This window comes from Calliphora vicina, chromosome 1 (assembly GCF_958450345.1).
Source record: "Calliphora vicina chromosome 1, idCalVici1.1, whole genome shotgun sequence".
Lineage (NCBI taxonomy): Eukaryota > Metazoa > Arthropoda > Insecta > Diptera > Calliphoridae > Calliphora > Calliphora vicina.
The window spans coordinates 58,963,863-59,086,191 of record NC_088780.1 but is presented as its reverse complement, the minus strand read 5'-3'; the positions used below and the strand labels follow the sequence as shown (position 1 = coordinate 59,086,191).

The window sequence follows — 122,329 nt, the reverse complement described above, 5'->3', positions numbered from 1 at the left end:
TATGCAACAAACAAATTCAGTGATGCCACAAGTAGCTATTGGTAGCAATTGGCTACATCAGAGTCCAATATATATCGAGAAACGAGGAACCATCTCTGTTAAACATTTAATAGGAAAAAAATAAAGTTTTGCAATTTTATTGACACTTTGACCTTAAAAAATATATATTTTTAATGCAAAACCTTCTTTTTAAACAATTAATATTTAATTTAATTATTTTGTATAATTTCAACTTGCTAAATATGTTTCCTCACTAACTTGAGCATGCTGATCATGAATCTGATCAAATATTTTCGATCATAATTTAGTTTAAACATTTCTAAAAATGTATGCCGAACTAACTAGCTATAAGTTTCTATAGACATTGAAATTAGCTTTTACTAAATGTATATGGGCATTTCATGTCAAGTGAACTAACTTTTGAAATCGATGTCTTGAAATCGATATATGTATGTATATTTACTAGTTCTCACCCTTGTCCTGTTTTAGTCCTTTAAAGTTGGATCTCAAAATAAGATTTAAAAAAATTTATTAATAATACCTTGCCCAAAAAAATAAAGCCGAAACCCGTAGTATAATTATGATTATATCTTAAGGCAACTTATTGGGATTGTGTTTCTTATAAAAACCTCATCACTCCTCGTTCATATTTTTACTTTATTCTCAATTTTATCCGTAGAGAATTTTTGGAAATTTACCACATTTCCACTTACATAAATGCATTTCAAAGTAAGTATGTATAAAACAAAAATTTTTAAAGTGTGTTGTTTTGATAAATCTTTATTTTTAATCTTGTGTTTTTGAGATATTTAATTTAGAAGTTGTTTATATCTTGAAAAATACTCAATACATACAAAGAATGTAATTAATTTAAAATTTTTGTGTTAGTAGACATCTAGAAAAAAAGTAATATTTCAATTGATCTTTTGACCCACTTTGTGGAAGTAGAATTTCACCAAATTTTGACCACATATAGAATCAGTGTATATTCTTATTACGCAAAAAAATAATTTAAATATTTTAAATAAAATATTTTTAAAGCTATTTTGAATTGAATAAAACTTGAATGATTCAACAACACAATCATATACATAATTACAGTAACCATAATATTGTTATAGAACTTGCACAACTTCATATATTTTTTCTTTGGATACAGTATTAGATGATTTTAATTGAGTTTTGTAAGACAACTAACGAAAATAATTATGAAAAACTGATTTTCCAGGGTCCCACTCAATGAAAACCAAAAATGCCACTTTTCTTTATTGACTATGTTGTAGCCGGCGTTGAGCTTAACAACTTTATTGAACATAACTTTGCAATATTCGGACATTTATATGGTCAAAATGCATAAAAAGGCAAAATAATTACAATTTTTTCTATACGATATATACTAATTTTAAATCGATATATGTCGATTCCTAGACCTGACCCAGCGAAACGACGAAACACGTATAACTTTTGATTACCGATCTAACATTTCCCATTGGGCAGAACCCCCGCCTATCACTGACCCTACTATTTGTCTCATAGTGTAATGAATTAATTTTATTAAGAATGAATTAAAAGGAATTAATTGAATACATTTGAATTACAAGGGAATTAAGCCTATGAATTCATTAAAGGAATGGTAAGGGGATAAAATATATTTTGATTTCGTAAATGGAATTAATTATTAATTCTTTCAAACCATTAAAATGATTAAATTTGGTATAATTATAATACATTTTTTTCATATTTAAAGTTTTTGTATCATATAATTCATGAAGAATATCACAAATAAGTTATTCCAAAATATGCATTTGAATTTGAAACTTTGAGTCAATGTTAATCCATAACTAGAGTGTCCAAAAAACCGGTATCCGGTTAAACGAAAAAGTGGGTTTGATTGATATTAAATTTATATTCAATATGAAAAAGGGCTACTTTAAATTATTTTTATAGATAATTTTGTTAAAGAAAAAGCATTTACATTTATAAAATCATGTTTCATAAGTAAAAAAATTGAATTTAACACACAATTTTACCTTTGTTTTCCTCTAACCGGCCAATTTTATTTGGAGGTAAAAAAATATACCAGGTTATTGTTTGAATAAAAAAAAATACGTTGGAATAAAAAAAACAAAAGACAAGTGCACGTTCATATTTATTACAATAAGTAAATTGTTTGTCTTTTTACACATATTTACCGTTATAACGGCAGAAATAAGCAAATTAAGCAGCATTAAATACATTTAACATACCCCGCCTAAAGGTAGCCTTGCCGGTTTGATTTAGAAATAAATCAATATTTTAAAAAAATAGTATCGAAGTTTTTCAAAAATTTGTATTAGCTTTAGAAAATATATTTCTTTAAAACCGGTTTGTCAAAAAACCGAAAAGTTAAAGAAAACCGAAACAGGTCGATTTTGCAAACCGGTTTTCAGTTTTGGATACTCTATCCATAACCCATCCCACTGTGATTTGAAATTAAAATCTACACCATTTCCAATTGTATTTCAGAAATTTCTAATTGTATTTCAGAAATTTCTAATTATATTTCAGAAAATTCCAATTGAAGTTCAGAAATTTCCAATTATATTTCAGAAATTTCCAATTATATTTCAGAATTTTCCATTTATATTTCAGAATTTTCCAATTATATTTCAGAAATTTCCATTTATATTTCAGAAATTTCTAATTGTATTTCAGAAATTTCCAATTGTATTTCAGAATTTTCCAATTGTATTTCAGAAATTTCCATTTGTATTTCAGAATTTTTAATTTATACTTAAAAAGTTTCTAATTGTATTTCAGAATTTTCCAATTGTATTTCAGAAATTTCCATTTGTATTTCAGAAAATTCTAATAGCAATACAAAAGAAAATTTCTGAAATACAAATAGAAATTTCTGAAATACAATTGGAAAATTCTGAAATACAATTAGAAACTTTTTAAGTATAAATTAAAAATTCTGAAATACAAATGGAAATTTCTGAAATACAATTGGAAAATTCTGAAATACAATTGGAAATTTCTGAAATACAATTAGAAATTTCTGAAATATAAATGGAAATTTCTGAAATATAATTGGAAAATTCTGAAATATAATTGGAATATTCTGAAATATAATTGGAAAATTCTGAAATTCAATTGGAATTTTCTGAAATATAATTAGAAATTTCAGAAATACAATTGGAAATGGTGTAGTTGGAAATTATTTAATGTTTATTACAAGGATTTAGGGTTTTTGAATCCTAAAATTATTTTTATATAAAAGCCTTTAAATTAAGCTAAAGAATCAGATGTTGGGAATGGATTTATGGAAGGCATGGCTGACATTTTTGTTCCGAATTAAGATTTCTGTCAATTAAGCTCAAATTGAATTAATTAATTCGAAGCTATGCGTATGTAAAATAAAATATTTTAAAAATTTTAATTTAAAACATTTTGGTTTAGTTTTTTTTTTAAATTTGCATGATCATTAATAGATACACATGTACATTAGGGTGGCCCTTAAAAAACGAATGTTGGATTTTTGCCATTCTCACCCCCCCAGTTTGGTGAACATTAGTAAAAAAATCATCCTGAAAAATTTTTAGGTAAATCGGTTTTGAGATGCATTTACAAGGGGAAAAATGCATATTTTTCAGTTTTTGTACAAATGTTGCCATTAAAAAATTACCTTTGCAATTTAATATAAAAGAGTTGAAATGTGTACCTAATTGTCATTCTAATGAGATATAAAAATCAGAAATTGGTCAAAAAATGTTAAAGTTATTAAAAATTCGCCAGGCCATTACCGTGTATCAGACAACTAGAACAAGACATGTAGGAACAAGATTAACAAATTTTGATAAATATTAAAATAAAAGCTCATTTTTAATTTATTTAAAATATATCCATATTTACTTGTATATGAGTTTTTGTCTTCATAGGATACCGTTAATGTATTTGTTAAACAAATTTCAGATTTCTTTTATCTCATTGGAATTTATGAAAACATCTCTTATAGTTTTTCCGTACCTGCGATTTAAATTTTTAAATTTTCGAGAAAAACCAATTAATTCCTTACTTTTATGAATTTTAAATAAAACCTATTCAGAATATTATAGTCTAGATAATTCTAAATATTTGGGGTTAAAATTACACCAAGTGATATATAGGGTTAATTTTAACTTTTCTGCTGTTTTTGTAAATACTAGGATACGTGTTATATTTTTGGTAAATTTCATCAAAATCGGCACAAAAATATACAACATTTCGCTATCTTTGGAAGAGAAATTCCAAATATTGAAAAATTTGACCTTTGACTTTCACGATTATAGGTTTAACAATTTCTGTTTTTTACATCTCATTAGAACGACAATTACGTACACATTTCTATTCTTTTAAACTAAATTGCAAAATTAATTTTTTAATGGAAAACTTTTTACACAAACTGAAAAAAATGCATTTTCCCCTTGTAAATGCACGGCACGTCTTAACCCCAACCGATTTACCTAAAATTTTTTCAGGATGATTTTTTTACTAATGTTCAACAAACTATGGACAAAATCCAACTTTCATTTATTAAGAGCCACCCCTATGTACATCATTTGGATTTATTTTACTTCCAACAATATTTAGTTTTCAAAAGTGGTGTAAAAATGCAGTAAAGTAAAGCGAAGGAAGCATTAGGATAGAGTATCTATACGAGGAATCAAGAACCAAATTCATTTAATATTTCTTTAGTATTGAAAGTACTTAACCCGAGAAGTACTCACAATTGTACAAAAATATTATATGATTTTTTTTCGTGATTACACGCCTAAAGGCACAGCTGTATTTGAAACTATATGGGTGCAAAAACAATGCTGCAGTAACGTTTTTACTGGGTTATAGTATCTAGTAAATATACATATATGTATATGCAAATTAGTATTATTAAATATCATAACAATCGAACAGAAATCTAACACTATTTCCTTTCTTTAGTTTAGCTATTGTTCTTGGCTTTTTTAATAAAATATTCATGATGGCAATATTTTCAATCTGTATTTGAACATTTATGGTTTATCAAAACCATATCATAAAAAATCATATGACAATATTAGTAAATTGTTATGAGCAGCTGAGAAACATACATATGTAAATTAGGGTGGCTCCAATAAAAAGTTGTGGATGCTCCCAACTAAAATCAAAGTTTAATTCATTCTAAGAGACCGTTTCTCATAAGTCGTAAAAAAAATCATTTTAATTTGTTTTATAAATATTAATGTTGGTTTTATAAACTAATGTATTATTTTGATATATAATTGTGATTGTCTTGAACATATAGTTAACATCAAATTGGAAAAAAGCTCATTTCAAATATCTTTCACATACGAGAATATGAAAAATATCATAAAAACCTTAAAATATGACCTTTTCGTCCTTTGAACAAGTTCACCAAATACTGATGAGGACAAACATTTTGAGAAATAGTCTCCTCCAACAAACTATACTTTCATTTATAGTTGGGAACATCGACACCTTGTGTTTCATCCATACAAACGAAACCACCCTAATGTATATACAAATGTACGAATATGCATCTGTCCTCATGCTTTGTTGTTCTCAATTCCTTTTTTTTATAAATTGGCTATTTGTACAACAACACCAATAACAAACAAACTACGGAATTATTTGTGTGTTTCTATCTTATGAATTTCATAGAAACTCGAACATTTATCCGAGTGTATGTAAGTTCCGATATACTTAATACATTTGGAATGATGACACGTATGCCATTTGTATTTATACACATTTTTTGATATTTTATTAAAAAAACATGTAAGAAAAATCATTTTCCGCCGGAAATGAAAACTATCAAAATCTGTTGTCTGTCAATATGCTGTTGTTGTTGTATGTTCATATGTTTGCATTTAGTTAAGAAGAGTTAAATAGATATTTCTGTTGCTGATAAATAAAATACACTTTCTGACTAGACGATTATTTTGAAATGTAATTTTTTCTTTATAAATTTATTCATTATCAATTTAGTTTATACTTTAAATAGATATTTCCAATTGATTGCATACATTAAATTAGGGGGGCCTACAATAGAAGAAAATTGATATGGAAATATTCAATTAAAATTCGAATTAGAACGATTTCTTAGAAATAGAAAAACCATTTTGGTAGCATACAAGCGAGTGGTGTGCATACAGGTACATAACTAAAAGTAAAACAGTATGGGTTTCCGGGAAATTTCGGGAATTTCTTTATAAGTTTGCTTCTTAAGTCACATTATTATTTCTGCATAGATAAAACAGATTCTTTTTTGAATTGTTGCCAGTCGAATGATTTGATTATATCCATACGCAAGAGAAAAACAATTGACACAGAAGAATTACGAATTAACTAACCAAATGTTTGTCTTCCCAACAAAAATTTATCAACCACACCAAAATTCGATCATTAATTTTCTTTTTGTGAAAGGAATTTCACATTTCTTCCAAATTCCATTTAGTTAAACCTCTGAAATATTTTGATAAAAGTAAATTTTTACCAATTAATTTTAAAATGTTATTTAAAAAACTCCCGGGATTGAACCGATTTTTTTCTGAGAAGGAATTTGGGAATTTTACCAAAATTTGAGGATTTTAAATCTAGAAATTTTTAATTGAATAAATTAATTTTATATATTAAAAATTTGTATCTCCATTAAAAATTATAATCAAATCTTTTCCGAAAAAAACACAAATATTTAGGACATGTTGTTCAAATACCTTTTCTTCTTTTTGACTTCCAACTTTTATTATAATCGATCGATACTTTGCTTATATATAAGGGGGATCGGCCCGGTTTTTAATAACTGGTTTTTTTTGTTCAATCGGTTTCGGTTTTTTTTGAAAAGCTCAAGGTACCGTGAAATAACTCCCCACGATAAAATGAAATAACACCCAACAAATTTTTCATACAATTTGGTACTTATTTTATTATGAAACAACTCCTAATGCTTAGGGAATTATTTCATAATTTTTTGTTGGGAGTTATTTCATAATACAATAACTCCCAATGAAATTTTTGTTGGGTTTTATTTCATTTAATTTGGAGTTATTTCACTGTATTGGGAGTTATTTCATTTTTGTTGGGTTCTACTTTGCAAAAGAAGAAGAAACATCAAAAACTGGCTTCGCTTAGAAAATTTGTTTTGCATTGCCGGCCTTCGGCAGGGTGCAAAGATTTTCTCCTCTGGGGTGTATCCAAAACCGGCTTCGCTCAGAAAAGATTATTTTTACATTGTCAGCATTTGTCAGGTCACAACGATTTCTTAATCTGGTGCGAAATGAAAATCGGTTTTCTGAAATATTCTCTGCAATGAAAGAAATCTTTTGTGAGCGAAGCCAGATTTTGATAAACCCCAGAGGAGAAAACCTTTGCGTTCGTCCTAAGGCCTGTAATGCAAAAAACTTTTCTGAGAGAAGCCAGTTTTTGATACACCCCAGAGAAGAAACCTTAGAGGCGGCCGAAGGCCGGCAATCCAAAAACCTTTTCTGAGCGAAGCAAGTTTTTGATACACCCCAGAGGAGGGAAACATAAATAAATTGCTTCGGATTGGAATTTATTTAATTTCTATTGGGATTTATTTCAGTGGGAGTTATTTCGCCTTTTTTGGGACTAATATTTTTAAAATTATGAAACCGCAAATTATAGGGAGTAATTTAATTTTTCCCTTCATAACTATATTAACTATCTAACAGCATAACTATCATTTTCATTTTTGAATTTTTACTTATATTATGATTCATCACAGCCCCATTTTAAAAGTGCTCGAATTTCGGCCATTTTTTTTTTTTTGAGCTTCTTAACAATTTGTTGGCATGGTATAAAATTTAATATGGATTTTTAGTGAGTTCTGCATTTAAAAACAATGCTAAAGCTCTCTCCGGGTTGACCTCAGGAATTATTAACGATCGCTTACAAATTCTTACTTTTGAGATCGCGTTATATCCATTATTAATTTAGCCGCATCATTACTTCCTGTTGTTTATTGCTGACAAATTATTTCCATTTTTTCCGTTTTCTTCATTCACTTGCTTAATTAAATTCTTTTTGTGGTATATACTTAACAGTTTTTGAACATTTGCTACTTCCACCTTTAAAAACCTTTTTGAACGAATTGTTCCAGCATAAATATTTAAGATATTTTTTGTTCTTGAAAATAGCTGTTGATCATGTCTTTCAGATAAAAAAATCAATGTAAAACCTCCATTCGTTTACCAACAAAAACATATTATATAAACCTCTGAAAACCGGAAAAATTAACAAAAGTTATATGGTTAATGAAAAGTGTCAGATGAACAAAAATAGAAAAAACTTGGAATTTTCAAAAAAATTCTAAACAAAAAAAATAAAAATGGCGAAAACATTCGCAAACTTTTTTCTTGCTGCTAAATATAGAGATTTATTGTGGTATATAAATTTTTTTTAAGGTGAAAGTAGTTTTTTTAATAAATCATATAAACCTCTTAAAATTAAAAAAAAAAAAAAACAATAAATACGCATTTAATTTTTTTAACTTTCCTGTCTTTGACAGCGTCTTAAAACTACAAAGCTCAACTTAAAGTCCTAAATTCACAATATGATGCAGAATTTTGTCGTCTATCGAGCTGCATACTTAGTTTTTTAATCCAGTAATGCCTGACCCCCGAAACCGTAGTCCGATTTTGATGAAATTTTATACAGAAAGTGTTTAAAATTGCTCTATTTTTGGATATTTTTCTACACATTCAGCGTTAATGGATTAAATATCTTTAAATTTAACGGCACCATGCTAATGTCTGTATATACTGATTTTAAATTGAAAATAAAAAAGAAAATAATAACAATCATACAAAACAAGGTGGAGATACATTTGATTTTACAACTCTAAAATATGCATATACAACACATACAGTTTTATTTATTAGTTTTTATACCCTTCACCTTCGTGAGAAGGGTATATATAAGTTTGTCATTCCGTTTGTCATTTCCACAATATAATTTTCAGACCCTATAAAGTATATATATTCTAGATCCTTATAGATAGCGGAGTCGATTAAGAGTCGTCTGTCTATCTGTCTGTCCGTCTGTCTGTTCAAATCAGTTTTCTGAAGGGTATGTAAGATTCGGCACAGGCGAATATAGCCCTGTTACTTGTTATTAATAAATTGGTTAAAGAAACAAAATAAAATGATGGACATATATGAGGAAATTGTAAGCAAGGTTGGCTGCCGTTATTCGTAAAAAACCTTTTCAGCTCGATATTTTCGTAAAATAAAAATAGCTTGAAAAATATGTTGAAAAATTGTGTTTTGCTTATATCTTAGCTATTTGTAGACCAATTTTCTCGACTATAGCGGATATATTAATGTATCAATAATGCATATTAGTTATTAGGGGGCTTCGGAAAGTTGATGTCAACAGACATACATGGCTATATCGATTCCGCTATCTATAACGATCCCGAATATATATACTTTGTGTGGTAGCAAATGCAAAATTTAGAAATTACAAACGCTCATGGTGGAGGGTGTAATAATTCTTATCAAAAACAGGTTAAAAATTTGTATCATTCTTTTGATATACATACATATTGTCTATGCACAGAATTTAAAATTCAAGATATGTATATACAAAATATTTCATGTCTGTTTTCAACAGACTGACTTTAATTGTTTATTATTTCTTAAATGTTTATGATATTGACAAATCAATCAAAGTAAAAACAGAAAAAGGATTAAAGAAAGCTTTGATAATAAGTCATTTATTCTATATCTGTAAAACTGGTGAGTTAAACAGATGATGTTTGCAAGTGACACTTACATCGATAAAAAAAGAGTGCGAGGAGGTGTGGTGGCTAACCCCGCAAATGCATTCCATTCTGCCATGTGTTAAAATATAACCTTTTCTGTATTCTTTAAAATTTAATAATGAAAATTTAATAAATAAAATTGTATTTCTTAGGATGTCAATTTAATGAACTGAATAATTACTAATATAATAATCATCAGCATAAAACGTTCGACAAAATAACCACTAATATTAATCAAAATTGGAAATAATTTTGTGTCAATGCAACTAGCAACAAAAATTCAGGTTATTATCTTTATTAGTTGACCACGAAATTTTACTTTTAGATATAAATTTGGTTAAATTTGGTGATTTGCATTTTTTTTATTTTTTTTACCAGTGTATGTGGGCCCCTAGAAAGTTTAACTCAAAGCTAACTATTCAAAACAGATATAATCATGCTTCGTTTCCACTGTTGAGCCCACATTAACAACAGTATATGATTGATTTAAAAACTGAAATAATTAGCGTTAATTTATAAATAAATACAGTTTTTTTACATCCACATGACTTTATAGAATAGAAGTAAAGTATGAAGTGAATTCATTTCTTTTGTCTATCAAATGATATTGACAGAGGGACCTGTGAAAATTTTGAAATCCAAAAATGTTAAGATCACATGCATATTTCACCAAATTGTCAAATTTTGTTGGTTTTTAAATTTTCGCAAATATTGACTCTAGCCGTTTTTAATAACTATTAAAAGAAATTATTGTGAACAAATTATATACATAATTACATTACGAAAGAATTACATAAAGAAATTATCCAAATAAAATAAATATAGAAATAACTGTAAAACAATACATAATATGATTTTCGTTTCTATACTTTTGTGTTGTAGTTTTCTTTCTTGCAGAAGATTAAAAGTTTCCATTGTTTAACCGATGCTTTGATATACAACCACATTCCATAACTACAGGTTTTTTTAACATTAATAAATACAAATACAGTAATTTTGACTTACCTGCACAATCAACTTTGCACGATATTTTGTGCAGGCAAGTTAAAAATGCAGTTAACCTCAATGCACTTACCTGCTCATTTATGCTTGTAAGTGCATTTACAGTTTACTACCCAAAAAAGCAGCTAACGGCAAATAATTTACACGAAGCTTTGTGATTTTCCGTCTAAAAATAACGTCAAATTGATATTTTAGCTACTTTTAAAATTATTAAGAAGTGTACAACATAGTTTTTTATTCAAATTCGTATTTTTCTTATTTGTTTTGATTTAATTTTGTATTAGGCAGCTAAATTAAATTTTTTTCATGAAATCCATTTATAGCTTCCAATAGTATTATGCACTTATCTTAAATGTGCAGGTATGAACAATGCACTTAAATTAACGAATTTATATGGAGTTTGGTAAATAAATATACAAAACACAAGTTTTGTGCACTTATATGCAAAATGCTCTTAATTGAAAGGCAGGTAAGTCAAAATATATCTGTGTTTCAAACTTTCATAAACCATACCGTTTACATCAGCATTTTGGTCAGTTAAGTGGTTTATTTTTGATAAGTCATAAAACAGCTGACTTCAATTTAAACAAATTTAATAAAAATATGGACGTTGTTACGAAAAAACGTTGCTGCACGTACCTATGTATTTACCAAAGTATACCAAGTAGTCCAACTCTCAATTTTTTAAAATTAATCTCTCACATATACGGGTACCGTGTGAGTTCAGAGAAATGTTAACCAATGAAATGTCTTGAAATTTTAACTTTTAAATTTTGATAAAAATAACGTTTTTTACACATTATTACACTAACACATATTATACTTTATTTTTTTAAAACACTTTTTGCACACTTTCATTGCTAAAACGTTTCTATTTTGCACAAATCAAGAAAAAATATTTTTGGAATTTCTGACATGTAATTTTTTGTTATTGTAGAATTTAAATTATAGGACAGAGTTCCAATTTTTGGTATTGAAAAATCATACAAATTAAAATTTAAAACATTTTTATAGAACTCTGTTGCCTGGAGAAAATTTAAAAGTTACCAACACATGTGTAATTTTGTTACTAACACATGTATAGAGTTAGGTACTTTTTAACTAATACATGCTTATAGTTAGGTACTGCTGTCAAAGAGTTGGACTACTTGTTATACTTTGGTATGTACATTAGAGTGCTCCAAAAAAATAAAATTGCGAATTTTGACCGTCCCCCCCTCTAGAATTGTTCTATGTATTGTAGAAACACATTGTGTAAAATATTAGGATGATAGGATAACGTTAACTGGTGGCGCAACGACGCTGAAGTTTTGAGGTCCATTTACAAGGGGAAAATATGCAATTTTTTCAGTTTTTGTAAAAAATTTGCCATTAAATAATGACTTTTACAATTTAATTTAAAAGAATCGAAATGTGTACGTAATTGTCATTATAATAAGACATAAAAGACAAAAATTGGTGAAAAAATTTTAAAGTTATTAAAAAATCGCCAGGCCATTAACGTGTCTCAGGCCACTAGAACAAGAAATTTATGAACAAAATTAACATATTTTGAGAAATATTAAAATAAAAGCTTATTTTTACTTAAAATATATCCATATTTACTTGTATATGAGTTTTTGTCCTCGTAGGATACCGTTAACCTATTCGCAGGTATGACCAAAAATATTAAATTTTTTTAACGGCAGTTTCAAAATTCCAATTTCAAATTTTTAAAAATTTTGTTAAACAAATTTCAGAATTTTTTGATCATCACATGGGGATTTATTGACAACATAATAGGGAATAAAAATGTGAAAAAAGTATATAAATTTGCGATATAAATTTTGTGATTTTCAAGAAAAACTAATTTTTTGGCCATATTTTGGGGAATGACCAGAATTTCCTTATTGTAATGATTTTTAAGTAAAAGCTATTCAGAATAATATAGTCTAGGTAATATTAAATATAGTCTGAAAGTTTTACTAAAATCGGAAAACTTTAACCCTTAAATCGTGAAGGTCAAAGGTCAATTTTTTCAATATTTGGAATTTCTCATGGAAAGATAGCGAAATATTATATATTTTTGGGCCGATTTTGATGAAACTTAAGAAAAATATAAAATGAAGTCTAGTATTCACAATAACAGTACAAAAATGGAAATTAACCCTTAATAGCACTTGGAGTCCAAATGATCCTCATCTTTTAAAATCACGAAAAACACATTCATTTTGACCCCAAGTACTCTTAAGGGTTAATTTCCAGTTTTGTACTGTTATTGTGAATACTAGACTTCATTTTATATTTTTCTTAAGTTTCATCAAAATCGGCCCAAAAATATATAATATTTCGCTATCTTTCCATGAGAAATTCCAAATTCCAAAAAAAATTGCATATTTTCCCCTTGTAAATGCACCTCAAAACTTCAGCGTCGTTGCGCCACCAGTTAACGTTATCCTATCATCCTAATATTTTACACAACGTGTTTCTACAATACAGAGAACAATTCTAGAGGGGGGGACGGCCTGTACCTAGAAAATTTTTTTCGTCCATACAATCTTGGAGCACTCTAATGTACATATAAACATACCTTTTATTTTCGTTGTCCATATTATATAGAAAACACTTTTAGATAAATTTTTTAAACTTTTTCTTACAGTTTGGCTTTTTTTAAAAGAAAACTGTTTTTTTTATTTTTGAGCAAATGTCAAATGTTACCAGCGTTGCCAGAAAAATGTTGAGAAACAGAGTTGCATTAGCAAAAACTCGTTGTTTGTAACTAGTTTATCTCAAAAGCTAGTTACAAACCTGTTTTGGTTTTGTATGGATAAACAAGTTTCTTAAACTAGTTTATCACCATAAACAACTTATAACATGTTTATGGCGTAGGTGTAAATGCACTATTACAGTTTGCTATTACAGCACTGATATTTGAAAGCATTATGCTACTTTTAAATCAGCCGTTAAAATCGTCATATTTGAATTCAAGTAAAATTTCGTAACAATATTTTTGTTTTGGAAATGATATGATAATATAGAAAAAATATAATAGAAAATATAACAATCAAAAGAAAAAAGCTAAAAAGTGCATTACAAATCCCATTAACATATTAATCGACATCGAATTATAAAGGTATGCTCACAATTTATAAAATTTTGTGACACTTAATTGCTCTTTTACTCTATTACTTTATGAATAATGCTAATATTTAATCAAAGAATACACATATATCATATGATTTATATTCTTTGACGAAACGCACTCAACAACACAACACTTTTAAATATTTTATGCACATAAAGCGGTGACAAATACTCACTTTTTAAATATAAAATAATCTTATAACAAATTTAAAAATGTTTGTAAACAAGCTTTTGACATTTCACAAGGCAAAACACGAGTAGACCAAAAAATAGTCAGCTGGCGTTACACTGCCACCTGGTTAAATATGCCTTGCGTATGATAGAGTTGCTCATATGAGAACTCATGCATGGAACACATTGAAGACAGCAGGCTACCAACTGCAATCTGTCAAAATTAGAATACACACGTTTATATGAAGACGATTCTTTTGACGACAGCACAGGTACACGACCACACGATTGCTTTTGCTTTTACAAAACAGAAATAGTGTTGCCAATATAATAAAAAAATGTAAATCAAATTAGTGCTTAAAAAATATATTTTGTTTACTTAATTAACTTGGGGGTTACACGATCAAGTTTTGCCTTTCAAGTTTTAATACACTCACACTTTTTTACTAATACACTCACACTTTTAAGAATTGAAACGAACTTGCATTCAATTTCACATTCAAGTTGGTGTTCAATTTTTCATTCAAGAAAACAGCTGATTACATTTTTATTTCCAATTTGTACTAAAATTGTTTTCAAGTTGCGTGCTGCCTACGTCACCGCTTTCAATTTTTATAAATTTTGACAAACAGTATATGTAAAAGACTATCAAGAAAATCTTGATCGTGTGGCTGCAGTGTAAGAGAAGTTTCTGATAAACATATTGAAATAAATTAATAACAGGTACATAATTAATTATAACCATGTATATATATTTTTACTAAAAATAATTGTTTCAATCTTAATTACTTTGGAATTTTGTACGGTTATTTTTTATTAAAGTGGCACCACTGAATTATAAATCAGCTGTTTACTTTGTAGCTGTCGTCTTTAAAATAATTCAGTAGCTGCAACACGACTACAACTGTAACCAGCAGAATTTGTGTTCGTGTAGTCGTGTAGCCTGTTGTCTTCAATGTGTTCAATGCATTAGTCTTTGCGTTCTGTAACGTTTCTGTTCTGTGCCGTTCTGAATGCTATTATATTGTATGGTTATAATTAATTATGTACCTGTTTTGTAGTTGACAGAAATAGAAATTAGTTTAATTCGGCTACAGCGGCAAAAGCAATCGTGTGGTCGTGTAGCTGTGCTGTCGTCAAAAGAATCGTCTTCATATAAACGTGTGTATTCTAATTTTGACAGATTGTAGTTGGTAGCCTGCTGTCTTCAATGTGTTCCATGCATAATGGAACCTTAATTCAGCTACATCGGCATGAGTAGTCGTGTTACCGTGTAGCTGTGCTTCGTCAAAATAATCGTCGTCATATAAACATGTGCATTTTATGACAGATTGAAGTTGTCTTGAATGTGTTTAATGCATAAGATTTACAAAGAAACAAAATAGAATTGGTTGTGTGTTTATATGTCATGTAAACACACAACTAAACCCGTGTTTTCTTTTTATGTTATTATATACATATGTACATGATTTCATGAAATACTAACAAAATACATGGTCTATTTTGTTATTCAGCCATTTGTGGACCGATTTTCTCGACTTCAAATAGCAACGGAGCCGGAAAAATTCTGGAGTTATGGACGTATCAATCATGTTTGTAAGTTATTTAGGGGATTTGGAAAGTTGATTTCAACATACAGACGGACACGGCTATATCGACTCCGATATCTATAACGATCCAGGATATATACTTTATGGGGTCGCAAATGAAAAATATAGAAACTACAAACGGAATGACAAACTTATATATGTATACCCTTGCCACTCATCGTGAAGGGTATAATAATTGACTTTTTTTAAAACTGATAAAATTATATGAAAGACTAAAGAACGTCGCAGATATTGTATTACTCAGTTCAAAACACCCGGATTTTGAGTTATGATGTTGACGCAGCAAATGAGCGATATGTACATATTTGGTAAAATATCATGTTCTTGTATTGTATTGACTTTTATAAAAAACTGGTTAACCGTCACAATAACATCGGCGGTAGGACGAAAATACAAAATTATGCATTATTGTTATCATTATCAATTTGAATATAAATTAACTTTTGATCTCATAAAAAACAGTTAGATTTAAATTGCTGCAAATATATCTGTCTATGATAATAAACTGGAAATTTGTTTCTTTTCTTTTTTTGAAGCAATGGTACTGGGTAATGGTATTTTTTTTTAACGTTTATTTATTTATCTATCGAATCTGTCTTACTTAGGCCTGACAATAAGTAATAAAATCTTATAACTAAAATTAAAACTAAATGCTCTCTGACAGGAGCGTTGATGTACATATGGGCCACATCTTAGCGGGGTGGTAGATCGGCCTTGATCTTGTTTGGGTCTGTGTGAGATGTCTTGCAAGCGGGTTCGGGTGGTTCCGTAATTTCATGATGTATTTCTCACGGACATTCTTGAATTCATCTTTAACTAACGGTACTTGTAGGTCTCTATGGATGTTCTCATTTCTTATATACCAAGGTGCACCTGTCATTGTCCTAAGAATTTTCAATTGGGCCCTCTGTATAAGTTCAATACTGGAATTACTGGCGGTTTCCCACAATTGGATTCCATATGTCCAGATGGGTTTTAAAACACATTTATACAGAATGACTTTATAGTCAAGGCTTAATTTAGATTGGTGATTGAGTAACCAATGAAGGCTAGAGGCTCTTAACTTCATGTGAAGTCTCTTGGCTTCTATATGACGACGCCAAGTAAGTCGTCTATCCAAGTGAATACCAAGGTATGTAACAGTATCTGTCTGTGGAGTGTTTATGTTATTTAGTGTGATAGGTGGACAGTCACCCCTTCTGATAGTAAATGTGATGTGTTTACTTTTGAGTTCATTTACTCGTATTCTCCAGTTATTCAACCATATCTCCACAAGTCTCAGATAAATGGCCAATTTCGTAGAAGCATGTGAGCTAAGTATTATCTGCGAATGTTGATATGGTAAGTCTATCACACACAGGCAAGTCAGAAGTATATATCAAATAAAGTGGTCCGAGAACACTTCCCTGTGGAACACCAGCTTTAATTTCATAATTTCCTGTTGCATAATCGCAATATTTCACTCTAAAAACTCGGCCTGATATGTATGACTCCAGCAATCGATGTGTACATGGTGGCAGTAGACATTTAATTTTGTGAATTAACCCCTTATGCCACACCTTGTCGAAGGCCTGGGCGATGTCCAAAAAGATAGCACAGCAGTATTTTTTATTTTAATAAGATTTTCTGATCTCTCCAGTCAATCGATTAACTGTTGTTCACGAAAACCAAATTGATGAACTGGGATAATATTTTGGTTATTTAAGTATGGCATAATTTTACATTGCAATATTTTCTCAAATAACTTTGATATGCATGGCAGTATACTTATAGGTCTGTATGAAGACGGCATTGTTAAATCTTTTCCTGGTTTAGGTATCATTATGATCTGAGCAATTTTCCAATTTGTTGGGAAAACGCCTAGTCTAATGATCGCAGAAAACAATACAGATAGCACGATTATAGCTATATTCGGTAGGTTTTTAATCATGGATGGCGTAACTTTGTCATATCCTGGAGATTTTTTTGTATTTATGTTATTTTTGATAACTTTCGAACGTCCTCGGGACTTACTCTGATATGATCATCCACTATCTCATGAACAGAAGGATTTTCCAGTACAAAGTCATTATTGGGTGGATTTGTCTTAAATACATTACGTAGGTGCTCGGCAAAAATTAATGCTTAGCATTTCTTGCCCAATTACCGTCAGCTTTTCTCAACGGAGTTTTTCCCTCTACCGGTGGTTTGATGTTACGTGTGGCTTTCCAAACTCTCAATGTAAACAAAGGGCTCTATTCAGTCTTCTAGAAACGATGGACAGCCTCTGCTTTGCAGCAGGAGATCTATTTTCTTTCTTTTCGAGAAGCAATCGTTCAATATCTGAATTGGAAATATGCATTTTTGACTTTCTAGAGATCTCGATCCTTGAATGATCCAGAGCCGAAGAAATTAATGACGTGAAGTCATTGACGCATTCGTTTATCTCTCCCTCATGCATTAAACACATTCAAGACAGCAGGCTACCAACTTCAATCTGTCAAAAATAAAATGCACACGTTTATATGGAGACGATTATTTTAACGACAGCACAGCTACACGGCCACACGACTACTCATGCCGATGTAGCCGAATTAGGCTAATTTCTATTTTTGTCAACTACAAAACAGAAATAGTGTTGCTAATATAATAAAAAAATGTAAATCAAATTAGTGCTTAAAAAAATATATTTTTTTACTTAATTAAGAGAAGTTTCTGATAACCATATTGAAATAAATTAATAACAAGTACATAATTGATTATAACCATATATATATTTTTACTCAAAATAATTGTTTCAATCTTAATTACTTTGGAATTTTGTACGGTTATTTATATATCAGCTGTTATAAATCAGCTGTTTAATTGTAGCTGTCGTCTTTAAAATAATTCAGTAGCTGACACACGACTACAACTGTAACCAGCAGAATTTGTGTTCGTGTAGTCGTGTAGCCTGTTGTCTTGAATGTGTTTAATGCATCACACTGTATATTTGGATTTGTGTGGATATGGCTTCTGATGAACTTCCTGTATTTAAGCCAATTTGTTTTGTAAAACGGAATATTTTCAGGAGATTTTCAGTATGTATGTTTCGCTTTGTAATCACCACATGCCAGGAAACGATCTCCTAGAGTTTCAAAGAATTCTTCAAATTTGTCATTAGTCATCGAAAATCGTGGGGGCAATATATTGAACTCACTGTAAGATTTCCAAATAAACATTCCAGTCTTATGGAAGTTGCTTGCATATATTCTTTTGAAAATTCATCTAGGGCATAATGTTTTAAACGGCTTTTAATCAAGATACCAGTACCACCATGAGCTTTTCCGTCGGGATGATTTGTGTTATGTAATGAAAATCCTGGAATATTAAAGTTGTATCTATTTGTAAGGTGTGTCTCAGAAATTAACATCACATCGACGTCTTTATTTATCATAAAATTATAAACCTCAGATTTATGTTGGTTCAAACCATTTGCATTCCAAAAACAAACTTTCAAGAAACTAATTTTTTTGATAGGAGGATTTGAAGCATTTGCTTCTGCGCTCTCAAAAGCTCTTGTATTGTGTTTTACATGGTTGATATTATGTTAGTCATGTTTTGATTAAGAGAGGTAATATTTTGGATGAGCGCTTGTAACAGGTTTTCTAACCCTCCTGTATTTTGGGGTATATTAGGCTGCTTATTTTCTGACTTCAAAACACCAGCGTAAGAGTTGGTCCCAGATTTAGCCGTGTTTAATTGTGTGAAATTTGCATTCATTGTCGTAGAGTTCTTATTTTCATTATTACGGGCTACTGAATTTACTGGTGTAGGAAAATCTATGTTACCCGCAGATGGAACAAAAAAGTCATCTCTCTTTGGTTGACGCCTCTCTCTCAATCTTTTTAATAATTCTTTGTAAACTGGGCATCCCCCATAATTCGCCGTATGGTCGCCACCACAGTTTCCACATTTCTTTTTGAGACCCTTTTGGATAATATCACATTGTGATAAAGAATGCAAGTCTCCGCATGCAACACATACAGTGCGTAGGGTACAATAATTTCTCGTATGTCCAAACTCTTGACAGTTACCACACTGGACAGGTCGGTTTCACTTGAGAGGTTTATTACTACTTTCGTTTTATAGCCCAATTCTTCCAAGGCCTCCTTGATTTCATTAGGTTCTACACTGGACTCTATACCCTTTATGACCACAATAAGGCCCTTACTACTTTTCAGCTGATATATGTAGAAATTCTTCTTGCCGTCGTTTAAGTATTGAGAGATTTTTCTATAATCCTCCTCACCTTTTCTGGGACGATGTGGAAATAATTTTTTCCAACAATATCAATTAATATATTTACCAAATTATTGGAACTAGGTTCCCAAAGGAAAATTGGTGGTGGTTTTCATGGTTTCTGATTAGAATTACCATTTTTAACAGACTTAATATTGTCATCTTCACTCAAAACCGCGTAACGATTTTTATTCAAGGGACTTGTAGTTAGTTTCTGCTTTTTAACAGGTGTCTCCTTTTTTTGTGGACTTAAAATTCTTTTATTAATACTTGCTTTAAATAATGCAAAAGTCAATTCAAAATATTTAAAATTTAAATTTATTTAAATAAGTCTTGAAGTACAAGAAAATATCATTTATTTTAACAATACTATGCATTTTATAACATTTTGAAAGTGTACTTTATGTTTTTTTTAATTTTTTATCTTTCATATACAAACATGTTTTAACGGATGATTCAAAAATGGTTTATAAAAGGGTGATTGTTTTTGATTATTATATGACTCAGTGTTGTATTTTATTATCTAATTCAACAACCGTAAATAACATAGTTTGAGGGTTGTTGCTATAAGATGCAATCCACTGCTATAATAAAATACACAATGAATTTGGAACATTTGTTTTTACTTAGGTACCAAGAATTCATCATTTAATTCTTTCGAAAATAAAATAACACACCGACAGGTGATTGTCTTAAATAACTAAGCCAACAAACACTTTGGTGTATGGCGGAGCTAGTAAACGGATATTGAAATGCAATGTATATTTTTGTGCGTTCATCCATACATATGTATATGTATATAGGAGGGATGGCAAAGTTGGCACATTTAGATACTGATATATACTATGATACAAGTTGTGTTCGCGGGTACCGTGAAATAACTCCTATCAAAAATTAACTAATTCCCAAACATGAAAAATTAAATAACTACCAATGGGTAAAATGAAATTACAGGCAAATCCCGGTATAACGAACGATATGTTGTCAGGCCCATTCGTTAAATTGAAAAATTCGTTATATCGAGATTTTTTTTTTTTAATTTTAGACAACTTTTTCTTTATTGGAATTAGGTTGGATGAGCGGCGTGACATTAGGATTCATGAATATCGTCCAAATTTGTATATCTATAGTTGTTTTTCCTAATTGTTCTTCTGGAGGATGGCTTGGTGCATTATCCTTGATTAATAAAGCCTTCATTGTAAGGGATTTCGATTCGGAAAATGAAAATTAAACTCAAGGACAAATATTTTAAAAAAACAGATTTTGAAGATTCTAGATTCCACTTAATTTGTGTAAAGAAAATTTACATGTTGAGAATTTTATTATTCCATATTTCATTCATTCATCAAAATTTTTAGTTTTTCTTTCAATGAAATTCTTCTACGGTTTTCTATATTTAATTCACGTGAATTATAGCCTGATTCACAATATCGAATGAAAGATTTCGTTCGCATTCTAAACGAAAGAAAGCTGATTTTGGATTCCCTAACTTCATATTTATGTGAACGAATCAGTTTTCTATAGCGTAGAATGCGAACGAAATCTTTCATTTGATTCTGTGAAAACAAGCAATTAAAACCACTATAGAAAAATGACAGCACCTATTATTAACCATTGAAAACGGTACTGTAACGACTTATTTGCATATTTTTACGTTCTTTACTACTTTTGTTTTTGATATTTTCTGTTCGTTATATTGAGCGCACAATTTTCGAAATATTCGCTATATAAGGTTGTCAATGCTAAAAATTTGGTCGTTTGTTTGATTTTGTTTGTTTTTTCTCATCATTCGTTATATCGAGCATACAATTTTTGAAACGTTTGTTATATAAGGTGGTCAATGTTACGAATTCGACCGTGCGTTAAATCGGATTTTCGTTAAAGTGAGATTCGTTATACCGGGATTTGCCTGTACTACCAATAATCGGTTTCATAATTCTAAAATTATTAGTCCCAAAAAATGTGAAATAACTCCCAAGGAAATGAAATAATTCCCAGTCCGAAGCAATTTATTTATGTAATCTAACTCACAATAAAATAAAGAACTACAAAAGTGGAATTATTCTTTGCTTACCAAACATTTTGTGCCTTTGGCCGGGCGCAAAGATTTCCTCTTCTAAGGTGTATTAAAAACAGAAAAGTGGTTTTGCATTGTGCTAAGGTTTTCTCCTCTAGGGTGCATCAAACACTGACTTCGCTCAGAAAGGTTTTTTTGCATTGCCGGATCTCAGCCGGTCACTAAGGTTTTCTCCTCTGGAGTGTATCAAAAACTGGCTTCGCTCACAAACGTTTTTTTGTATTCGAATGACGAATATTCTGTGATTATAAACATCACTGTTTTATAATTTGTTTTATTAATTTATTTTTATTGACATTTTGTTAAATTTTAACAAAATTTAATGAATTTCTATGTGGAAACACATACTTTTAATTCCGGAGCGGGTATATTAGATTGTGTGGACCTTCTTCCACACTTTTCATTATTATATGGCGTTGCAGGTTAAAAGTAAATGCCAAAATGCCAATCAAAATCACTTGTGAACCTCATGCATTTCACTTCCGCACAGTGGTATGAGAAAAAAAAATCTGGAACTTCTAAACGGTTAGTCCGATTTGAATGAAATTTCATATGTATAAGAGGAAGTGTTGTGTTGTTGTGCGCAAAGAGGAAGTTAAAGTTTTGAATTTGCACCTCATGGGCCCACCAACTGCAGGGCCAGGGGTCCCCGAAATAGGACACCTCAGGTATGTTCAATTTTAAAAATTAGCTTAGGAGAAATTTCATTCAAATCGGTCCAACTGTTTAGAAGTTACAGATTTATTTCCATCTTTTCTTTTCTCATACCACTGTGTGCCGGAGGAAATTGTGATTAGCAATAGCAATAGTATCATCTATTATTCCATATTTATCTTTAAAATCCTCTTTTTTAAGATAAAAAGTAAAAAGAATTCTTAAAGTAGGTTTAAAGTGGGTTCGAACCTACTTTAAAATTTGTACACTTAACGATTGTTTATCAATTTTTATTTTTAGCTATTAATCGTTTATGAATACAACTTTATGAAAATTTTCCTATAATTATAGGATTATAATCTATCTAAATATATAAATGGCTTTGTAAGTTTGTTGGTTTGTTTGATCACGCCTAAATGGCTGAACCGATTTTATTGAACATAGATAGTTCATTACTTGGAAGAATCAATAGGCTATACCATTTTTCACAACTTGGACCACAAAGGGATAAAAAGGGGAAAAACGGGAAAATAGGTACCTTTAGTTTTTAAACATTGAATAATTGTTTAAAAGGAAAACATTTTTAATTTAGCTCACTATAGTCACAAAAATATGTACTTAGAAAATACCTTTTCAAAAGTCTACCTGCAGGGGGGTAAAAACGGGTAAAATTATGAATTTTGTGGCTATCCATATTTATGTCTGTTTATTTGTTTGTATTATTTCGAAAATTGAGGAGGAAATTTATATTTTTAAAACGACTGCGAACATTATAAACATATTAATAAATGGTTAGCACCACTGAATTCAGCGTACCCGAATTGGTATAACCCACCGGGTGCCCCCTTGACAGTTTTTTCAACTAGCACAGTTTGTTTTACTTTTTAGAATCTTAAGTAACCTTCAAGAGCTTGCGTTGTTTAAAGAAAGAGGACCTAAAGGAAGCAGTGCCACCATTAGGACTATGAGTGGAGTTCCGAGAAAAAATCTTTGCTTAGAAGAAGAAGAAGGTAATGTTCTTCTGTAAATTAAAAAACTCTTCATATATTTATGTTTATTTACGTTTACATAGTTTGGGGTGGATGATGAAACGATGTCAGTGCCGTCTAAAGTGGAAGAGTGGCTGAAAAACAGCGAAATTATTACCACCACTCCGGTGTCGAATTCGCCGAATATCGGACGATTTTTATCACAGGTAAAATATATTCTATATGTAATATTATATTTTAATTTATATACACTTTAATGCAAGATTTGAAGACATTATTAAATCAGACCTCCAAAGACAGTGCTTGATTATGCTGGTCGAAGTCGAATGTTTATTTAATACATATTTCTGATTTTATAAGGCAAATGGGATATTATATTTATAAATTCATCTTAAGGACAGGGGATATACGTTTCTTTTTTTATTTACTCGGGAGCAAACCACATACAAAACATGAATTTTCCAAATGTAAGCCAGCAATAGTCAACGATTGGCCTTATGCTTTGTCGTTGGAAATCTTTGGTATGCGTGAAATCATTACGTCTTCGCATTTTAATCTGCCCCGATGATTGTTGCCTCAATTAAATTTGGTGAACGTTTTTTGATGGTCAATCGTGTTCCGTTGCATAATTTTGGCGCGTTTATGTTGCGGAGAAACATTATCTGTGATCCAACCTTCAATGTTTCAGTAGCATACTGTGTCAATCGATTTATATTTCATTGTTTCGCCAGTCAGTGTCATTAGCGGTAAAAAATAGATTTTACCACGCCCTCCGCCTACAGACCGAAAATTAAAAATCTGAAGATTCACTGAGTTCGTGCAAACTTCACATAAACCATCTACAGACCATCCCCAACGTACCCTGAAATTTTGGTTGAAATCGGTCGACCCGTTTTGCAGTTAGTGGTGACATCAAAATGTACACTTCTTTTTATATAAGATAAGTTTGAAAAACTTTAAATTTTCCATCTTAATTGAAACATTTCTTTTCATGAATTTGTAGAAATAATTACATTATTTTCAATCAAAAATATTGATTTAGATCAACTTTTTGACGAGTTTACATATATCATTAAAAACATTTGCTGAAAACATTGAAAAAGGAAAAATCTGCAGAAGAAAAATGGAAAGAATAGTGGATCATTTCCTAATTTTGAAAAGATTTGTTGCTTCGTCTTTTCAATTCCTCATTCCAATGCAGCCAGTGAACGAATTTTTAGTTTAATGTATAATTTTTGGAGGAAGGATCGAAATAAACTTTTAATAGAGTCAATAATAAAAACAACCTTTGAATACAGTTGTACTGAGTTTTTCAATTTTTTAAAAACCGAAAAAGGTAAAAATGAAATTGTACAACAAATACAAAAAAGTGAAAAATATTTATAATTTATTTAAATGTATCAGTAAATTTTAAAGTCAATAATTTTCAAAAATTAAAAATGTATATATGTATGTACTTATATCAAAGTATACCATTAAAATTATATTTTTAAATTAATTTTGAAGTATTAAACAATGAAAATTTGTTTTTGAGTTTTTATTCAGTTAAATTAAGAAACCAATAATACAATCATAATATACATTGTTTTTAGTCTAGTCTAAAATATATATAAATTCAATAGATTTAAAATCACAAAAACTGATTTAAATTAAATTTTAAGTTCATTTTTTTATATTAAATGATCTCTTTTTTTATGTTCTTCATTGTTACTGTTGTGAACTATTTTTTGTTAGTTTTTTTTTATTGAATAAAATAAATTTTGAAAATAAACAATTGTACTTCTTTTTACTCAATTGTACTGCTTTTTTAACTTCGATGTACGTTTTTTGACAATTTCAAATCTGGCAAGCCTAACTCCACCTTTCATGTATAACGCTAAAATTTATTTTAGAATTAAGGCCCTAATTTTGTAAATTACGTCACAAAGTGATATTTATATTGAAAGCAAAAACAAAATATTAAACATTTTTAAAATTTGTTTTTGTTTTATATACAAATTCTTAACAGAACAAACGCACCAAAATTCAAGCGTTGACTTGCCTTTCATAATTTGAAAATTTTGTAAATAAAACAAAAACAAATTTTTAAAATTTTTGAAATTTTGTTTTTGCTTTCCATATAAATATCACTTTGGTGACGTGATTTACAAAATTAGGGCCTAAGTATATTTAAGTATTTCTTACTGTATGAACAAAATTTTATAAAATAAATGTAAAAAAATTAAAAAATTATTATTTCTTTTAATTTCCATAAAATAAAAAATATTGACAACGGTCTGCTATCAAATTGTCAACGTATGGTGTCAAATTGTCAACTGTCTGGTGTCAAATCGTACACGAACGGTGACAAATTGTCAACGGTCTGTACACGGAAATCGGTATCAAATCGACAACGGATGGTGTCAATTCGACAACGTGGTGTATCATTTTTCCATTGTCAAATTGACACCGTTCGCAACGGGGTTGATACACTATTGACACCGAATGGTGTCAAATTTTATACGGATGTGTTAATTTTTTCGCTGGGTGTATATTTCCAAAAAAGACATCTTCTATTTTCCAAAGATTTTATATAAATATGAGCCATTGCACCATAAACAAGTAAGAGAGCTATATTCGGCTGTGCCGAGTCGTATATACCCTTCACCAAATTATACTTAAAAATCTTTTTTTTTAATATTTTTATTTAAACAAAATCAAAATTTTTTTTTTAATGTTTAAAATTTTTTTTTTTCAAATTGTATTTTAATTTTTTTTAAAAAAAGTTTTTTCAAAATTTTTTTTTTTTAATTTCTTTAATTAATTTTTCTGGCAAAAGAATTTATGAAAAAAAAAAATTTTAGATGAAAAAAAAATTCGGGTTAAAAAATATTTTTTTCCGATTATGACTCATTGTATGTCCAACTTACTATGGTCTTATATACGTCGTTGCAAAGGTCTTTGAAATATCTATCATTAGATATCCATATTGTCTATATTAATGACTTAGTAATCCAGATATAGGTCAAAATAGGTCAAAAATCGAGGTTGTCCTAGTTTTTTCCTTATATCTCAGCCATTTGTGGACTGATTTTCTCTATCGAGCCGGAAGAATTTCGGAGATATTGATGTATGAATCGTGTATGTAAGTTATTTGGGGGCTTCGGAAAGTTGATTTCAACACACAGACGGACAGACGGACATGGCTATATCGATTCCGCTATCTATAACGATCCAGAATATATATGCTTTATGGGGTCGCAAATGAAAAATGTGGAAATTACAAACGGAATGACAAACCCTTGCCACTCATAGTGAAGCGTATAAAAACAGCACAATTTTACATTATTCTTATATTCCGTTACAAAAATTGCTTTTGTAAAGGTGCGGAAACAATATTTTTATACCCTACACCACCATAGTGGGGAGCGTATAATCCGTTTGTGCAGATGTTTGTAACGCCCAAAAATATTAGTCTAACACCCACCTTAAAGTATACCGATCGACTTAGAATCACTTTCTGAGTCGATTAAACGATGTCCGTCCGTCCGTCTGGTTGGCTGTCCATGTAAACCTTGTGCGCAGAGTACAGGTCGCAAGTTTGAATATATTTCGATCAAATTTGGTACATATTACTTTTTCGACCCAAGTACTGGCTGAAATCGGTACATTATTTCACCTAGCCCCCATACAAATGTCCTTCCGAAATTTGACTTTATCGGTCATAAATGTTTAATTTATATATGTATCTCCACAAATTCCTTCCCAAATATGTTTTATATATACAAAATTCATGTCACCAAATTTAGTTACGATCGGTCCATAATTAGTCATAGCTCCCATATAGACCCGCTTCCGAAATTCACTTTAACGTGCATAAATCGCTTAAAAATGTTGGTATACACACAAAATTCAACATAGTTAACTTTAATATAGACATAAACCACACGACCTAATTTCATGGTGATCGGTCCATAATTGGCCATAGCCCCCATATAAGTCCCACTTCAGAAAATCACTCAAAAATATATATTATTGAAATTTTAAAAGAAAAATGTTTTTGCTCTTTTACTTAGTGTAGGGTATTATATGGTCGGGCTTGACCGACCATACTTTCTTACTTGTTCAATATGGAAACGCACCTTACCACTTCAAATTTTTTTCTTTTGCGTAAACATTTTTGTTCAACAGAGCATATTTTATCCCTCTAGGCCTTATCTTGCCTTCAACAGACATAATGAGAAACGGACTGACATTTCATATTCCTCTTAGAATCTTATAAGGATACTGACGGAATGACAAACTCAATACAGACCATATATTTTTTGGTGGTAGTATTAAAAATAAATTACACGATAATTAACAAAAATATATCGTACAATAACTGCTGTTGAAGTAAAGCGAAAACAAATGCGAACAACACACAGAGAAAACAGATTCGTGATAGCAACCGAATTTATTGCCAATCGAATGATTCTACCTTAGTGACCGAATTTTACAGTTATGGCTACAAAATTTCAAAAGCGGTAACACAAGTTTGGTAGTTTTAACCGAATTCCTTCTTTGTCAACTGACTTTCTGTTTATAGAACCGAAAAATTCTATGTCTGCAACCGAATTATTCGATTGGCAACAAATTCGGTTGCTATCACGAATCTGTTTTCTCTGTGCAGAACATAATAGAACTTAGATAGAACTGTGCTGCTCAATTGGAATGCTGAATATTTGGTTGCCCGTTTTATATTGTACGAGCACAAGTGTGTTCAATTGTATGAACATTTTGTATGTGCATTAGGGTGGGTCACCCGTGTATGAAGAAAAATTGTGTTTAAGTTTTTTTATGGGCACGGTGTAGGGTTCCTACTCGGGAAAAATTTCCCGGGAATATATTTTTGTTAATTTTCGGGAAATGTTTGTCGGGAATTTTCGGGAATTTCTTCATAAGTTTTCTTCTAAAAGTTACAATATTCAGATACGTTTCGATGACCAAATTTGTTGCTAATTGAATCATTCTATTATATCCATCGATTTTTTCGGTTCTAGCACAAGATAGTCAGTTGGCAAAGAAATATTACTGTTGAAATAACCGAATTTTTTCACTCAATTATGAATGAATCATATTTAAAGCTTATACTTTTACGAATTATTAAGATGCCTAACATTTAGTGTTTATAAACCGGTTAACCGAAAAACCGATTTTTCATCGAAATCTCGGTTTTTTGCGGACTGGTTAATTTGAAATGTTGATTTTCGGTTAACCGGTTTATCCGGTTTTTATCACTCGGTTAACCGGTTTTTAAAATTTGGGAATAAAATTAATAAATTTCATGTTTTGTGCATTTTTAGTATTCATTCGATACACTTTATTGGTCTGATTTGAAACCTAAACTGCTGATTTACAATACAAACCTCATTAGATTAATATTAAGAATTACAATGATTCTATATGTAGAGGACGATAAGTTTACTTAGATACTTTTTCAGAATCAATTACACATAATGAAAATATTAAAAATTAAAATTAAATTCCGCATAATTCTATAAGTTTAAGTTTAGGCTAAATCTTACTGATGATTCATTAAAAACTTATTGATGATTTTACCAAACGTTAAATTGAATTTGATGTACCTACCTTCGTTCAAAAAATTTGTCTTCATTCGTGTGTTTTGTTCTTAAAATTTTAATTTATTAATCATTTTGTTAGCTTTTCAGAAATATTGCAGGAGAGACAAAAAACGTTCTAAAATCCATGATTTGAAACATTTTTGAAATCTGGTAATGGAGTTTTATTAATTATTTGGTATGATATATAATGACAAATAATCACAGCTAAGAATAAGTGCCTCTTCATCTTATAGGTCCTTTTTAAGGACTTGTAAGTTGGAATTTAATGAATAAACCAATAATTAAAACAAGTACGTATTATATATTTAGTAGCATATTTATACACAATTCCATTTGACTGAGATAATAATTATGCAATTTTTACAAAATAAAATGAACTCAGCACTTTTGTATATTTATAGTTATTTAATATTAACCATTCCTGACTACTAAAAACTACAAATTTTAAAGCTCTATAGACTTTATTGGACATTTTATGTTTTCTACATATATATGACGGTTAACCGGTTTTTTCGATTTCGGTTAACCGAAAAACCGGTTTTATAGAAAAGGCCAATTTTCGGTTAACCGACAAACCGGTTTTTTAAAAAGTCGGTTTTTTATAAACACTACTAACATTACATTTAGGGATATTCAATAATTATTATTTATATTTAGAGAATATAATAACAATAATAGTGGTTCAAATTTGTTTATCTACAATCAGATTTGAAAAATTTCTCTAACTACGCATATTTTATAGATTTAACATGGTCGAAATTCTTAAGTTTTTTAATTAAACACGCTCTCACCTTACTTATTACATCATGTACATAAACGATACATATGAAAACAAAAAGTTTTTGAATTGTTTTAAACAAATTCGTATTATTGGAAAATCTAATACAAATTTAGTTTAGACGTTGAAATTGTGTTATGATACTTGAGTTTTTGACAAATATTAATACTCAGTATTGCCATCTATAAATACCTTAACATATTAAATATTTAGAGAAAAAAAGTATTACAAAAATGTTTACAGAAGTGAAAGAAAGGATAATCAAAATAATAATGAAGTGTCCATTTAGCTACAAAATTTTTATTTCTATCAAATTTTGGTATTGATTTTCTCGATTCTATCTGAGCTTTGATGAATCTTTCTCTTCTTGTTTTGTTGCACAAAGTTGATGTTGCTTTACTCACAGCTTTGACTGCTCTATTTACCGCTTCAGTATGACAGGGGGTGAAATAGCTCAATTCCTCCGTTTTTTCCTTCTTCAATAAACAGAAGAAGATTTTTTTCATCTCCAGATTTTAATATAGGTGATTCAGTAATATTTGCATCCCATTTCAAATGGTCAAGTATGACGAAACAGCCGTAATTTATTTGACGTTATGTATCTATTTTTCAAAATTCGATGGACAACTAATTCACGAATATGTTGTTGGGGATCTGTTAACATTACAATTAATAAGTTTTCAGGATGTGCTGTTTCTTTGAATCACTAGGCCGACAAACCTTCAAAGTTGTTGTTAATACATAAGGAGTGAGATCGAAAAATTCTTAACACACGTTTTTCATTACATTTTTTAACCCAAGTATTATTTGAATTTTTTTTTGATCAAGTTACCTTTGAAAAACATGTCAGTTATTATGTGTAATGTCAATTATATTAATTTTTTTGTTAATCTGATTAAAATGAGTGACCAGAAAAAAGTGCGTACTGAAATTATTAAATATTTTCAACAAAACCCAACTTGGTCTTACAAAAAGTTGGCCAAGCATACAAAGGTCTGCCGTCAAACTGTTTCCAATGTTATTAAACAGTACCGGGAGAACTTGTCAGTTGATAGAAAACCTGGTTCAGGTAGAAGGAATGGTCCACATGATGTTTCTAAAGCCAAAAAAATAGAACGCATTTTCAAAAGAGCTCCCAACACATCCGGTAGGAAAGCAGCCCGGTTAGCTCAGTGCTCGGACTATTTGGTACGAAAAGTTAAAGCTAATGCAGGTTTAAAAACATACAAGGCTCAAAAAGTTCCTGACAGGAACGCTACTAAAAATTTAGAGGCCAAAAACAGAGCACGGAAATTGAAGTCAAGTTTTATAAAAAAATATTCTTGCTGCATAATGGATGACGAAACGTATGTTCTGGCAGATTTTTCGCAACTTCCAGGTCAAAAATTTTATGTTGCTGATGCTCGAGGGAATGTTGAAGAAAAGTTTAGGACCCAAAAGCAGACAAAATTTCCCAGAAAGTTCTTGGTATGGCAAGCAATATGCAGTTGCGGCAAAAGAAGCCACTCATTTGTTACAACGGGCTCTATAAATACCGAAATTTACATCAAGGAATGTTTACAAAAAAGGCTGCTTCCATTCATAAGACTTCATAATGTGTCCACTTATTTTTGGCCTGACTTGGCATCCTGTCACTATGGCAAACAAGCCCTTGAGTGGTACAAGAACAATAATGTGGTATTTGTACCAAGAGAGGCAAATCCTCCAAACTGCCCGGAGCTAAGGCCAGTGGAGAGATATTGGGCTCTTGTTAAAAGAGAATTGAAGAGTACAAAAAAGGTGTCCAAAAGTGTGGTAGATTTTAAACGGAGATGGACTACATGTTCGAGCAAAGTGACAGAAAGCACTATAAAAACGTTAATGGAAGGGTTTCCGAAAAAGGTTCAAAATTTCATCACTAGTGATTAAAACTATAAAAATAATTTTTTTTGTAAATTGTAATAATAATTTCAATCAAATAAAAAAAAAATTAAAGCTGTAAGTTTAGTGGTTTCTTTTTTATAAACATATATGTATGTTAAGAATTTTTCGATCTCACTCCTTATCTGCTAAGTTTGATTAGTTTCTTCTGTTTCTTCACAATCCGAATGATCATATTCAAAAAAATTTTAGGGTATTTGTATGAAAAAAGTAATATGTAAATATGTGATCTGCTGAAATGTAACAGTAAGAATACGGATTTGAATGCTAATATTTTATATTGGTATCTGTAGTTAATATTATTTCGCTTAAAAAAGTATAATTAATCTAAAATCTAATCTAAAAATTCAATCGCGATCCGGAGGCAGTAAAACTTAAAATAATGCAATAAAATTTTAGATACATATTAGATACATATTAGCTACACCATTTGGCACATTTTTATCGCTGAGCCTTTAAAAAATTTTATAAAAAAATGTTAACCAACCCTAATGTGCATTCTACAATGAATAGCATGAATGTAATACAAACTTTGTAAGTGGTTGGCTAAATATTATTGTTAATTCATGTGTATTTTAAATTTATTGGGTACAACTATGTACGATTTTGTATAGAGTGTCCCTTAGAATCAAATTTTTTGAAATGTTGAAACGGTACCCGCTGAAAACTTTCGTAATGATCTAAAATACCACCAAAAAAAATTTTAGCTTGTTCTAAGAAGGGCAACCCGTGCCGACTTCGATTTAGTTTTAAGGTGCATTTATAAGGGGAAAAATGAATTTTTTTCAGTTTTTTTAAAAATTTTACTATATTACCTTAATAGCACTTTTTAATTTTAATATTTCTCAAAATATGTTAATTTTGTTGCTACATTTCTTGTTCTAGTGGCCTGAGACACGTTAATGGCCTGGCGATTTTTTAATAGCTTTAAAATTTTTTAACCAATTTTTGTCTTTTATATCTTATTACACATTTCGATTCTTTTAAATTAAATTCCAAAGTAATTATTTAATGGCAAAAACTTTAAAAAAAAAATCTGAAAAAAATAAATTTTTTACCCCTGTAAATGTACTAAGAAGGGCACGGGTTGCCCTTCTTAGTACAAGCTAAACATTTTTTTGGTGGTATTTTTGGCCATTACGAAAGTTTTCAGCGGGTACCGTTTCAAATTTCAAAAAAATTAATTCTAAGGGACACTCTAATGTATGTACATTAGGTTGGAACTTAATTTAAACTTTTGCTATTTTCGATGCTTCCAAGGTGTAAAGTTATTCTATCTAAAAATAAAAAAATAATAAATTCAAAAAAATTAGTTTTTGTATTTCATTTATCGATAGATATTTAAATAGCTGGATTCAAAATAAAATCATACAATTTCACAGCTATTTCAAATCGATAATTTCACATTTTCAAAATAGTTTTGTACAAAATATGTTCCAAAATTGATAAATTGTTTACGATTCTACTAAAAACTAAATAGGGAATACAAATGCAAAACTTAACGATTGTACCTTTTATGGGTTAGCGTTAAAATTGGCTTATTTCGACATACACATTTGTTAAAATTATTTCGTAAAAATACACTTCTAGAATTTATTAAAGGCGACGCGCAGTGTGCCAAATTTAAAAATAGCGGCCAAAACTCTATAAATTTTGACACAGGCGGTTGTTGGATATGTCACTTCTTTATCCTATTTTGGTATATTAATTTGTATATTAGGTTTTGGCGCAATGTAGTTATGATGTCTAGAAAATTAATAGTTACTTTCTTAAGAATTATTAGCCATAATTTAAGTAAGAATTTTTTGTCAATTTGCATATGACATTTATAACAAAAAATTTAATATTTATTGTATTGTATAACATAAAAGCCTTTCTGAGTCCATCTTTTTGTCAAATAATTAAAAAAATGTTAAATAAAATGTTGAATTTTTTAGAAGTGTTCACAGCAGGTAAAGTAGCAACCAATCATGATTTTCATCTCGTAACAAACCCTCCTATAGCATTTTTGATACTTATTTAAAAACTCTAAATTTTTTTTGAATGTATTGACTGAATTTAGTCATCAATATTTGAATATTAACTAATAAGCATTTTTTTGATGCTATTTCGTTAACAAATTCGCAAGAAAAACTTTTGATTGGTTTAATATATTCTACTTGGCGACTAAATTTATTATTTTTATTAAAAATTAGGATAATATGCATATAAATAAGCATTTTGAAGAGCATTATAAATAAAATATGCAAAAATATGCCCTAACAAATCGATTTATACAGCAAAATGTGTGATTCGGATAGATAATTAATCTACATTGTATTTGGACGTTCGAGAAAAAACATGCATTTGTATATAAATCCGCCCACTAGCCATTTATTTAGTCTTTATACTCCACAACTTCGTGAGAAGGGTATACATAATTTTGTCATTCCGTTTGTAATTTCCACAATATAATTTTCCGACCCTATAAAGTATATATATTTTAGATCCTTATAAGTAGATAGCGGATTAAGCCATGTCCGTCTGTCTGTCCGTCTGTCTGTTGAAATCAATTTTCTGAAGACCCCAGATATCTTCGGGATTCAAATCTTCAATAATTCTGTCAGACTTGCTTTCGAGAAGTATCACATTTAAAATCAGCAAAATCGGTCCACAAATGGCTGAGATATGAGGAAAAAACCAGGACAATCTCGATTTTTGACCTATTTTTCATCTATATCTGGATTACTAAGTCATTATTACAATATGCATATCTACTGATATATATTTCAAAGACCTTTGTAACGACGTATATAAGACCATTGTAAGTTGGAACTACAATGGGTCAAAATCGGAAAAATATTTTTTAACCCGAATTTTTTTTTCACCAAAAAAAATTAAAAAACTAAAAATTTTTTTTTATATTTTTGTATTTATATTTTTGGAAAGCGCTCGCCAAAATTTCAATATTACTCGGAAATTGTAAGAGATAAATAGCACACGCAAGCATTTTCAAGGCATAGCCGAGCGCTTTCCAAAAATATAGAAATCTTTGAAATCGGATGGGAAACAAAAATATTGCACGTGTTTAAAAATTGTATCCCGATTGGATGAGTCGTTTAGAAATGCCAGATTTATTTCCAAAAAAATTTGATTCTGCCGTACTGTGCATAGTCAATTTAAACGAATATGAAGTCGAGTCGTCTGCAAACTGCATCGAAACTGCCATGGTTTGATTCAAAAGTTTCAGATGGTATGAAAATATATGTATACTTTTTCAGCTAATTGTGGTAGGTATTTTCGCCAGAAACTATTTTGATACCAACAAACGAGATGTTAACAATATTGAAACTTGATGTAAGGTTAGTTGTACCATCAACCTTTCAAGAAGATAAGAAGATGATGACGAAAATTGTTCCCAATGATTGGGCGATATACATCAGCCATTACGAAGTTCCATTTAAAAATTCTGCGCAGACCAAAGTGTGTACTTGAGTTGATCTTGATCTCTAATGCAAGAAATAATGTTGTCCAATTAACTTCAAAAATTATTCTAATTTCAGATATTTCTGAAACAAACATTGACGTTGAACTTGAAAAGGCTTCGACAATTTGAAGTGCTAATTTATCAATGTCGCTGGTTTCACACATGGCCAAAATACTCTTTACTTTATCTGGTAATCGTTCCAGAAAGAGTGTTTTCCAAATATAACTGCTAACATTACCATTGGATAAAGATTTCATGCCACTTAGCAAACGTTTTAATTGATGTTCGCAGACGCAGTATATGAATTAATGATACGATTTTCCAGTGCTTCGTTTTTACCAGATGTAGGTAGGATAATGATTATGTCTTCTACTAAAAATAAGAAGGATTGGTACAAATTCATAATAAATATTCAAACTTTGTGATGTCTTGAGTAATTCCACATATACGGCAACTTGCCTCAACTTGGAAGAACCAATCTTCTGGTTCATACCTCCAAAAACCTGTAAGCTTTGGTGTTTTTGCAGAAGAAATTTCCGAACGATTCTAAACACTCTAAAGCCTATCTTGGTTTAATGTGAGGGGAGTAACAAAATCACTTTTTTCCTCTCCATAAAAAGTGAGTCCCTCTAATGTACATATGTTTGAAAGCTTGCTAGACTTGAACTGTGTATCTATGTTTGTATGTGATGATGAAGTATAAATACCATAAAAACACAATAAAAAAAACATATTAAAACTTGAAATATTGTTTCTATGAGTGTACAAGTCTAAAGAATGCGTCAATGTTTTGTTGTACTCGTATCGTTAAGAAACAGCAAAATGCGGTAGAATCAATCGACAGACACAAGCTCGCTCATATGATAGGTGAAAACGTTTGTATAAATTGAATAAAAACCAAACGGAAATGTTAACCAAAGAAACAAATATTCAAGTAAATAGTGGGCTCATTGTTCCTATAAACAAATTAACTGAAGACCGTTTTCAAGCATCACTTGCCAATCAATCCGAATGTTTTGTAATAAACTGAGACGTATTCACTTGTGACCACAATATGATGCCAATTTCAGATTTATTTTGTTATTTATTTACGTTTTTGCTTAATATTTTGGTTGTTTACTTATTGTTTTTTTTGTTCAAATAAATTAGTAAAGATAATTGTTGTTTAAAGCTCCGCGCTGTTTTTGTAATCGTAGTGAGGAATTTGTTTTAACCCTTTGTTGAAAAGTGATATTTTTTATACTTATATTTTTTTTATGATTGTTGTGTTACATGCCAACTTATCCATTCACCAAATTTTATGCTCGATATCGCCAAAAGTCGCCAATTTAAAGTTAGCTCATATTTCAAAAGTGGCCAATATAAGTTTTGACTACGGTAACTACATAAATATAAACAATTTAGACATTTGTGCTTAAAATTCATCTTTGAGTTACTTGTTTTTATTATTGGTTTATTCATTAAATTCCAAGCAAACTTTTTAATTAAATCTTTGATAATTTTGAAATTTATTATCATCTCGACTTTCTGATATGAAACAGAAAATGTTCCAAGTCCCAAAAAAGGACCTATAAGATGCAAACTGTGATTATTTGTCATTATAAATTATACCAAATAAGTAATAAAACTTCATTAACAGATTTCTAAAATATTTAGAATCAAGGATTTTAGAATGTTTTTTTTCTCTCATATAATATATCTGAACTTAGCACGTTTGTACACTAAGCTAACGAAATAATTAATTATTCTAAGTTTAATTAAATTAAGTTTAAGAACAAAACATGAAGTCAAGTTTATTTAAGGATACGTACATCAAATTCAATTAAACATATGGTAAAATCATCACTAAGTTTTTAATGAATCATTAGTAGGATTTATCCTAAACTTCTAGAACTATGCGGAATTTAATTTTTAATAGTTTCATTATGTGTAAATAATTCTGAAAAAGTTTTTAACTGAGCTCATCGTCCTCTACTATTTTGAATTATTGCAATTCTTAAAAAATTGTATCGAAAGAGCTTTATATTGTATATCAGAAGTTTAGGTTTCAATAAAAATTCATAAAAACATGAGATTTATTGATTTTAGCCCCATATTTTAAAACACGGTTAACCGAAAATTAACATTTGAAAAAAACGAAAATTAAAAGAATATTTTTGGAATGAAGAGGGTATGGAGTCAAAAAGTGTCTACCATTTGATAAACACTTGCAATACATAATAACTGATCATCCTCTGATTTATTTGAATATATCGGATTTTTTTTAGACATATTAAAAATTTTTCAAAGTAAATTGTAATTGTAAAATACCTATTAAATTTATTGTTATGTGCAGTTGTTAAACATCTTAAGTTAACATTTTGTACATCAGCCGTATCCATTAAATAATCAAGAAGAAGATTAATTGGGAGTTGATGATCGAAGGCGACTTTTCCTTGCATGAGAACTTACATTGCAAAGTAATGAGTTAGAACGATAACACAGGGCAACAAAATCAAAAAAAATTTTGGAGGCTTTTTAAACCGCTACACAATTTTGATGTATTGTGATTCCAATAGTACAAAAATGGTAAAATTTTTAAATTCTATGGATAGATTTTAAAATTGTGAATTTTTTTAAACTTTTCTCCACATAATTTATGATAACTCAAAAACGGTTATGCATTAAACACATTCAAGACAGCAGGCTTCCGACTTCAATCTGTCAAAAATAGAATACACACGTTTATATGAAGACGATTATTTTGACGACAATACAACTTCGCGACGACACGACTTCGTTTGCTGCTGCTGTCCAATTAGGCTAATTTCTATTTTTGTCAACTTCGAAACTGAAATAGTGTTGCTAATATAATAAAAAATGTAAATCAAATTAGTGCTTACAAAAAATATATTTTTTTTACTTAATTAAGAAGTTTCTGATAACCACATTGAAATAAATTAATAACATGTACATAAATTATTACCACATATATATATTTACTCAAAATAATTGTTTAAATCTTAATTACTTTGGAATTTTGTACGGTTATTTTTTATTAAAGTAAAAAATTAAAGTGACACCACTGAATTATAAATCAGCTGTTTACTTTGAAGCTGTCGTCCAAGGCGAATTTATACAAGGTGGAGTCAGTCAAACAGCTGATAATTTTTTTTTCGCTTTTTGGTTCTAACAACTGTCAAAGCTTCTTTTTATATTTAAATATCTACATATTCTAAGCTTATTAACAAAATATTTATTGTTTACATAAATAAGTAAAGCCCTCACTATTCAATTATCTACACTATATTAAGTTTAAATACTTATTTCTTAAATTTTTCATTTTGGTTTTTTGACATTTGTTAAGACCAATCGTTGTTTTTGTAGAACTGACACCACCTTGTATGAATTCGCCTTGCTGTCGTCTTTAAAAGAATTCAGCGGCTGCCGCACGACTGCAACTTCAGCCAGCAGCATTTGTGTTCGTGAAGTCGTGAAGCCTGCTGTCTTCATTGTGTTTAATGCATTAGTCAGATATTATTAAGGTAAACTTAAGAAAGTTCGAATTTACATAACCTTTATATATTGCGTATTAATCGGCTCAGTAGCTTCGGAGTTATAATAACAAATTGAAGCAAAAAATACATTTTTTACGTGAAAATAGCAAATTTTTGTGTTTTAAAAAACTCAGGAAAAATCGAAAACGGCAGAACTTGTTCAGGTTTATTACTTTGTCGCAAAGCCGAATATAATACCAACAAAATGATAAATCGAAGATAAAAATCGATTGATTCATTTTCACAAAATTTTACGTTTTTGTTTGATATACATAAAATTGAGTAGTTAATGTTCATCTTTCGATTGATTGAATGTTGAAAATATTTTTCCCATGCTATGTAAAATTTTTACATATATATTGCGTTTTAATCGGCTCTGTAGTTTCGGAGTTATAATAACAAATTGAAGCAAAAAATATATTTTTTATGTAAAAATAACCAATTTTTTTATTTTAACCCATTTGGCGCCGCTGTACTCAATTGAGTACAGCTAAATATTAGGCGATATTTTTGAAATTTTAAAAGTTTTTGTGATTTTTTCGCGTTTTTAGCTTAAAAGGAACCTGCTTCCGCTAAAATAATACAAAAAATATGAATTTATACGTATCAGCTGTCAAAAAATAGACTCTTAAACTTATAGAAAATTGGTGTGGCGAGATAAGCACAGATTTTCCGTTTTTTAGCTTTTACTGTGTTGCTAATTTTTATTTTATTTTCTAAAAGAAAGCATTTCTATTTATAAAATATGTAAAAATAAATTGTCTGCCATTTACTTTTACAAAGTTATCGTATTTTAAATATAACTGTACTCAATTGAGTACATTGGCGGAATCCATATACAAATTTTGCCAACACTGTTATGTTTACAGAAATATAAAAGCAATATTGGAAGATAGTGACAGTGATTCTTTTTATGATTTCGCAATCAATTAACAGATGGTGGTGATGAGAACATGACAGCTGACAACTTACCGAGAGATGTGACAGACAACATTTAGATGTTTAGACTAGACCTAAAAAAATATATGGGTGCACTGATATTGATTTGATATAACAAATAACCCGGATAGGATTTATAGTGGTCTTATGATAAAGATATTGGCATGGAAATTGCGTTAAAGTCAATGTCAAAAAACGGATATTGCTACACTTACGATTTATATTGTAGAAAATCGGAGGCAAATTTTATTGATCCCTTAGGGTCAAAAGTAGTAAAAAAAATTACTTGAGAAAAAGGAGAGGTATTTTTTGATAACGTTTTTACTAGTTGTATTATCTTGGTCGATCTCAAGCTATTGGCACAATTTGAGAAAACGGAACAAAAAAGTTTCCATTAAGATTTGCGAATGAAATGAATAAAGAAGAGTTGGCTTCATATGACTATAGATTTGACAAACAAAATGAAATTCTTTTGGTAAAATGGAAAGACAATAGCGTCTGTACAATGGCAACAAACTATGACACAATTGAGCTATTAGGAGCTGCAAAACGGTGGCCTTCTACACCAAGACAAAAAATTTATGTCAACTTACGAAAGGTGTTTCAGTATTATAACTAACGTATGGGGGGAATAGATGAACTGTACCAGTCCATTTCACTCTACAGAATTCGTGGTATGAAAGGTGGGGGCATTGTTTACCTATGTAAAAGATATGGCCATTACATACGCTTGGCGGATATATGTTGACTCTATGCAGCGATAGAATGGATCAAATTTTATTCCGACGATTCATTACAAGGTACTATTTACCCCAAAACACGAAAATAAAGATCGACTTTCATCTTCATTGTATAGGTTACTAACCCAAAAAGTTGTAAAAGCTATTAAGATGTGTTTTATGTCATGCAAGAGTTCGCTGGCAATGCAAGAAATGTTTAAAATTATTATGCATTAAACAAAAATATTTTGAAATTTCCCACCTGTATCCCGCCACTATATATCCCGCCACTATACTCAGTACACCCATCCCACTCCTCCCATTTATTTTTTTTTAATTTTTTCAAACTTTTATATTAATTATGTATACAATGAATAAAAAAAATTACTTTTTTGTTAATTATCGCTGCTGGATTTATTTTGGCGGTTAATGGGTTAAAAAAGTCATGAAAAATCGAAAACGGCAGAAATTTTAGAGTTATTGCTTTATCGCAATGCCACATGTAATAAGAACAAAATGAGATATCGATCATAAAAATCGATCGATTATTTTCGAATTTATTCACATTAAGTGAATTCGCTTATCTTCAGAAAATTGTATGTGCTTACAAGCGTGTTCTTTGAGTGTAAATTTTACATGTGTTTTGTTATTGTAACAAAAATTTAAAAAAAAAATTATAAAACAAAAAAATTAGCTATTTTCACGTAAAAAATATATTTTTTGCTTCAATTTGTTATTATAACTCCGAAACTACTGAGCCGATTATAACGCAATATAAGAACAGAAAAGGTTACGTAAATTGAAAATTTTTTAAGTTTACTTCAAACGCTTTTTGAGTTATCATAAATTATGTGGAGAAACATAGAATTCAAAAATTTTACCATTTTTGTACTAAGGTAACCATGAAATCTATATAGTGGTTAGTGAAGCCTTTTTTTGCTGTTGATATATATTTACTGTGCACTACTTATACATTGGCATTTTAATATATTATTTTAACACGGTGATGTCATTCGCTCACAAATAGGAACTTCATAAGTATTCTATTGTAAATTGTCATTAAAAAATGATTCTTCATTTATTTTGTAAGAGATTAAAAAACAGAAATTGAATGAAGAAAAAATATTTTAAATCAATTTGGATTAACAAAAATGTAATCCTTCAAAGGTTGAATGCATTAATTATGAATTTGGTTAAAAAAGTATTGTATAACTGATTATATGTCAGCCATTACAAAATGCTTCTAAGTTATGCAGATGTAGTATGTAGTAAGTAGTTCTATAATTGCAAGGCATGTTACCAGGTTTTTGCTTGGTATTTAAGTTCAACATAAGAAAACCAGAACTCGAGCTCATCATGGATCAGTGCAAATTATCAAATTAAAATTTGAAAGTAAATTAGAATACAGTGTTAAAGTTTAATGTTTTCTTGAGGCTAATTAGACCTTGGGAGCATAAAAAACCTAAATATGGTCCACCCTATGTATATGTACAAAATTTACACTAATGTATTCTCATTTGAAGTTTGTTTGGTCAAAAACAAACTAAGAATGAAAACAATTGAGATTCTTTATCGGCATCAATTGTGTTGCTATTTGTTTTTATACCCTTCAGCTTCGTGAGAAGGGTATATATAAGTTTGTCATTCCGTTTGTAATTTCTACATTTTTCATTTCCGACCCTATAAAGTATATATATTCTGGATCCTTATAGATAGCGGAGTCGATTAAGCCATGTCCGTCTGTCTGTCTGTCTGTCCGTCTGTCTGTCTGTCTGTCTGTTGAAATCAATTTTCTGAAGGCCCCAGATATCTCCGGGATCCAAATCTTCAACAATTCTGTCAGACATACTTTCGAGAATTTTGCTATTTAAAATCAGCAAAATCCGTCCATAAATAACGGAGATATGAGCAAAAATCCGAGACAACCTCTGAAAATTTCATCAAAAAACACAATGTATTGCATGCTTTGACAAAAAAACAACAAAACGTATGCATGGATGTGCAAGCTTTGTGTATTTGGTTTTTTTTTGTGTTTTGTTTCTTTTGGCGTTGTTGTTGTTTTTTATACAACTAAAGTTTAGTTTGGTTGTGTGTTGGTTTTTTTGACAAAAAAACAACAAATAGTATGTTTGGGTGTGCATGCTTTGCGTTTTTTTGTTTTTTTTTTGTGTTTTGTTTCTTTTGGCGTTGTGGTTGTTTTTTATACAATTAAACGTATGTTTGGATGTGTGTTGGTTTCATTGCCTTGCGTATTTTGTTTTTGTTTTTTCTTTTGATGTTTTGTTTCGTTTGGCGTTGTTGTTGTTTTTTGTGTTCTTGATAAATTTAGGATGCTGTACGCTGAAAGTGGGCAATGTACATACATATATACTAATTATAAAAAATAATAATGCATCCACAACAAAGGTGAAGGGTATATAAGATTCGGCATAGCCGAATATAGCACTCTTACTTGTTTCTACATTGTTTTGTAGAATTTATGTGAACACATGTGATTGAAAAAGAAACCGGTACTCGTATGTGTTAATTTTGCAATCAGATTTTGAACCAAGTTAATTGGGTGGTTTTTTTTTTCAAATTTGTTGTTGTTGGTTTATTTGTTTGCAGTTTGCAAAAAATATCAATAATTTACTCTTTATGCATGTGATATGTTAAGTATTTATTAGAGTATTTGACGTGGGCAATCCACATTCCTTGAAAGCCATTCCAAGATACACATGAATCTAGATAATAATTATTATATACACACACACATAATCATACAAATAAATACAAGGAGTGAACTCCATGTTAGCATTTTACGATTGAAATTTATTGTTTCTCGTAATCAATTAAGCAAATATTTGTTGAATACTTACTTGCACACATATTTTCGTTATATTGTATGTACATTTGTGACACAATATAAAACCCAGCAAAATCTTACTAATGACTTGCAATTACTGAACAAATAACTTTTCAATGACTACTTCATACCATCAACATTACTTAGAAGTTGTTTGGTATTGGCTGATTTATGAGGAGCCGCAGAACAATTTTTTGCACATTTAAAATTTTTGGGAAATTGACTTTTATTTATTTCGCCCCCCTTAAAAACTGCATAAACCTGGAAATGGCAACAAGTTTCTTACTTATCAATAGATACGTCTAACTGCCATAAGTCACCACATTAAATGTTAAGGATGTTTGATATAAAACCATATTAATATCGGAAAAAGAACATTTTGCTAAATAATAAAGAAAATCCTGATCTTAATACTGATCTAATATATAAACAAATTACACATTGAAATTAAATGAATTTTTATTCCCTCCACCACCATAAGTGGTGAATGAGGGTATAGTTTGTCATTCCGTGTGTAACATTGAGAAATAATCATCTAAGACCCAACAAAATATATATATTATTGATCTTTATGAAATTCTAAGTCGATTGAGCCATGTCCATCCGTCCGTCTGTCCGTCTCTGTAAAATACGCTCACGTCAAAAATAGACTAACAAAATAGCTAGGCTTGCAAAAAAAATGTTTATTGTTGTCCTAAGCAGTTTGGTATTGAAAATCAGCAAAATCGGTTCAGTAGAACCAGAGTTATGAACCAAAATGTGAGACAACCTAAAAAAAATGATAATTTTCATATATTTTATGTTATTTGTGAAAATATATTGCAGATAATTCCAAAAAAATTTTACACGCGTTATTTTTAAGTTAAAAGGACTAACTCCGGTAAAAATTATAGGAATCGGTCCATGATTTCTCCTAGCGCCCATACAAATTTCTTCCCAAAATATGGTTCTATGGTCTGTAAATGCCTACAAAATTGCAGTATCCACACGAAATTCATTAAGAAATCACAACACCAAATTTTTTGTGGATCGGCCGATATTTGACCATAGCCCCCATATAAAGTTCACTTCTGAAAATCACTTAAATATGCATAAATGTATTATAAATATCGCTATTAAATTAAATTTAAATAGTCCCCATATATACCAAAATTGCTATACCTAATTCTATGAAGATCGGCCCATAATTGGTTATAGCTCCCATATAAGGACCACTTCTGAAAAACACATTAATCTACATAAATATCTAAACAATATTAATATCAAAACAAAAGTTTACACAGATCCGTAATTTATATTTAGAAATCATACTACAAGATTTTGTGAATATCGGTCCATATTTGACCATAGCTCCCATATAAGGTCCACTCCCGCAAATCACTAAAATCCTCATCAATTTCTTGGAAATATAGTTATCAGGTTGAAATTCGAAACTAATTCAATATATGTATATATGTATATAAAATAGATGTACCAAATGTTACGTTGATAGGCCCATAATTGGTCATAGCCTCCATTTAAGAACCACTTCCGGAAAACACATTAACCTGCACAAATATCCAAAATAATCTTTACTGAACTAAAAGAATCGTACCACAAGATTTTTTAAATATTGGTCCATAATTCGGCATAGCTCCCATATAAGGTCCACTCTTGTTAATAGCGTTGTTTATATGAAATTCCACAAAAATAGCCAATATAGGCCTATAATAGGTCATAGCTTCCATATATTGAACCAAAATAGTACACAGATCAGCAATTTGTATTCAGAAATCATACTACTGAATTTTGTGAATATCGGTACAGCTCCCATATCTATATATATAAAAGTGAATGTGTGTCTGTATGTATGTATGTTTATTATTTTTAGTTTGGGATCTATAGACGGCTAAACGGCTGAACCGATTTGCTTGAAATTATATGTATGTTTGCAGTATATTTATGTATGTCTGGAAGGAGCTATAGGCTACTTTTTGTTTTGAAATTTTAAGTGGGCGTGGTACCTCCCATACAAAGTTAATTTTTAAAATCAAATATTTAGGAAACTATAATAGCTATAGTCCTCAAATTTTGCATGAGCAATTCCACTGTTTGTTTAAATATTTGCGGCAAAAATGGGAGTAGTAGCCACAGAGGGCGTGGCACCTCCCATATGATGATTATTTAAAAAATCTAATATATGGGATACAATAAGAGATAGAATCCATACATTTTGTACGGATATTCTACCATCAATTTTATGTATACATTTGAAACCCTTATCTATATATATAAAAGTCAATGTGTGTTTGTTTGTTTGTATGATTGTTTGCGTATTTGTAATGGCACTCGACTTACAGTAAGGCAATTAATGAACAATCTAATCGGAGCGACCTTTATAACTGGGAATTATAACTTCGGAAATGCCATTTGATTTTATTCGATTACAGTTTCCTATTTGCTTAGTATTTGCAATGACAATTGATAAAGCCCAACGTCAGTGTTTGCAAGTTTGCGGACTAAATCTAGAAAATCCATGTTTTTCACATGAACAGAAACTAATTTTAGATAGACTAAATATATTGTAAATCTTTACGGTACGGGTAGCGAAGCACACCGGGTTTTAGCTAGTAAATACATAAAAATCACGTTAAAATATTTTATGACAACCGAATCATAATAGGTCATAGCTCCCATATAAGTCCCACAACCCATTATTTTTAAATTTGTCTAAATATATTTGAATACACTTTTTTAAACTCTGTTTCTTCACTTGAGGTTTAAAAAGAAAAATGTTCTAATAGGAATTTCAATTATAAATTGCTGAATTAGATACAATTTGTTTGTACATTTGAAATAAAATATCTTCTGCGTAAACTAGTCTTATTAACAATTGTTATATTATTTCAGTTGTTATACCTTCATATTTAGGTGGAGCATATTTAAGATTCTTTTTCGTTTTATACTAGTGTTGTACGTTTTGTTAAGGACAAATTTTTTTAGAACCCATTTACTTAGTAAAAAAATTAAAAATAGTTTGATTACTTGATTGAAATTAAATGAATTTTTATTCCCTCCACCACCATAAGTGCTGAATGAGGGTATATATAAGTTTGTCATTCCGTGTGTAACATTGAGAAATAATCATCTGAGACCCAACATATATATTATTGATCCTTATGAAATTCTAAGTCCATTGAGCCATGTCCGTCTGTCTGTCCGTCTGTGTAAAACACGCTCACATCCAAAATAGACAAACCAAATGCTAGACTTCCAAAAAAAATGTTTATTGTTGTCCTAAGCAGTTTGGTATTGAAAATCAGCAAATCGGTTCAGTAGAACAAGAGTTATGAACCAAAATGTGAGACAACCTAAAAAAAATGATAATTTTCAAAAATCTTCTAGAATCCACCCAAATATTATAAAAATACAAAAAAGCCCCTCCTCCGAAACGGCTCAACCGATTTTTATGAAATTTTTTATGTATGTATGGTAGGTATGAGAATAGGTCGTAAAGTATATTTCATACCGCTGGGTCTTTAGGGTGACTCTATCCAGAATTTATTTTTACAATTTTTTGACCAAAAGCTTTTTTTCGCATTTTATTTATTTGACATTAAAAAATACCTATAACCTCAAATTTTCATCAGCCGACCCTCACCCACCCGTTTCTTAGCCGATATTTAAGTATTTTGTATGAGCAATATCCAAATATCAATATTTACCTATTTTTATAAAATTTTGTATATATTTTTGGTAGGTACGAGAATATTATATTTCATACCCATTTTTTAAATATTTTTCGCAAAAAAATTTTGTTTTTATTTCTCTTCATTTGGCATCAAAAATACCTATAATCCCAAATTCACTTAGAATACATTCGTTATTTTTTATTTAACAACCAAAATATTCACTAGAAATAATTTGTATGGCAGAACAACGTTTGCCGGATCAGCTAGTATACATATATGAACATGTTTATGAAATTCCAAAAAAAATCATCATCAAAATTTGTTGCTATCTAAATATAAAAGCAAAGTAAAATGTTAATGTTTTATTGGGGGAAAAAAAACTCGGGTTGCAAAATATGTTTCCCGATGTTGACCCGTTATTGCAGGTTTGAATTACTATATATACGTCGTTTGAAAGGTCTTTTAAATGTTTATCATTAAATATACATATTACCTAAATTAATGTATTAGTAATCCAGATATAGATCAAAAACAGGTAATGAATCGAGTATGTAAGTTATTTGGAGGCTTCGGAAAGTTGATTTCAACATACAGACGGACAACTAAAAAACTGAATTTATAAAATGGCGTCGATTGGTAAAATTGAATGGGTTAATTTAAAATGTTCATAGCCGATTACATATTATAATAGTAGAGAAAGATGAGTATACTTAACAATTTTTTCAGAATCAATTGTACATAACGAAACTATTAAACATTAAAATTAAATTCCGCATAATTCCAGAGGTTTAGGCTAAATCTTACTAATGATTCATTAAAAACTTAGTAATGATTTTACCAAACATTAAATTGAATTCTTTCAATAAATTTGACTTCATTAGTGTGTTGTGTTTTTAAAATATTATTTTGTTAATCATTTCGTTAGCTTAGTGTACAAACGTGCTAAGTTCCATTTCAGAATTATTACAGGAGATACGAAAATCGTTCTAAAATCCTTGATTTTCAATATTTTTGAAATCTGTTAGTTTGTAGTTTTATTACTTATTTGGTGTGATTTATACACAGAGAAAACAGATTCGTGATAGCAACCGAATTTGTTGCCAATCGAATGATTCTGTTTTAGTGACCGAATTTTACAGTTGTGGCTACAATATTTTGGAAGGGGCAACTAAAGTTTGGTTGCCTCAACTGAAATTCTTCTTTATCAACTGAGTTTCTGTTGTTAGAACTGAAAAATTCTATGTGTTCAACCGAATCATTCGATTGGCAACAAATTCGGTTGCTATCACGAATCTGTTTTCTCTGTGTACTGACAAATAATCACAGTTAAGAATAAGTGCGTTTGAATCTTATAGGTCTTTTTTGTGACTTGGAACATTTTCTGTTTCATATCAGAAATTGGAGGTGATAATAAATTTCAAAATTATCAAAAATTTAATTAAAAAGTTTAAGATTTACATTTTTTGGTTGAAATTTAATGAATAAACCAAGTATTATATATTCAGTTATACTCAATTTCATTTGACTGAGATAACAATTTTGAAATTTTTACAAAATAAAATGGACTTTGCACTGGCTACTCACATTTTAATGCTATGTTACTTTATTGGACATTTTATGTTTTCTACAAAAAAATGTATTAACTTATAATTAACCGGTTTTTTCGAAGTCGGTTAACCGAAAACCCGGGTTTCTAAAAAAGGCAAATTTAAGATTTAGCGACAAACCGGTTTTTTAAAAATTCGATTTTTCATAAACACTAATTACTACTTATTATTGAATAAAGGAAAAATATTTAAAAAAAAAAATATCATGCATTTTGTAATCAAGTGCTTATATGTCAATCATTACTAAACTACTTTTAAGTAATGCAGATAGTATGACGTAGTCATTGAAAATTGCAGCAATTTTATTTCCATTTTCTTTATTTTTTGAACTCTATTACAACAAAGTAGTTCCTTCTACGTTAGTTTTAAGCATTTAAAATCTTGAGACTTTTCTTAAGACGTTCGGACAGCAATAATTTCGTATGTTTTTTGTTTGGGCAAGTTGTAAGGTCCCACACACACTGTTCCTATCCCGGCCATTTTTATCTAAACTCCATACAGTGATAATAAATTAATTCATACAAAGTTTAAATCTTTTACAGTTTTCCAGATATACAAAATTAATTATTTATGTAAAAATGTTTAGAAATAACTTTTTACTTTTAACTTTTCCGATCCCTCAAATTTTTGCCTAACCCGTATTCAGTGATAACAACTAATACAATCCCGCCATTTCCGGCCAAACTCCGTATAGTGATATGAAATTAATGTGTTCAAAGTTTAAATAATTTTGTAAGTATAGTTCTTCAGATATTACAAATAAACAATTTACATTGTATGGGTGGTTTCACAACCCTGTTCCGATACGTCCCGTTTTCAGCTAATACAATTGATTTTTTTTGAATCCTTAAAAATAGCCCCAAAAACACACAATCATAAAAAATAAAAAAAATTAGTTTTTTTTAGTTTTTTCAAAACGGCACCAATATTTTCTTTCTATCACTAACCATTAAAAAGTTATGAGGCTTGAAAGTTATTTATTTAACAAGAAAATAATCAGGTATGTGATGAAAAATGATTTAGATGCAAAAATGATATCAAAACTACAAAATGTGTGATGTATTTGTTTGAATCGTTTTTCATATTATTTTCAATTTCCAATTTGCTTCAAAAGGAATTTATCGAAATTAAATTTTCACATTAATTAAGGTAAACAAATGGAGAGTTGCATATTTTGTTGTTTTTTGCTATAAAAATTATACGGAATGAACAAAAATTTAATATGAAATCAATCGAAATTCATCACACCTAAATCGTTTTTGAAATCGATTTCAGTTTTGAAAACGATAGTTTTTCATCACATGACTGAATAATTGGTAAAAAAAAGTTGAGAAATTTTTTATTAGTTTGCCTTAACAACTATATGAAGAAAACTATTTATGAAACGCTCACCATTTCTCAATGTAAGTATAAAACTCGGGAACTTTTGTTTATTAATTCTCGGGAAAACTTTCCGGAATAGCAGTTCTTGTTATAGAGCTAGAATTGCGCCAATATTTAATCTAATCCGTTTAGTGAAAAATTGTACAGTAGTTTTGACTTACATGCCTTTCACTTAAGAGCATTTTGCATATAAGTGCACAAAACTTGTGTTTTGTATATTTATTTACCAAACTCCATATAAATTCGTTAATTTAAGTGCATTGTTCATACCTGCACATTTAAGATAAGTGCATAATACTTTTGGAAGCTATAACTGGTTTTCATGAAAAAAAATTAATTTAGCTGCCTAATACAAAATTAAATCAAAACAAATAAGAAAAATATGATTTTGAATGAAAAAATATGTTGCACACTTCTTAATAATTTTAAAAGTAGCTAAAATATCAATTTGACGTTATTTTTAGACGGAAAAATCACAAAGCTTCGTGTAAATTATTTGCCGTTAGCTGCTTTTTTGGGCAGTAAACTGTAAATGCACTTACCAACATCAATGAGCAGGTAAGTGCATTGAGGTTAACTGCATTTTTAACTTACCTGCACAAAATATCGTGCAGGTAAGTCAATATTACTGTATTTGTTTGTGTTGTAACTATTTTCGTCGGTGCAGTTGATAACAAAACATACAAACAATTAACTAATAGCTTTGAAATTGATTAAAATAAAGCACTCGTTACGAGAATATTCATTTCTTTAGAGATCAATGTTTACAAAATACTTAGTTTAAAAAAGTATCTACATTTTTAGATACAGATAAATGTCTATAACCGGTAACCTTATTGAGAATGTATCTAAAATCTAACTATGGTAATTGAGAGTAAAACAAAACACGATTTAAAACTATCAATAGAATTGTTATACACACATACATACAACAATAGAAACTGTGAAATTCCTTACTAGAGGCATGTATAACAAACGTGACTATTTTGCAAGAACGTAAGTCGGCGTTATTATTTACTTTATTTACTTCATAGCTACATATATTTTGCTTTTTTGTGAATATTTTTCGGTATTTACGGTAATTAACGGTTTTTCAACAGGTCGTAAAAATGTTGTTTTGTTTTTTATTATTAATTCTTAGTAAAACATTAAACAAGTGCAAGTACGAGTATGGCTGACTGTATGTAAAGCGACTACATACATATCTTTATTGAAACACATGCAAATACATTATTTAATCCAGAGCAGAGGTAAATTCACACAAGTAAATGTGTAGTCAATCCTACCCTTAGTTAGAGTAAAATTAAATACAATATTTATCTTTTAGTTTATGCTAAACTACCTGTAACTTGGAAACAAGGTAGTCCAAATAATCCAGAGAGTGATCGAGTGAGAGAGAGGGACTCTAATAGATTAAAAAACTCTGAGAAATGTAAGATTGCGTTTATTCGCTATACTCTCTTTGTATGAGTATATCTGTGTGGCAAGAAAGAGAGTAAGTGGTTTGAATGTGTGTGTTTACAGTGTATCTGTAAATTGCCAAAGTCGTATGAAAAAAGTGGTAAAACAACTCAGCAAGTCAGGCCTAAAGTCTAGACAATAACGAGTTGCTTTAAGATACAATATACACTGGAGTATTCTTGAGTGAACCTGCGCCGCGTTAACAACGATCATACGGATGGATTAAGCGGGCATTTCCGAAATACACACGCACACATACATTTAAAGCAAGAAAATTAAACAACAGCAAAAAAAACATTAACAATTTTTTTCCATTTCATATTTTATTTATTCTATCCATTGATACTCGGTTGTGAACTTTTCAAATAAAAAAAATATTTTTTTTTTATAAACTACCAACACCAGCGCATAACGAACACATACATAGGCAACATGTATTGATTTGTGCACACATACATACGTGGAATACAGTGATTTAGTGAGAGTGTATGGGTAAAACGTCTTTTGGTATGTGAATTGGTGACGAGACGATGTGATGTGATTAACAAAGTGAAAAGTGCAAATTTAAATATATTTTTTTTGTTTTTCTGTCTTCTTTCTTTTACCGAATAAATAAAAAGTTTTGAAGAGAAATCGTTAAACTTCCACAAAAAAAAGATTTTAATTTTATTAAGAAAAAAAAGCACGAAATAAAAAGAAATTCCATACATTTTTTAAAAAAACGAAATTTCAAAAAAACCATCAAACAAAAACAAAATCATCTACGACTTACACAATACATAAGCATAAGAAAATGATAAAATTCCTTTACGCCATTTGGATTTTGCAATTTGTCTAAGTTTTTAATAATGAAAAAAAAAATTCAATACCTGTGAAATATTTGTTTAATAAATTCTAAAGAAATGAAATAAAATAAAACTTAAACAGAAAGTTCTAAGAAGGCAATAAATATTAAATATAAATAAAATTAAAATCGGCGCAGTTATAAAAGAATAAAATAATTCCAAAGAATAAAGAGTTTCTAAATTCTGCTCTCCAAGAAACCTAGAAATTCTACTACGTTCAAAACCTGAAATTCAACCTTTTTGCCAACAACAAAAAATAAAATAAATACAAAAATAAACAACAAATCAACAAAAGAACTAGCAAAAGCCAAAGACTTACGTATCTACGTTCGTTCGTTTATTATTGTTGAATTCGTCGTTTTGTCGCTTTGTCATCGTCGTGTCGGTTTGACGTGATTGTTTAGTTTCTAAGTTTTACGGTCTTGTCACATTTTAAGCCAACTCTTCATTCTACGCCATCGGCCATCGTCTCCATCTCATCGTGCTGTTCTGTTTTCCACATTTTCTTGTTACGTCTTCTCCTTTCATTCTTACGTTGCTTCAACATTCTTTTACTTCGTTTCATTTGTTGTTTCTTGCTTGGCTACTACTTCTTCATTGTTGTGCACAATACCAACTACAACAAGAACTGAAATAACACCAACAATTCTTTGAAAACGTGTTCTCAAGGAAGTAAATTATCGCAAAAAAAAAGAAGTACTTTGCTTTTACAGAATTTTACAGAATTACCAAGAGTTTTTTACATTCCCCCCACCCCGAAACAACTGCAGCTACATTCTAGAACTTCCTCTTTGTAAAATTTGTAAACATAATCATTAAAATGGGTGATTCCACACCAATCTGTCGTTGCCGTGTTTTGTATCTGGGCAGTGCTGTGCCACGACAAAGTAAAGATGGCCTTCAGGGCATACAGGAGCCCTTGCGCAGTTTATATCCCTCGGAAGGAGCTGTTGGTGCCAAAGGTATAGACTCCTGGCTGAGTGTCTGGTCAAATGGTATTCTACTGGAAAATGTTGATGAAAATCTCAAGGAAATCACCAGATTCTTTCCCATCGAATCGCTGCACTACTGTGCAGCCGTACGACAAGTTCTGATACCAGAACGTGGAAACTCGAATCCAGAGCCCAAATTTCTGCCTCTCGACTCACCATTTGCCCGCATGCCGCGCGCCCAACATCCACCCATATTTGCAGCCATTCTACGTCGCACCACTGGCATAAAAGTTCTCGAATGTCACGTGTTCATTTGCAAACGTGAGGCAGCCGCAAATGCTCTAGTCAGATGCTGTTTTCACGCCTATGCCGACAATTCATATGCTCGCCAGTTGGAGACGGGCAGTACGGGAGGCGGAGCTGGCAGCAGTGTATATGGCACATTGAAAAGTAACATGGCCAGCAAATCAAATGGTGATCTGACCAGCGTTGGCCTTTCCAATGGCAACAATCATCATCATCACTTTCAACAGCAGCATCTTTCACCATCTTCGGCTAGCCATGCCGGTTGGCGTTCACGTGCTGGCAGCATCACTACCCTCAACAGCGTAGGACGTCAGTCCAACGGTCATCTTATGAATGGCGGTGGCGGAGACAACACCAGCAGTGCTGCCGAAGGATATACATCGGTTAAAAATTGTGAGTATTAAAGAGAAAATTTACATATCTGAGCCAAACACGTATTCGCGTTTGTGTTTTTGGTCTTTTGTTTTTCATTTACATTTAACTTTGTTCATACGTTCGTACGTTCGTGGCAGCAGTACGTTGCCAATTTATGATGCAATATTTATTATTAAAATAACTACTCAATAATTGTTGTTGGCATTTTTGTGTAGTTACTATTGTTGTTGTTTTTGTTGTTATTAGAAAACCAGTAACTGTTTCTGACACGATTATGAGTCATTTCATTGTTGTTTAGAGTTGAAGTTTTGTTTTGAGGTTTTTTCTTTTCTTGTTTTGAAAAATATTGATACATTTTATATTTTCTTTCCGACTGCTATCGGTCTCACTTAAGTATAGCCATTTATTAATAAACTGGAACTTGAATTTTCCAAAAATATGTATTGTGTTTTGAGTGTTAATTTTATACAGTTATTTAAGCTTCCTGTTGGTTAATATCAGCCAAATATTTGAAATTTTCTACTTCGTATTTTGTTAATTGTTATTATTTTGGGTTGCTTTACTTCCTATATATTGAAGGTGGAAGAAGTTTGAGGTAAACTGATGCAAAATTGGATTGCATAGGAAGCTTCTGTTTGATTTATTGTGGAATGAAAATCTCAGCCAATATTTTTGGTATCTATCGATTTTTTATTAAATTAATTGTAATTTTGTCAGTCCTTTTTTTATTGAAAAATTAAGTTTCTTTTATTGACATCGATATATTTAAAACATATCGAGCCCAAACAATATCTCATGTGTATAACAATAAACTTTACAAGCATTTTGTCACAAGTACGATAATAGGCAATAAAGAGCAATTCCGTTTTACTTATTCCGTCCCTTTTAAAATCGGTGCCTATAGTGATGAACCATTCATGTCGGTTAAACATTAATTGAACTGTTCAACATTCAATGAACTGTGACGTTTAAACTATGCGACACATACTTTTTATCTCAATATTTTATATACAAGATTCTACAAATGATAACAAAGTTAAGTTAAGCAGATTTTTATTCATATAATTCCATAAGTCAAGACCATGTAATGCTTTTGTGATATTTATAATATTTCGATACCGACATTTAAGTAAACCTTAGAATCATTTACTGAGTTGATTTAGCATAGTTCGTGTAGTTCTTCTACTATATATTTATTTTAATAAGCCATTGAATGGACCATTGGTCCTATAAATATTTAAAGAAATTTAGTCTTCCAATGAAGTTCAAAAACAAATTTAATTCAATTCCAGTTTTTTTTTTTAAATCGACTTAATAAATTCCTGAATTTGAGCATATGTAGAGCCGTGTTTATTTCTGATTTACCTACATATAAATATCAGTTTTTTTAAAAGTGTTTTTAGACCTTCTTAAAAAAATCGGACTAAAAATTTATATATTTTTTTTTAATAACTTTTATTTTATATATATTGTCTATGTATAGAACTTTGTTACTGCACAAATATTTAAAAATTTAAAGCCATCTCACTCAACAATATTCGTTTTTGATTTTGAATATATTGATTTTTTCGATCCGTTTTCAACATATCGAAGTATTGGTCATATTGGTTCTAAGATCCGGTTTCGCTATTATATTGTTGTTTCTTATATAAGATCCGACACAGTCGAATATTACATGAAAAATGTCATTAGTAGAGAAATAAATTAGTTTTAAAATAACCGGTTATCTTCGGCCATTAATGGGCTGATTTTAATTATTTGAATATTATTATTTCAGAAAGTTTTTCCCACTAAGCGACCAAAAAGGAGTAAAGTAAACGAATAGACTCAAGCTTTCTTTTGAAAAAAAATGGTCGATTTTGAAAAGAAAGTTTTAGATTTTGCAAAAAAAAAATATGTAGATATCCCACTCGCATCCGAATCAGTGAAAAAAAAATTCTTAACCCTTTCGGGACTACTGGGGTAGTCCCAGCAATTTTCAAATGCAATTTCTTATCTAAATGACACCTGTTTAGGTATTCATGAAAATTAATTTCACAACATTATTGAAATTTGAGCAGTTTGTAAGTCGACCGCACAGTAATATAGAAAAAATATAGAGGAAAATAAACCTTTAACTTCTAGTTTCGAGTTTGGACCTCATGGATCCACCAGGGGCGCGGCCAGGGGATCCCAAAGTAGGTCAATTTGGAATCCCCTCGTTTGGATTTCGATTTCAAAAAAATTACAAATAAATAATGTACTCGTCAAGCACTATAAACAACCTTATCGTATTTGAAAATTAAATTTTCAAAATTTTTATATATGTATATATATTTCCCGAGTTTCTCCATTTTTATTTTATTAGACCAGTATGACAGTAGACCACATTGGTCTTCAATTGGTATGGATAAGTGTACAAAGATGATATCCTTAGGCTGCAACAACGCTTTGTGTTACAAGTGTTTTGGACCATTCCACAAATTAAATCCCAAATTACATTTATAAAATGCTATAAATAAGCAAATAAATGTGTACTTTCATCTAAATTTAATAATATTGTGATGGTTTTTTAATTTTGAATCACCCATCAAGAACATAGATTGGTATTATATGTCCCACGAAAAATGCTTATTGGGATTAAATGTCCCAGGATAAAAGGGCGATTTCAGGATATCTGAGCATGATAATATTCTGCATCATAATATTTTTTCCTCTTCTTTTAGAATATGCAAACATTTCTACCATATATATTTTGGTTCTCAAAATAAAACTCAGTCTCGAAAGGGTTAAAAGAAAAGACCGAAGCTTCTTATCAGAAATAAATTAAAAAAGTTTTTAATTTAGCAAAAAAAAGTTAAATTTTTTTTATTTTTTTTCTAAAGATTGAATAAATAGCTATCTAAACTATTTGGGACAAATTTTGCTAAGAACAATAGGTAATAAGTTACATAGAAAATAATTTGACCCCCTCTAACTCAGAGAGTTCTTGACCGATCGGAAGACATCGATTTCAAAAGAGATGAAATCTCCCATATCTATAATCGCTTATTGATCGTTATCGAAATGCCAAGTTAGTTACAAAGGATCTGGAACGGTTCAATAATTAAAAAGTCTTAGGAAATAAATATTAATAATATTTTAATTACTACACTACTTCTATGTAATGCAGATGTTATGTAAAAGTCATTAGAAATTAAGCTATTCATTAACGGCATGTTATTATCAAGTTATTGGTGGGAAGTAACTTTTAGCAAATTATAATGCATATTTTGAAACGAATCAAATGCATATTTATTTTTTTTTCATTTTGTTATACAAAAAAAGTAATTGCCTCACTTCATGAAGTGAATCCTCACTGTTAATTCTTTACACAATAAATCTCATCTCGAAATAAGCGAAAGAAATATGAATACATTTAATTTTTCTATATCGAAAGTGTGTAGAATGAACAATATTTTTCATGATAATATTAGCTCTCTATGTCATTATTACAAATCACAATTTTGTTTAATACAATGTTAACATTTTCTACAACAATTGCATTAACATTTATTATTGACCTAAATTGTTTCTTACTTTTATTTCCATTCTTGTATATTTTGAAAATTCTTTCTTTGTAAGTTGTAGATTGTAATTAAACTGCAGACATGCAAGTATTACAAAACTAGGTCTGTTCATAATTATAATTTGAGTTTGTTACAATATTTATTTGACACTGTAGTAAGAAAATAATGCAATCACTGCATTTTGTTGCTTATACTGCTTATTTCAACATAAATACATACAAAAATGTATTTTCTTTCAACTTCCCCAAACAACGACTAAAAAAATGCGGTATTTAACAAAATTTGTTTCATTGGTTTTTTTGATATTTTTTTCTTTGCTTTTTCGCAGCAAACCTTTTAATGACTTTAAAAGCGGCCAGTACGAACGAGTACAGTTTGTTGTTGTGGCTTAAGGCAATCATGGTTTTTGTTTAGACAACTTTCATTGTTGGTCAGTGTGACTAAAAAAATTTTAACCAAGAAATTATTTTGATTTGCCTTTTTTGTAGAAAATTATGCTTCCGTTCGAAATGTTTAACACGTTTTCCTCATTTTTTTTTTCTTCTTTCTTCATTCTGTGCGATTATTTATGCGTTTTTTTGGAATGTATTTTTTTAATCGTTTCTTTTTTTATTTCTAAATATACCTAAATAATTTATTCGTACTCGTATGTCAATAAAAAATAAAATTATGTTTTTTTATTTAGTTGACATGTTGTAGTATAACTTTGTATGTACCAGTTATTTGGCACATGGACTATAAATGTATAGTCCAACGTAGGAGTATTGATAAATTAGCAAACATAAATGTTTTTAAAATTTTTAAACTTAGGAAATCTAGTTAATGAAATCAAAAAATTTAGTAGGTTTTTTATCATAGTAAATATGTATGTAGCTTGAGTTTAACTGAAAAGAATGTGGATATATTGACTTTATCATTTCGGAATTTCCTTTACATATTCTTCTATTCCCACAAAAGTTCTGGGTACCTTAAAAATTCTAGCTATGTCCGTCCCTCTCTCTGTCTGTTAAGGCTTTGAAGGAAGCACCAAGGGGGAAGAAATTATCCTGAAATAATATTTGTTGATCAGAAATGTTTGGTATTAAAAATGGGTTAACTATAAATCGGTCTAACTAAAAATTTAACTTAAAATTTAAACAAACCATCTGCCGGTCAGAATTTGAAAAGCAATGAAAAAAGATAGAGCATAAAGGAGGAGACTTCAAATTATAAATTTTGCACAAATGACTCATATAGACCTATTTTAAATCCATGAATCTAGCAAGAAATTTACCACAGATATTTTTTAGAGATAGAATATATAAAATTAACTAAATCATGTGAACCAGAAACCAAATCTTATTATACTTCTATTCTAATTATATATCATCGCTTTCAAATACAATAATTTTAAAAGCGATTGAGAATAGCCAACATTGATACGAAAACTTCCAAAGGAATCTATGAACTATTTTCTAAAAATTGGGTTATTTTTGAATTCCTTAGCCATTTATTTCAATATGAGTATGAAAAGACCAAGATAACAAATATCTAAAAACATCTTAACTTAATAAAAACTAAAAGACTAATTCTCAAAAATCATATTTCAGAATTTATGATAATAAACTGTCAGCAATCCATTCCAAAAATAAAAAAAAAATAACTTTTATTTGAAAATAAATCAATCATTGTTCAGTTAGTTCATAAGGGAACTAATTCATTAAAACATTCATTGAACCTTTTTGAATGGTTAATTTTTTGTCATTTCAAATCTAATCCAAATGTTAATAAAAATGAAACCACTAAACTTACAGTTATTAATTTTTTTGAAATTATTGTTACAATTTGAAAAAAAATATTATTTTTATAGTTCTAATCACTAATGACGAATTTTTGAACCTTTTTCGAAAATCCTCCCAATATGGTTTTTATATCGCTTTATGTCACGTTGTTCAAACAAGTTCAAACAAAATGAGGGTGCTGTGGCTTAATTGGTTAGTGCGTTTGATTATTAAGCATGATATGGTATTTGTGGCCTGGGTTCAATTCCCAGTCGTTGCCAATCAACAACATCAGTTTATAATAATTATTAGTTTACTAATAACTAATATTTATCACAGCGCCCTCCTTCGGTGGTATAACACTAAAACGTCACCAAAGTAAAATAATTAAATAAAGGTTGTTGGCTTGAGTAGTGCGCCATCTCACCACCAGAGGCGCTGGAACCTGCACTAATAACAAATATAACGCGCAATTGCAGAGTTGTCAATTAAAAGTTTTTCTCCACCTTTTCATCTACACTCCCCTTTCCAAAGAAATTAACACAAATATAGTATAGGCATATTAATTGCCTAAGTGTTACTTCTCTTTTTTTTTAAAAAAAGTTGTCCATCTCCGTTTAAAGTCTACCACAGTTTTGGACACCGTTTTTTTGCTCTTCAATTCTCTTTTAACAAGAGCCCAATATCTCTCCACTGGCCTCAGCTCCAGGCAGTTTGGAGGAATTCCCTCTCTTGGTACAAATACGAAATTATTGTTCTTGTACCACTCAAGACCTTTCATACCATAGTGACAGATGCCAAATCAGGCCAAAAATAAGTGGATACATTAAGAAGTCTTATGAATGGAAACATCCTTTTTTGAAAAGATTCCTTGATGTAAATTTCGGTATTTATAGAGCCCTTTGTAACAAATGTTTGGCTTTTTTGCCGCAACTGCATATTGCTTGCCATACCAAGAACTTTTTGGGAAATTTTGTCTGCCTTTCTTCAACATTCCCTTGAGCAATTGCAACATAAAAAAATTGACCCAGAAGCTGCGAAAAAATTTCCATACGTACATTTCGTCATCCATTATGCAGCAGGTATATTTTTTGTATAAAATTTGACTTCAATTTCCTTGCTCTATCTTTGGCCTCTAAATTTTTAGCAGAGTTCCTGTCAGGAACTTTTTGAGCCTTGTATGCTTTTCAACCTGCATTGGCTTTAACTTTTCGTACCAAATAGTCCGAGTACTGACCTAACCGGACTGCTTTCCTACCGAATGTGTTGAGAGCTCTTTTGAAATTGCTTTTTATTTTTTTATTGTCTTTAGAAACATCATGTGGACCATTCCAGGTTTTATATCAACGGACAAGTTCTCCCGGTACTGTTTAATAACATTGGAAACTGTTTGATAGCAGACCTTTGATTGTTTGACCAACTTTTTGTAGGACCAAGTTGGGTTTTGTTGAAAATATTTAATAATTTTACTACGCACTTTTTTCTGGTCACTAATTTTAATCAAATTAACAACAAATGAACATAATTGACTGACATTAAACATAATAACTGACATGCTTTACAAAGGTAACTTGATCAAACAAAAAATCAAATAATACTTGAGTTAAAGTTTTAATGAAAAACGTGTGTTAAGAATTTTACGATCTCAGTCCTTAATTGGTATCTTGTAACAAGTTTTCCAAGGATATTGGGGATATGTTGGAGTTTAACGCTCTCCAGTGGGGAAGTGGGAAAATAGTTTGGAATTAAATCTGCCATTTATAACTGGCTGATCGGATTTACATATAGAGACATATAAAAGAAGTATTTGAACTTAAGTATTGAGCGTTGCATGAAGTTTTTAGGCATGCACAATTTTTAAACGCTTGCGAATTGTTCAAAGCTGGGATTCCAAAATGGGTAAAAGCTTTAGTTATTATGATGTATTCAAAATCATTGAAATATTTTATTACCAGTATTGCACCAAACGAAATATATTTGTTTCCATATTTACATTAACTATCAAAATATGTACCGACGTTGAAGATATCATTACGGTATGTTAACGAAAAAACCTTTTATTGGATAAAATACATTTATTTATGAATTTGTCAATTTCAAAATGTTTACAGTAGCGGTATTCACAATGTAGAGTACTTGGCCTAGTAAAAAAGCAGAAGAGCTATTCATTGACAAACATTTCTATTTTAAATGTATTTTGTTTTTATTTTTTTTGCTATTGTGCTCTTTTACTACATTACCAGGCCAAGTACTCCACATTATGAATACCGCTAGTATATTTGAAAAATCAAAGATAATATAACTCCGAATACCTCTAAAATGAATATTTTGTTTAAAAAATGCTATTTCAATTTCAAATTCATAGTTTGTACGAGTCCAAAAATAGGTGAATTTACAGTTAAATATTTCACAAAAACCCACATACAAATTTACCGCCATGAAAAAAAAATATATTTACAAAAGTACAATATTTTTATTATTTTCTTAAAGATATTGCAACTGAGATCATTTCAACATAAAAGATGTGTTCAATTTTTCATGGATATTTCTAACTTTAACCCATTTAATGTAGAAATTTCGAATTTGAGATATTTTTTCTTAAATCCCAAAGCAAGGGAATCCCCAACGGAATACAGTTTTACTTATATACAGGGTTTTTCAAAAAGAACTTTGTTTTTCAATTGTGGCAACACCAACAACATGCTAGTTTTGACATTTAGTTTTTTGACGTATTCGTAGTAGATGCATTGGCAATTATTACAATGAATTCAATTTCGCTCGAAATTCGCATTATAATAATTAAAATCCACTATGAAAATGGTGGTTCTGTTAAAGTTATGTTTCGTAAAAAATCATTTTTCCAGGCGAAGCCCATTTTCACATGTCAGGGTATGTCAAGAAGCAAAATTTCCACATTTAGGCTTCTGAAAATCCTAGAACGATTGTTGAGAAGTCTTTGCATGCTCAACGTGTCACTGTATGGTGCGCTATGTGGTATGGAGGCATGATTGGGCCGTTTTTTCGAAGATGAGGCTGGAAATGCGGTAACGGTCAATGGATCACGTTATCGTGAGATGCTAACAAATTAATTTTGGACTGTTATTGATGACGTGGATATCACTTACATGTGGTTTCAACGGGATGGTGCCACATGTCACACAGTCTATGAAACGATAAATTTATTGCAAACCAAATTTACTTATCGCATTGTTTCACAAAAATCAGCTTTAAGTCGCCAGTCAGATTGTAACACCATTATTTTTATTTTTATATGGATTAATTTTTGAAGAATCGACATCTGTCAGCGTGGTCGTGTTGGACATTTGCCAACAATAAAAGTTTGAAAGTTGTCTGCGAAAACAAAGTTCTTGTTGAAAAACCCTTTACCTTAGCATGTTTTAAGTATAACATGTGTATTTTTTGGGGATTTTGATTCTTCCCCACAGTTCGCTCTTAACACACATCGTGATTGCTTAATCAATTGTATATATCACGTTTATTAAAGCTAATATTGAATTCTTTTCTACGTTTTTCTGAATAATCCCTTTATAGCTATTATAGCATTATAAAACAGATTACACATGTCAGCTGACATATTAACAGTTAAACAAAAAGAACTTAATTAACAATTAACCCACGTATGAATATTTTGTTTACGTATCAATAACTTCATTTCAAATACCTACTTAAACTAGTTTTACTTGTATATCAACAATTTGGATTAATGGTAGCGTTTCTTTCCTTTTTTTCTCAAGAAAATTACAAAACATTTCTGGTCCAAAAATATCAGAGTGGCTAATAAAAAGTTTTATCATTTTAATCTCAAGCATTGATTAACAAACAAACAGACACACAGATAAGTAGAGTATATACTATATGTTTATGTGTTGATGTATTTATGAATAATAATAAGAAAAAATAAACATTTATGAGAAGACAAATTTGCATTTAAAATAAAAACTAAATACAATTATCATCACGAGTGAATATTGAGCATAAAAAGAAATTATACAAATGTAGATAGGTATGAAAATATTCAAACACACATATGTGTGTTAATATGTATGTAAATGTATCCGTGCAAGTTGCAGTTTTATACATCGGCGTGAATGGATGATTTGGCTGAAAGTTGTAAAATGATGATTATGATGACGATGATGGCAGTTTAACTGCAAAACAAAAATGAACATTAAAACTCTTACAGAAATACACTTTTGTAAACAACATATTCAACCTAATTTTTATTTGCGTTTTCTATGCAAAGACCAGCCAACAACATACGATTCGCTTACATACATTTGTACATTACATACATGTAAATAAATACATACATTGAACATATTTACACATGTCTGCAACTTGTATTTGTTTGCATCTAACAGATAACAAAAACACTTGTTTGTTTTTATTTATTTACAATGAAAGTGTATGTCTGAGTATCTGAATGTTTAGTTTTGTAAAATATTTAACTTTGTACAAATATTTGCATAAATTTACAACATGTACAAACAACTTTTGAGGTTGTAGTTTTTTTTTCAGAAAATATGTATTGTACATTTTGCGCTTATTTTTTTATTTTGTTTGTTTGCATTTAAAGACTGCTTAATTCATAAAATAGTTGTATTTCTCTTGTAATTAATATTCTAAAATACATTTGTAGAAAAAACGCCAATTGTATTATATCATTTGACATAAATTAAAGTCATACTGGGCAAATATATGATTAAAAAGTGATACAATATCAGTATAATTAAATCAATATGTTTCCAATCTATATCAATGTTTTAAAAAAGATGACAATCGCTTTCTAACTTTATAGAATTTTTAAAATTTTTACTAAATAATATAAATTTTCTAAATATAAATTTTTGTCTAACTAGGATTACGTTTATTAATCAACATCAGCGACCAAGAGATGTACATTTTTCTATACCATTTTTAAAACTCCTGTTTCAAACTATAAAAAATATTCTAAAAATGGCACAATTGCTTTTTAGTATTTCTAATATTATACTTAACCCAGAACGCAGATTTATTTGATTTTTCGTATAAGGGAGGAAAACAACAAAATAAACAGTTACAAACAAATGTCAATTTTCAGCAAGTATTGCCACCTAAATGATTTTTTTTTTGAACAAGTTCGTTAGCTCAGTGTGTTAACCACGGGATACAATGCGTGATTACATTCAAAAAATATTTGTATTTATATTAATTTAGAGGTACCTCAACGGTTTATTGCCTACAGTCTACAGTATGCTACAGACGATTGAGTACAAAAACCAAAAGGAGTATGATCACTAACTCTCTTAATTTCTCTTCTCCGTGCGCGCGATTTGAACTTTAAGGACATAGATGAAAACTAGATAGATAACTGAGAGTCAAAAAAACTAACTCTGTTGTCAAAAACCTAATTAATGAGAATATATTGCCATATATTTTATTATTGCATCACTCATATGTGTGAAAAGAGAGTCAGTTTGTTTAATTTTTTCATTGACATTTCTCTCTTCTTCCATTCTATGTATTTGTTCAGAAATATGGAAACATTCAACATTTTAAATATTTAGGAAAAATTACGAAAACTAGTTAAATACGTTTTTATAAAAAAAAACTCGTCAAACAATTTTATCCCGACCATATAATACCCTACACTGTGTAAAAACATTTTTTTTTAATTACAATAACTTATTTTCGTGAATTATTTTCTGGAGTTGGCCTTATATGGGAACTATGACTAATTATGTACCGATTGCCATTAAATTAGATCGTGTGAATTATGTCTATATAAAACTTATTTCTTCTTAATTTTATGTGGATTCCAACATTTTTAATAGATTTATGCTCGCTAAAGTGATTTTCGGAAGCGGACCTTATATGGGAGCTGTGACTAATTATGTACCGATCATAATAAAATTTGGAGACATAAATTCCGTATATATAAAACTTATTTGGAGCTAAATTTGCGTAGATACCTATATAAATTAAACAGTTATGACTGATAAAGTCCAATTTCGGGACGTCATTTTTTTGAGGGCTAGGTGAAATAATGGACCGATTTCAGCCAGTTCCAATCAAACGTAGGTTATAAAAAGCCTTCCAAAACATCTGTATAAAAAACTCGCAGAAAACATTTCTATTGAAATCTCATCAAACTTTTTTTTTATTAAAAAAATAGAAACAAATTTTACACCGAGTTTTACAATAGCTTTAAAAGTGTACTAGATATTTATAAACCAGGCGCGGATACAGAGGAGGTGAAATAGGTATTGCCCTCAAAACCGAAAAGTTTTCATATAAAAAAGAAAAATGTAGAACATTTCAAAAAAAAATAAAAAAAATGTTTTTTTTTTCAAATTGGGCCTTTTTTCTCTCAAAAGAAAGCTTAGGTATTTTCCTTGAGACCTATTTGGTCGCTTATTGGGATGCGAGTTGAATATCTGTCAAAATAAATGTTTTGTAACTCCAAACGTACAATTGTTGACTTTGTTTGCAAAATCAAAAACTTTGTTGACTTTTTTTTTAAATGGACTCTTTTTATACCCTTCAGCTTCGTGAGAAGGGTATATATAAGTTTGTCATTCCGTTTGTAATTTCTACATTTTTCATTTCCGACCCTATAAAGTATATATATTCTGGATCCTTATAGATAGCGGAGTCGATTAAGCCATGTCCGTCTGTCTGTCTGTCTGTCTGTCTGTCTGTCTGTCTGTCTGTCTGTCTGTCTGTCTGTCTGTCTGTCTGTCTGTCTGTCTGTCTGTCTGTCTGTCTGTCTGTCTGTCTGTCTGTCTGTCTGTCTGTCTGTCTGTCTGTCTGTCTGTCTGTCTGTCTGTCTGTCTGTCTGTCTGTCTGTCTGTCTGTCTGTCTGTCTGTCTGTCTGTCTGTCTGTCTGTCTGTCTGTCTGTCTGTCTGTCTGTCTGTCTGTCTGTCTGTCTGTCTGTCTGTCTGTCTGTCTGTCTGTCTGTCTGTCTGTCTGTCTGTCTGTCTGTCTGTCTGTCTGTCTGTCTGTCTGTCTGTCTGTCTGTCTGTCTGTCTGTCTGTCTGTCCGTCTGTCTGTCTGTCTGTTGAAATCAATTTTCTGAAGGCCCCAGATATCTCCGGGATCCAAATCTTCAACAATTCTGTCAGACATACTTTCGAGAATTTTGCTATTTAAAATCAGCAAAATCCGTCCATAAATAACGGAGATATGAGCAAAAATCCGAGACAACCTCTGAAAATTTCATCAAAAAACACAATGTATTGCATGCTTTGACAAAAAACAACAAAGCGTATGGTTGGATGTTTTGCGTATTTTGTTTTTTTTTTTTGTGTTTTGTTTCTTTTGGCGTTGTTGTTGTTTTTTATACAACTAAACGGTTGTTTGGTTGTGTGTTGGTTTTTTTGACAAAAAAACAACAAAACGTATGTTTGGTTGTGCAAGCTTTGCGTATTTTGTTTTTTTGTGTGTTTTGTTTCTCTTGGCGTTGTTGTTGTTTTTTATACAACTAAACGTTTGTTTGGTTGTGTGTTGGTTTTTTTGACAAAGAAATAACAAAACGTATGTTTGGATGTGCAAGCTTTGCGTATTTTGTTTTTCTTTTGTGTTTTGTTTCTTTTGGCGTTGTTGTTGTTTTTTATACAATTAAACGTATGTTTGGATGTGTGTTGGTTTCATTGCCTTGCGTATTTTGTTTTTTCTTTTGGTGTTCTGTTTCGTTTGGCGTTGTTGTTGTTTTTTGTGTTCTTGATAAATTTAGGATGCTGTACGCTGAAAGTGGGCAATGTACATACATACCTATATACTAATTATAAAAAATAATAATGCATCCACAACAAAGGTGAAGGGTATATAAGATTCGGCATAGCCGAATATAGCACTCTTACTTGTTTAATTTAATTTTTTGCTTAAAAGAGAGCTTCGGTCTTTTCCATGAAGACCTTTTTGGTCGCTTAGTGAGATGTGAGTGTGATATTTATCAAAATAAATATTTTGTAACCACCTTTGTCTGGACAAAATGATCCAAAAATATGTATATGGGGGTTTTTGGGGTCGTTGATTACGAATCCGTTATCAGAATTAGCAAATTCAAAATGGCCGACCTAAAAAATTTCATACGAAAAAACTTGTAAAAAATTAAATGAATTTGCTAATTGATTAAAAGTTTTTGTTTTGATATTATTAAGGTATATAATTGAAAATTTATTAAAAGTTAACAAATGCTGAAATGCAATATGGCGATGTTAGAGTGCATTCAACAAATACATGCATATGTGTTTGTGTAACTCTACCTTAGTTCTCGTTTTCGAGAGTTTACTGTATTTTTATATACGAGGAGCCGCAGAACAAAAGGTACTTTTTCGCATCTTATCAAAAATTGGTTTTTATAATATTTAGGTTGAAATCTTCTAGAAACAATCAAGTCAGCAAATTTTTTTAATTTTTTTACTAAGTAAATGGGTTCTAAAAACATTTGTACTTAATAAAACGTACAACACTAGTATAAAACGAAAAAAAAATATTTAATTTCAATGTGAAATTTGTTTATATATTAGATCAGGATTAAAAACATTAATTTAAAATATTATCGTTAAAAAAAACTCATGAAAAACATACTTTTTAATTTTGTTTTTAACAAAACGTACTTTTTTTTCTTTATTTTTTAACAAATATTAAAATGGTTTTATATCAAACATCTTTAACATTTAATGTGGTGACTTATGGCAGTCAGATGTATCTATTGATAAGTAAGAAAGTTGTTACCATTTCCAGGTTCATGTAGTTTTTTAAGGGGGCGATTTGAAATGTGCGAAAAAGTACCTTTTGTACTGCGGCTCCTCATATATAAATGTGGTGTTGTATTTTATGTTATTTCATGTACATTAAAGCGTACCACCTACAATATATGTATATACGATTGCAACAATCAAGTCAATAATAAATTTAACACAATATGGTTTCGGCAACCAAATAAATGATAACAGTGGTAATAATATTGTTGAATATGTCGACTCTTTTTGATTGCTTGAATGCAGTGAGCTACAAAGCATATGAAATAAAGCAAAAATAACTCACCTGTATAAAATCTCAGAAACGCTTAATAAAGAAATAAAAAAATCGCTTAAAGTGCCATATTTCTATTGTTTAGAAATTTAATTTTTCATAGATTACAAATGAGCAGTTTTTACACAAATCCATTTTTATATGACTGACTGAAAATAATAAAAATAAATAAAAACAAGTAAGAGTGCTATATTCGGCTATGCCGAATCTTATATACCCTTCACCTTTGTTGTGGATGCATTATTATTTTTTATAATTAGTATATAGGTATGTATGTACATTGCCCACTTTCAGCGTACAGCATCCTAAATTTATCAAGAACACAAAAAACAACAACAACGCCAAACGAAACAGAACACCAAAAGAAAAAACAAAATACGCAAGGCAATGAAACCAACACACATCCAAACATACGTTTAATTGTATAAAAAACAACAACAACGCCAAAAGAAACAAAACACAAAAGAAAAACAAAATACGCAAAGCTTGCACATCCAAACATACGTTTTGTTGTTTCTTTGTCAAAAAAACCAACACACAACCAAACAAACGTTTAGTTGTATAAAAAACAACAACAACGCCAAGAGAAACAAAACACACAAAAAAACAAAATACGCAAAGCTTGCACAACCAAACATACGTTTTGTTGTTTTTTTGTCAAAAAAACCAACACACAACCAAACAACCGTTTAGTTGTATAAAAAACAACAACAACGCCAAAAGAAACAAAACACAAAAAAAAAAACAAAATACGCAAAACATCCAACCATACGCTTTGTTGTTTTTTTGTCAAAGCATGCAATACATTGTGTTTTTTGATGAAATTTTCAGAGGTTGTCTCGGATTTTTGCTCATATCTCCGTTATTTATGGACGGATTTTGCTGATTTTAAATAGCAAAATTCTCGAAAGTATGTCTGACAGAATTGTTGAAGATTTGGATCCCGGAGATATCTGGGGCCTTCAGAAAATTGATTTCAACAGACAGACAGACAGACGGACAGACAGACAGACAGACAGACAGACAGACAGACAGACAGACAGACAGACAGACAGACAGACAGACAGACAGACAGACAGACAGACGGACATGGCTTAATCGACTCCGCTATCTATAAGGATCCAGAATATATATACTTTATAGGGTCGGAAATGAAAAATGTAGAAATTACAAACGGAATGACAAACTTATATATACCCTTCTCACGAAGCTGAAGGGTATAAAAAAAATAAATACGTATGTACGTATATTTCACACTTACACACATTCAGAACCGCACACACGTGTATTTGTAATAAAAACCACAAATATTTTTCCGCATTATTGCTTTTGTTTTTGTTGTTATTTTAATATTTAAAGGTATTTATTCAGTTTTTTTTTTGTTAAATAAGGTGCTGTCTTTATTGTCATTGTAGAGATTTGAAACAACAACAACGACAACAATAATAATATAAACAAAAAAGCAAAAACAAAGTCGAAAATATTTCAAAGGTGAGGCTCATCTTTAGTATTTTTTTTGAATAAAAATTAAATAAAATTTTAATGAAATAAGTCGTCGCGTTTCCACTCTCCTACTTGTACACAAAACACGAAACTGTGTTTTCAATTGTTGTTTTTAAGCATTTATTAAGCTTAATGATGCTGATTTTGAATTTTTGTAGAAATTTCTAAAAAGTGTTAAATGACATACTTACATACCTAACGAAAAAAAACAAAATTGAAAATAAAATAAATACATTTTTTTGTTTTTAATTTTCTTCTGTTTTGTTGTTATTTTGTTTTTATAGACACAATTAAAATAATGATGATGTGAACACACATCAAAGTACAGCCAACAATTAATTAAAGTTTATTTGGGAAGTCATAACAAATTGTGATATTTCGTATGAGTCGGCGTTTTTTTTTCATTAGTGCTATTGAGACATCCAGGGTTGGTCAAAAATGTTTTTAATTGTTCTGGCCATATCGCTGTTATAGAGTATAAATACATACATTTGTGGTAGATTTCTATAAATTTATTCAGGAATTTATCATTAGATCATATCACACAATCGAAAATAATAGTAAGATAAACAGATTTAACAGCATTTGCATTGAACTATCGGAATTTTGTATGTGTCATGCTCGTTAATTAAATCTTTTATCTGGATAAAATGCAATAAATTACAATTTAATGTTTTAGTTTTGTTATTTATTCTATTATGGTTTATCACGATGTAGTATTCAAATGTGTGACTTGTGACACCATAATTATCAACTCTTTACAAATATAAGGGTTGAGAAGCGCTACATTTATGGTGGGTAAGATCGCAAAATAATGGTAATTAATACAATATGTATCAGATTGGAAAATGTGTTTACAAAAGCTATAGAGTAGTAGTAAACTTTCATTAAATTAAACTTGTAACTATCCAGTTTGAATACAGGATGAGCTAAAGGACGTAACATATTAATAGGGTATTCAAATTATTTGATTTGTTTCTTATTCGAATAAAACGAATAACTCGATTAAGAGACTTTAACTTATAATTCGATCAAACGTTTAAAATTAAATTAATTATTCGAATAATTCAATTTTTTTTAAACATTTAAAGAATGAAGTTTTGATGAAGGTTTTTGTAATATTTTATTGTGAAAGAAAAAGTAACGCCAAAGTTAACAATTCAAGTATTGATATTAAATTTTCATCAAAAATATTCTGATCTGATTACCTTTATAACAATCTAGGAAACAGTTGACTAGCAAACATTTTAGGACATTATGACAATATGACTTAATAGCAGACCGTTTGAATCCCCCAATTTTGACTGATTTGACTCAAAACTTGAAAATTCCAAAAAAAAATATGCAAGACTACATTATCCGATTTTGCTTAAATTGGTTTTTAGATAAATAAAACAAAAACGGTGCATCGAAATTCAAAAAATTCAAAATAGGGGACTGATATGAAACAAATTACTTGTACATATTATTAATCATAATTTATTGAATATATATTTTGTCCAACTTAAGTAGATGAACAATTAATGTTTTTAAAAGATAAATGAATCACGATATTTCTAATCTTGGTACATCCATACATACATACATAAACCAAATCTCAGGGGACTCTCGAGAAACCTTATTAATATTGGTTAAAAAATAAACGAATGAGTTTTAAACAAAAACACAGCTTGTGCATTTGGCTGATTCTTCTTTTTTCGTTAAACATTTTTGCACATTTTTCTATTGGATTTTCTTTGTATTCGGGTTACAAAAGGTTCATGTCAAGTGTTAGCGTTAGTGACTAGATGATTGCGGATAAGGTTTATTTTCTTTTTTTTCACCAAAACTCAGATGGTTATAATTGTAAGAAGACAAGGGAAAATTCATCTGAAAGTTTTAAAAAAAATCAAAAAAACTACCGTATGAATGCCAAAAATTAAAAACTAAGAAGAGATACGAATATCTGTGAACAAACCAAGTTATTTGTGGACAGAAAAATACTCACAGACACACTGCATTGTTTGAACATATGTATGTTTGTATTGTGGTGTGGTGTGGCGCGTGAGAAAGTTTTTCTTTTAAAATCGTTAAAAATAAAAAAAAAATTAACAAAAGTTTAAGTATGAATTTCTTAACACTCACATACTTGAGACTAAAACTAAGGGGTGCTGTCTGTTGGTCTGTCTGTCTGCGTATCTGAATTAATTTAAGCAGTCTTATAAAATCAAATAAAAAGTTTTTATTTTTTCGGTTTCATGTTTATGGTGGGACTGACTGACTACTAAATATTATTGGAGAAAAATAAAACAGATTTTTAAGTTATTATTTATTCATGAGACAATGAAATTGTGTTTTTTCAACATTTTTGTGTGATTATTGTTTGTTTGAAATACACACAAACTTTTTCAAGATTAAGGTTGATTTGGATGATGATGATGTGGAAAGTTAATTTAATTTATTATTTCGTAAATCATTGGAAATAAATTAAATGATAATTGTTTATTTATTAGACAACTGTAACAGCAACAATATTGTTTGTTGTTTTTGTATGTGATCGTATAAGAGAGTGATTGTGTGTGTTTGATGCGGTTTTATGAGCAACTTGGTGCTTAAGTCTTTTGTTTTGTAAATTTGATTTCATTAGAAACTAGTTCAATTTGCAGCTGCAACATACTATACACTAAATAAATATGTACCTACTACAATACATAATATTATTACGAATAAATATTTAGTAATTCTTATTTTAAATATCACAAAAACAGGGCAAATGTCTGGCTGTTTTTTACGAATGTTTTATGCCGGTATATTAATGGAAATATGTATTAATAATTGCACTAGCAAAACAGCAAACTTGCTCATAAGCCACTAAGAGTGTTTATGAGTGAAACAGTGTCGGATTGAGTTTGTGAATGAGTTGCTTATTAAATTAAATGGCTTATTGTTACATTTTATGTTTGGAAAATGCCAACAAATTATATTTCTTTTTTTCTTCTTTTCTTTCAAGTTGACAACAACCAACCGCTGTTCAACCTTATTATTCTCTGTTATTATCACATTTTATTTTGTTTGTTTCTTCTTACGTTGGTTTTCATACTTTGAAATTCATTCTACAGCAGATACATTTTTTTAAATGCAAATATTTACACTATTTATATACTTGCATTTACAATATGAATGTATGTATCTATTATACTATTTATGTACATTTGTGCATATGTGTTAAATTCTTTCTCACAGGTGTATTTATAAAATACACAGGTATTTACTCATATCTCAATATTTATTTACATATGTATGTATTTGCGATACCTGTGTGGTTGTACAATATATGTGTGTGAGTTTTTTTTTTTTTGTAAACCAACAAAAGTAAAAAGTTAAAGACCAACTGAAAGCAAACAAAAAGTATTTAAACTTAAACAAAGAACTAGTTTTATTTACGATTCTGTTCTAGTTTTCTTCATATACTTACATACTTATATGTATCTCAATTATTACGAACAATTTTTCAGATACATTTGTTTATATATACATACATATGTATGCATAATGCAAACAATTTATTGTTAAAACGATTATTGTGTTAATTATTTATTGAAGTAAAAATACGTGAAATCTTTTATTTGTTTTACTTTAAATGCCATTGTAATCTTAAAATAAATCTACTTTAATGTTCTTTTATTATAAGTCAGATAATATGTCTTTAAGCACTAACAAAACATTTTATTCTAAAAAAATCCAAGAAATGTATGTTTCTAATGCTGGAGTTGACTTTTAAACTAAGTGAAGGACACAATAGCTAATTGAAAATTGAAAAATATTTCAATGGCTTAAAAGAACCAACGATTTCCTACTTTAATTGTAAAGTTCGCATTAACTAAATGAAACGACCAGGAAATTAATTAATATCATACTGCGATTTTTGAAGTCCAAATTAATTGTCTCAGTATTAGGGTTGTCATTTATTCAAATGAATTATATTCAGTTTAGAATAAAAAAATATTCGATCAGTAATTGTCAAATAATCGAATAAGTTTATTAGAGAAAAAGATCTCAAAGAAAGAAATATATTAATTCATAATGTTAAACAAATTTGTTCATCATTGGAAATATTACTAAAGATAAGTTTCTTCAATAGATTTTGGATTGAAACTATTATCAAACTAAACTAAAATAGGTAAACCTTGTAACTAATAGGCCTAGGACAGGATGAATTATCTGCAATAGAATTAGCATGATTTTGTACAGAATTATAAAATATATGATAGAGTTAATAATATACATATTAGAGTATTCAATAAATCGGCTTTCTGGATTAATCGGTTAATCAAGCAAATAATTAATCGGGGTTTAGATTAAATCAGTTAATAATCGATTCATTTTAAATTATTCTATTAACCGAAAAATTTCGATTTAAATCACTATCTATATGATACAGAATATCCAATTTCTCAGTTGTTTTTTAAAGTTTTTCTAAGCATATAAAGTCCTCCATTATACCATTTCTTTTTTTTAGATTTTAAATACTTTAATAGATTTATTAAGTTCTGATAAAATCCTCATTTCAGTAATGTCTTCACTTTCGTCTATTACCATGTCGTCCTACGACTCAATAGGACAAAGTTCATCATAGAACATTCTAGAAAAAAGTTCATTACCAAATTCCTCAAAAAACTATTGTTAGAAGGGAATGTTCACGAGTTAAGAAAAAAATTTGTGTGTTTAAAAATATATTTCTATATAAAGAGCACAAAAAATTAAATTTCGGTTAATCGGTTAATCAACAGAAATTAATCGGTTAACCGATTAACGGCAGTTTTTCAATAATTGTTGTTTTTGATATTTTTTTTAATATTTGGGTTGAAATCTTCTAGAAACAATCAAGTAAGCAAAATTTTTTTAATTTTTTTTCTAAGTAAAAGGGTTCTAAAAAATCTGTGCTTAACAAAACGTACAACACTAGTATAAAACAAAAAAGAAAAATTCATTTAATTTCAATGTGTAATTTGTTTATACATATATTAGATCAGGATTATTAGATTAGGATTAAAAACATTAATTTAAAATATTATCGTTAAAAAAAGCTTAAAAAACATATTTTTTAAATTTGTTTTTAACAAAACGTATTTTTTTCTTTAGTTTTTAACAAAGTGTTCTTTTTCCGATATTAGTTAGATGTATCTATTGATAAGTGAGAAACTTGTTACCATTTCCAGGTTCATGCAGTTTTTTAAGGGGCGAAATAAATAAAACTCAATTTCCCAAAAATTTTAAATGTGCGAAAAAGTACCTTTTTCTGCGGATATTGGGAAGAAAAAAGTGCAAATCTGTTGAAAAAATGCTAAATATAGAATACATTTTCACATTTTTCCACATATACATAAATTTAAGCACATTATTCGATTCAGAATTTTTTTAAATGTTGAGTATAATCATTGATGCTAACTATTTATGAAAAACGCGTGATTCATTGCCACCCCTTTCCAGAGCGAAATTTACATATCAGCTGTCGTCTAGATTGAAGAATAATACTCTTAAGCAGTACCAGCTATGCATGAGCTTTGGCATCAATCACTTGCCTTAAATTATAAGAGTAATGATTGGCGAATTAATTTTAAAATACTTCAAAATTAAGCGAGTCAATCTATCGAGTTCTTTTTTCAAATGCGACTTTTGAGTTATTTAAAAGCGCTTAACTATGTGCCCAACCCTTGTAATTAACCTACTGATCTTAGATAATTAAAAACGATGTGCAAATTTGCTTTGGTAGATAGATTTGCATTGAAATATATTTAAAAGCTATTGTTATAGATTTCGACATTCGTAATATGGGAAAATAAAGAAATCTTAAAAATTTTTGTTTTTTCCTGCTTTCTAAAACGCGACAAAAATTAAAACTCGTTTTCGATTGCATCTAGAAATATGCAAAAATCGGAAATTTGGAACATAATTATTTTAAACTATGTAAATAAGAATAATGTCTTTTTATGTTGCTAGTTGTCATGTTGAAATATTTGCATTCGCTTTTCTAAAAGCTTTAGTGTGACTTAGCACGCGACATTTATTACGCAAATATTGTATCGTCACGTTTCTCATGAATATTACAAGGGTTCTCTAAATTTGTATAATATAATGCTAGCAAAAATTATTTGTTTATTTAAATAACATTTTCGATTCCGGTGGAACATTTTGTGGAAATTCTCATATAATTTCTATACTTGATGTAGAATGTTTTATCAATCAAACATTTAGCTATCATACTCCTAAACTATTTTGTAATAAATTATGATGCAAATACTAGAATATTTGATCCAAAATCTTGTAAACTTTATTTAGCCATTTTGGTAAGACTGATTATAGATTTATACACAGAGAATACAGGTTGTACACATAGAATTTGTCGGTTCTATCAACAGAAAGACAGTTGACAAAGAAGAATTTTGATTAAAGCAACCAAACTTTTGTTACCCCTTTTAAAATTCTATAGCCACAACTGTAAAATTCGGTCACTAAGGTGGAATCATTCGATTGGCAACAAATTCGGTTGCTGTCACGAATCTGTTTTCTCTGTGTACAAAATGATTTTAAAAATTTGTTTCACAATCCTGTTTTCTTTATTAAATCTTTTCTTTTCATAATTTACAATAAGTACTAATATTTTAAACTTGTTTTTGCTAAGAGTAAAATTTACGCGGGAGTACCAAATGGATATTTCTGAGGATATCAATACGAATTCAGAAAAAGTTTAAATTTTCAAAGAAATGTATTATAACAGAATATTTTGTATGGTCAACATTTGAATATTTTTAGTAAATATATCGTCACATTAAATGCAAACGGACATAACTACACTTTTCTTTTTTTTACAGGAGAAGCAAAAAACTATATAAAATCAATAGCAATAAAGTATTCTTGGCAATTTTTGCGTTTGAATTTGTTTAATAAAGCGTGAACGTGAAGATTGATAGATAACAAGAACCATAATCAATCAAAAACTCGATTTTAAATTTTTGTTACGTCCTTTTGCATTGTGACGGTGACGATGTTCTCCTTTTTTTTAAGCCTGTATTTCTTAAGCGTTTTATTAATCGGCCCATTTGTGTATTTATCACAGTAAATCTTATATGTTTTGACATAAAAATTAAAATCGAAATACGTATTTATATCTCTTGTTATTAATTCTCCATTGTGAAATAATTTTCTACTTGACACTTTTATGGCACTTTAACTATAACTACATGGGTATATATTATATTAGATTTCTGTTTTGCATATTTATTTTCATATTTTATTATTAAACTCATAGATCCAATTAGTTAATTGATGAATTTATCAGCAATTAATATGCAAAAAAGATCATTTGGATAAGCAGAAGAAAAGAAACTATTTACTACTGGTATTTTGTAAATTACAGCTTAAGAAATGAAAACCAGAAATTTACAATAAAAATTGTATATTTTATAAAACATTATTTCATAATCATCTGACCGTGACAACAAAGTAAGTATATAAATACATCTATTAGTTTTGTAGTAAATCTGTATAAAAGTAAAAAAAAATAGCATGGTGTATTGGATCGAACTGCAATGAGGTAACTTTTCTAAGCAAGATTTTTTTTATTAACAAGATCGTATCCCAATGTAAACGGCCACAAATACAACAATATATAAGTATGAAGCTTCATCTTCAACGTTATAGTCATCATCTTCATCATTGAGATCATCATTGAATTGTTTGCTGTTTATAATGGCGATGATTATGATGATCTAGTCCATGTTGTATTAAACAAGTTGAATGATGGATGGATGCATATAACGAATAGCACTTATTTACTTGAGTAAATACTCATCTTAACTTGCTAGTCCGTGTAGATGTCTGTTCTTCTTTCCTGTTTCAATTTCATGTTTTCATTCAATACTCAAGTTGTTGTCTTGTTATCGTTCAAGTTATGCAAAAATTAATGAATAAAATTGCAAGAAAGCTAAAAATATATGATTTCAAACTGTTCTCAATGTTTTTATACATTGTGGGTTAGAAAAAGTTGTTTAATTGTTTATTATTTATTTGAAATCTTGATTTTTAGATAAATAAACATTAAAATTCCTTAAACAAATAATGCAATTTTTGAGATCAATAGTATATTATTCAATATACTCGTAGAACAAGTTCATTTGGGTACGTAGCATCATGGACTGTCACAGAGTGTCTGAAATATGTGAATTTAGAGGTAACCTTTATAGTGCACTATAGTGTTGGTACTAGAACCAATCCCTACCTCCAAATAATCGGTTATATAACTAGTTCTGTGTCAGTTCATTTCTCTCTACAATCAATATTTTGTTCAATAATGTAGTTTCAGGGAAGTTTAGGAGCAAAAATTTTCAAGCTAAATGGTGTGTGCCTTGATGCATATATTTTTATAGTTTTCATGACCCATTTAAAACTGATGCGAGGAAAATCCTAAACTTGTTTTTCTTTGTTTATGTTTTTCGTTGTCTCTCTTTTAAATATAATTAAATTTTATTTACAATGTTTTCAAGTTTGTGCAGCTGCAAATATTTGACATTATCAATTTTGTTTTTTTTTCTGTCTATAAAATGTATTTATTGTCTGGCCAACAACTCAAAACAACAACAGCAACAATTGCAATAGCAGCTAAATATCTATCTAAGTATCTACCAACCAACTTTTGTTAAATTCCTTGGATAAATGTATATTTGCTGTTGTTGTTTGTTGTAATAATATTTTAACAAAACAAAACAAAAAAAAGAAAAACAGATTTTAACAAACATTTTACCACAAAATATTTGCTAAAAATGGAAATCAGGTTTCATTGAGTAAAATATTTGTCTGTTGTAGATATTGTTGGTGTTGTAGCTGTTGTTGAAGTTTGTTTTTCTTTTTTAACCGACATTTGTGGCAACAATAATAACAACAAATGCCACTCCTTTTAATGCCAAAAACTAAAATCAATTGAATATTTCTGGTTGCATACATAACATACATACATATGTATATACCTACATACTACAATGTAGTACATATATTTTACTCTCTGATAATTTGAACATGTTTGTTTTTTAATGAACAAAATTTCATAAAAACTAAAGAAGAAAAAAAAAAACACAACAATCCTCTTTTTAAAACTAAATCACATGCAACTGTGCATCCAAAATATTCACATCAGTGCACTCAGAGATGTTAAAGAATTTAATCCACATTTTTCATTCTATTTCAGAGGATGAGGAATATTAAATTTAGATACCAAATAGTAAAACAAATGAAAAATTCAACTATTATTAAATAATAAACAAGTATGAGCTATGGAATTGTTTTAGTTTTATATGAAAACCGGAAATTTATGTCAGACTATGATACCCCTCGAAATAACAATTAACATTTGTGAATAGTAATGTTATTTATGGATTCTGGTGGAGTCTAAAAATTGATTTGGTTTAGTATAAAAATGAGACCAAGAGTTTTAACAGTTTATCTATTAAAGCAGGAAAAAATACCAATATTTGTGGTGTGTAAATACTGGGGTATTCAAATTATTCGGTTATTCTCTTGTTCGAATAAAATAATTAATACGAATAAGAGATTTTAACTTGTTCGAATAATTCGATCACACGTTTAAAATTAATCGAATTATTCGAATAATTTTTTTTTTGTAAACAAGTAGTTTTGATGTCTGTTTTTTATTATTTTATAGTTAAAGGAAAACAAAAAATAACGTTAATGTTAACAATTTAAGTATTGATAATGCTAAAAAACATTCGAAAACAAAGGCCATCATTAAATTTTCATCAGTAATATTCTGATCAGATTCCCTCCCAAACAATCTACAAAACAATTGACTAGCAAACTGATTAGTTTCCGTTTTGGAGCTATGCTTTAAAAAATATGAGCTAGTCCTGAATTCAAGGTATGCTGAAATCAGTGGTGCTAACCGTCTTCTTAGGTTAGCTCGTATTTTCGAGATATACCGTTATTTCGAAAATGGAGCAGGTTGCACAACATTTATTCGCGTAACTCAAAAACGGTTTAGTTGAATATGAATAAACTGAAAAACCCGAAATTCCGCAATAACATTAACTTTATGTAAGGCTTAACATGTTTTTAATCTTCGCAGTCGTTTTGGTTTTTAAAACGGCATTAAAAATTTAAAAATGCATACACGTTCTAAATTTCTATTGCTCATATAGAAAACGAAGTTCCAAATACAAAACAAGCCCTAAATGAAATCTGTCCACAACTTTTAATTTTATTCACAAAAGATAAGATGCATAACTCGTAGTAATTAGCTACATCGTGCAGTGTTCTTCTATGTTTAGTACTGCAATAGTTGGCAATGCAGTGCCGTTTTTACTGCACTATTCTATAAATTTTCTGTTTCTTGTTGATTTTGAATCCATAAATTTGACTAGTGGAAAAGATAAGATTATATATCAGCGAATGTGTCTTCTTTTAAAAATGTTTACAATTTTTAAGAATTAAAAAATTTATAGAAGACTTTTTGCAATAATATGGGAAAAAATTTTAAAATGTTATTAGTGTATATTTGCTTTATCTTTTGTTAAATAAAATCAAAAGTTGTGGACAGATTTGAATCTATTAGATCATGTTTTGTATGGAACTTTTTCTATGCGCTTAGGAAAAATTAACAGCGTAGCTTTATTTATAAAAAAAAAATTCTTTTTTCCAAAAAAAAATTATATTTGAACACATGTTATTATATTTAAAAACATGTTAAGACTTTCTTTTTTCAGTTTATTCAATAAACTAAACCGTTTTAGAGTTACAAGAATATATGTTGTGCAACCTCCTCCATTTTTGAAATAACGGTATATTTCGATAATACGAGCTAACCAAAAAACCACTGAATTCAGCGTACCCGAATTAGATTAACCCACCCCAGCTTGACAGAAAAAAAGTGTCAAATTCAAGCACAGTAGTATAATATTTAAACTATCTTATATATTCGGTCAAAATTGTATTGAATGTTGATTCCAAAACATTTAAATAAAAAAATACGCAATCAAGTCCAAGAATTTGTTTCAAATTATGCTGAATGTTTTTTTGTCTGAATATATGATTCTGTTTGGTTTTGGATTCTAATATTTTCTATTGTCCAGTTTATTTTTCAAATATCGGTCGAAATGTTAAATGTTAAAAATCCTTTTCAACTAATTTTTAATTCAAGAAGTATATTGTGTATATTTTTTTTAATTAAAAATAAATTGCCAAAAATTATATGAATTCTTTCAAGATCTGTCAAAATTTTTCTTTAAGTTAGTGAGTTTAAAGCGATTTGGTGTTAGATGCAACTGCTTGCACATACACGTATGAGTATTTTCATTTTTTCTTTCGAATTCAACAATGCGCAACAAAATTTAAAACCAAAAGTTAAACTGTTTTGCAAAATACGTAGTAATTTTGTTTGAATGTCTGTCTGTCTGTCTGTCCGTCTGTACTCGTGTACTTGTGAATAAAATGATTGCATGTTGGTCACTATTCATTATTAATGGATCCATGTACATTACACACATGCTAGTAAGTAGTTTAAGAATGTATCTTCTCTGTGTAGATAAAAAACGAATTACATATTTAGAAAATTCAACTGTACAATTAGTAAGTACATTTGCAGTTATTGTTGTTTGTGTTGTTATTACGCAAATAAAATGGAAAAATTACTTAATACGACACAACAGATACAATAGAATGTGAATTCGATGAGAGTTTTTACTTTAAAACCATAAATTTCCTGTAACCAGAAAATCTGTTTAAGCTGAGAAGAAAAAATGCACATCTTTTTGGATTCATTATCACAATCAACATCTTTAATATTTTAGATATTATATGATGAAGCCGCCAACAATGTTTTAGAGCTGCACCCTTATTATATGCAGAAGAAACTGAAGAATTATAAAGAAAACTGAAAAAAAAAACACAACAAATAATTTACCCTCATAAACTTAACACGGAAATTGATTATTCACGCACGCATGCTCATCAGCTTAGATATTGTTCATAATCGTACTTCCATCATAACTATTCAATATGTATTTGCCAAACATACGAATACATACATGCCTCAAATTTACAATTTACCATTTTTCTTTGAAATTTTCATTTTGTTGCAAGTTATGCAATTCAATTCATTTGCTATAATTGCTTTAAACATTACACCTTTAATTTGTATTACAAAATGACTGAAGCGGAAAATCTGTTTGTTTCTTTCTATGCACTTGCAGTCATGGAGTCATAAATATACACAAAAATTTACTTCTAAGTAGGCCGAAGATTAAAGTCAAATAAATGAAGTAATTTCTTTTTTATCATGTGGCTGTATTTCTTTAAATATAGCGAGGATTACTCCTTTTTAGTCGACACATCCGCCATAGAGCTTTAACGTACCACAGTAAATTTTTTGATAAAAAAACTTGAAAGCAATATCTTGTAGAATTAACGCTCATCTTACCCTCAACAATACAAAAGTTGTTTATCCTCGTGTGTTGTTTTCCACACATATGGTATGTCTAAGAACTTTACTCTAGAAATATATAATTTTTCAAAGCTGATTTACATAAAATGCAGCTAAAATGCAAAATACATTAAAATTATTTATAATGGTGTTGAAACTCACACACACCAGGGTAAGCAACGCAACTGTTTAAGCATATCGTTATGAAAAAATATTTCTGAAGCAATTAATGCTAAATTGATGCCGCATGAACAGAAAAAAAATTCTGACAAATCGCTGCTATTTTGTTTGTAGACTGTAGTTAGGATTGTTGTTTAAGTTGGTATGTATATAACTTCTTTTTATTCTCATCGCTGTGTATCGAACATATTTTTTTTGGATACTACACGCAGAGAAAAAATATAATTGGGCATGGTTACTGTAACCATTTAAATAGTGTTACAAGATTTTTAACAATATTATAGTCACAGTAACTATTTACATGATTGTGGTAACCATAATATGGTTAATTTATGATTCACATGATTGTATCAACCATATATATGGTTACAGTAAACAAATATATGTTTGTGGTAATCATATTTATGATGAATAATTTTATCATAATATGTTGTTCTCAGATTATGAGATTATGATGATAAGCCTTAAGCCGAGAGCAACATAATATGATAAGTCACAAACATATATTTGTTTACTGTAACCATATATATGGTTGATACAATCATGTGAATCGTATATTAACCATGTTATGGTTACCACAATCATGTAAATAGCTACTGTGACAATAATATAGTTAAAAAACTTGTAACAATAAAGAAATGGTTACAGTAACAATGCCCAACTATATTTTTTCTCTGCGTGTAGGTACCAAAATTCACGGTGAAGTTGCATTCAAGATTCAGAATTCGAATAATTTTGTTAATTGAAAATTATGCTTTTATTTCTAAAATTATGTTTTTATATTAATGAATAAAAAATTAAAAAATTAAAAAAATATAAAAGTCAGAGTGCTATATTAATTTTTGGCGAATCGTAAATGTCTTATAAAAAACCCTTATTTTATAAGAAATAAGTTTATTGCAACCCCGAAAATATATGAGTGACAAGCAGGCAGTTTGGCTTATTGAAAAAATCAGCTAATATCCCAATAAATTAAAGCTTAATGTCTTGGTTAATCATAAGCTTTTCTGAAATATAATTAGAAACGTCCGATAAATAATTAGAAATTTCTGAAATTCAATTCGAAATTGTTGAAGTGTAATTAGAAATTTCTAAATACAATTAGAAACTTCTGAAATACAATTGTAAATGGTGTAGATATCCAATTCTATAGGCCTATTTCAGATTTTCTTGAAAAAATGGAGTTAAAAAATCGGTTCCTATCCTTTAAAATAGCTTTCATTTAATATATAATATTGGACAAAATAATCGTTAAATTTAAAACCATGTCCACTGAATACTCGGGACTTCTATAGATTTCATCTGAGGTACAATTTTGAACATTTTACTAGAAACGAATATTAAAAGCCGACTTTCGCTTATATATCGGTCATTTATGCACCGTATTGGATGATCCTTTCAACACAGGCAATTCAGGAAGTATTTATGATTAATTTCTTCAGTTCTTTTTAGTATGTAGCTTCATTGTTGTGTTTAAATTGTGTTTTTAGTTAAATTTATTCATACCAATATCAACAACAAACCCTTAACTTGAAGTTAATTTTAAAAATTCTCAGTTAAAAATTGAATTAAAATAAATTTTGTTGTTAATTTAAATACAAGATATTATTAGCAAAAATAATGTGACAATTTTCAGTGAAAAATATCAATATTATGAAATGTAGTTAGTGCTAACTTTTTAAATCTATTGTTAGTAGGGGTTAGCCATTTATAGGGCGAGTTTTTTGATTTTCAATACCAATATTCATTGTAGATTTTTAGGTTATATGGGGAAAATTGGAAAATTTATTTTGACCAACAGACGAATCCGCTATCTTTATAAGGATTCACAAATAGTTTAAAAGTGTTCGTCCCAAATTCACCGCCATTTGAGTTGTTGCCAACCAAAACCTTACACGTACCATAGTAATATAGTCTACTATGGTTTAAAATCAACTTTTACGTCTGAAATTCAAATCACTTATGTAGAATCAAAGGATTATTCTATATACATAGATATTAAATGCAAATAAATTTCAAATTTATAAATACTTAACTTCTTCAAAATTTATTATATAATTAACAATGTTTACTGCTCCAATGTAAGTGCGTATTTAATTATTTCTATGACTTTATTATTATTTTTATGATTATTTCTTGTTATTTTACACAATTTTCAAGTACTACCAACTCATGTATGTTTGTGTTCGAGCATTCTTAAGCCAAACAGAGCAAAACAAGCACTTTTAAACTTACACTTTTTCCTATCTTGGTTAGTGGCTGTTTTGTTATAATTAATAGTAAATTTTGTTTATTAACATAACAAAAATACCAAGTACAATGGTTAAGTCGTAAGAAAATAAGCCAAATAAAAGCACTTAGCCAATAATAATAATCAAAAAGACTAACCAACTTCATATAAATGTATATAAAACATATGTATTAGGGTATTCAATTAATCGGGTTTCTGGTTCGAGCATATAATTAATCGGGGTTTAGATTTAATCGGTTAATTTTAAATTATTCGATTAACCGAATAATTTCTATTTAAATATCTATCTATATGATACACGATATCCAATTTCTCATTTCTTTTTTTAGTTTTTTCCTCAATTTGTTTTTTTTTAGATTTTGAATACTTTAATAGATTCATTAAGTTCTGATAAAAGCCTCATTTCAGTAATATCTTCAGTTTCGTCTAATACCATGTCGTCCTACGACTCAATAGGACAAAGTTCATCAGAGAACATTCTAGAAAAAATATCAATAAAAAAATCCTTAGTTTTAGATTTAGTACTATACTTCAGAAAAAGCGTTGTTAGAAGGGAATGTTCACGAGATAATAAATAAAATTTTTGTGTTTAAAACTATATTTCTATATAAAAAATAAATATGGTTAATAGCAAAAAAAAAATTTTTGGTTAATCGACAGAAATTAATCGGTTTATTTGTTATTTGAAAATCGTACATTTTAAATTATTTGAACAGTTAAACGACCAAAATTAATCGGATAACCGATTAACGGTTAATCGATTGAATACCCTAATATGTATCTATTTAAACAAAATCATCATCATCTTCATTAACACCAACAGCACTCAAATTCATTTTTTTGGTATTTCGTACAACAATTGTTGTACTTGTGTTTGTTGCTGTTGTTAAGGTCATTACACTCCGAAAGAAATGAAAACAAAAAACAAACAAAGCTAATTTTTTTCTCATGATAGAGCCAAATGAAGACAACAAATAAATAATAAAAATTACTGCAAAAAATTTTAAAAATAAAGTAGGAAATGAAAACAGATCAACATACTCGTAAAATTGTAGTTTGTCACCTAAATATTAAGTTGAGACATCCAAAAGATTTATACAAACTTACATTTATTTAGGAGTATCACAGTTTAGTTGATATATCCGCTGCTGTAACAACATTTATGCGTATGCTAGGGATACTTTTTTAGCGATACAATACACAGAGAAAACAGATTCGTAGTAGCAACCGAATTTATTGTCAATCGAACGATTCGGTTGCAAACTAAATGTTTCATATCCCATTCAAATGTTTGCCTCTAACAAATTATATAGCTGTGACTACACAAAATAAAACTTATTTATCGACGGCGCTTTCGTTCGTGTGGTCGTATTAAATTTTCAAATACTTTAACCTATAACATGGATACTAAGTTATGTAAATGATAATATATCTACATTAGGGTGGGTCAATTTTTTTGACTACTAAGTGTATAGCAAATTCCTAATCTACGGAAAATTCTAAGAACTTTTCCAGAAGAAACCATGGTTCTAAAATCAAAATCGAGCTTCCGGTTTTTTACGAGAAGATTTGGAGCTCAAGACCTCTTTTGCTAGGAGACCTCGGGTATGTTCAATTTTAAAAATAATAATATTTCTTCGTTTGTGTTCCGATTTCAAAAAATTACATATATATTCTCGTCGAGTACTACATATAACATCTCGTACCTATCAATTATCTCTTATAGCGTAAGAGATATTGGCATTTGAATAATACATTTTTAACATTTTTACCCACCCTACTCCAGTTTTTTGATGACCGCGGTTTCAAATATTTTCCGATTTTCTCTATTTTTAATTTATAGGACTAACAAGAAATGTATATATAACATAAAGAAAAAATAATGACTGAGTCCAAAGTTATGCTTAAATTTCAAAAAATTAAAAAAGGCGATTTTTCGTTATTTTTTTGGAAAAAGGTGTTTTTATTCTTTTTAAGTTATCTAAAAAAATTTCTAAGAAGATGCATAAAGAATATATAGCTACGAGATGTTATATGTAGTACTCGACGAGAAGATTCTATATATATATATGTAATTTTCTTGAAATCGGAACACAAACGAAGAAATATTATTATTTTTAAAATTGAACATACCCGAGGTCTCCTAGCAAAAGAGGTCTTGAGCTCCAAATCTTCTCGTAAAAAACCGGAAGCTCGATTTTGATTTTAGAACCATGGTTTCTTCTGAAAAAGTTCATAGAATTTTCCGTAGATTACGAATTAGCTATACGCTTTACAACGTTTTTTGGGCCCGAACAAATTGACCCACCCTAATCTACATATCACATTTCATAGAATATTAGAAATTTGGATCCACAAAAATAAAACGGTTTTAGAAAATCTTTGAACAAAATTTATTCTCCATTTGGAGGATAGGTTCAGTTATAGACCGTATCCAATTTTTATAAGAAATGTTTTGTGTTTGGGCTTAATAGGGAAATTATGGGTGACTAGGCTTCTCGGCTTCACAGAAATTGGAATGTAACTTTTGTTTATGCAAAACAGATTCAATTATTTACTTCCAGATAATTGAATCCATTCAAGCATAAAAATTAAATTTTTGAAATGTTTAATATTATACACATAAACAAGTCTGTGAAGTCCCTAATTATTTAACACATGATATGCGAGCACAATTTTATCAAAACAAAGTGTTGAAAAACTTAATAAATAGTTGGCAGCAGTTTAAAAATAAACCGTTAATACTGGCCACCATTAAAATGTAAAACGTTATTCATGTCTTTTTTGACGTTTCTTATGTAGTATTTCCCCTCATTCATTCGCTCGTTTATTCTTTATGTGTAGCTTTTTATTACGATTATGACCATTAATATTAATAATATATTAAAATATATGTATAACGTTTTTGGTGTAACTAATGCAATAATTGTTAAATGAATCCCATGTCGCTTCGGTACAATTGGTAACACGTTTCAGCATTGAACCACCAAAGTTAGCATGAGTGTGGAGTACTTAATTTGATCAAATAAACCACACAGAAAAGGTCAGTGGAAGCTTAAGCAAATTAGGTGACCATAAAATATTTGTGTCAATATTTGTGTTTACGAATTATTCAAATTCGTAAACTTGAGAATATGAAATTGTTTTGAAATTAAATTCAATTTCACAATTATTTAAAAAACAAATCATAAAACGAATTCATAAATACTCATAATAAATATCAAATATTTTATTTGTATGCACATATGTATGTACTACGTACGTGTTTGTTTCGGTTAATTTCTTTAAAAATGAGGATGACGAACTCCCATTGAAATGGTGGCTGAACTATGGTTTTTGATTAATTTGATTAATGCTGGTCATAACATGACGATGTTCCTAGTCGCATGAACATTAATGCCAAAAATAAATATGACTGACACAAGTGTAGTAAGTAAGTAACACGTTTTGCTTTTATACATTTTAACAAAATATTTATCTTTACTTTTTTGTTGTGGTTTTTTATGGATTTTCATTGCTAAACGAAAGGTGATAGAAACACTCAAGGTTACTTTAAGTGTTTAAGTGCGTTTGTATCAAAATGCTTATGTATGTATCCGTAGTAATTGAAATTGAGCATAGAAACTAACTCTGCCATTTATGTATCCATTCGATGCCATTCATTGACTATAATTGTTGAGCAAACAACTTGAAGCACTAGAATATTTCCAATTATTAATAGCGATAATTGCATTTGATTGTATTTGTTGAATGTTCATTCATAATAATGTGGTTTCAATACAAATGAAATCAATATTATGAAGGACTAATCCATGGGGTGTTAAATAGTATTGAAGCAGCAAAATTAATATGGAGTTTTAAGGTTGACTTAACAGAATAATTCAAAATAAACATTACTGATTTCAGGGGAAAATATCTACATTTTACTTTAAGGTTTACCGTTACCGATATTCGTCAAGTTTAGTTACATAAACATGTAATGATATATTACAATTTACAAATTTAAATCATAAAAAAAATCATATGCCCAATTCACAATTGATGTCGTAGAGTTGTACCGTTGTACGACGTAATTTTTATACCCTTCACCTTCGTGAGAAGGGTATATATAAGTTTGTCATTCCGTTTGTAATTTCTACATTTTCCATTTCCGACCCTATAAAGTATATATATTCTGGATCCTTATAGATAGCGGAGTCGATTAAGCCATGTCCGTCTGTCTGTCTGTCCGTCTGTCTGTCTGTCTGTCTGTCTGTTGAAATCAATTTTCTGAAGACCCCAGATATCTTCGGGATCCAAATCTTCAATAATTCTGTCAGACATACTTTCGAGAATTTTGCTATTTAAAATCAGCAAAATCGGTCAACAAATGGCTGAGATATGAGGAAAAAACCAAGACAATCTCGATTTTTGACCTATATCTGGATTACTAAGACATTAATATAGACAATATGGATATCTAATGATAGATATTTCAAAGACATTTGCAACGACGTATATAAGACTATAGTAAGTTGAACCTACAATGGGTCAAAATCGGAAAAAAATGTTTTGACCAGAATTTTTTTTTTCAAAAAAAAAAAAATTGAAAAAACAAAAAAAAAATTAAAATTTAAAAAAAAAAATTTTAATTTAAAAAAAAATTAAAATAACAATCGAAAAAATTGTTTTTCCAAAAAATTAAGTTTTGTTTACGGCTGTTAAGATTCGGCACAGCCGAATATAGCACTCTTACTTGTTTTTTTGGACAATAGTTTTATGTTATGGAGAGTACAAGATAATAGGCCTTTTCACACATGAGATAAAATCGTGCTTCTGGAATCCTATAAGAATTTCCTGCCCCACAGCAAAGAATAAAGAGTATCCCACCATTATGGAAATCGGCATAAATCCATCATTCTCTCGATCCATGGAATATATATAAAGTAGCTCTCTCTCTCAACTTTATATAAAACTAGATGACCGGCCGGCTTCCCCGGTAACTATTTACTAAGGTTAGTTCTTCAAGTTTCTCCAAAAAATGATCTTCAAGTTTTTCCAAAAAATTTCTCTTATTAAGAAATGTGAGAAGTGAAAAGAAGGAAATATATTAAAAATTAAAATTTCCGAGTTTTTTAATTTTTTTCTTTAAAATTTTTAATCCCATTACATACATGGACCATATCATTTTTATATATAGAAGAATAGATAGAAGATAGATAAGATGTCAGCTTTCCTAAATAAAGAAAGGGGCTTCGACAACCTAATAACAATTTATTGAGGGTGATATCTCCCCTCCTCATTCTTGATGAACTAGGTTTAGTGTTCTCAATAGGTCTTCCAGATAAGGCCAGTGTCTTTCAGACCAAAATTAATTTTGGCCAAAGTAAGTTGTAAAATTTCCTACAGTGCTGTCCTAGCTAGGACTTATATCTGACATTACCTTTGTTTGGATCCCTAATCATAGAAAGTACTAGTGCACATGTGGTCCAGCTTGACATCAGAGCTGAGTTTTATGAGAGTTTTAACGGGTTATCGGTAAGCATGCAACATACTTGAACTTCCTTTCAATAGTTATATTCGCATGCTACCGAGACTGCGGAAACATGTTCAGCTCTTCATTTGACAGAACTTTCTATGCGAACATATGAATGATCTGTTTATATAACCAAACAGTATTACCTTATTGCATATCTGAATGCGATCTGCTTGGATCTAGTACATAATATTTTTTTTTAGCAACTAGTCTTTATCTAGTTTATCGATTTTATTGTGTGTGGTCTTGTTAGATTGGAGTCATATCGATTCTACCACATATACCAACCAACCATATAAGTGGAAAGGAAATTCTGTTTACTTTAATGAAAGTATAAACATTTTTAACATTATAAATTTAATATTCGATTAAAATTCAAAAATGTTTTATAAAACAAATCAAAATTTCATAATTAGTACCAAAGTATACCAAGTAGTCCGACACTAATTTTTTTTAAATTCTCTCTCACATGTACGGGTACCGTGTGAGTTCAGAGAAATGTAAACAAATGAAATGTCTTGAAATTTTACAAATTATTATTTTAACCATATTATTTTATATTTTTTTAAACACTTTCATTGTTAAAAATTTTCTATTTTGCACAAATCAATAAAAAAAATTTTTTTTTGAATTTCTGAAATGTAATTTTTTTTTATTGTTCCATTTTTTGTATTGAAAATTAATACAAAACAAAATTTAAAACATTTTTATAAAACTCTGTTGCCTGGTAATTTTGTTACTAACACATGTTTAGAATTAGGTACTGCTGTCAAAGAGTCGGACTACTTGTTATACTTTGATTAGTACAAATTATATGTAATAGTATTATATTTTAATAATTTTAAAATTTAAATTAGTGGCAATATAGTAATGTCTGTTTGTTGTTCTCTTTAATTTCAGTTTATGGCAGCAGTGCTGATCTTAATGTCGCAGTCGATGATGGCGATGCTTCATTGTATAACGGCGATGCGAATCATAAAGTATGGAACGGTTCACAAGATCAGCTAGACAGCATTGTAATGGAAAGTCCCTACGACATGTACTCAGGCAATACATCGACTTTAGGTCGTCCAGCACGTTTGCGACAAATTAGTCAACCAATCGATGTCCCACCGCCACCCATGAAAGAGGAGAGCAGTAAAAAGAAAAAAGATAAGAAATCATCGAAATCCTCAAGTAGTCAAAGTCTATCGGGTACGCTGATACGACCAAAACCCATGCATCCGGCAACAATGCAGCGTCATGGCATACCAATGGGACCAGGACCGGGTAGTATGATTTATGGAGCACTGCCCGGACCTCCACAACCTCCCATGGGTAGGAATTATCATACGATAAGTCATCGAGGATTCCCACCAGGCCCTCCCCTGCCACCACATCATCATGGCCATCATCCCGGCATGCCACCTCAAATGCATCCGCAAATGATGCATGGCCCACCACATCACATGGGTGTGCCAATGCAGGTGCCCGTTATGATGCCGCAACAGTATGCCACCCTGCAATCATCAACTTCTACGAAAAAGAAGAAGAAGGATAAGAAAAGCACAGGCATTCCGGTAGGTATGCCCATTGTACCACCGATCTATGCTTATCATCATGCACAGGCTATGGGTGGCCCAACACCCCCACCACCTCCACCACAAAGCGTCATGGCTCAGTCGATGATTGGTGAGCCCAGACCTCTAGCAATGTCAAGTCGAAAATTAGCCGCCTCCATGGGTAACGGTCTAGACGATTCGGGCAATTCTGGAGCAGAATCACCTGGTGGCACCGGCATCTACAGAAGAAAGGGCCACTTAAATGAACGCGCATTTAGCTATTCCATTCGACAGGAACATCGCAGCCGCAGTCATGGTTCCTTAGCTAGTCTACAATTCAATCCCCCCGACATGAAGAAAGAACGTGAAATTGCTCAAATGGTAGCCGGTCTAGATCTAAACGATGGACCCGAAGATCCACGTTCTATGGGACCGGCCACACTGCAGCGTAAACAAGCAGCCATGATGAATGGCAATGGTGCCATCTACGGCAACGGTGGCGGACAGGCCATCTATGGCAATGGACCATCGAGTAGTTTTGGCAAACCCAGAAGATAAAATGAAGCGGCCTTAATTTTTGAAATTTGGCAATTAGTGTTGTATGAAGGAGAAAATCAAATCGAATCAATATCAATTTGATTGAGAATATTTTGATTTTGTTCACATCTTATTGTTATCTAGGTTTATCTAAAAAAAAACATTATCTAACACACGCACAGAAATACTTAGGTTTGATATTATTTTAAAATGATTTTGAACACAAATAAGCGCATACACTCAGTTACATATAGAAAGACAGACATTGAAATTATTTAATTTTGCTGAACTTTCAAACCACATACCAAGATAATTGAACTTGATCGCAAAACAGAAACAATTAAATCGAAATCAAATTCAAACAAATATTTCAATTAAATATGTAATTGTCGGTCTATCCGTCAGTAAGTTAGTCTGTCTGTCTGTTGGGTGTGTGTGGCTGTGTATGCGACAGAGAGTGTATGTGAATGTTTATATATTTAGCGATGCTGGTCAATAGAATTGCTTATTATTTCTTTCTTTTTATATCAAATTAAAATAATAATAAAATATTTTTATTTTTTGTATGTATTTAATATAATAATTATTCATTTCTTTTTTTCAATACAATTTGAAACTATTATTTAAATAATTAAGTATGTAATAACATACAAGTCGTTCGTTATTCATCGATTGTATGAAATAAATACATAATTTAATCTAGTTTGATGTAATTTAATCAAAACTATATAATTAATTGTATCACTCATACATATTTAGTACATATAGTATATCAATTATATGAGTGCACGTAGAAAATTCTATTTAAAATGTAACTGAAAGTAAAAAAGATTTATAAATTTAGAAAAATAATTGAAAACTAAAATCATTTAATCTTATGTGCCTTATTAGGTTTATATTAGTAATTTTGCCCGATGTAAAAAATTTTGACAATATCATTTTAAAATTTCATGAGCAACAAGATGCAAAAATTAAAAATAAATAATATTTTAAAATAATACGAGTAATTTGTTAAATATATATTTTAATATACACACTTTTATAAATACATATATACATACATATATAAACTATATATAATTATATATATTAAGTTTATTTGTAGTTACATATTTAGTACGCGTGTATGTTTGTCCATATTAGAATTATTTAGTTTTAATTTATTTAGGTTTTTATATACATATATTTTAAATGCATACGAACAAATTCAATATCTACACAGACATGCATACAATATACAATATAAATTAAATAAACTTAAAAATATAACCATTAAAAGAGCCTATTTTAAAAATGTACTATTTATATTAAACAAATAAAATACATAAATGATTATCTTCCAATCTTAATAATGTTGTATGTAACAAAGTAATAAATAACTGATTAATTAAATAAATAAATATGTTTAAAACTTGTATGTATTTCAAAAATGCCGGTGTTTTATTTTGTTGTAATCCATTCTCCTTAATTACACTAGTTTACATATGATGTTAAACACATATCGCTTTGTTATTTAATGGTAAATATTGAAGAAATCCAGTACTCCAAACTTTTATTTATATTTATTAGGAAAGAAAATAACATTAAAATTTTAAAAAATGTTCAGTTGTCTCCCTCACCATACTGCACAGTAGGTATTTTGACCTACTTTTTAGGCCATAATTAATTTCAGCCAAAGTTATGAACGGATATGACTGAAATTTGGAATTTAGGAGTTTTTCATGAGCACGTAGAGCTGGGTTTTTTGATTTTTGTAATACTGAATATTTTTATGGTTGCCACCATATGAAAAAAAGTAAAAAAAACTGAATATCTCGAAAATTAAATGATTTTTTTTTTTAAATTCGGCACGATGAAAATACACAAAATGACATATAAGCCATTCAGACAAAATCTTTTTTGAAAAAGTCGTTAATTTTCCGTGAGCCTTTTGCCACCTTAACGATCAGTTTTTACAAAAAGTTTGTCTATTTTGCTAACGAAGCTAAATTACTAACGAAGCTGTTTTGAAACATTATTTAAATAAATTTCACTGATAATAAAATTGTAAACAGCATAGATTTTTTTTAATTATTTTTTTCATATTTGAAAGTTCGCTATATTTTAAGCTGATTTTGATATAAATCAAAAATCGACAAAATCGAAACGAAAAATAACAAAAACTAAATTCAGAATTCTTTTAACACATTTCATCAATGAAAAACAGGGCAGTCCACGGCCAACATTATCAAAAGCTTATGCGAAGTTAATATTTATGGAAAAAGTCATTAATTTGAGGTTAAGTTAGAATTACACGTTTTGTTAACAAAAACAGTAACGCCCAAAATATTTTGTTTTTTTTAATTACTTTCTATCCCCTCTCTTTATCGTATTATGCACGATTTCCTTCTATTTTTTTAATAACTGAGAAAGGAACGTTTTAATTCATATCAAAATTACACTTTAGTGCTGCACTTTGAACAATGCTTGCAAATGTTTAATTCGACTGCCCATAAATTAGCTGATATTTGTTTTTTACAAATACCAAATATGCAGTTATTTGCTTTGATTTATGCTTAATCAAACGTCATTAACAAAAACATTATAATTGTTAGTGCAAAAAATTATTTTTGGCCAAGATATTGGGTCAGATTACCTACTGTGCACTGCAACAATAGTCCCTAGCATAATATGTTGATCAAAACCTTATAATTCCGTTTCAGAAGAAAAGTGGTAATAAATCTGTCTCTTCTAAACAACGGGGCGATTGCAAAATTATGTACAAGCAAATCGTACAAGAGGAAATAAGCATTCAGAAAATTAAACTTATGAATGGAATACTAGGGAGATACTGGCTGTCAAAGTTGACCACCTATGGTTTGAAAATCTTAGCAAAGCTCGTAACTTGTGCAAATACGGATAGATATTAAATGGATTTTAGTTATAAAGCAAATAGGATAATGAACCAAATTTATTATTTACCCAAAGTTTTGCAAGCAAATGATGTGTAAACAAGATTTTCTACACAGTAATGCGGGTAAAATATGACTGACTAGTGATTTGTCGTTGGATGATCGAAAAAAGACGTAACTTTGTTATTTTTCAATCAAAGTTATTTCAAATGCTTAAAAACTATTATATAAATAGCACATTTTTTTTAAGAAATCGAGAAATGTATCATTATTTACTAATGTATTTTAGTATTAGGGGATTTCATATCAAGTGAACCAACTTTTGAAATCGATGTCTTCCGATCGGTATGAAATTAGGTTAGTCCTATTGGATAGTAATTCAAACACAATTTTTCAACAAGATCGATCGAGAACTCTTTGATTTCTTGGCCAAACAGGTGCTTTTCTCAGGTGTTTTTTCTCTCGAACACGGCGGTGGATCCATCATGATATGGAGGTGTTTCTCTTCTTCTGGTATCGGTCCAGTAAATATGCGTCCAGGAATACCTAAAATTTTGGCTAAGCATATTGTTTCCATTTGCTGAGGAAGAGTTGCCCTTCAGATGGGAGTATCAGCAGGACAATCATCCGAAGCACCCCTCAAAATTGGCAAAGAACTGGTTTGCTGTCAAAAAAGTATCTCTTATGGAATGGCCTTCGCAGTCACCGGACCTAAACCCAATAGAACTCCTTTAGGGAGTGCTCAAGAGGAAGCTGGAGGGTTTCAGTAATAAAAATAAGGACGAATTGTGGTAAAAAATCCAGGAAGAGCTGTTTTCTATTAAAAAGGACGTTTGCGCAAAAAAATTGTTGAATCCATGAGTCGCAGATGCAACGAAGTTGTGTAAAATCAAAGGTAGAGCAACAAAATATTAATATAAAATAATTTTATACAAAAAATTAAAAGGTGTGCCTCTAAAAATTTAATCCTTTTTCGCGTTTCTATTATTTTTTCCAGAAAAAATATTGACGCTTTACATTGTTAGTCATATAATGTATTTAAATATAAATGAAAAGAAGAATGATTATGTTTTTTCTTATGTTCTATATCTGATAAACAAAACTGCATATAAATTTTGAAAAGAGCACTCGTTTCCACTATATTTTCCAACACTGTGTCCCTTATAAGCCAAAAAAATAAATTTCTATAATGATATTATTTTTTCTATAATAAAAAAGTGTCAATTTCAATAGTGCTGATCAAAATTAGATTTTTATAAGAAACTAACTTTAAGATATTGTATTGTGTATTAGAAAATAGTATTACTAAGCCATTTAGAAGAATGTTCACAATTTTGTTAAATTTTTACCATACATTTTTTAAACGGCAAAATATTGTATTTATAACTGATTTTTTCCTTTAATAACGTAATTAATATTTTATTGAGGATTTTTGAAGAATAAAACAGATTTTAACCCTTTAGTTTACTTTTAATTTATAAAACTTAAAAAATAACTTGAATGATTCAGTTTATTTATTTCTGAAAAACATTAAAATTAGCCCCATTCATATTGAATGTGTTTTTCGTTATTTTACAAGTTTAGAATCATTTTAACCCCAAGTGCTATTAAGGGTTAATTTTAAGTTTTGTGCTGTTATTGTAAATACAAGACTTTTTGTTATACGTTTCCATAAGAAATTCGAAATATTGAAAAATTCGTCTTTGACCTTCACGATTTAAGGGTTAACGTTAGCTAGTGGCCTGAGACACGTTAATAGCCTGGGGAATTTTTAATAACTTTAACAATTTTCAACCAATTTTTGTCTTTTTTATCTAATTATAACGACAATTACGTACACATTTCGATTCTTTTAAATTAAATTGCACAAGTAATTATTTAAAGACAAAATTTTTACAAAAACTGAAAAAGTAGCATTTTTCCTCGTAAATGCATATTTAACTATAGATTTATATATATATGGGGCATTTCATGTCAAGTGAACCATCTTTTGAAATCGATGTCTTCCGATCGGGATGAAATTTGCAACGCGGTTAGTTCAATTTTTCAACAGGATCGGTCGAGAACTCTCTGAGTTAGAGGGGGTAAAAATTTGACATTTTGGCCAAGCAGGTGTTTTTTCTTATCCTATTCTTCTTAGTAAAATGTGTCCCAAATAGCTTAGATAGCTCTTTCTTGAATCTTTCGAAAAAGTATATTTAAAAAAAAATAAAAAATTTTTAATATTTTTTTTCCGAAATCAAAAACTTTTTTGACTTTTTTTTTAAAATGGGCCATTTTTTCTTAAAATAGAGCTTAGATATTTTCCTTGAAGACCTATTTGGTCGCTTAGTGGGATGCGATTGGGATATCTATCAAAATAAATATTTTGTAACTCAAGAAATACAATTCTTTAAATTTTTATGCAAAATCGAATTTTTCCAATATGGGTTGTTTTTTTAAACATTTTTTTTTTTGCTCAAAGAAAAGCTTAATGTGCTGTTTATCTATAGCGAACGAGTACTTTGAGTGGAAATTTAACATGTGTTTTGTTATTGTAACAAAAACAAAATACATATAAAACGTCCACTCAAAGCACTCGTTCGCTATAGACATAAGTCTTTTCCTTTAAGGTCTATTTTTTCGCTTAGTGGGATGTGAGTGGGATATCTATCAAAATAACTATTTTGTAACTCAAGACATACAATTATTGACTTTTTTTTGCACATTCGAACTTTTTTTCAAAATGGGACCTTTCTTAATTTTTTTTTTGCTAAAAAGAAAACTTAGTTGATTTCCTTTAAGTCCTATTTGATCGCTTAGTGGGATGCGAGTGGGATAAATATCAAAATAAATGTTTTGTAGCTAAGGATATAAAATTTTTGATTTTTTTGGTAAAATCAAAAACTTTTTTGACTTTTTTTTAAATGGGTCCTTTTTTAAATTTTTTTTGCTGTAAAGAAAAAATTGGAAAAAAGGGCCCATAATGAAAAAAGTTCGATTTTGCAAAAAAAAAAAGTCAAAATTTTTATGTCTTGAGTTACAAAATAGTTATTTTGATAAGGGACCAAAATTCTTGAAGGACCCAAGCTTTTTTTGGAGCTAAAAAAAAATTTAAAAAGGGCCAATTTTGAAAAAAAAGTCAACAAAGTTTTTAATTTCGCATCCCACTAAGCGATCAAATAGGTCTTCAGGGAAAATATCTAAGCTTTATTTTAAGAAAAAAAGGGCCCATTTAAAAAAAAAAGTCAAAAAAGTTTTTGATTTTCGAAAAAAAATATTAAATTTTTTTTATTTTTTTTAAATATTTTTTTTCGAAATACTGAAGAAAGAGCTACACACAAAAAAATCCATATGTTATATTTCCTAAGAATAGAGTATAAATTTAACTAAGCGCAAGGGTAGAATGGCATTTACAAAGTTTCTTAGTTAATATAACTAAAATTTTAGATAATTTCATACATACCCTTTTGCACCAAAAATATTTTCAATTGACAATAAAATAAACAAAAACAACATCGAAAAAGATACCAAACATCAAATAACTAATTCCAATAGTTATATTAACATAGTTTTTAGGTAAAGTGTATTGTTTGAATTACCTATTGGCATAGATAATAAAACTTAGTTTTTAGTTTTCATATAAAAAGAAATTAACTATTTAAGCTTAGTTAATATAGCCTCGATTATTTGTTTGTGTGTATCTAAGCTATTTGGGACACATTTTGCTAAGAAGAATATTTAATAAGATACATGGATAAGAAAAAACACCTGCTTGGCCAAAATTGACCCCCTCTAACTCAGAAAGTTCTCGACCGATCTTGTTAAGGACATCGATTTCAAAAGTTGGTTCACTTGACATGAAATGCCCTATATGCGTTTCAAAATTAAAAAAAAATATAAAATTTGGGACACTCTAATGTACATTGTACATAAATGCTCTAAATTTATAAGAGAACTATTTGCAATTGGAAATGGAGATTGCGCGCATTTATTAACAAACAATCACTTTCATAAGTACAACTGAATGCAGTGGAGTGATGAGAAACCAATTGACCTAAAATGCAGAATATGAATTGGCCACAAAAAAAGGTTAAAATAATAATTTATTTAGCGTATAAATTGTGTTGTATAAACAGTTTAATCGTGGATCTTGATAATTGAACATTACGAGTGCATATCGGTATAAATACCTTGCATGGAAGTATTTATTTATGTACATGTCTCCACATTGAGTCCCTCCAGGTTAATCATTTCTTGTTTCTTGTCTTTATTATTAAACGATCACCTGACCATTCCAAAAGAAACCCATTTAGGCAACAACAACAAGAATATGTTAAATAAACTACAACAACAAGTAACTTTTGACTGGTTATTTTGACCTGAAAATTATGTTTCAAAACATGTTTGTTTATAGATTCACTCACAAAAATGTTTAAAGTTTCATTGCAGGCAACTTGGTCGATCGATCGGTCGGCCGACCGTGTTGTTCAGTCAGTTTGGTATGTTGGCTGGTTAGTTGGTTGGCATGCAAGGAATTATGCTGATGAAAAACGATCGCGACTTTAGAGAAAAATTGCGTAAGATACAAAATGCACACACATATTCAATTGAAAATACCTACTTATACTCATACTTTTACAAGCTCATAGATATAAATTGCGAGTATAAATAAATTTTTATCTACAGATGCATGTATATATGTATAAAAAATATTAAAAATACATGAAATGCATATTTTCAATGAAAATATGCGTATGTAGCATGTTTTGTCGGTTTAATGCGATTAAAAATAAAAGAAAAACTACTTTAAAAATCTTAAAACAACAACGAAATCTTAAGTAATGACTACCTGTGTCTGACTGGCCGGTTAAGAGTTTTAGCCATCAATTGTAAGTTAAAGTTGAATTACAGTGAAGTTTTCGGTTATTTCTCCCATTTACACCCTATATCATACAGTTAAGAAGTAGAAGTACTGTTGGCTTTTGTATGAGTTTTAGCTATTAGATATTATATATATAGGTTAGAAGCGAGATCACTTGCAACAGTGACACATTCGCCACTCCCTTTATTTCATAAATGAAAACATTACCGATTGCGAATTTTGTTGTAGAAATACCACTCAAACTATTCAATCAATATCATCTTATGGTCCGATCAAAACTTTTCAAAACTAACTCGAGACATTTTTTGTCAAATTGTATATCTAAACATCAGACCCCGTTAACATTCCGTTACTCTCGGTCACAATTCGCATTGTATCTGTCAACATTGATAGGGTGTGTAATAATTGAACTAAATAAACATTTATGCGTTTATATATTGTATTATTTGCTCACATGTTTTTTTTTCACCAGTATTTGTTGAGAAGAAAGAAAGCCTACTTTTATGCAACCATAATTTGTTAAACTATAAGTATTTTCCAGTTTTTCCACATGTTTTTTTTTTCATTTCATTCGTTTTTATTATTTTTGTTTTTATTGAATGTGGCGCAATCAAAACTTTTTCGCAAAAATGTGCGTAGTTTTTGAACAAAATGCATTAACGAGTATTTATGCTTTTAACTCTATTAAATTTGTTTTTTTCTTTTTGTTGTTGTGTATGAGATAATTTATGGAATAATGACATTTTTAGGTTATTAATATGAATAATTTGAAAGAGTTTCCGTTATTATTTATTTTAGTTATTTGTTTATTTTAAAAATTGTCAAGTTATTAAATTATGGAATAAATTAAATTTGAAACAATGAACAAATGCGTCCGGATAAATTAAATATCACTCTTAATCAAGCAGTTGAAAAACATAATAAGTTAATATCAGGTTTGAAAACATAACATTTTATAAACATTTAACCACCTTCTGAACATTAATATTGATTCGCATTAATTATTAATTCGCACAGTTAAGTAAATGCACAAACACATACAATACTTGGGTTATTTTTAACATTGAGGTATGTAAAGTACGAAAATGTATGTATGTTTACATTGCTATCGGACTGATTAAGTTATATTTGTTTCACCATTGCGTAGCTGTCCGTTCAGTGACGGATTTTGGCCTGACACCCTTTCCGATTATACCGAAGTGATTAGGGTGGGTCGATGTTTTTCACGACAAATCGTATAGCGGAAACGCATTCTACAGAAAATTCTAAGAAATTTTCCCCAAAAAACCATATGTAGGGTAGAAGGGGGACCATATCCACTTTTTTTGAGGCGTTCTCAAATTAAAACCACAATACATATTCTTAATTTTGTTCTTGTTTCGGATACTTATATATGTTGGCTTAAATTTTGATCATTTCAATCTTGCCTATCTCATCTTAATATACATATTTTTTAACATTTCTAGACTGACCAAAAACGGCGAAACCACCCCACCCATGCACAGTGCGGCCAAAGGCACCTTTGTCCGGCCAAAAGTCGAAAAATGTATAAAATGATCCACAAATTTGTATATGGGGGTTTTTGGGGTCGCTGATTACGAATCCGTTATCAGAATTAGCAAATTCAAAATGGCCGACCTAATATGGCGTCATTTCATACGAAAAAAAATTAAATGAATTTGCTAATTGATTAAAAGTTTTTGTTTTGATATTATTAGGGTATATAATTGAAAATTTATTAAAAGTTAACAAATGGTGAAATGCAATATGGCGATGTTAGAGTGCATACGTATTTGTGTAGCTCTACCTTAGTTCACGTTTTCGAGAGTTTACTGTATATTTATATATATAAATGTGGTGTTGTATTTGTTGAAAAGAAGAATGTACCTAATTTACTCCTACATTTATACTTGTATACTACTTGTAATAATTTGTATTTATAGTAGTCTTTAAATAATTTGTAAATTTAATTTTTTATTTTTCAATTCAGTCTGTTCAATAAATTTATCACAATAGTATTTTATGTTATTTTATGTACATTAAAGCGTACCACCTTACAAGCAAAAAAATGCACCGTAAACCCTCTAGTAAGTATTTTTGCAAGGCAGTTATCAAAAAAAAAACGTAGGAACGTAGGGCAACTTGCAAATATGTGCAGCTGAATTTAATTTTATTTGTTAAATAATACTTTGACTTATTACCTCCAATAGCTTAGAGAGCAGGAAAAAGCTTGAAAAAATTTCACTCAATCACATCAATTTTGTTTAACAAATTAATAATAAAAAATAGTCCTTACATATCACTTTCTAACAATTTACTATTTGGAAATTTACATTCAGATTTTGATTTTACGTATTATACTTAACTTCAGCTGTAGAATCCATTTTGTTTCGTTTGATTTGCTTGATTACAAAAACTTTGACACGTGTTTAACGGAAACTCCTACTAGTCGATCTTTCCTACGGTAGTGCCATTCGTGTGAAGACCTCATTCAAACTGAAATTATGAAGGGCATTTGAGGCAAGGGACCTTACTATGATAATTTGTTATCTCCTAGAGCATTTCTTTAACCAACACAATGACAAAAAACCCCCAACTAAAAACTTGTTTTTTCTACTTTTGGCCGGACAAAGGTGCATTTGGCCGCACTGTGCCATGGGGTAAATACGCCAGAGGAATGGGGCAGATTTGTCATTTGTAAAATAAGACAAAAAAATCAAAAAATATAATCGTATATTACTGTTTCATACCTTAATTCACAAAACAAAGTATAATAAACTAGATATTTATTGTTTATTTCACACATAGCTGTAACTTGTGAATAAAATACAAAATATAAATATTTTTTATATTATTTTAGTTTTTGTTTCCAATTATAAATATTTATTTTCCAAATTATTTATTAGTTAAATAAAGTATTTGTATAATTTATTAATAATATTTACAGTTAAATTTATGCATATTTATATCTCTTAAAACCAAATAAATTATAAACAAAAAATTACTGAATAGAAATAATTCTAATAAAACTTTAGAAATATTTTTATTTCTCACAAATTTCAAACAAATAAATTTATTTTTCCAAAAATTACTGAATAGAAATAATTCTAATGAATGTTAAAGAATATTTTTATTTCACAATAATACTGATGTAAAATGTCTTCTGATTGCATTCTAAGTTGAAAAAGTAATTTTCGAAACGAATTACAAATTTTTTCAGATTTAACTTGTTTTTTCTTAGTTTGGGAATGGAAAAATTCCGGGAAATTGGAACCCTAGTTCTCTGATATCTAATATTCTATTTTTAAAAACTACTACTTAATCATTGATTATCACTAGAATATGGACACAGATTAATGGTTTCAATTGGAGGTTTATTATTAATTTAAATTGTGAAGAACAAAATTCATTAATTATTTTTAAAAACTGTTTTTAAAGTAACTAGTTGTTCAAAATGATCTTCTTACATGGCATTCCTCGTTGAATTATTTTTGAGCATTGTTTTTGTTTATTTATAGCAAACGAAGGATCTTTTTCATAATCATCGGAAGAAAAATCTTTATCGTCCGAGCTCATTTTCACAAACAAAAATAATTTTTTATAAAATTGTTCAAAAATTTGTTGTTAAAATATTTGACCTTATTTTCACAAATAAAATTATTCAAAGAAAATTTCCATGAATAAAAATATTTTAAAATTTTTTGTTGAATATTTTAATATTTTTTTTTTGGAGAAATAAAATTATTCAAAGAAAATTGCTTTGAATAAATCTATCAACAAATTTTCGAATAAGTAAAATAATATTTTCTTCATAACTAGCTGAATAAACTAAATTAATATTTAATTTTTACTATAAAAATATAATTTGAAAATAATTACATGTTTTCATATTGATTAGAATATTTTAAAATCTATTCATTATATAATAAATAAAATACAACTTATTGTTACTAAAATACAAATACTATTACCCCCAGTAACACGAAGTCTGGTTATGTGCTAACTAATAGCTATACTGACAGTTTTCATATAAAAATAATTTTAACCGACAGTATAACTGTTATTTAACGCCTAACCAAGTTTCGTGTTAATTTGGGTTAGTATAATTTTATAAATGTTTATTCAAAACTTTTAAGTATAATTTATTTAATATCGTATTCTATTGAAATCAAATAATATTTAATGCTTTATATTCTAAATTTTGAATAACATAGAATGATTTCAATATAAATTTATTTTTTTAAATATAACTAAAATTCAAAAATAATTAAGTTTTTGGAAATATTTTGAATAAAAATATTCACAATTTACAGCTATGATTTCACATAACTTAGCAAAAGAAATTTAAACAAATTGTGTTGATTTTTCTACATTTTATCAACATTTTGCTCTAAATTACAGGGATTCCATGTATCTGGTTTTTTATTGGATAAAATCCAAATTGAGCAAGATAGGATTTGATTTTAGACCTATGGTTTCTTGAGGAAACTTTCTTAGAATTTTACGTAGATTGCGTTTCTGCTAGACGATTTTTTACTTTTTGATCGTCCATACAAATCGACCCAGCCTAATGCATACATACAAAAAAAAACTATTTCCTAAAATGTTTCAATTCAAATATTTATCACATAGAGAACTGGTTTCAATTATCTCATAACTGAATGAAGTATTCATGTGCTTAAAAAAACAATATGTTTTAATGTTGTCTACTGAATTTTGAGTTTTGCATTTGATAATTTTTATAATTGAATAACTATTTACATGATTGTGCAACCATATATATGATTTCAGTAAGCAAGTATATGTTTGTGATAACCGGAAATATGCTCTAAAAAAAGCGTTTTAAGCGCTTTAAATATGCAGTAAAAACTTTAAAATATGCTCTTAAAATTTATTGCAATAAATTACAAAATATTGACTTAAATTTTCAAATAAAAATCGTTGTCTATTGGATCTGAAAAAATGTTTATACATAGAAAATGTTTTTTCGACATCAACTGATGTTATAGGAGCAAATTTAATAGACAATATTTCTTTAACACTTAGAACGGTTAAGTTTGAATTAGAACTAAAATTTGATATTTAGATGGCGCTATTATTTATATTAAAAAAGCCATCTATTTTTCAATTTTGAATTTTGAAAACAAAGGAAGTAAAAACCTGTATCAAAATTTTTTATTTCTCATAAATGTGGATAACAGATGAGATCCCTGAAGTTTTTATATATAAAGTATACCGATCGACTTAGAATCACTTTCTGAGTCGATTAAGCGATGTCCGTCCGTCCGTCCGTCCGTCCGTCTGGTCGGCTGGCTGGCTGGCTGTCCATGTAAACCTTGTGCGCAGAGTACAGGTCGCAATTTTGAAGATATTTCGATCAAATTTGGTACATATTGTTTTTTCGGCTCAAGGACCAAGCCTATTGAAACTGGCTGAAATCGGTCCACTATTTCACCTAGCCCCCATACAAATGTCCTCCCGAAATTGGACTTTATCGGTCATAAATGTTTAATTTATATATGTATCTCCACAAATTCCGCTCCAAATAAGTTTTATATACACAAAATTCATGTCACCAAATTTTGTTACGATCGGTCCATAATTAGTCATAGCTCCCATATAGACCCGCTTCCGGAAATCACTTTAACGTGCATAAATCGCTTAAAAATGTTGGTAAACACACAAAATTCAACATAGTTAACTTTAATATAGACATAAATCACACGACCTAATTTCATGGTGATCGGTCCATAATTGAAATTTTAAAAGAAAAAATGTCTTTGTTCTTTTACTTAGTGTAGGGTATTATATGGTCGGGCTTGACCGACCATACTTTCTTACTTGTTTTTATTGCAGATTACTCTTTTCCTAAAGAATAACATGCATCATGTCTAGCTGGACAGCGAGTTTGAGAGAGACTTTTGAGTCTTAAATTTGTCCGCTGCACCAATATCTACCAAGAATGTGTAGACTGCATTATCATATGATTCACCACGGCAATTCATTATGACCAAACCATTTTTTCTAAAAAAATTTAACATGGCAATTTCAATAGCTTTTTGCTTTGAGATCAGTATTTAGTAAAAATTCTTAAAATCTATCAACGGTTTCACCATTTTCATCTAATAATTATAGGAAGCTGATCAACATGTGTGGAATATACAATGATACCAAAATACTTAGCCAATTGCACTGCAGTAGAAATGTATTGTATTTACTTTATCAAGATTATAACTTCTTCGTAGATTGTTTTAGATAAAATTCCATGATGAGCATAACATTTTAAATGTTCAGAAAAAAATGGATCAAATGCGACAATTCGGTGATCACCAATTTGTTCAGAATGTCCTTAAAATGGCATTCCTCTTATTGCGAGTGATTTAACAATTGCAACTAGTTGTTCTGTATAAAGTTTTTCTCCAATATGAAGTTTCTTTATCGCGCTGTTTTATTAGACGTTGATTAACACGACCTTGATCTACTGCTCCAGATGTAAAGTTGTATATTAGTTTAATTAGTGAAAGTCTGAATATTCTTGAGCTTCAATGCGTGCATTTGAGTTTATCCATGCACTAAATCCATTGCCGGTAAAAGCATTAATTTCACCGCTTTTAACAAATAACAAACAAGAAATACAAAATATAGACCCTTCAGTTTCTGAATAAATCAATCACTCACGGTGTTGAATCTCTCCATTTTTTAAAGTACTTTGAAATAAGTGTTTTGAAAAATACGTCGTTTAATCATTGTAAATCTTTTTGGAATTTGTAAAGTTATTTAGTTGTGAGCCGCGGCGCGCCGTTTAAACTTAAAATCGCACAGTGGGACAGAATTGAAATTTTTGGGAAATAAATCTGGCATTTGTAAATGGCTGGTCCGATAGGGATTAAAAAATAGCCAAGGAGTATTCGAGTTTAAGTTATTAAAATGGGCCCTACAAATGCTCCAGGGGCGGCGCTATGGGGGCTCAAAGTAAGGTACCTTCGACATGTAAAATTTTTAAACACGTGCCATTTTTTTGTTTCCCATCCGATTTCAAAGACTTTTATATTTTTAAAAAGCGCTCGGCTAGGTCTTGAAAAAATGTGCTATTTATCTTTTATAATTTCCTAGTTATAGGCATTTCAAAATTGAAATTTTAAAATTTTGCCATAAATTGGTCCGCTCTTTTAAAAATATATGTTGCGGTTTTGGACCGAATGGACTCGAATTTGTTTTGTTAGTTAGACAACTAAATTACCAATCGGATGGGAAACAAAAAAATGGCACGTGTTTAAAAATTTTACATGTCGAAGGTACCCTATTTTAAGCCCCCAAAGCGCCGCCACTGGAGCATTTGTAGGGCCCATTTTAATAACTTAAACACGAATGATCCTTGGCTAGAAATGCCAGATTTATTTCCAAAAAATTTCAATTCTGTCCCACTGTGCGATTGTAAGTTTAAACGGCGCGCCGCGGCGCACAACTAAATAACTTTACAAATTTCAAAAATTCCAAAAAATTTCGATTCTGCCCCACAATCTCGTGTTTCTTCATTTATATTCTACAAAAATACCCTCCCCACTATGGCGGTGTAGGGTATAAAAAGTGATCACTATTAATCTTTATAACATCAGTTCTAATAAAACTGTCATTTAATAAGTTCGCTGAAACTCTTATTCAGCGAACTTGTTAAGTTACAATGTATTTCTTCGATACTTTTTGCTGAATTCCTTTCTAACTCCTGCTAAATAAAATATTGTATTACAACCATACGAATAATTATTACTAAATACTTACTGCAGATGAACATGATGGTTGTTTGAAGCACAATAAATCAAAGTGGAATTGCTATCACTTGTAATAAAAAAACCTATCTTTACATGGTTTCATTTTGGTTGTATATTATTCGAAATACAAAAAGTAGATCACAAGATTCTACTCTCCGGTCACTCATTCATGGAGTGTGACTAATATTTTGGAATAAGCAAAGAAATGTCTGCCAAAATGTATGTGGGGTTCATATTATGAGAAGTTTGAGGCAAATTTCAGTGAAAGATTTCATAACATCAATGAAAAATTAAAACCCCTGCAAGTACTATTCTTAAATAGTGTAAAAGAGACCCGAAAATGCAATGTCTACATTTTGAGAAGGTTGACCTTAACAAGCATATAATTTTAACATGAGCTTTCAATATTTGCCAACTTCTTACAATAGTTCTTCATCATATCCATCATATTTTTATCAAAAATGTAAATAAAATGTCTAATATTAATTGGGTTTATTTCAGTAGTATTTTTGGAATTGAAATTTTGTGTTTATTAAGTATGAATTACTACTGTCGTCATACAAAAAATACATTTTTTGGCTGTAGCTCAATTACTATTGTCAAAGCATAAATTGAAAACGAAAATGAAAATAAACATTGAAGTCAAAGTCGGTTCATAACTTTGTAAACAACATTCCAAGGTACCTATGAGTATAAAAATTTACATACATTAATAAGCATATATACGAGTATGTTTCTTTATGAATAAATATTTATATATACGAAGAATATGTACAGAGTATTTGTGTTTTAATGTACTATAAATATCTGTTAAACAGCAAATTGTCTATCAATCTATGCCAAACTTATCTATCTGTCACGTCTCAGGTTTTGAATATTGTACGACAAATATTATAAATACTCGCACTACTACGAGTAGTAGAGGAATTCATTTCAATATTTTCATTATAAATAACAATTATTGTCTTTGGATACAAGTAAATAGTGGATGGATTTAGTTTTTTTTTAATGCGAATAATTTGCATTGGCTCCTCTGACGTGGGTTGCATGTTTTGCATTAATTACAAATATAATCAACCGCTGTTGTTCATTGACTCTAAAAGTTCGCTGTTAAATTTGAACCAGCACAGCTACAATTGAATTTTATTATGCCTTGATGAAGTATTCTGAGTTTGTCATTAAGTGTGTAACGCATGCAAAAAATTAACCCAATACTGCAGCCGTAAGGGTAGAGGGTATAACTGATTCGTTATAGCCGATAAAAACACTCTTACTTACATAAAAAAAATGTATTACGGCAAATAGTCAAGCAGCCAGGCATTTATACATTGGTGACAACATAGATACATAAATATTTTCTGTTTTCATTTGTCTATTGTTTTTATTTTTTGTTTCATTTTATTTTGTCATGTCTTTGAAATATTTCCACATTCTAGATTCAGACAAGGATTATAATTGTTGCTCATAAAATAGCATTCTGTGTATGTGGGCTTGTTCTTTACAAAGTTATTTTCAAAACAACACATATTATAAAAATTCGTTTTGGGTTTTTATTTATTATAAAAAAAAGGTGCACTCAATTAGTTATTTAAGTTAATTTTAGCTTAAATAATTCCTCAATATTTTTTGCATTAAATTAAAAGTTCAACACATATGCATACATACACCCCCCCTCGTTCAAAAAAAGTTAATTTTCGATAATTCAAAAAAACATGGATTGTTAGGTCCTATAGAACCAATACCAATATTTTGAAGGTACGATTCTAAACTACTTCTGTATTTAATGGTTTTGAAATTATCGTTTGTTTCTCAAATTATATTTACTAAAGAAATACGCACTTATCGATCATTTAATTCATAAAAGAGTTAGTTTATTCGCTTTTAATCATCTTGATATCCTGTTCGAAAAATTCGTAAAAATCAATTTAATGTTTTTAGATATGGCGGGCCTACTGAGGATCGAAATTTATTTTTAATTTAATATCAGCTATATTGGCGATAAAATTCTAAATAAAATAAAAAAAAAACTTTCTTGTATTTTTTACGTTTTTCCCAAAAGCCCATATATTTTTTCTTTTATAGAAAAAAAATTAATTCGGGACTATATACAATTTTTATATGATCCGGATAGATAACTTAATGCAAAAACGTGTAAAGAAAAATTTGGCTCACTTAAGTGGACATATCACCCCCCAGTCCTATCCAAACTAGGCCAATTTTAAAAAAAAAATTCTGTTTGAGTAAAAAATTCTAAAAAGTCAAAGCACCGATCCACGAAAAATCTCCATATTTGTCTAACTCCATATGTTTCTTAAATACCTCTAAGTATTTTTACTATTACACGGTAAATAAAGTCATAGTAGGCACTTTTCTAAAAAAAACTTTTTGGAACACATTTTCTCCGTTTTAGGAATTTCGGTATTTGAAAATAAAAAATTTCAAAATTTCTAATGCCATTGATTTAACGACATTTAAGTCTATATTGGTTCCAAATTTGTTATGATATCTTTAAGTGTTAAAATTTTACATTAATTAAAATTTTATATTTTTATTCATGGAAAATCACCGTATGAAAATCTTTTATGTTTTTAAGGTAAATGAAGTCCCATAATTTTATAAAATTATTTAATTTTACTAAAATACCAATCCTCAAGTCATAATGTTTTTATCAATATCAAATACTTATAAAAAAGCCTTTAGTTACACCTCAGAAGTTCCACAAACCTTGCCCCATTTGACAAGTTTGTACGTTTTTTCATATAATGCGTATTTTTTGTAGATCTTCTCAAGGACTATTTATATTCAAAATTTCAGCTCATTCGGATCATAAATGGATTTTTGGCGATTTTTTTAAAAAAAATTAAGACTCGTGGTGAGGGGCTACCGCGATAGGAAGCTGAACAAACGTAAATCAACTCGAAAACACCTCAGCTCAAATCATGTGAAATTTATTAACAATATCTCCAATACTTCCCAATATACCGAATTATGGAATAAAATTGCAATACATAAAACGTTTTATATTTAGTTAAGTTTATAAAATAATACATTGTATTGATTTAGTTTTTTTAACCAAAAAATTAAGATTTTTGAATCTACAGAAATATTGATGTTCAAAGGATCTTCAAACTTTTGCTCTGATAAAAATTTATTAAATTTCTCATTATATTGTAGCTAAAATTAGCTACAATTATTCAGTAATAATTAAAATGTTTTCCTGATTTAATATCTCAGTTACAGTTTCATTGAGTGTATTTCTAACGTATGTATCCAGCGAATATAAATAATACAAATTTATAGATTTAACTGACAAATAAACATTTTATTGTTCACTAAACAATTAAATAATTTATTCATGAAGTATTATAAAGATGTGTTGCATGTGCTCGTACACTCGAACACGTGCTTTAGTTTATCTTATTTATATTTTATTTTAATCAATGACTATAACCATTATTAATCATAATTAATCTTATAATCTTTTTTTTAAATTATTTTAAGTATCTATGTTCTCTATCAAAATGCACCTATTAATAACACTGTGCAACAAATTGAAACTTTTTGATTGTAGAAGAATAGGGACCCTATAATTCTGAAATGCCAGCTGGTCACCAATACCAACTACAAACATTGCTCTCTTTTAAACAATTTTAACGTTTTTTTTAAATATTCCATGTAAAATGTGTTTTGGAAAAAACGTAAAAAATAGGACCATTTTTATATGTATGTTTCAAATTTGCATGCGTGTAACTATTTATAGGGGCAAGATAACTGTTAGCAAGTTGCATTTATTGTATTCGAAATTTTATTACAAATATAGGTATTATTTAAAAAAAAATGTCGAACCTCCGTAGGCCCGACATATCCCAGGAAAAATTTTGTGAATTTTTGTAATGACCACTAGTTATTTCATGCATTCTTTTGTAAGGAGTGGTGGTTACCCAGCACATTATTTTATTTACTAGAATAAGTACTTATTTTTATGCAGGCTGGTAATGAACTTTTGCATTTAGCACAGCTATCTAGTGTGTTTGACTGGAAAACGGGAGGTTAGTGGTTCGCCACCTGTCAAAGCCATTAATTTTTTTGTTCATATCATATTCATTTATATGTTGATGTTAAAACTATTGTTAACTTACAATAAAATAACTCGTACATGGAGCAGTGAGTTAGCAGCTTGACTATCAAACACAAGCAAATATCTTTGCTCCAATTATACTTGCTGGCTTACTAGGTAAGCAAAGTTTTTGCTGGGATGTATCTAAATAACCAAAAAAGATCGAGCAGAATTGAGGAGCCGCAAAACAAAAGGTACTTTTTCGTTCATTTAACATTTTTGGGAAATTGGGTTTTATTTATTTCTCCCCTTAAAAAACTGCATGAACCTGAAAATGGTAACAAGTTTCTTACTTATCAATAGATACATCTAACTTAATCACGAAAAATGTTAAGGATGTTTGATATGAAAACATTTTTATATCGGAAAAAGAACCTTTTGTTAAAAAATGAAGTAAAAAAGTATGTTTTGTTAAAAACAAAATTAAAAAGTACGTTTTTATGCGTTTTTTTTTAAACGATAATATTTTTAATGAATCTTTTTAATCCTGATCTAATATATTATTTTTTATAAAAATACCAAATTTTACAAAAAATGCGAAAAAGTACATTTTGTCCTGCGGCTCCTCAATTAAAAATTTGGAAAAAAAAAAATTTAAAAATTTTTTTTTTTTAGTTTTTAAATTTTAAAAAAAAATTTATGACAAAAAAATTTTTTGATGAAAAAAAATTCGGGTTAAAAAATATTTTTTCCCGATTTTGACCCATTGTAGGTCCAACTTACTATAGCCTTATCTACATCGTTGCAATGGACTTTGAAATATCTATCATTAGATATTCATATTGTCTAAATTAATGACTTAGTAATTAATATATAGATCAAAAATCGAGGTTGTCCCGGTTTTTTGCTCATATCTCCGTTATTTATGGACCGATTTTGCTGATTTTAAATAGCAAACTTCTCGAAAGCATGTCTGACAGAATTATTGAAGATTCGGATCCCGAAGATATCTGGGGTCTTGAGAAAATTGATTTCAAAAGACAGACAGACGGACATGGCTTAATCGACTCCGCTATCTATAAGGATCCAGAATATATATACTTTATAGGGTCGGAGAATGTAGAAATTACAAATGGAATGACAAACTTATATATACCCTTCTCAAGAAGGTGAAGGGTATAAAAATAAATAAATATACCTAAATATCTCTTGAAATAAAAGAGATAATGTACATATTTTTTGTAAATCTCCTTAAAGACTACATATTTATATTTTAAATTTCAACTCATTCAGTTCATATTTGGATTTTTGGCGATTTTTTTTTTAAATGTGAGACCCAAGGTGGCGTGTAATTTTCTAATTAAGCGTAAAGAGTATTATTTACAACTTTGGTTTCTTTGATGACCCCCACTGAAATTTTCCGAAAAAAATGTTCGTAGAATATTTTCATCCTTAAGTGTCCTTTTTGAAAGGACTTTTTTTGATTTTCTCGAAAAAAAGAGAGTTAGAGGGTTAAGATCTTTCACAAAAATGATCCCCATAAAATTCCACAATATAAATCTGACAATAAGAAGTTTCTCAGACATTAACTTACAACATTTTTTTCAGTTAGTATAATGCTCCCTTCAATCAAAAAACTAAAACTTTGACCCAATATAAAAAAAATTTCAGACCGCTGGCATATAAGTTTATTCTACAAAAATGATCTACTCAATATGCCCTTTTAGAATTATAGGGTCACTATTCTGTTCCAATCAAAAAGTCTGAATTTGTTGGACAGTGTCAGGACTTTTTACAAAATTCGTTTTGTCGAAATAAAAATAGGCAAAAATCTAAATCTAAAAATACTGTTCTGGTGAATGCTTGGGAGCTTTATATACAATTGACGGTATTATGGACAAACAACACTGAACCAAATATCGCAGGTAACAATAATGAAACAATTCGTTAAATCAACTAAGTTTTTGTTATCAAATCTGCAGAAAATTTATGAAAATTAACGAATTTTCTTTTTCAAATAAGCAAATGCATAAAAGGATGTGATATAAAATTATTAGCTGCTTACCCTTATCTGGTCAAATATTTATCTAATAAGACCTTAACTTTATTTACACCTAGAATTTTCATATATAAATAAGTTTTCCAACTTGCAGTGAAGGAAATATTTTGTTTTGGAAGGTAGATTAAAAATACACTTGGTTGTCCTCATTTACATCTCTTTGCATTCTAAGGTGATTCTAATGTGGGATTATTTTTATTTGAATAATAATCGTTGTGGTCGTTTCTCGGAATGATTTGATGATGTTAGCACTGGTATGAGTATCTGTAAGAATGTCCATGATATAACTAGGTATTCGTTTTGCTCGTATGTAATATATACTATAATATAAATAGAAAAACAAACAATTAACTGGTTTTAGCACAGCACATACTCGTACACAAATAATTTCATTTGTTTGCAGATCATTCAAAGTATTTATTCATATTTGACTTAAATCCATGAAAAAGTAAAACAAATTTCTGACGATCCAATATTTGTTTATACAAAATGTTTTTTATGAAATCAGCAGGGAAAGTTTATATATAAATAACAGATTTAATGTTTTTTAGTATGAATTTTCATTAGAGATTTTAACTGAAACTGAAACCGCGATTTTTCTGCTATTTTAAGCTGAAAAATTCCAAATTTTGAATTAGACAATAAACTAGTCATTATCTTATAAGTTAATTTCTGTATACATAATTGAATATAAAATGCAGACATTACAGTGAATAACACGATTTTAGACCCGGAAACATCCACAATATTCTTCTAATTGTATTAGGGCATTTAGTTAACTGTGAAAGTACAATTTTCTGAAGACATATTTTCAGGTTTTGAAACCGAAACACAGATCAGAGAAAACCGAATATAACAGAAACAGATTGGGTAAAAATGTTTAAAAACGGATTTAATCTCTATAAAACTTTCTATAAACCATAGAAATCTATTATGCTGCAGGGAAAAACAGCAGTCAAGGGTATTGTTTAAATAAGTATTTCATAACACCGTTTTTCATTTCGATTGAGCTATACCCGTCAGTCTGTTGAAAATATGATTGGGCCAAAAGTGGCCTGAGGTATTAAAATATGCAAACATATTCTCTAATGATCATAAAGTTTTGTGTTTGAAAAATCAGATTAACAGAAAATAATTAGAACAGCACATCCTGTTTGTAGAATAATTCGAAATATATTAAACATATCCTGATAAAAATTACAAGGTTTTTTTGCGTCACATGATAATTTTTCACCGTTACCTAATTTCACAAACATCGGCTTTTGTTCTTTTTAATTAAATTCAAACAAAAATAAGTTTATTTCTTGAAGGAATAATTGAATTATGATGATTCAGTAGAAAACAATAATAGGTCTGTTCATTTACTTTCCCAGTAAATACTTGCAACGAGAGAATAAAATCAAAATTTACAAAATTACTCTCTTAAATTCTCAAAAATAGTAAAAAGTAAATGAAAATTTTTCCAGTAACAATTGTTTTATACACACAATTTTATTCCTTTTAAAATGTATAAATTCTCACAATTTCTTCAATTTTATTGAAAATTCTTTTTTTTACATTTTTTCGCCACAAAAATTATATTGTAAATAAATAAACAATAACACAAAATATATGAAATATAAGCTGCTAACTATTACGAGTTCAAAATATAACTTGTAATAGTTTGCAACGAGAGAACACTCTCTAAAATTTATACGCTCTTGATTTTTTCTCCACTTGCAAGTTTTTTGAGTTAATGAACGCTTTTCCGGTCAATCCCGACCATATAATACACTGCACCAAGTAAATGCGCAAAAACATTTTTCTTTTAAAATATCAATAATTTATATTCGTGACTGATTTTCGGAAGTGGGCCTTATTAATTAGGACCGATCACCATGAAATTAGGTCGTGTGATTTATGTCTAAGGAGTGAGATCGAAAAATTCTTAACATACATATATGTTTATAAAAAAGAAACCACTAAACTTACAGCTTTAATTTTTTTTTTATTTGATTGAAATTATTATTACAATTTACAAAAAAAATTATTTTTATAGTTTTAATCACTAGTGATGAAATTTTGAACCTTTTTCGGAAACCCTTCCATTAACGTTTTTATAGTGCTTTCTGTCACTTTGCTCGAACATGTAGTCCATCTCCGTTTAAAATCTACCACACTTTTGGACACCTTTTTTGTACTCTTCAATTCTCTTTTAACAAGAGCCCAATATCTCTCCACTGGCCTTAGCTCCGGGCAGTTTGGAGGATTTGCCTCTCTTGGTACAAATACCACATTATTGTTCTTGTACCACTCAAGGGCTTGTTTGCCATAGTGACAGGATGCCAAGTCAGGCCAAAAATAAGTGGACACATTATGAAGTCTTATGAATGGAAGCAGCCTTTTTTGTAAACATTCCTTGATGTAAATTTCGGTATTTATAGAGCCCGTTGTAACAAATGAGTGGCTTCTTTTGCCGCAACTGCATATTGCTTGCCATACCAAGAACTTTCTGGGAAATTTTGTCTGCTTTTGGGTCCTTAACTTTTCTTCAACATTCCCTCGAGCATCAGCAACATAAAATTTTTGACCTGGAAGTTGCGAAAAATCTGCCAGAACATACGTTTCGTCATCCATTATGCAGCAAGAATATTTTTTTATAAAACTTGACTTCAATTTCCGTGCTCTGTTTTTGGCCTCTAAATTTTTAGTAGCGTTCCTGTCAGGAACTTTTTGAGCCTTGTATGTTTTTAAACCTGCATTAGCTTTAACTTTTCGTACCAAATAGTCCGAGCACTGAGCTAACCGGGCTGCTTTCCTACCGGATGTGTTGGGAGCTCTTTTGAAAATGCGTTCTATTTTTTTGGCTTTAGAAACATCATGTGGACCATTCCTTCTACCTGAACCAGGTTTTCTATCAACTGACAAGTTCTCCCGGTACTGTTTAATAACATTGGAAACAGTTTGACGGCAGACCTTTGTATGCTTGGCCAACTTTTTGTAAGACCAAGTTGGGTTTTGTTGAAAATATTTAATAATTTCAGTACGCACTTTTTTCTGGTCACTCATTTTAATCAGATTAACAAAAAAATTAATATAATTGACATTACACATAATAACTGACATGTTTTTCAAAGGTAACTTGATCAAAAAAAAATTCAAATAATACTTGGGTTAAAAAATGTAATGAAAAACGTGTGTTAAGAATTTTTCGATCTCACTCCTTATATGGAAGTTATTTATGTTGAATTTTGTGTGTATACCAAAATTTTTAAGAGATTTATGCACGTTAAAGTGGGAGCTATGACTAATTATGGACCTATCGTAACAAAATTTGGTGACATGAATTTCGTGTATACATATATAACTTATTTGGAGCGAAATTTTTGTAGATACATATATAAATTAAACATTTACGACCGATAAAGTCCAATTTCAGAAGGACATTTGTATGGGGGCTAGGTGAAATAATGGCCCGATTTCATCCAGATTCAATAGGCTTGGTCCTTGGGTGAAAAAAATTATATGTATCAAATTTGATCGAAATATCTTCAAAATTGCGACCTGTACTTTGCGTACAGGACAACCAGCCAGATGGACGAACGGACGGACATCGTTTAATCGACTCAGAAAGTGATTACAAGTCGATCCACTTTAAGGTGGGTGTTAGATTAATATTTTTGGGCGTTACAAACATCTGCACAAACGCATTATACCCTCCCCACTACGGTGGTGTAGAGTATAAATACACTACAACGGCCAAGGTGAATTCATGTAAGGTGGAGTCAATCAAACTGCTGATTACGTTTTGTCGCTTGTTTGGTTCTAACGTCTGTCAAGGCCAGAGACCCGAGCCGCTGATAAATTTTAAAAGCCGCCGCCGCCGAAAATTTTTTCAGGTTAAGACGGCATGAAAATACCCGACATTTTTGATAAAATTTCCGTAGTTATTCTTTAGTGGGCTCGAGTAAGAGAAAAATCGAATATATAATTTGAATACCCTAGTACATACCTTCTTTTTCTAGTACTTTACACAATAGTCTTGATTGTCCGTACTCCAACTTATACATTTAAGAGTATATATTGTGACATTGTACTCTCCATTTGACTGTTGGTACTATTTACATAACAGATCCTATGCTATACATTATCATTGTAATTAGCAGTTAACCTGAAGAATTAAGTCTTTAAGATCTGTCTAAATGTTGGTAGCTTATTGTGGTAGGTATAACTTGCAACTACCAATTCGTTTGTTCAATCAAATATGGTTTACCTCAAGTTAGTCAGTAAGGTGGGTCAAATTCATTTGCCGTTTTCTCCGTCATTGTCGACAACAGCGACGACGACAACGTCTTTGTCGTCATCGTCTCGCTCACCTGTAACAAACCGTTGAGGTTGATTTTGCATTTCTACTCTCATACTCATGATTATTGTGAGTGGTGAGGTGAGTGTTGCCACTTCATGTGAAATTAGATATATCCTGTGTATACATGTGTAACCCATGTGTAAATTAAAATTGCAATTTATGCCTAATATATATTTTTTTTTGGAATTTTCATAGATTCTTAAATTTATATAACATCGATTGCTATCTTATGAAAATTAGTGAGGTAACGCGCTTGCTTTCACGTATTAAGTATTTTCGTTCTAAAGAATTCCGATGCTGAAGAGTTGAAATACTTCTGGATCAATTCTTTAAGAGATATGGATTTCAAAGCCGCCTGGCTATTCGATACTATAGCGCAAAGTGAATATCTAACGATTTAATCTAATGAGAAAACAAATAATAATAATAAAGGCTTTATTTAAAAGAAAAGAATTTGGTTACTAAGAAAAGATTTTGTCTAAAATTTAAAAAAAAATTAGACTTTTACAAAACAGTTAAAAAATGTTATTTAGTTTTGACGACAAACTTCCTTAATATGTCGAGATATACAAGCTTTTTACAATGAGAAATATCAATCGCTTCCTATCGCTAACTGTTTCTTTGACTTGGAAGGAGTATTTTCTATGTTTTAACGAAACTTTGTTGTCTGGTCTTTCAATTTTGTATTTTTAGCTGAAACAATGCACAATGCTTTAAGCACAGAAAGAAGCTATAACATAAATAGTATGATTTGATATCTTTGATTTAAATCCATAACCACAGAGAAGCATGGAGCGGAAACTAGAAAAAAACACAAACAAATAAATTACTCAAAATAATTACACATATGAGTGTTGTTTTTGTTTTCACATAGTTTTATCTATTAATACATTCTCACCACTTAGGTTTCTGATAACTGAGTTAGGTCTTTGACAGCAGAGTTTCCGTACTTTTTAATTTTGTTTTTAACAAAACGTACATATTTTTACTTTATTTTTTAACAAAATGTTTTTTTTCCGAAATAACAAAAGGTTTTATATCAAACATCCTTAAAATGTGTAGTGTGACTTATGACAGTTAGATGTATCTATTGATAAGTAAGAAACTTGTTACCATTTTAAGGTTCATAAAGTTTTCTAAGGGGGCGAAATAAGTAAAACTCATTTTCCCAAACATTTTAAATGATCAATTATCACAGTTTCAAATTTAATATTTTTTTAATTTTCAAATACAAAAATATTCGAACTGTCGACTTACTTCTCGACAATTGCTAAATATTAAAAAAAAAATAGTTTGTCACTTGCCCATAGATCGACTTTGCCTGACATTTTTAACTCACCAATCTTCTATTTTAAATATGGGCAATTCCATATCATCGTAAGTGTCATTTGTACGCCTATACAGTGGAACAGATTTTGCAAAAATAAGAGTACGTGACAGATTGTTCTCTTATAATAAAACAATATACATATATTCTGTAAATATATGTATGTATGTATACAAAAACTAAAAAAGTGAATAGAAAATCTACATTTGGTTTCAATAAACAATTTGACAATAGCAAAAAAACAATCAGAGTCAAATTCATTTCATACTACAAGCAAAATGGGAGCCTAGTTTTCGACGCAATTTTAGCCTAAAACATTAAAAAATTAAATATAATCAGTTTAAACTATTATTTTTGTCTTCAAAATGTTGTAATATGCTCTAAATACTTTCACATAGTAACATTTTATTATTTTCTTCCATTTAAATCATCTTGAAAAAAAGTTTCAAGGGTTTTTGTGTTTTCAGTCGTGGTAGCGATTCTCGTGGAATTGCCCATATGTATCTGGTATACATAATAGTTTAATTTACATATGTAATTTTTACTTGCTGGCAACACTGGATATGGTGATAAGTATGGGTAGAAGGAATGGCAAAGTTGGTACAATTGTACTTTTTTGTACAAATCGTGCATAAGAAGTTCAATGGTACATCAATGACTTATGTGGTACAATTTATTATATAACTTTGAATATATATTCATAATCGGCCAAGAAATCGCCAATTTATTTAAATATCATAATAAGTTTTACTTCTAATACCTCGAATTTTATACAAATCATTCCGTTGTTCTCATAAAACATATGGACTAAATATTAATTTTAGACAAAATTGGCAAAGAATACGCCCACCTTCCCCATATATATTGAAAATATTTTGTCATATTAATATTTGTTGTTAGTTTACGATTTGAATACCCTCCAATACCAAGAGTAGTGGTATTGGTATATAGGTGTATAGAAACAAAGGCTGCAATGCCCATTTTTGCGTGAACTTATCTAATTACTCCATCTAATTACACTTAATGAATGCTTTTGGTTAGTCAATATGACAATACCAAATCCACAGTTAAACAATATAAATAAATTGTAGAAAACTACAGTGTGCATTGGATATAGTAGCTTTTATTTTAATCTCCTTATGAGATGGTCAGTTCTATCAACAATAAATATTACCATATTTACCAGTTATAGATGCAATTTCTTTATATATTCAAAAAAACGTATGTGTATAAGCTAACTATTATTTGGGTACAAATAATTTATGTCCGTGGGACATTTTTGAAAAAAAAATTTTTCTAAACAAAGTAAAATTTATTTTATATTAAAACTTTTCGGTTTTGGAGCGCGGATCCGCGCCTATACCAAATGCTACTTAATGAAATCTTCTCAATCATAATCATCAAATTTTCTAGTGTCAATTTATTCAATGCACGCAAGTGATTTGTTGATTTTTTTTAAATCTAGAAAAAGAATAAGAGATCTGAAAATAATCTTCTTGCCGTACTCCCAGCATTTGTATTGCCTGATTCTTGTTTTGGTTAATCTTTAAGTAATCCAAATTTTAAAAATTCATCTTGAACATGTTTTTTTAAACTTCTGTTGGTCCGAAATCCAAATCATAACTGATTTTTAGTATGTGTTCCATAAACCGCATTATTGTATGAAACGGTGATAATCCAAATTCATATGCATCAGTACTATCTAATGATTTAATTGACTTGATTTTGTTTGACAAATTATGTGTCTGTCAAAGCCTGGCTGATTTTTCATATATCATTGTTAGTACCAATCATGTCCGTCAATATCGAATGAACGGAATCCTTTTTAAGTTAAAATTTTATTGGTCTTCTGAATTTCGTGGAAGATGAAGTTTAATTTTTCCAAATATACTTTGTTTGCACTGTACTAGTCGAATGCTCTTAGTCTTCCAGATATTTTATCAATCACAACGGTATAATTACACTATAAACAGATCTGTGTCCGAAATATGTTTACTTATAAATTGCTTGTATTTTTTTGTCTGCAAGAACTATCGCATCCCCATTTGCAAAAAAATAAGTTATCTTGCAGTTTCCATATTTCTTCAACTCGTTTATTTGAATTCTTGTAGCAAGCGTACGATCGAGTATAGCTGGTAGTAGTATTTCTGCGGAAATGGGCGTAATTGTAATAGTGTCCTTTGATGGCCAACAGTCGTTTTTAGCAACACTTTGTGATGATATATTGGATACAGATTTGAGCCTTTTCTGTTAATTTCAAATCCGGAAATAATGCTTATGCCTCACTTATGCTACAGTTATCCAATGATTTTAGTGGTCAAATATTTTATTTATAGTTTCTGAGGAGATCCGAAGAGTTAGTTCGCATTCTAACCAGCTTGCAAAGCGCTTATAAAATGTATCTTTTAAATTTTTTAAGAACACATGTAACTTTTCTTGTAAACCCAATTGTAAATTGTATGTAAGTGCTACAGGAATTTAAGTTTACTTTTCTATGAATATAACTTTGAACATCTTCATGGTTTTTATTTCTAAGATACATTGTTCAGTCAATTCTTTATAGCTGAAGCTCTACACATTTTTTTAATAAAAGTTTAAATAT

The 122,329-nt window shown here is 29.6% G+C and overlaps 1 protein-coding gene across 1 annotated transcript; it reads left to right on the top strand.

Annotated features, from left to right (window-relative positions):
* The first annotated feature begins 51,758 nt into the window (after window positions 1-51,758).
* Window positions 51,759-93,845, top strand: LOC135962811 (uncharacterized). Its single transcript, XM_065514706.1, has 2 exons — window positions 51,759-54,092; window positions 91,238-93,845. The coding sequence occupies exons 1-2, from the start codon at window positions 53,282-53,284 to the stop codon at window positions 92,434-92,436; spliced, it is 2,010 nt and encodes a 669-aa protein (XP_065370778.1). The 5' UTR covers window positions 51,759-53,281; the 3' UTR covers window positions 92,437-93,845.
* The last annotated feature ends 28,484 nt before the right edge of the window (window positions 93,846-122,329 follow it).

Excerpts from the sequence above, each read along its gene's own strand:
- LOC135962811 (XM_065514706.1), top strand. The coding sequence starts at position 53,282 with ATGGGTGATTCCACACCAATCTGTCGTTGCCGTGTTTTGTATCTGGGC. Across the intron at positions 54,093-91,237 it reads ATATACATCGGTTAAAAATT|TTTATGGCAGCAGTGCTGAT; the intron begins GTGAGTATTAAA and ends CTTTAATTTCAG.